The sequence below is a fragment of the Gavia stellata genome, chromosome 28 (genome assembly GCF_030936135.1).
Source record: "Gavia stellata isolate bGavSte3 chromosome 28, bGavSte3.hap2, whole genome shotgun sequence".
Classification (NCBI taxonomy): Eukaryota; Metazoa; Chordata; class Aves; order Gaviiformes; family Gaviidae; genus Gavia; species Gavia stellata.
In genome coordinates, this window is record NC_082621.1 from 15044 (window position 1) to 159222 (window position 144179).

General features: G+C 42.2%; 7 protein-coding genes and 1 long non-coding RNA gene across 13 annotated transcripts in view; 4 read left to right on the forward strand and 4 right to left on the reverse strand.

Annotated features, from left to right (window-relative positions):
* LOC132319510 (uncharacterized) overlaps positions 1–1109 on the reverse strand; it is a 4409-nt gene extending 3300 nt beyond the window's left edge. Inside the window, exon 1 of the long non-coding RNA XR_009484511.1 lies at positions 688–1109. This is a non-coding gene — a long non-coding RNA (uncharacterized LOC132319510). The remainder of the gene's footprint in view (positions 1–687) is intronic.
* Positions 1110–18006: 16897 nt separating this feature from the next.
* LOC104252745 (potassium inwardly rectifying channel subfamily J member 3) lies at positions 18007–41186 on the reverse strand. Of its 5 annotated transcripts, none has more exons than XR_009484509.1 (4): positions 40535–41186; positions 33799–34015; positions 30747–31916; positions 18007–18038 (listed from the first exon to the last, which is right to left on the reverse strand). XR_009484509.1 is itself a non-coding variant. In XM_059830389.1 (4 exons), the coding sequence occupies exons 1-4, from the start codon at positions 41183–41185 to the stop codon at positions 31315–31317; spliced, it is 1470 nt and encodes a 489-aa protein (XP_059686372.1). In that variant the 5' UTR covers position 41186; the 3' UTR covers positions 29341–31314. The 5 variants fall into 5 exon arrangements, 4 of the variants coding, with proteins under 4 accessions (XP_059686372.1, XP_059686371.1, XP_059686374.1 ...); XM_059830389.1 differs by lacking the exon at positions 18007–18038 and adding an exon at positions 38408–38416 and having other exon boundaries at positions 29341–31916; positions 33799–34006; XM_059830388.1 differs by lacking the exon at positions 18007–18038 and having other exon boundaries at positions 29341–31916.
* Positions 41187–50537: 9351 nt separating this feature from the next.
* Positions 50538–69626, forward strand: MPP3 (MAGUK p55 scaffold protein 3). The gene is made up of 19 exons (XM_059830304.1): positions 50538–50563; positions 50736–50846; positions 52120–52238; positions 52740–52817; positions 54834–54914; positions 55451–55588; positions 56539–56620; positions 58088–58173; positions 59707–59781; positions 60824–61020; positions 61380–61444; positions 62644–62664; positions 63121–63162; positions 63585–63749; positions 64446–64526; positions 65923–66016; positions 66814–66922; positions 67754–67876; positions 68819–69626. The coding sequence occupies exons 2-19, from the start codon at positions 50822–50824 to the stop codon at positions 68996–68998; spliced, it is 1761 nt and encodes a 586-aa protein (XP_059686287.1). The 5' UTR covers positions 50538–50563; positions 50736–50821; the 3' UTR covers positions 68999–69626.
* Positions 69627–72535: 2909 nt separating this feature from the next.
* Positions 72536–77170, reverse strand: LOC132319357 (sperm axonemal maintenance protein CFAP97D1-like; the record flags this gene model as incomplete). Its single annotated transcript, XM_059830142.1, is given in 5 exon segments — positions 72536–72568; positions 73342–73465; positions 74824–74863; positions 74866–74941; positions 77042–77170. Coding segments are annotated over 5 exon segments (402 nt in total), but the record flags the coding sequence as incomplete, so codon positions are not given.
* A 1721-nt stretch (positions 77171–78891) lies between these two features.
* Positions 78892–84898, reverse strand: LOC104263253 (ras-related protein Rab-18-B). Of its 2 annotated transcripts, none has more exons than XM_059830394.1 (7): positions 84748–84898; positions 84613–84668; positions 84348–84409; positions 82137–82209; positions 81026–81144; positions 80070–80136; positions 78892–79170 (listed from the first exon to the last, which is right to left on the reverse strand). In XM_059830394.1, exons 1-7 carry the CDS (start codon positions 84804–84806, stop codon positions 78995–78997), a joined length of 612 nt encoding a protein of 203 aa, XP_059686377.1. In that variant the 5' UTR covers positions 84807–84898; the 3' UTR covers positions 78892–78994. The 2 variants fall into 2 exon arrangements, with proteins under 2 accessions (XP_059686377.1, XP_059686375.1); XM_059830392.1 differs by having other exon boundaries at positions 84742–84898.
* A 130-nt stretch (positions 84899–85028) lies between these two features.
* On the forward strand, positions 85029–96098 carry DUSP3 (dual specificity phosphatase 3). Its single transcript, XM_059830496.1, has 3 exons — positions 85029–85206; positions 91030–91256; positions 94803–96098. Exons 1-3 carry the CDS (start codon positions 85085–85087, stop codon positions 95006–95008), a joined length of 555 nt encoding a protein of 184 aa, XP_059686479.1. The 5' UTR covers positions 85029–85084; the 3' UTR covers positions 95009–96098.
* Positions 96099–103182: 7084 nt separating this feature from the next.
* SOST (sclerostin) lies at positions 103183–108192 on the forward strand. Its single transcript, XM_009817264.2, has 2 exons — positions 103183–103416; positions 106304–108192. The coding sequence occupies exons 1-2, from the start codon at positions 103197–103199 to the stop codon at positions 106723–106725; spliced, it is 642 nt and encodes a 213-aa protein (XP_009815566.2). The 5' UTR covers positions 103183–103196; the 3' UTR covers positions 106726–108192.
* A 33390-nt stretch (positions 108193–141582) lies between these two features.
* MEOX1 (mesenchyme homeobox 1) overlaps positions 141583–144179 on the forward strand; it is a 7621-nt gene continuing 5024 nt past the window's right edge. Inside the window, exon 1 of the mRNA XM_009817263.1 lies at positions 141583–142033. Coding sequence (XP_009815565.1) covers positions 141583–142033 — 451 coding nt within the window. The remainder of the gene's footprint in view (positions 142034–144179) is intronic.

Consider the following 144179-nt stretch of genomic DNA (forward strand, 5'->3'; position numbering starts at 1 on the left):
CGCACACAGACAAAGCTGCTCCACCTAAAACACATGCAAACAAATGTGATGTAAGGCTGAGAGAACAGCGCGCGGGGTAGAGTTAACGCCGGACCAAAACGCAGCCTCACATTAGGCGCGACGATGCCACGGCCGCTCCGGCACAGCCTGCCGTGCGAAAAGGCTGTGGCTCCGGCCAGAAGGTAGCCGATGAGACAGCAATGACTGCTCAAGACAAAATGCCAGGAAATACTTAAGACTATGATGACACAGGGAACAAACCCCTGGAAGAACTTGAGAACGACACTCGGCAAGAGAAGACCCAGTAGCAAAGCCCTAGTGAGAGCCATGAGACAGACTAGCCAAACACGCCTATGACACTAAACCGGAGCTGCAGCTTTCCGCTTCTACGTCACACCGCAAAACATGGCGCGGTTGATTAGTGACACACCAATAACTGGAGACTGAAATGATGCCGTGGACGGCTACTCCGATTGCGGGATGAAACGAGTATGCCAGAGCTTCCTCACACGTGAAAGCCGAGACACATCAACGCGTTAAGTAAGGCGCACATACAAAAACACGCTAGATATACAACATGACCCTACCCACTCATCCCGGAGGCACTTTAACGGTGTGCACACCTTGTGACCTTTTGCACCCGCTACCCCCGTGCAGCTTGCTCCCCACAAACTACCCTCTCGTTACCCTGCCGTTTGGAGATGCGAGGTCCCCGCTCCCCGTCGCTTCCCTTTCACAGTGCTGCGGGTCACCGTATATCTTCAGCGGCCATCCTCCATAGCAGCCGCTTCACCTAAATGCAAGGTTCCTTTACTCACCTCATGTCCCTCAGTCACCCACAAGAACAACACACCAAGCTGTTTAATACATGCTTCATCCATGAGAGAGTGGCCTACCAAAGCTCCGCTCGTCTGCTGTTCTCCAACTCAAAAAAACCCACACACATTGCGGACAGAGTCCTCTAGCACTTAACCCCAGAGCGTCATAATGACTGAGACACCCCAAAGCAACCGACTGTGCAGAGACCCATCACGCAGCTCCTTGACATGGGTGTCTCAACCGTTTCTGGAGGCTTGCCGCAGGGCCCCTGCAGTAACAGTAGGATCACGGTTGCTGACTTGCCACCTTAGCTCACGCCACCTCACAATCCCACCACGATCCGCTTTACTCCTGTTCGCATGCGCAGACACCTAAAAGTCACCTTAACCCTCTACACCAGCTACACGATGCCATACATTGCAACACGCTCACATTGTTCACCACAAAACCCAAGTACAGACACAGGACAGTCTCAAATGGCAGTCAACCCAAGTACAGAGCTGTACAACACAAGACAGTCTCACACAGGAGTCTGTACAAGTACAGAGCAACACAACCGCACTGGAAAACCAAGTACAGAGCACTGCAAAGCAAAACCATCTCACACGGCAGTCTGTACCAGCACCGAGCAACACACTGGAAAACCGAGTATAGACTGACACAACGCACCGCAAAGCGAGACAGTCTCGCACAGCAGTCCGTACCAGCTGTGAGCGACACAAACGTGCTGCAGAGAGCCGAGCACGGACCGACACAAATGCACCACAGAGCAAGACCATCTCGGGTGGCAGTCAATACAGGCATGGAGCAACACAAACACGCTGCAGAGCCAAGCGCGGAGCGACACAAACGTGCCGCAGAGCAAGACGGTCTCAGGTGGCAGTTGATACAGGCACAGAGTGACACAAACACGCTGCAGAGCCGAGCGTGGGGCGACACAGACGCACTGCAGAGCAAGACGGCCTCGGGTGGCAGTCGATACAGGCACAGAGCGATACGATCCACTGCAGAGCAAGACGGCCTCGGGTGGCAGTCGCTACAAGTATGGAGCGATACAATGCACTAGAAAACCAAATACAGAGCAATACGAATGCGCTACAAAACCAAATACAGAGCACCGCAACACAAAACCAGAACGATGCACATGTGAGAAGCACAGCTTTAAGACCTAAGCCTATAGGAACGCAGAGTTGAGGTGTTGCAGGGGATCTCTACAGAAACAGAACTTTCAAGAGCTGGTCCAGATGGCCTCCACAAAGGCAACCCTCTGGAAGCACCTGCGATGCTAAACATGCTTTAGGCTCCAATCGCGGGACCGGAAGCGCGTGACAGGCTCTACATGAAAGCGGCGAGACGTTCGAGACCCTCCGGACGCCTACCAACGCACGTGCCGAGAGCGGAGAGCCTGCGGGGCAGAACGTAGAGACCTATGGAAGGCTCCATATAGGAGACGGAACACAGACTACACCGCTGACACCGGGACACAGACCAGAATGTTCACATCTTGTGGAACGGACCCCAGGCCCTCTATCCACCCACTAACTTAACGGAGCCCAAATAACCCTCTCTGCAACCCTGACATTAGACGCCCCCTGCTGGCCTCACCCCACCTACCACTTCTGCCCCTTGACTTAGCTTTTGGAGGGCAGGGTCCACAATCCATCCTCATCGGGAGCACATCATCTAACCGGCATGTTCCCGCATTCATCAAGTTCCTCTTCATCACCTGCAAAGGCAGAGCACCGCCGGTCACTGACATGCCAGCCATCAATTCCAAAGTCACCTGCTGTGGCCACGATTGCTTCTGGCACCTAAGATACCAAGAGACACAAAATTAACATTGGCCTTATGAGAGGTCACCAGCCCCATGCTCCTCCTCGCTACTACCTAGCTCGCCACTGGTGGTCATCCAATTCCAAAGGCAGCCTGCACAGCACCTACAAAACCAAAAGGTAAATACTTAAGTGAGTTGCCATATAATACTTTGCTACTCATCACCAACCCAGCCGACAACTCCTCACCTTCTCAGACTGCTCGTCAGCTGTGGCTTTGACCCTATGAGGCTGCGTGCAGCACCTGCAAAAACCGAAGCAAAAAGCACATGCTGAGATACTGCCCAAAACCACAGCTTGTCCACAGTTATTCCCCGTCTCCTACACTTTACCTTGTCTGCTCACTGGCCCCGGCCCTGCCATTTACAGGTTGCCAGGCAGAGGCAAATTATAAACAGCACGAGATGCTCATAAACTTCACCAATAATACAACAGCTGAAAAATAACTGCTACTTCAGCCCACTAGTCACGGCTCACCTTACCTGAGTCGGCTCCGGAGCCAACATCCTGCTTTGCAGCATTAAAATTAAAGAAGCCTGCAAAACAAACCTGTAAGCTAGTCATACAGCCGCTAGTCACATCTTCCCTCCGACACCACGCACCAAACCGCCTTCTTACAGTGCTCCGCTCACATCTGCTCCGTCACCTGTTGACACACAGCTTGTCCTGCTCCATCTGAAAAAGCAATACTGAACAAGGCATCCAGATGCCAATCGATGGCTTAGGAATTCCAGAGGTTTCAATTCCATTTCGGAATACCATCTGGAGTCTAACTACAGCCTGCCATTAAAAAACCCAAACACATAAAGACCAAAAACTTTAAGCCCCACACATACAAGCCTTAACACCTTTGAGATGGTCTGCTTTACTACCATTGAACAGCCCCTCCCACACAGTGCCGACTATCTCCATAAAACACTATTGAAGTGACCGTCCGCAGAACCTGCTGACGGCTACTCAATCCGAGATGACTGTACAATCGCTGCCTAGACAGTCTAGGCACATCAACATACCGTAACTGTAGACTCTTCCTGCTATTCCACCTACCCCTGACACCACACCCCCGGGCAGAGGAGCTCCAAGCCGGACGCATGCACACACAGGCCAACGCTACTTGGAACACTACAGACAACATGACTCAAAGATGAGAGAAAACTCTCAATGAGAATAATGACGCCTAGAACGGAGAATCTGTCACGCTAGAAGACCTAAATGGCCACAACGATGAGGCAAGGTGGCTCTACGGCAGCCCCGGAAAAGAGTCGCACATAACGGCCACTAACAAGAAGTAGTCCCTGTCAAAACTGAAATGATGGATGCACAGGAAGCCCAGTTTCAAGACCTAAGAAAATAAGGATGCAGGGCAGAACAAGTCCCAGTCTATGAAAATAGACTGAGAGAGCAGAGCTGCTGACGCAGCCCGGAACGATGCCGCAAAAGAGGACCAACAGAAGCTTCTGAGGCGCGAGACCGATCCACGCTTTAAGCTTTTAACGCAAGAAAAGAAGCGCCCGATTGGCTCTGTGCCGATGAGTACGGGCATTCAAGACCCTAGGGATGGCACCTAAGGCGCATGCTGCGCTCCTCGAACGCAAAGAGCAATGAGGACGTTGAGACCCGAGGAAGGCCTAAGACACAGAAGACAGACTGCACAAACTACACACCAACACACAGACGCAGGCTAGAACTGCCCTGCCGGGCACACACTAGTCTCACGCTGAAGAGTAACCCACTCCCTTTACCTGCCCAAAGGGGACCGTTCCTGGACAGCCCTCTCTCCTACACTACCTTTAAAACCCCTCCCTGCAATTCCCAACCTTGTCCCCTCCTCCCAGCCCCAGTCCCTCAATTTAGCTGTCAGAGCGTCGGGGGTCTGAATCCATCCTCAAAGTTACATCAGCTAACTGGAACATTCCTGCAGTCAACAGGTTCCTCTTCATCACCCACAATAAAAACCAAACAAAAACCAAAGCAGTGCCAGCAGTGAGCATCACATCAGCCAACACCAACTGCTTCCACAACACACCCCTCCTCAGATGAGACATGGCATTCTGCTCACCTGCTCATTCCAGAGCTGGATGCTGCGGCTGTCATCGCCTGTTTTCAGTAAGATTCTAAGAGACACAAAATGATCGCTGGGCTTGTTAGGAGTCACCAGCCCCACGCTCCTCCTCACTACCACCCCAGCTCACCCCAAATGAGCATCCAGTTCCAGAGGTGGCCCATGCAGCACCTGCAAAACCAAAAGGTAAATACTTAAGCGAGTTGCTGTGTAATACTTTGCTCTTGGACACCGACGCAGCCAACCGCCTTACCTTCTCATACTGCTCGTCAGCATGAGGCTTTACCTTCCAGAGGCTGCATGTGGCACCTGGAAAAAAAAACCAAAGCAAAGGGCACACGCTGAGATACCGCCCAAAACCTCAGCCTGCCCACAGTAATTCCTATCTCCCACTCCTTTACCTTGACCGCTCGCCCACCTGGCCTCCGTTGTTTTGGGCTGCCACACTGAGGCTCGGGTACCGCCTGTAAGACACAAACATCAAGGGATGTTTCTACCTTCACCAACAATACAACACCTGAAATTTAACTGCTACTTCAGCCCGAGTCACCTCTACTGCCAGCATGTCACTGTGCTCGTCATTTCACAACTTTAAATTTAAAAACAGAACAACAATGTAGCGATATAGCCACCAATTGCATCTTCACTGACAGCACGCACTGACCCACCTTAATACAGCAATCGGTTTGCTCCCTCCACTGCTCTCTGGTACACATCCTGTCCCTCTGCATCTGAAGAAATTATTCATCAAGTCACCCAGCTGGATGCTGATCAATAGCTTAACAATTCCAGAGGTCCTGAGTCCATTTAGGAAAACCATCTAGACTCCAACTGCAGCCCGCCATTGTAAAAAGAGTAATAGACCAAGCTTTACACCCCACACATACAAGCCTTAACGCTTTTGAGATCCAATCTGCTTCACTACCGCTGAACAGCCCCTCCCATACGGCTTCCATCATCCCCATGAAACACTATGGAAATGACCATCCACACAACCTGCCAACAGCTGCTTGATCCGAGATGACTGCACAACTGCTGCCTAGAAAGTCTAAGCATATCAACATACTAACCACAGACTCTTCCTGCTATTCCACCCACCCCTGACTTCCACACCCTCAGGCAGAGCAGCTCCAAGCCAGACACACACACACACACACGCAGAGACCAATACCATACAGAACACTACAGACAACGCAACTCAAAGATGAGAGAACACTCTCTGAAAGACAACTGATGCCTGGACTGGAGATGCTGTCAGGCAAGAAGACCTACAGGGCTGCAAAGGTGAGGCGAGGCGGCTCTACAGAAGCCCCAGAAAAGAGTGAAATGCAATGGCCCGTAACAAGACATTACTGTCAAAACTGAGATGATGGATGTGCAAGAAGCCTGGCTTCAAGACCAAAGAATGTAAAGGTTGCAGGTAAGAAGTTCCCAGTCTGAAAATAAACTGTTAGAGAGCAGAGCTGCTGACACAGCCTGGAATAATGCTGCAAAAAGAGGACTGACTGGAAACTTCAAGACATGAGACCGACCCACACTTTAAGCTTTAACGCAAGAAAAGAAGTGCCCGACTGGCTCTATGCCAATGAGTAGGGGCATTCAAGACCCTAGGGATGGTACTCAAGGCACGCGCTGTGCTCCCTGAACGCAAAGGGCAGCAAGATCGAGACCCGAGGAAGGCCTAAGACACAGAAGACAGACTGCACAAACCACACAAAAACACACAGACACAGGCTGGAACTGCCCTGCCTGGCACACACACTAGACTTGCACTGAAAAGTAACCTGCTCCCTTTACCTGCCCAAAGAGGACTGCTCCTGAACAGCCCTCTCTACCTACACTAACTTTAAAACCCCTCCCCGCAATTCCCAACCTCATCCCTTCCTCCCAGCCCCTCCCAAGCCCTGGTCCTCCAACTTAGCTTTTAAAGAGCTAGGGGTTTGAATCCATCATCAACAAAAACCCTAAAGCAACGCATTGGATAACTGGGCTATTCCTGCAGTTGCCAGGTTCTTCACCTGCAAAAAACCAAGTGTCTGCAGTAAGCATCATGTCAGTCAACACCAAAATCTTCCTCAAAAGCAATGTGGCCTTCTGCCCACCTGCTCCACATAGATTCCAGAGTCAGATGCTGTCGTTGCCATCGCTTGTGGCACCTAAGATACCAAAAGACACAAGATTACTGCTGTGCTTGTGAGAAATCACCAGCCCCATGCTCCTCCTTGCTACTACCCAGCTCACCTCAAATGGTCATCCAATGGCAAAGGTGGCCCACCCAGCACCTGCAAAAACCAAAGAGAAACACTTCACTGATTTACCACAGGATACTGTGCTCTTAGACACTGGCCTGGCCAACAAGCACCTCACCTTCACAGACTGCTTGTCAGCATGCTGCTTCCCCCCTCCAAGGCTACATGCATCACCTGCAAAAAAAAATTCAAAGCAAAAGGCACATGCTGAGATACTACCCGAAACCGCAGCCTGTCCGCAGTAATCCCTATCTCCTGCTCCTTTACCTTGGGAACTCACCCACCCTGCCTCTGCCATTTACAGGTGGCCACATCAAGGCTCAGGTGCCACCTGTAAGACACAAACAACAAGGGATGCTTCTAAGTTCAACAATACAACACCTGAAATATAACTGCTACTTCAGCCCACAAGTCATTGCTCACCTTGCCTGAGTCAGCTCCACTGCCAGTATCCCACTTGGTCATTGCTTTGTGACTTCAAAATAAAAGTAAATCAAAATCTATAAGCTAGTCATACAACCACCAGTTGCATCTTCCCTCCGACACTGTGCACCGACCCCCCTTCTTACAGTGCTCTGCTCCTCTCCTCAGTCACCCTTTGGCACACAGCTCATCCCTCTACATCTGAGAAAGCAATATTGAACAAGTGACCTGTATGCTGATCAATAGCTTAACAATTCCAGAGGTCCTGAGTCCATTTAGGAAAACCATCTAGACTCCAACTGCAGCCCGCCATTGTAAAAAGAGTAATAGACCAAGCTTTACACCCCACACATACAAGCCTTAACGCTTTTGAGATCCAATCTGCTTCACTACCGCTGAACAGCCCCTCCCATACGGCTTCCATCATCCCCATGAAACACTATGGAAATGACCATCCACACAACCTGCCAACAGCTGCTTGATCCGAGATGACTGCACAACTGCTGCCTAGAAAGTCTAAGCATATCAACATACTAACCACAGACTCTTCCTGCTATTCCACCCACCCCTGACTTCCACACCCTCAGGCAGAGCAGCTCCAAGCCAGACACACACACACACACGCAGAGACCAATACCATACAGAACACTACAGACAACGCAACTCAAAGATGAGAGAACACTCTCTGAAAGACAACTGATGCCTGGACTGGAGATGCTGTCAGGCAAGAAGACCTACAGGGCTGCAAAGGCGAGGCGGCTCTACAGAAGCCCCAGAAAAGAGTGAAATGCAATGGCCCGTAACAAGACATTACTGTCAAAACTGAGATGATGGATGTGCAAGAAGCCTGGCTTCAAGACCAAAGAATGTAAAGGTTGCAGGTAAGAAGTTCCCAGTCTGAAAATAAACTGTTAGAGAGCAGAGCTGCTGACACAGCCTGGAATAATGCTGCAAAAGAGGACTGACTGGAAACTTCAAGACATGAGACCGACCCACACTTTAAGCTTTAACGCAAGAAAAGAAGCGCCCGATTGGCTCTATGCCGATGAGTAGGGGCATTCAAGACCCTAGGGATAGCACCCAAGGCACGCGCTGTGCTCCTTGAACGCCAAGAGCAGCGAGGACATCGAGACCCGAGGAAGGCCTAAGACACAGAAGACAGACTGCACAAACCACACAAAAACACACAGACACAGGCTGGAACTGCCCTGCCTGGCACACACACTAGACTTGCACTGAAAAGTAACCTGCTCCCTTTACCTGGGCAGCCCTCTCCCCCTATGCAAACTTTAAAACCCCTCCCTGCAATTCCCAACCTTGTCCTCTCCTCCCAGCCCCTCCTCAGCCCTGGTCCTTCAGCTTCACTTTCAGAGGGGCTGAGTGTTTGAATCCATCCCTAGACAAGAAAACAACCCTAAAACACCACATTGGATAGCAGGGATGTTCCTGCAGTCACCAGGTTCCTCTTCATCATCTGCAAAAACACAAGTGCCAGCAGTAAGCATCATCCTTGGTCAACATGAACCTCTTCCACATCAACCTCCTCCGCAAAAGCGAGGTGGCCTTTTGCTCGCTGCTCCACAGAGATTCTAGAGCTTCTGACACCTAAGGTATCAAGAGACACAGAAAATTACTGTTGGGCTTGTGAGAAGTCACCAGCCTCATGCTCCTCCTCACTACTACCCAGCCCACCTTAAAAGCTCACCCAATTCCAAAGGCGGCCTGCGTGGTGCCTGCAAAACCAATGAGAAATGCTTCACCAAGTTGCCACAGGATACTTTGCTCTTAGACACTGATGCGGCTGACAACCGCCTCACCTTCTCGGACCGCTTGTCGGCACACTGCTTCGCCCCTCCAAGCTTGTGTACAGCACCTGAAAACAGAGCAAGAGACATATGCTGGAGATACTGCTGAAACTGCAGGCTGCACAGTGATTCCCATCTCCCGCTCCTGTACCTCAGCTGCTCACCAGCCCTGCCTCTGCCATTTACAGTTTGCCACATTCATGCTCAGGTACCACCTGGAAGACACAAGCAAGGGAGGCTTCTAACTTCACCAGCCATACAACACCTAAAAAATAACTGCTGCTTCAGCCCGCTAGTCAAGGTTCACATTACCCGAGTCAGCTCTGGTACCAAAACACTGCTCACTCATTGCTTCCACCTTCAAAATAAGTAAAAACCAAACCAAAGCTTATAAGCTAATCATGCAACTGGCGGCTGTATCTTCCCTCCAACAGAACGCGCTGACCCACCTTCTTACGGCAACTGCTCACGTCCTCTGTCACCCTTTGGCACACAGCTCGTCCCTCTTCATCTGGAAGAACAATATAGAACAAGTCACCCAGATGCAGAGTGATAGCTGAACAACTGCAGAGGTCTTGTTTCCATTTAGGATGACTATCTAGATTCTGACTACAGCCTGCCATTAAAACAATCTGGTCATCCCCTGTATCTGCATAATGCTAGGGAAAACACTCTTCACATGCTGCATATATGGCTACTTAATCTGAAATGGCCTGTACATCATTTGCCTACAAAGTCTTGGCTTATCAGGGTATTAACTATAAAATCTTATTGCTATTCTCCTGCTGAGTCTGTCACTGTTATGCCCCAGGCAGAGCAGCTCCAACCCAGACAAAAACCATGCATAGACCAACACTGCACACAAATGAGACAAATGACAGGACTGAGACACATAAGAATGCTCTCTGTAAGAAGAATGACTCCCAGAACAGAGACGCCATTGGGCAAGAAGAGCTAGGGGGCTGTGAGGAAGAATCTATGGCAGCTTCAGAAAAGTCAAATGCCGTGCCCCATGACAAGAAGATACAGCCGCAACCGGGACTAAGCACATGCAAGAAGCCTTGCATAAAGGCCTAAGAATGTAGGGATGCAGGGAAGAAATGCCAGAAAATAGATCCGTGAAAACAGACCACTCAAGATCAGAGCTGGCAATGTGGCCGGGAAACAATGCTGCAAAAAGACGACTGACCGGAAACTTCTGAGATGCAAGACTGATCCACGCTTTAAGCTTGTAATGCAAGAAAAGCACCTGATTGGCACTATGCCAATGTGCACAGGCATTTGAGACCCTAGGAATGGCACCCAGGGGACATACTGTGCTCCTTGAGCACAAAGAGAACATGGAGACCTGAGGAAGGTCTAAGACACAGAAGACAGACCACACAAACCACACAGCATCACACAGACACAGGCTGGAACTGCCCTGCCTGGCACACACTAGTCTTGTACTGAAGAGTAACCCGCTCCCTTTACCTGGACAGCCATCTCCCCTACATTAACTTTAAAACCCCTCCCTGCAACTCCTAACCTTGTCCCCTCCTCCCAGCCCCTCTTGAGCCCCAGTCCTTCAACTTAGCTTTCAAAAGCACTGGTGGTTTAAATCCATTCTTGACAAAAACCCAAACAAACCACATTGGCTAACTGGGACCTTCCTGCAGTCACCAGGTTCCTGTTCATGATCTGCAAAAAAAAAAACAAACCTGCAAACAAGTGCCAGCAGTAAGCATCATGTCTGTCAACACCGACCTCTTGCACAACACCCTCCTCCTGAAAACCAACATGGCCTTCTGCTCACCTGCTCCTTGCCAATTCCAAAGTCAGATGCTGTGGCCACCATCACTTCTGGCACCTAAGGTACCAAGAGACACAGAAAATTACTGTTGTACTTCCGAGATAATCACCAGCCCCATGCTCCTCCTTGCTACTACCCAGCTCACCTCAAAAGCTCACCCAATTCCACAGGTGGCCTGCAGGGCACCCGCAAAACCAATGAGAAACACTTCACTGATTTGCCGCAGTATACTTTGCTCTTAGACACCGACCTGGCCAACAGCCACCTCACCTTCTCAAACCGCTTGTTGGCATGCTGCTTCACCCCCCTGAGGCTATGTGAGTCACCTGCAAAAATCAAAGCAAAGACGCATGCTGAGATAAAGCCCAAAACCACAGCAATTCCTATCTCCTGCTCCTCTACCTTGGCTGCTCACCAGCCCTGCCTCTGCCCTTTACTGGTTGCCACATCAAGGTTCAGATACCACCTGTAAGACACAAACAAGGGATGCTAACTTCACCAATACAACACCTTAAAAATAACTGCTACTTCAGCCCACTAGTCATTGCTTACCTTGCCCAAGTCAGCTCCAGAGCCGATATCCTGCTTCGCTCATTGCTTCCACCTTCAAAGTAAAAAAAAAGCCAAAACCTATAGGGTAGTCATACAGCTACCAGTTGCATCTTCCCTCTGACACCACACACCAACCCACCTTCTTACAGCAACCGCTTGCCTCCTCTGTCACTCTTTGGCCCACAGCTTGCCCCTCTGCATCTGAAAAGCAATATCAAGCAAGTCACCCAGATGCAGAGCAATAGCTTAACACCAGAGATCTTGTTTCCATTTAGGATTACTGTCTAGATTCTAAACTACAGCCTGCCATTATAAAAAAATCTGGTCATCCCCTATGTCTGCATAACACTACAGAAGAGACTCTCCTCACCTGCTGCGTATATGGTTACTTGCTCTGAAATGGCCTGTACACCATTCACTTACACAGTCTTGGCTTATCAGGGTATTAACTATAGAAGAAAAACAGCAGTAAGATTTTATCACTGCTATGCCCCCAGGCAGAGCAGCTCCAGCCCAGACAAAAACCATGCACAGACCAACACTGCACACACAAACGAGAAAAATGACATGACCAAGAGACATAAGAACACTCTCTGTAAGAACAACTCCTGGACCAGAGACGTAAGGACACTCTCTGTAACAAGAATGACTCCCAGACCAGAGATGCCATTGGGCGAGAAGACCTAGGGGGCTGTGAGGAAGAACCTATGGCAGCCCCAGAAACATGAAATGCTGTGCCCCATGACAAGATGATATGGCCACAACTGGGACAAAGCATGCTCAAGCAGCCTTGCTTAAAGGTCTAAGAATGTAACAAAGCAGGAAAAAAAATCCCATAAAAGGGATCCGCAAAAACAGACCACTCAAGATCAAAGCTGCTGATGGAGCCTGGAACAACACTGCAAATGCAAACCAACTGGAAACTTCCAACACATGAGACCAATGCACACTTTAAGCTTGTAACACAATAAAGAAGCGCCCGATTGGCACTATCCTGATGCATACAGGCATTCAAGACCCTAGGGATGGCACCCAGGGCACACGCTGTGCTCCTTGAATGCAAAGAGCAACAAGGGCATTGAGACCCGATGAAGGCCTAAGACACAGAAGACAGACTGCACAAACCACACAAAAACACACAGACACAGGCTGGAACTGCCCTGCCTGGCACACACACTAGACTTGCACTGAAAAGTAACCTGCTCCCTTTACCTGCCCAAAGAGGACTGCTCCTGAACAGCCCTCTCTACCTACACTAACTTTAAAACCCCTCCCCGCAATTCCCAACCTCATCCCTTCCTCCCAGCCCCTCCCAAGCCCTGGTCCTCCAACTTAGCTTTTAAAGAGCTAGGGGTTTGAATCCATCATCAACAAAAACCCTAAAGCAACGCATTGGATAACTGGGCTATTCCTGCAGTTGCCAGGTTCTTCACCTGCAAAAAACCAAGTGTCTGCAGTAAGCATCATGTCAGTCAACACCAAAATCTTCCTCAAAAGCAATGTGGCCTTCTGCCCACCTGCTCCACATAGATTCCAGAGTCAGATGCTGTCGTTGCCATCGCTTGTGGCACCTAAGATACCAAAAGACACAAGATTACTGCTGTGCTTGTGAGAAATCACCAGCCCCATGCTCCTCCTTGCTACTACCCAGCTCACCTCAAATGGTCATCCAATGGCAAAGGTGGCCCACCCAGCACCTGCAAAAACCAAAGAGAAACACTTCACTGATTTACCACAGGATACTGTGCTCTTAGACACTGGCCTGGCCAACAAGCACCTCACCTTCACAGACTGCTTGTCAGCATGCTGCTTCCCCCCTCCAAGGCTACATGCATCACCTGCAAAAAAAAATTCAAAGCAAAAGGCACATGCTGAGATACTACCCGAAACCGCAGCCTGTCCGCAGTAATCCCTATCTCCTGCTCCTTTACCTTGGGAACTCACCCACCCTGCCTCTGCCATTTACAGGTGGCCACATCAAGGCTCAGGTGCCACCTGTAAGACACAAACAACAAGGGATGCTTCTAAGTTCAACAATACAACACCTGAAATATAACTGCTACTTCAGCCCACAAGTCATTGCTCACCTTGCCTGAGTCAGCTCCACTGCCAGTATCCCACTTGGTCATTGCTTTGTGACTTCAAAATAAAAGTAAATCAAAATCTATAAGCTAGTCATACAACCACCAGTTGCATCTTCCCTCCGACACTGTGCACCGACCCCCCTTCTTACAGTGCTCTGCTCCTCTCCTCAGTCACCCTTTGGCACACAGCTCATCCCTCTACATCTGAGAAAGCAATATTGAACAAGTGACCTGTATGCTGATCAATAGCTTAACAATTCCAGAGGTCCTGAGTCCATTTAGGAAAACCATCTAGACTCCAACTGCAGCCCGCCATTGTAAAAAGAGTAATAGACCAAGCTTTACACCCCACACATACAAGCCTTAACGCTTTTGAGATCCAATCTGCTTCACTACCGCTGAACAGCCCCTCCCATACGGCTTCCATCATCCCCATGAAACACTATGGAAATGACCATCCACACAACCTGCCAACAGCTGCTTGATCCGAGATGACTGCACAACTGCTGCCTAGAAAGTCTAAGCATATCAACATACTAACCACAGACTCTTCCTGCTATTCCACCCACCCCTGACTTCCACACCCTCAGGCAGAGCAGCTCCAAGCCAGACACACACACACACACGCAGAGACCAATACCATACAGAACACTACAGACAACGCAACTCAAAGATGAGAGAACACTCTCTGAAAGACAACTGATGCCTGGACTGGAGATGCTGTCAGGCAAGAAGACCTACAGGGCTGCAAAGGTGAGGCGAGGCGGCTCTACAGAAGCCCCAGAAAAGAGTGAAATGCAATGGCCCGTAACAAGACATTACTGTCAAAACTGAGATGATGGATGTGCAAGAAGCCTGGCTTCAAGACCAAAGAATGTAAAGGTTGCAGGTAAGAAGTTCCCAGTCTGAAAATAAACTGTTAGAGAGCAGAGCTGCTGACACAGCCTGGAATAATGCTGCAAAAAGAGGACTGACTGGAAACTTCAAGACATGAGACCGACCCACACTTTAAGCTTTAACGCAAGAAAAGAAGTGCCCGACTGGCTCTATGCCAATGAGTAGGGGCATTCAAGACCCTAGGGATGGTACTCAAGGCACGCGCTGTGCTCCCTGAACGCAAAGGGCAGCAAGATCGAGACCCGAGGAAGGCCTAAGACACAGAAGACAGACTGCACAAACCACACAAAAACACACAGACACAGGCTGGAACTGCCCTGCCTGGCACACACACTAGACTTGCACTGAAAAGTAACCTGCTCCCTTTACCTGCCCAAAGAGGACTGCTCCTGAACAGCCCTCTCTACCTACACTAACTTTAAAACCCCTCCCCGCAATTCCCAACCTCATCCCTTCCTCCCAGCCCCTCCCAAGCCCTGGTCCTCCAACTTAGCTTTTAAAGAGCTAGGGGTTTGAATCCATCATCAACAAAAACCCTAAAGCAACGCATTGGATAACTGGGCTATTCCTGCAGTTGCCAGGTTCTTCACCTGCAAAAAACCAAGTGTCTGCAGTAAGCATCATGTCAGTCAACACCAAAATCTTCCTCAAAAGCAATGTGGCCTTCTGCCCACCTGCTCCACATAGATTCCAGAGTCAGATGCTGTCGTTGCCATCGCTTGTGGCACCTAAGATACCAAAAGACACAAGATTACTGCTGTGCTTGTGAGAAATCACCAGCCCCATGCTCCTCCTTGCTACTACCCAGCTCACCTCAAATGGTCATCCAATGGCAAAGGTGGCCCACCCAGCACCTGCAAAAACCAAAGAGAAACACTTCACTGATTTACCACAGGATACTGTGCTCTTAGACACTGGCCTGGCCAACAAGCACCTCACCTTCACAGACTGCTTGTCAGCATGCTGCTTCCCCCCTCCAAGGCTACATGCATCACCTGCAAAAAAAAATTCAAAGCAAAAGGCACATGCTGAGATACTACCCGAAACCGCAGCCTGTCCGCAGTAATCCCTATCTCCTGCTCCTTTACCTTGGGAACTCACCCACCCTGCCTCTGCCATTTACAGGTGGCCACATCAAGGCTCAGGTGCCACCTGTAAGACACAAACAACAAGGGATGCTTCTAAGTTCAACAATACAACACCTGAAATATAACTGCTACTTCAGCCCACAAGTCATTGCTCACCTTGCCTGAGTCAGCTCCACTGCCAGTATCCCACTTGGTCATTGCTTTGTGACTTCAAAATAAAAGTAAATCAAAATCTATAAGCTAGTCATACAACCACCAGTTGCATCTTCCCTCCGACACTGTGCACCGACCCCCCTTCTTACAGTGCTCTGCTCCTCTCCTCAGTCACCCTTTGGCACACAGCTCATCCCTCTACATCTGAGAAAGCAATATTGAACAAGTGACCTGTATGCTGATCAATAGCTTAACAATTCCAGAGGTCCTGAGTCCATTTAGGAAAACCATCTAGACTCCAACTGCAGCCCGCCATTGTAAAAAGAGTAATAGACCAAGCTTTACACCCCACACATACAAGCCTTAACGCTTTTGAGATCCAATCTGCTTCACTACCGCTGAACAGCCCCTCCCATACGGCTTCCATCATCCCCATGAAACACTATGGAAATGACCATCCACACAACCTGCCAACAGCTGCTTGATCCGAGATGACTGCACAACTGCTGCCTAGAAAGTCTAAGCATATCAACATACTAACCACAGACTCTTCCTGCTATTCCACCCACCCCTGACTTCCACACCCTCAGGCAGAGCAGCTCCAAGCCAGACACACACACACACACGCAGAGACCAATACCATACAGAACACTACAGACAACGCAACTCAAAGATGAGAGAACACTCTCTGAAAGACAACTGATGCCTGGACTGGAGATGCTGTCAGGCAAGAAGACCTACAGGGCTGCAAAGGCGAGGCGGCTCTACAGAAGCCCCAGAAAAGAGTGAAATGCAATGGCCCGTAACAAGACATTACTGTCAAAACTGAGATGATGGATGTGCAAGAAGCCTGGCTTCAAGACCAAAGAATGTAAAGGTTGCAGGTAAGAAGTTCCCAGTCTGAAAATAAACTGTTAGAGAGCAGAGCTGCTGACACAGCCTGGAATAATGCTGCAAAAGAGGACTGACTGGAAACTTCAAGACATGAGACCGACCCACACTTTAAGCTTTAACGCAAGAAAAGAAGCGCCCGATTGGCTCTATGCCGATGAGTACGGGCATTCAAGACCCTAGGGATAGCACCCAAGGCACGCGCTGTGCTCCTTGAACGCCAAGAGCAGCGAGGACATCGAGACCCGAGGAAGGCCTAAGACACAGAAGACAGACTGCACAAACCACACAAAAACACACAGACACAGGCTGGAACTGCCCTGCCTGGCACACACACTAGACTTGCACTGAAAAGTAACCTGCTCCCTTTACCTGGGCAGCCCTCTCCCCCTACGCAAACTTTAAAACCCCTCCCTGCAATTCCCAACTTTGTCCCCTCCTCCCAGCCTCTCCCAAGCCCTAGTCCTTCAACTTTGCTTTCAGAAGGACAGGAGTCTGAATCCATCCTCAACAAAACACTTATTGGCTAACAGGACATTCCTGCAGTTGCCAGGTTCCTCTTCATCATCTGCAAAAAACCCAGTGCCAGCAGTAAGCATCATATCAGTCAACACCAACTTCTTCCACAACATGCCTCTCCTCAGAAGCGAGGTGGCCTTCTGCTCACTGTTCCGCATCGATTCTGTCGAATGCTGGGTCTGCCATCGCTTGTGGCACCTAAGATACCAAAAGACAGAAAACTACCATTTCGCCTGTGAGAAATCACCAGCCCCATGCTCCTTCTCTCTACTACCCCAGCTTACCTCAAATCCATTTCCAAAGGCTGCCTGCATGGCACCTAAAAAACCAGAGAAATGCTTACAAGCTGCCATATGGTTCTCTGCTTAGACAGAGACTTGGCTGACAAGCGCCCCATCTTCTCAGACCACTCATCAGCATGCAGCTTCACCCCTCTGAGCCTGCTTGCGATACTTGAAAAAAACAAAGCAAAAGGTACAAGCTGAGGTACTGCCCAAAACCACAGCAATTCCCATCTTCTGCTCCTTTACCTTGGCCACGCACCTGTCCTGCCTCTGCCATTTACAAGTTGCCACATTCAGGCCCAGCTGCCACCTGCAAGACAAACAAGGGATGCTTCTAACTGCACCAACAATACAACACCTGAAAAATAACTGCTACTTCAGCCCACTAGTCATGGCTCACATTGCCCGAGGCAGCCCTGGTGCCAATATCCTGCTTCGCACCTTTGAAGTTAAAGCCAAAACCTATAAGCTAGTCATACAGCCACCAGTCGCATCTTCCCTCCGACACCGCATGCCAACCCACCTTCTTACAGCGCTCCGCTCGCGTCTCCTCCCTCGCCCTTTGGCACACAGCTTGTCCCTCTGCATCTGCAAAAGCAATATTGAACAAGTCACCCAGATGCTGATCAATAGCTTAACAAACCCAGAGGTCTTGTTTTCATTTAGGAATACCATCTAGATTCCAACAACAGCTTGCCATTAAAAAAACCAACCAAAACAACCTATGCATACAAGCCTTAACACCTTTGAGGCTCAATCTACTTCACTACCATTCCAGCAGCTTCTCCCAGATAGTTCCAGTCATCCCTCTGACATCCTCGCCTGCTGTGAGGGCTTTTGCTCTAAGGTGGACTGTACAGTCTGTAATAAACAGTCTAGGCATATTAACATTGACTACAGACTCGTTATTCTTCCCCTGACTACCATTGCAATGTCCCCAGGCAGAGCAGCTCCAGCCTAGACACATGTGCAGACTGACACTGCACAGAAACAAGATAAATGACCTGATTCAGAGACATAAGATGACTCTCAGCAAGAATTACTCCCAGAGGGAAGATGCCTTTAGGTGAGAAGACCTAGGGGTGCGCAACGAAGAATCTATGGCTGCCGCGGAAGTCAAACACCACAGCCCGTGACAAAAAGGTATGGCTGCAACTACAACAATGGATGTGCAAAAAGCCAGGCTGTAAGACACAAGACCAAAAGGATGTGGAGAAGAAGTAGTCCCAGAAAAGGTTTCCGTAAAAACAGGCCGCTCAACAGCAGATATGCTGACGCATCCTGGATCACTGCTGAGAGAGAAGACAGTCCGTAAACTTCTCAGGTGTAAGACATCTGAGACAGACCTGTGCCTTCAGTTTCTAATGCAAGAAAGGAAGCGCTAAGCCAGCATTATGCTGATGAGTTGAGGCCCATGAGACCCTCTGTATGGCTACTGATGTATCCACCTAGCACAAAAAAGTCAATGGGAACATCAAGACCTGAGTAACATATGGTCTAGTACACAGAAAACAGACAACACAAACTACCTCCTTACCTACGAAGCCGCTTAGGGAATTATAGCTGATGGAAAAAACATGATGGCATGACATGGTGACTAAAGACCTAAAATGGACACTATATGACTATAGAAACTGGTGCTAAAAACATAATGGAGAAACAAGAACAAGAGACCTAACTGCTATAACTGACACTAGAGCAAGCCTCATTGAACACTTGTGGAAAAAGTCAAAACTGGAATAATTAGAAAGAGCTTGCGTGCCCAGGACTATGATAAAAGACACCTGACTGGAGATTGTTACGAGCACAAACAATACCCATCCTCTTCTTCAAGAAATTCCAGGGAAGACAGCAACACAAACCTGCACTGGAAATAAGTGCCTCATCAATGCCTCTTAGTAAGAAGAACTGACATCCAGATTGACGGTGAAGGGATGGATGCAAAAACTAAGTCAGAGAATGAAGTAAAAGGCACAGAGAAGCAGATACCTCAGAGTTCTGGAGGGTATATTTTAATGTACCTCATACTTTACAAGATGAGACTCATCTCACGTTCAGCCCTGCATATTGAGATGCGGAGGCCCGAATGGTTTACGCCGCATCTCTCGTGATTTTGTTGTACCTCCTGTCAGCTGTAGGGAGACTAAAGCAGAACAGACCTCATCGACACCCAAATCCAACTGAAAAAAACCTATCTGAGAAAGGCTGATGAACCCTCCTCCCTCTCCCAACCATCCCCCAGTCTCAAAACTTTAGAAACCCTTTCTCCTCTCCTGAAATGTCAGGGAAGGAACCCCACTCCTTCCCAACAGCTCCTTCCCTGTAGTTGCACCCCCAAACCCCCTGCATCAACCACTCCTCAGGAGCTGCTGTTCTGAGCCGTGCCCTGCGTTCTGCAGGCACCTCCTATCTTCCATCTTCCCACAAACTCCAGGGTCTGCTACAGGCCCGCAAAGTAAGTGGAGTCCTGAGGCTTACAGTCTACAGGAGGCCTTGCAACAAGCTGCAAAGGTTCTGGGGACAACATGCTACTCTGTGGGCAATCGGGTAGGCAATGAGCCATCCCATACCCTGAAAGACACTATGACTTGCATCCCTGCCGCTGTCTTGAAAAATGCTAAAACTCCATATACAGATGCATAAAACATGCTTACCCTAACCCCCTGCTAGATAGTCTCACCATTGGTCCTATTAAGAGGGCTTATATCAGCAACATACACAGCAAAACCAGTGAAAAAGATGAGGTTCTGCCTTTGTTAAAGTCAGGAATTACAGGAAAATGCAAAGCACCTAAAATAAAAAGTGCATATTATTAAACCATCTTGCCTTCCCCTGAACACTCAATACAAAATTACTGACCTAGGAAAAAAGCTGCATACAAATGTACTTCTACTATATATGCCACTGAACCTTGACTGTTCCTGAAGCTCTTACCTCAGACAGACACCTCTGCTTCTCTAAATATCAAAACACATCAGCCAAAATAGCTCAGACAAGTCAAAAGCAGCAATCAACTGAAGGAACAACAGAGCACTGACACCAGAGAAGCCCAGGAGCAGAATGAGCTCCCTGAGAGAGGCTGTGGCTCATATACCCCGGGGCCTCGCCCCCCACCCTTCCCACAATCACCTGGGGAAGGGGAGGGGTGAATCACCAGAAGGCATAAAGGTGGCCGGAGGAGCAGCAGGGAGTTTGCTCATCTGCCATAAGTTCTGTCAGAGCCTCCCTTTAGCATGTAAAGTGCTGAATGGAGAAAGCGACCCTTACTGGATACCTGCACTTTTACTACAACTACATCTATTGCATCAGCAATGTGATCAGGTAGGGAATTAAGCTTAATTTTTCTGGGGTGTAGACAGAAAAAGATAGATGTCTCACTAAGCTATGTAAGAAAGTAGTTCATTAAAAGCAATAACCATATTATTATCAAAAATTACATGCTTTATTTTTTTATATAAAAGCCCCAAATGCTATGGGATTACACTTCATTTCCAGCAAGACCACGCATACCACCTAACTTCTACCAGAACTATATTCTGTGTAGGACTGAATGACAAAGCAGAATTAGATCCCGTAAGAATCCCTTCTCAAAAATATCTCTGGTTGCAAAGTAAATTATTTACTGTAAGTTGACGACGATTCAGAGTCACCTTGAGGGTCTCTCTGACTGACTCCATAAAGAGAACTATATGAGTCCCAAAGGACAGAAAACACCAGAAAACCATGGAAATACAAGAAATGCATCAGAAACTGCATGAAGCAGCCTAATTAGCACCCAAGTAGCTAGAACAAAAAATAAATTGCAAAACGCAACAAAGAACACCGTGGGAGGTGTGTCGATAAAAAACAGAAGAGGGCTATTGCTTTCTTTGAAAAACTCAGGAGGAGATCTGAGCTGATGACAGACATCTTTGGGGTACCAGATACCAAATAGATGCATACTATAAGATGGAAAACAAAAAGACTGCTCTGGAGCACAAAGATGGCTTCGGAAAAGGTTCTGACAGAACAAGAGGCATCGTCACAGGGATTAGAGAGGTCCCAAAGGGGCCAGAGAGACCAAAGAAGCCTTGGAGACACGATGACCTCAAAAGGGAAATGAACAAAGTACAGATGCCCACAGGAGACCAGGGACCGAATGGAGGCACACGGAACGGATGAGAGGACAGAAAGACCGACCAGGGTAACACGTGCGGACTCGGGAAGCGTTCTGAGGGGAAAAGAGGGGTGCAAAGCGCCCTCCCGAGCTAAAACAGGGCTCTAGGGCACACGGGATGTCTCACGAGAGCTCGGCAAAGGGAGCGGAGCAGCCCCGGGCAGGCCTGAGAGACCAAAGAAGCCTCAGAGTTAACAATGAGGAACTCTGAATGGGGTTTCAACAAAGTACGGATGTCGTCAGGGGGCCGGGAGCTGAATGATGGCATCCTGAACGGCAAAGAGTAAGATAAGAGCGCTCTGCCAGAGCACAAAAAAATAAAATCAAAAGGCAGCTAAAGCATTACAAGAGTGCTGTGGAGTACAAGAAAGGGCTTGGAAGACATTGTTGTAGAGAGTAGAAAAATTGTGAGGGGGCAGGGTAAGAAAAGAAGGCTTGGAGACACAGTGAGGGCCTCGGAGTCTCAGGAGGGCATCTAGGCAAATTACAGATGACTGAGTGAGAGAGTAACCAAACAGAGACGCCCTCAATGGCAGAGAGAAAGATAAAGGAGCGCTGTGCAGCAAAGAAAGAAGGGAGGCTCTGACGGAACAAGAGAGAAAGGGCGCTAAAGTGCTACGAGGTGCCGTGGAGATCGAGGAAGATATCGGGAGGCATCGTGACTGTGAGGAGAGGGGTGCTGACAGACAAGAGAAGGCTTGGGGATGACAAGGAGGAACTCAGGTGATCATCTGATCAGAGTACAGATGGTCTCAGGTGGCCAGGGACTGAACACAGGAGTCCTAGATGGTGTAGAGGAACAAATGAGTGCTCTGTGGCTCAAAGATGGCCCCATCTAAAAGATGGATGTGGAGCACAAGGAAGGTCTCTGGAGGCTTCGTCACTGGACGAAGAAATGTCCTAAGGGAGCCAGAAAGACAGAAGAAGGACTGGGGACATATCACGAATGAGTGGTTTAGGCTGCTTAAAGAATCACCGTCAAGGATATTGGCAAAAGTAATTTTAATAGAAGTTTATAAAAATGCAACTTAACAGAATTCGATGGCAAGATTCACTCTATTACTTCCTAAAACATACAAAGAAAAGTCGAACTAGAATCGAATCAGAATAGTTTATACAGAGAGACCAGAGAAACAAAATGGTAAAGAGGACCCTCCCGTTGAGTCACGAGGTTCAGAATGGACGCCCTTGCTTTCTATACTCCTGACAGAGCTTATGTGCAGCTGCATCCAGACTTACTCTCAGACTTGGTCAATGGTTCATGCCTAAATGAAAGAGTACAAGGAACAAAGAAATCCTCCTGTTGAGTCACAAGGTTCAGAGAAGACCGGCTAGGTCCCCTCCTCGCCTCAGGTATCAAGGAATTAAAGGAAAAAATTAAGAAATGGGGACAGTGAACTAAAACAGAGACATGGAAAGAAAATTTAAAAGTTACAGGGACTAGGGAAGTAAAGGAAAAAATTAAAAAGAGGGACAGCAAACTAACTAAATGGTGACATAGAAAGTAAATTTTAACAGTGATGGGGTACATGACAGGAAAGAATTAAAAAACAGGGATAGGGAGCTTGATAAATGTAGACATAGAAGGAAAATTGAAAATGTGACAAGGTACAGGACAGACAGGAAGGAACTAAAAATAAGGACAGCAAACTAGATACATGTAGACACGGAAATAAAATTTTAAAAGCCAAGGCATTAAGACAGGAAAGAATTAAAAAATAGCGACACCAAGCTAACCAAATGAAGACATAGACAGAAAATTAAAAAGGTGAGGGCAGTAAGGAAAGACAAGAAATAAACAAACAACTGTGTAAAAGCAGACATAGAAAGAACATTTTAGAAGTGACGGGCATTAAGAGTGAAAAAAAAAAATTAAAAAATAGGGACAGCGAATTTAATAAATGGACATTCTGAGCGATCCAGAGGAGTCCTAATAGGACTCAAGCATCACTACAGGCATCTTGGAGAGGATACAGGGTGGAGACAATGCTTAGGGCAACAGTGAAAGTCTCCAAAAGGGTTGGGAGGAAAGCAGACAGGGGTTCTAAGGGGGCAACCAGGGCAACAGGTGCCTCTGGGGCACAACAACAGCTTCAGGAGGGGGTTCTGAGCTGAGTACAGAGAGCTGAAGAAAGTGAGAGGACCAGTAGAGGAGCCCTGAAGGGGACAGAGCAAAGCCAGAGTGCTCGGTGGCACAATGAAAGCCTCAGGAGGTGTTCTAAGGGAACTAGAGGGGTCAAAAGGGGATTATAGAACTAGAAGAGGTCTGTGGGGCACAAGAAAGGTTTCAGGAAAGCTCCTGAGTATGCCAAACAGATCCTAAGGGGCCCAGAGGGGCAACAGATTCCTCTGGGACGTGAGTGCCTCAGGAGAAGTTTTGAGCCACGTACGAGATCCTATGAGAGTTAGGGTGTCATTAGGTGGTCCTAGACTGAACAGAGGGCAAGCAGGCTGCTCTGGGGAACAATGAAGGCCTCAAGCATAGCCCTCAGCTGCAGGCCTGTTTTGACCCAGCCATCAGATCAGGCAGAGCAGAGGGCAGCAAGAAGGGTGTATCTCAAAACACTACATCTGGGAACAGATCAACCCAGAAGCAACAGCAAGGCTACTTCCAGTAGGTGAATAGAGGTGACCAGGGATCCTCTGGTACCTGGCACTCTGGCAGGCTCTTTGTGCACAGTTAAAACACAGATGAACATGGTGATGTTGGAGCTGCTGTGGGGGGTGTGGGGCTGTTCCTGGGTGTCTTGGGCCATTTTGGATTGAGAGCAGCCCTGAGGAGAAGTGCTTGGGGGTGCTGGTTGCCGAGAAGCTCAACATGAGCTGGCAGTGCATGCTCGCAGCCCAGAAAGCCAACCGTATCCTGGGCTGCATCAAACGAAGTGTGACCAGCAGGTCGAGGGCGGTGATTCTCCCCCTCTGCTCTTGTGAGACCCCACCTGGCGTCCTGCATCCAGCTCTGGGGTCCCCAGCATAAGAAGGACACGGACCTGTTGGAGCGAGTCCAGAGGAGGGCCACGAAGATGATCAGAGGGCTGGAGCACCTCTCCTATGAAGACAGGCTGAGAGAGTTGGGGTTGTTCAGCCTGGAGAAGAGAAGGCTCCAGGGAGACCTTCTAGCAGCCTTCCAGTACCTGAAAGGGGCCTACAAGAAAGCTGGAGAGGGACTTTTTACAAGGGCATGTAGTGATAGGACAAGGGGTAATGGCTTTAAGCTGAAAGAGGGTAGATTTAGATTAGATATAAGGAAGAAATTCTTCACCATGAGGGTGGTGAGGCACTGGAACATGTTGCCCAGAGAAGTTGTTGATACCCCAACCCTGGAAGTGTTCAAGGCCAGGCTGGACAGGGCTTTGAGCAACCTGGTCTAGTGGAAGGTGTCCTTGCCCATGGCAGGGGGGTTGGAACTATGTGATCTTTAAGGTCCCTTCCAACCCAAACCATTCTATGATGATTCTGTTATTTCTGTGGTCCTTATACAACTACAGTGCTCTTGACGTTTCCCTGGGGACTTCCCGTTCTGCTGCCTCAACAGGGCAGTTCTGCACCATCCCGTCCTGGTATTGCCACTCCTAACAGCTGCTGCCTTCACAGCTCCAATCTCTTGCAAAGCATCGCTACTGAGAGCCCCCACCAACCCCCATACCCTCTTTGGCACCCTGTTGCAAATGCAGGCGGCCTCAGCCCCTGGTTACAGCCCTGCTCATTCCCTTCCAGAATTGAGAAACACCCCCTGCCCCACACTGGGGGAGAAAAACAGGAAAACCTGTGTCCCCCTGATGGCTTATATGGGCTGGCACGTGAGCGACACAAGTGCCCTAAGGAACGGACAAGCAGATTGAACCCCAACGGGGCGGAGGAGGCAGCGGTAGCTGGAACTACAGCTCCCAGCCTACCACAGAATGCAACATAGCCAAGCTAATGCCCTGCTGGGAAACAACTACAAGTCTCAGTATGTCACGGGGCACATCAAAGCAAGTATGAGGAAATGATGCATCCCGGCATGCTGCACAGACCAACGCAGCCGACCGGCAGCTTCCTGTGGAAAGACGCCATCTCCCCGCATGCCCTGCAGACCAATAAGGCCGGCCGAAGCCCTATGGCGGAAGTCTTCAACTCCCGGCATGCCACGGAGACTTCACGTGGCCAATGGGTCGCCCAGCGTCGGAAAACTACGTGTCCTGGCATGCTGCATAGAGCAGCACGGCTCACCAGCATCTCGTTACGGGAAGACTACACGTCCCGGCATGCCGCGGGCTGCTGCGTTCTGAGAGGTTGAACTCTACGGGCTCAGACTCCCGTCCCCTTTCGTCCCACCCCTTCACCCGAGAGACCCACATGCTCCTGCGGCGCTCGCCTCAGAGCGCCGCGATTCGCAGCAACGCGGCCGGCCGCGGTTCAGGTCCGATGCTCCCCCTGCCGCCCTGCACCTCTCCGACACTGCCTATGCCTTGCCACGGCCTCGAGGCGCCACAGCCTACGCGCCACCGCCCCCCCCCCCCCCCCCCCCCCCGTCAGGGTTTTTCCCGGGACTCCCCTTTAGCACGGCCCTGACCTGACCCAGGTGGTCCCACGGCCCTACTCTGACCCGAGAGCAAGCCCCAGTGCTCCAGCAGCCTTGCACGTCTATGTGTACCCCCCCCATCTAGCTCCTCCAGCCCTGAGCCACCCACGACCCCGGCACGGCACCCTGCCCTCTTTGACCCGTGTAGTTCTCCCTGGGCCCCGTCTCAGTGAGCCTCCTTCTCCCCTCTGCCCCTTCCCTGCATTTCTGTCGCATTTTCTGGAACGTTCCCGGTCACAGGAACACCCACACCGGCCCCCCATTCACCTGTTCTGCAGTAACAGTCCCAGTGTGCAAGGCTCAGCACTGGCTCTGTTGTCCTGGTGGGGCCCACGTGCTGCAGCATGAACCCTGCACCCGTGCCCCCCCGCCCCTTCCCCGCATTTCTGTCGCGTTTCCTGGGACGTTGCTGGTCACAGAACACCCCCACCGGCCCCATTCACCTCTTCTGCAGTAGCAGTTCCAGTGTGCAATGCCTCTGTTGTCCTGGACTGGCCCAGGTGTGGCAGTATGAAGCCCACACCCATGGCAGCAACCCAGCCCAAGAGCCTCTGTCCCTGTGGGATGCGGAAGGGCCGTTGCCATCGGCCCCACAGGGCATATCCGATGCTTCTCATCCCCTAGCCCGGGCCCTCGGCCCGCAGGTGCAGGCCATAAACAGGCCATTGCCATCAGCCCTCTTGAGGACAGCTGTGGCTGCCAGGGCAACAGAGGCGTGCCCCAGCTGCTGAGAGCAGCTTGCCAAAAGCTAAAGGATTCTGGGGTGCATGGAAAGGAAAAAGCAGGAGAACAATCGGAGAGCTCTGGGGTGCAATGAAAGGAAAAAGAAGAATAAAAAAGGGAAAACATTAGCAGGTGAGAAGGAAATCATGTGACTCTGGGGGCACAGAAAAGCAAAGGCGGGGGGGGGGAGCTGGGCCACACAGAAAAGAAAAGAGATGATCCTACAGCACACCCGAAAAGCGCTGTGAAAACTCGGATGGGAGAAAGCTAAACAGGAAACATTGTGGCATGCTGCAATGCAAACGCAGGACCTTGGGCAGCACAGAAGGCCTTGGGGGCAAACTGAAATATGAATTCAGGAGTTCGGAGGGCTCCTGGGCATACCCAAATACAAATAAAGGGCCTTGGTGCACATCCAACGGGACGTATGGCATGCTATGGGGTTCAGCATGCTTGATAGGAAGTAGCCTGCAGCCATCACCAGACCCTGTGGAAAATCCATCTCCCAGCACCGCTTGCACTAACCCCTGCTCTTGACCCCAGATGTACCCAGGGCACCTCAGGGTGCTCACAGCAACCAGGAGCAGCTTGAGGACCTCACACAGCCCTGGAGGGGCCCTGGCTGGCCCCTGGATGATAGCAAATGCTACCAACAGCCCCGAGTGTCCCTGTCAATGCACGGGAAATCCCCCACAGCCCTGTGAACGGCACTGGGGCTGTCTGGGAAATCTTAATGATCCCAAAGGGGTCGGAGGAATCTTGGGACCAGCTGCCACCCCTCAGACACAATAGGCAACCTCCTTCCCTCGGGCACTGTCACAGGTGCTTACTGAGTCAAATGGACCGCAGGAGCCAGAGCCATGAGTACAAAGAGTAAACCAATCGTTAATTAATTATTACACATACACAACACTTGGGACTGAGACCTCCACGGGGCTTGATGGCATTGTGCTTTCCCCTTCTGTGAAACCTGAACAGTTGCTACTGGACTGTGCTCATCAGTCTGGAGGGGAAGGGTCAGCTCCTGCCTTTGCCCTCGATATGGCAAGTCACCCAGTGGCTGTCAGCCTCCCTCGAGCTTTTTCCTTCAGAAACAGAATTCGTTTCTGGGATTTGAGAGGAAAAACCCTGACTGCACCTGTCTGTGCTGCTGCCTCACCCTTAAACTAGCAGCCTGAAAGCCCATTTCACACCTCTCAGCTCCCCACCACCTCACCGGTCTGGCACGGGGCATCGTGCCTGCAGTGTCAAACCGAGACCTCAGATCAGAGCACAGAACTGAATGCTGGGTGGCAGAGGGGAAAGTTTTTGTCATGATCTTGACCACATGCATCGCCCAGCACCGAACATCAGGTGGCAGCTGGTGGGTGGCCAAAATGCACTTGCGTGTCTCAGCCAGTCGTCCCCACCACTAGGCATCCCCCAATGCTTGCTGTGCTGGTGTGGCACATTCCGCTGGAGCCCCTGGCTGTGGTGTTGCATTCGTAGCAACAAAGCAGGTTCAGAGCTGGGCCGCCTGCTGATAAAGCGAGGGCACGTACCGCTCCCTGCTCCTGCTCGGTCCATCCTGCATGATCCCACAGCTACGGGAAGGTTCGCTCCCACCTGGTTTCCAGTTCAGGGCCTGATGTGCCCCCTGACCCAGCCTCCTGGTGGCGGCACTGGTGACCCCTCAGTCACACGTGGCTCTGCAGTTGCTAGGGGCCCCTCGGTGTCCTCCTGGGGCCGCACAAAGCTGGCTACGTTCTTCCTCCTGGCCCTCCTGCATCTCTGGGCACCCTGTTCTGTCACTGTGCTTTTAAGAGTCTGCTTTCCTATTCCTTCATCCTTACTCTCTTCAAGAGCAAATGCACTCCTCAAGGAGTAGCAGTAATAGTGTTATGAGAGATGCACGTTGGAGCCCTCGGTCTCAGGAAGACAGCTTTCTGCTTCACGCAGCAGGAACAGAGTCGTCATAGGGTTCCCAGAAGTACTTCAACAATTATTTTTGTCACAGCGGGCATCGCAGAAAACCACCATAAGGCTTGCAAGCTCTCACGTAATACGTTTCGAGCGTGAAGATTCTGCTTAGTGCTGAGACCGGTCTACAGGAAAGTTGCGGGAGGCCACAACTAAATCTACTCTGCAGCCACAGGAACAGCCCAGAACTGGGAAACCTGAAAATAGCTTAGGACCACCCTCCAGAATGCACAGCACAGAATACTACTGCCTTACGTGTCTGACGGTTGCATAACGTGGGCGGAACAGCCTTTCACGTAACTATCTGGAAAAGCAGATGCAGGGTACTCTCGCTCATTGTTTCTGTGTCTGTTAGAAATGCGCTCTGAGCTGACTGACTTGCAAGAATGCTTGAGACCCAAGGTGGATGTGATTGTATTTTATACTAATTCTGGCTGTTCTGAAGAGTGGGGAGAGTCATCATCCATCAAGACTTCACGCTGTCATCTAAATATCCCATACTAATACATTTAATAAATGAAAATACAGATTTCAGCACATACATAATTTTGAAATTCATGTTGAAAACAAACAAGAACAACAACAAGCAAATCCTACCCCTGTGCAAAATACCATTTTCCGGTTTCACACCGTAGGCAGATGATCAAAACCAAGAAATAGCGATTTATACAAGCCAAGCCATCCCCGGCTTGGATGGATCACTTTACCTCTCCGTTCTAGTCATCGAGGCATGCATTGCCAATTGATATGGCCACAGCAACCCCTTTTAAATTTTACTGAATTCTGTCCACGTAACAAGAGCAGAATTTGATCCTTCTGCTGGGGAATGCTCTGCTAGTGATAAGCACCATACATACTGAGCTACCGAACATTGCATTTTGCAAAACCAGCAAATGCTGATTATGCTTGCTCACTACCAACTGGAAAAAAAAGACCTCTTTCACAGACTGAGACGGACGGCAGAACAGCTGAATAGTAATGCGATTATTCTGAAGTGTAGAACCCCAAGAAATCTAAGAAAGTAAAAGTCTAGTTCTCACCATTTCCTCGGGATCACTAAGGCAAACTGTAGGTTCAGTTACGCAAGATTTGTTTTAAAACCGGAAGAGCATTCTTCCCTCTTGTTCGAGGCCAGTCACTTAGAAAAAGCTGTATGGTACTTTAAAGAGATACTGAATACCAAAATACCAACACCTCTGTGTAAATCTTCACTGACATCTTTTTGGTCATTTCTACAGACAGGGTTGCCATATTCTAGGGATGATCTCCTAAAATATTCATTCAACAATTCAAAGTAAATCACCATTATTAGCAGAAGCGCTTTGAGAGAATGCTCCACTATGCTCAAAAACGCGAAAGCCCTCTCTCAGCTGCGTGCTTAACATGTTACAGACCTATGCTGCCTTTTCTTTCAGTATATTAATATATTTATGGTTTTTTATATTTTTACCCTGCAATAAATTGCATAATATTATAAATGTCAAATCTACAAAATTATTGAGAATCATACATAAATGAAGAAGGCAAATGTAATAAAAAAAAGTGAGCAACATCAAAGACCCTCACCATTCATCAGTAAAACTCTGAGATGCGTACATACTATTGTCCATTCTTGTAATGACTGAGTATTATCTAGCACTTTGCTTTTATTTACTTACGAGGAGTCTCCAAACTAAAATTTCATGAGGTTGAGGTATGAGACATACCATTAAATTGAGCTACCGACCTCAAGTTCCCTTCACAGCGAGTGCTGATACAGTTGCTAAAATTGAACATGTGATCCACCTGAAGGAATGCTGGGGTCTAATTTTGGACAAGATAAATGATCCTTGTGTTTATGAGAGCTCATGTGAGACAAATGACACAAATGGCTATCGCAAACCACTTCCTTTACCTCAGTGACACTGAACGAGACCCTGGGGGCACGGAGCTGGCACGCCACGACCACTGAGAAAGAAGGACGCGTGCCACTAGGCCGCACAGGAAGGCCACCTTCCATCGGGGTCACTGAGAGAACTGGACTGCGACCGAGCAGCGTCACAGATTCTTCCCATGTTCTACTGTTCTATACGTCGGGAACAGTCAAAGATCTGAGCTGCAGAAAATTGTACGTCAGCTGGTTTTACACCCTTTTTGGCTTGATCTCTGAACATTTCACTCTGCAACTAAGGATCTGGTCCTTGCTTCGTGAAAAAGCATCTGCATATATGGAAGACAATGTAGATCTGCAACGAGCATGCCGATAAACATCATTAGGGCGGCGATCTCTTTGGCACGACAGTCTAACTTTACTGCCCCTCCTATTATGCTACCTAAGTTGGATCTGTACAGAACAATTATACAAAAAGGATCGTTCTTCCTGAAAGTGGCAAAGCCAAATTGTGACTTTACTGTAAGATTCCTCTTTCAGGTCAGCAGTCTCGAATGCAGTTTATCAGCAACAACTCCTGTTGCTTCTGCTCTTAGGAGAGGCGATCAGAGTTCATTTTTCGAAGTTTGGCAGGAAAATTATCTTCCAATTTCATCTCTAGAGCACACATACTTGGAGGGTTCTTATGTGACTTGAGATCGCCAGTAGACTGATTCAAAGCCTCGGCATTTATTTTTAAGGCTTTCAGCTGTATCCTGTCATCATGGTCTTCACCATCAGAGATGGGACTTATTTCTTGAATTTTCAAGAGATCTCCAGTACTGCAAGCTTTCTCTGTGTTACTGGAACTCATTCTCAGGGCTCTTCTTGGAAGGTCTTCCTTTCTTGAGCCGATCTTCTGAAGTTTAAAAGGGAGCTTGTTTTTCTCTCCTGCACTATCAATACAGTCAAGTGAACAAACCTGTTCTCTTCCGGTTTTGTTATTATCGACAGGACTATTTAAAGGAGATGATAGGGACAGTTTTTCTTCTTGCTCTTTAACGCTGTAAGGAGGAGTGGGGACTTCAAATGTAGCATGAAACTGAGAATAATCGACACGGAAAAAGCCGTCTTCTAGGGACATTACCGGGAGGAATCTGTGACCCCAAAGAACTTCATCTTCTGTATATGAGGTCCTAGCTTGACACGTCATTCCTATGGAAACAGAAACAAGAGCATGACGTTCTAAGGTGAGCAAGTAGACCAGCATACGGAACGCAAAATACAAAGTAAGGCTGACAGATAAAAATCAATTGTAGCCTGTAAACTAACAAATTTGTAGATTGTAAAACGGAGCGATTGCTCCTAGTCAATCTCCTGACAGTCAATGGAGTGCCTCTAATTGATTGACCAGATTTTTATGCAAATATTGGATTAAATATCGCAGACCCACACCGAGCAAACAGCTTTTGATAAAAGTAAAACATAAAATTAAGACAGTATTAGTTTGCTAGCAATGACAATCTTACAGTTTGTATGTAATACTGTTTCTCGGAAGTCACCTTGGGAGAAAGAACCATTGCTTGGCAGAGGCTTACAGAATTCTCTGGCAAAGATCGGGCGTGGGGGGAGCCAAAGCTAAAAGAAAAATTTAATCTTCCATTCCTTCTATAGGCTAGGCTACTTTTTCTCCAAATAATATGTCAAGACAAAAGCTGTGCAGAGACACTGCGGCTGTCTTCCACGCTAAGACATAGGTACCGCTGTAAAGCTTGTAGAATAGTTTGTTCCACTTACTGCAAACATACATAATTGGCACTATTTACGTGTGTGAACTGACGGCTAAAATGCATTCTAACCAAGCCAACAAATCTGTTACAATCTCAGCACAACTGTGCTAATGATAATTAATACAAATATCCCAGGTGAGGAGAAGTTTAAGACTTCCTGTCCTGGTACTCTTCAGAGGCAGAATTAGCACTCAGTAAGTCCAAACTCTGATTTGCTCTCTGGTTACTGCTACATTAATTCTCAGACAAGTGTAAAATGTTTCCTTTGCTATACTCGGTTAGGTTGAGGTTATCTAAGATACTTATGCTTATCTAAGATACATGGTTCAGTTGTGGGATGAGAAGAGGCTTCCGGGGGGATTTAAAGACTGTTGCACTCGAGGTGAAAGAGTGTTCTGCCCCGGTGGATTGTGTATTTGTTTAGGGCCCAGTCCAGCACGTGGATAGCAATCAGTCGGTTCCGTTTCCTGACCGGCATGAGACGACTGCACTTGTTTGTGCCAAAAGGACATTCCTGTTTCTAAGGCGGGAACCCGGCAACTGGTAGTCTTGTTGAAAGAAGGACAAAAATGCTCCTTGATTAATCAAAGTTTAAGAAATCCTCAAAAGAAGGGAGAGGAAGATCAGAATACCAATGAACCTACTACATAATTTGGACTTTTAACAGTATGCATGGATCCTCGACGCAGAGCTTCTTACGTAACCGCAGGGCATTGTCACAGGATTTGTAAAAGTATTAAGCCTCAAAAGACAAGGCCACGGTCAGCTGTCATCTGGACAACGCCGTATCAGAATTAAAAAAAAAAAAAAGTTAAAAAAACCCAAAAGCCCTGCTCATATTTGCCGATAACCACATGTTCCTACAATCTTTGCGACTATGTGGTCTGTATTTGTACTGTAAAACTGGATTTGTTATTTTGCATTCAATTTAATGCAAGCTAGGCTGAAAGTGATTTTGCAGCCCTGGCAACTTTAAAAGTTCAATGTTCTTTCGGAGTGGTGGTCCTTAAAACAGGAATCTCACAAGGGTGTTGCACTCCTCCTCTACATGCCATACTGAAAGAGTGGCAGGGCGCATCTCTTCTTGGACGTACTGGCCACTTTGGGCATCAATAGTGCAGAGCCCTGTGGGGAAGGGAGGTCTCCTATTGGCTGGTAAAGGCCACTGAAGCTCTGTAGCATATGGCAGGATATTCTGGAGCATCCAGGATTAGCATCCTGAAAGGATTAACAGCTGCCTCGCTAAAAATATCAGGACTGGAAACAAAGACTAAAAATTAGAGCATGCATATTATTCTAAACCTTACCGGTAGTCTCAACGATTCCTTCAAGGATGACAACTATTTCAAATTGCTCGCTTCTTAGTGATCTTTGTGAGAGACAAAAGAATGGGCTCTTTGAGTTAATTTCATGACAGATGGTTAATGGGGAAACTAAAAACAGCTGGTCAGCTCCAGTTCCAAATCCAACATCCAGTTCACACTGGTCTAGCGGCAGAAATTCTCCCTCCGGTGTCTGTCGGGACTAAAGATGAAAAGATGATTTAGTAATCACTACGTGAGGCAAAACATGAAAAGCGATGCAATGAAGTATAAACCTGCCTCCTTCATAATATTGTCATCTATATATTAGGTCTGGGGTCTTCATAACAGAGATGTAAGTAATGCTAAATACTATAAGGCTACTAAATATGACCAATTTTGACTTTTCTTATCATGCCACTAGATATCATCGTCATCTACAAACTTTACTATGAGATAGATAGATAGATATATATATATCTGTATTTTGACAAAAACACTGGTACCATACTACACGCCTTATAATGGATGTTCACCGTGAACATCCTGCGACAAAAGTTCCCGTTAATGAGAACAAAATCTACAAGTCAGTCACATTTTAATCCATTGCCTGAATTTGTGTTTCATTATTTTTACGTGTACCTAATTTTTGTTCGGCAGACACTGTGATGTACTAACTCAAAGGTAAGCATCATAGTCTGGTAAGTGACATTTCCACAAAACCGTCTGAATCAATATTAACAATGCTATCATTCCATGCCAATTTGCATGTACCACCTCCTGTATGTTGATCTTAATAATGAACTTATGATCATTATTAAGCTAAGTGCCCCGTTTTTACTCACGCCATTTCACCGGTCCAATAAAAATACCGATATGATAGCTTGCCCCTGCCCCATAGTGTTCCCCCCAAATTTTCCTGGTATTCAAAGTATAATTAAAAATTACATCAGTTGACCAGCTCCTCAGCTGATTGTTTTCAAGGTCTCTGGTGGAAATCGCCCATTAACATTAAAAGCTTTGCAGAGCCTGTTTAAAATCCTTTCTGCTTATTGCTTGATTAGAAAGCACTTAACTCTTTAAGAAGCCAACTACCGATTATAAATGATAGATTATTACAAAGTTACTAAATAGTTTTAACTGTGTTGCATTGGTACTGACAAATGTATTGGTTCCATTGCTTGGAAACACAATTCATTAGTCCTAGGAGGAAGCCGAAGCTAGCAGTTTTGCTGTTGACTTAGATCCGACTGGTATTCTTTTCAGAAAGTTTCTGTCTGCAAAAAAAAATCCCTAGGCAACTAGTGTACCTTCAGACTGTCTCTCCGCTTCGCCTGTATCTTAAAAATGCTGAATTTTTAACTGCCTGGTATTTACTGGTGATTACATAACCAGTTAGGGAGCTGGTAGAGTACAGCTCCTTATTAAATACAATGCATTATTTCACTTATGTGCTATGTGTCTATTTTCCTGCTGAGGGGAAAAAAAAAATTCTTCCTATCCAAATAACGAAGTTCTCCCTTACACAAGAGTCAGTTTCTCCACTACTAATGAGGATAGGGAAAAAAAATATCAGCTGATCGCTTGTAAAAGCATTCTCACGGATTATTTGTGCTTTGAAAGGTAAAGGATAGTGCTATAAAATAAAAGCGATCAAAAACACTACTACGTAGCAATCGTGACAGCCTCCATTATACGCAAAGGTGTAATCAAACTACTGCAAAAACATCCTTTCTCTTTTCCTGAGGGAACCTGCAGAACTAAGCTGCAGACTATGCCACTGCTTTTGTTGCCTGGCTACTGTTGTCCAGCAGGTGCACAAATTGGTTGGCAATACATGATCTTTGCTCCAAGGTAACAAGGCTCAACATGAGCTGTATGAACCAACATCTAAACCTCAAATTTTCCCAAAGTTTTATCAAATACAATTATCTAGACAAAGATGTGCATATTTGCACAAATTGCTGCCTGAATGACTTGAGAACTGTTTCATCTACAAACCATTTTTCTCTGTGGAAGAGTCTTCGATCAAATCCACTCAATAGTAAACAAATCCAGCGAGGATGATTAGAGGTAACAGATCTGGGAGAAAGCAAAAGGTTGTGTTTGAGGTATTTGGTATTTTACATACAGGACTGATTTATGCAGGGCATGGAGAATGTTTAAAAGAAACTTATTTGTTAAATAAAAAGAAATTAACCTGAATGAAGATAGCTTAATAGCCCTAATATGTTAAGACTCCTCCCCAGCAACCTTTGTTGCGTATATATAGCTTTATTCAAAGGATCACAAAACAGGGCAGAGGACTATAACCTGTCAGCAGTAAGTGTGGAAGGAAAACTTGTGATTCTTTATTTTGACCACCCGTATAACACAAAGCCAAATAAATTCCGCAGATTAATACATGTTTGAACAAGGGCACAATTACTTAGAAATGCCCCAGCTTTCATTTTAAAGGTGGCCAGAGATGGAGAATCCAAAGGTCTAGATGAGCTGCTCTGAAGGTTAATTGCCTAGCAGCTAAGAAAAAAAAGACTCTTTCTGCATCCGGATTTTTCCACCTTTAACTTTCTGCCACAGGATCTTTGTTTTGTTTCTTATTACCAGGCAGACTTCCATTGCAACATCACTTGGTCTGTTTTTGTGTCTGACCAAACATTTTCTGACCTTCAAGTCTTCTCTCCTATCCTTTATCCATTCTCGGTGCTTTTCTAAACCCCGTTATTTATGCACATCCTTTAACCAGACGCAACGCAGTTTTATTATTATTAACTCTCTTTCAGTTTGATTGTTTAGAGAACTCACATAACTATGTTTTGATATCCAGGTGGACTAATTAGGCATTGGAGCAGAAAAAGCAGGATGCAAAAGACAGATGGCCACCGAGCTTAATTTTGCAGGACATTGTAGAGAAACTCAGGAATCTAGAAAATGCTAAACTGGTACGTGCTAATTTGCCATACAATACTACGGTATTTTCAGTTCTGGTATTTGAGAGGAAAAACTCCGACCTCGCCTATCTGTGCTTCTGCCCCACCCTTAGACTAGCAGCTTGCAAGAACATTTAATACATATTACATTACTGAAATAGTATGAACTTGTTACTTTGATACCGCTGTTAAAGAATTGCATGGTTTTTTGGTAGTGAGTTTATAGCTCCAGCTATACCTGGAGCTCTAGCTTAGATAATACCCAGGATGACTGCCACTTTCTAATATAGTTTAATTGCCCCAAGCTGTAAATGCGACCTGAGTGAGCTGAACTTGTTCAGACCAGAGAAGAGATGGCGTAGAGGGGGATCTAATAGCAACCTTCCAAAACCTAAGGGGATGAAAATCAAGAAGATGGAGCCAGGCTCTTCACAGCAGTGCATAGCAGGAGCAAGAGAGACAACAGGCCTAAGTTGAAACAAGAGAAGTTCAGACTGGATTGAAGAAAAACTCTTCCATCACGAGGACAGTTAAGCAGTGGAAAGGCTTGCCCAGCAAGCAACCTCCTTAGAGGTTTCCAAAACCAGATTGGAAAAAGCCCAGAGCAACCTGGACTGACCTCCTAGCTCACCACGCTTTGAGCAGGTTGGACTAGAGACCTCCTGAGGTCCCTTCCAACCCAAATTATTCTGTGATATTAAAAAACGTATCGTCTGCACTTTCTGCACGTGCCCTGCCTATCGAGTTACTGAGATCACAATACAATGGGTCTCCTTACTTATTTGCAATGCCTGTCATCTGCCATCTGCGAACTTTCTGTTACAATTTTGTTTGCTTTCAGCTTACTCAAAGTTATTAAACAGTACAGCACAAAGAATAGGTGCCTGCTGGTCATAAACCAAAGTACACTGGCTCTACGGCTACTATGCTTCACTATTCTATTTTTAAAATTATTGCTTAGCACATGTTGAAAACAGGCTACGATGATTTTGCATTCCTCGGCTTTCTGAATCAAAACGTCCTACACTACTAGCTGAAACACTTTACAGACCACTTTACACACCAACACTCTCATGTTTATCAGCGACCCACGTAGCCCCATCAAGAGAAGATAAAAATAGGTATCGTAACTAATTTAAAAAAAATCAATACTAATCACCATATGGTGGATGCTGGTTGCTGCTGCTATCACCAGATCACTCAGGCGCACTAGTGAGGTCCAGGAATTAACAGGCAGAAAAATACAGTTCGCTGTGACACTAAAAAGGCGAGGACCTGGAACTGCACATTTTCAGCATCTAGTTCCAACCTGCTTCTTTCTATTTCTTGCCCCAGGAGTTTGCTTCTTCCTGCTTCTAGAGCACTCAATGTAAATTAGACTCAGGTTTCTGGAAAAGTTTTTGCTGAAACATGCACACTTAGTCTTGTAACTCTGTTTTCCAAACTCCCCACAACTCGGTCCAAAAAGGGCCCCAGACTTTTCCGTGACATCACTATGCCATCCTGCCATGGACCAAAAAAAAGCTAGCACAGTGTCGTGGCACCACCGTAATCTACCGAATATCCTAGGGCATATATCACACTTTCAGAAAATGCCATTGAGAGAGACTTAGATTGGTGCACTTTCTTTACAAATGTAAATCCTTGGGGCTCCATTGGTCACGCTGAAACACTATGTTCACTACTAAATACGGCTCCTATCTCAAGTACAAAAGTGTGATAAGACATGTTTCTTCACATTCTTTCACCGTGACACAAGTAAAAAAAATCCTAGCTATCTAATCGGGTTCAGGGGAAGTGTAGCAAGATCAGCTGTCAACAGCACTGCACGAAGCACAGCGGAAAGAGCACAAATCACAAAAAGGCAGAACTCGCTGAAGATAAATGGTAAGCGAGATCCAGCACATTCACCGTAAGTTTACAGGACGCACAAAGCTACTTCAAAGCAGCTGATGTAAGTTCGCACATTGCCGGAATGGCCACTATGACTGCCAGAACAGTGTGTCCAGTTCAAGGGGCACCTCAACGAACTGAGGAGGATTTACGGAAAGACATGAGAACTAATACCGCGCCTTGTAACGAGGACCGAGGGGGCAGCTAGTACACAAACATTCACTTCTATACCTTCCTGTGTCCATAGATTGTATTTGCCAAAGGTCGCAAAGCAGGTTGAAGACAAGTCATGGGCATGATGATCGTTCAAAAGAAATCAAGTATTACTCACTGATTCATTGTCTAGTCTACGAAGCAGCTATCATAAGACAAATCGGTCAAGCAGGTCCATCAAATGTCCTTGTGTCTTCTGTCCCAATCATCTGCATACCAGCATTTTGTAGCAATGGAATTATCAGCAGAAAGTACACCACGTTGTGTGTTCGGTGTCTTATTTCAAAAGAAGTTTATACAAATTGCTATCATTGTAAAAACAGAACTGTGACACCGCTTTTATTCCTCTTTGACTTGCATTCCGTCTTGGATGATGGACAGACTTAAATACTTTAGAGGAGGCTTTCTGCTAATTTTTCATAGTTAGAGATCAACAAAAATCATGGTTTAGCTGGCTTTCCGATTTCTACAAAAATCGCTCCATTGTAACTCCTGACAGCCTGTTCCCATATATATATATATATACACACACAAACTCTTTTTGAGTCTTAGCAGGTACTCCATTTTAAATGGTATTCTGCGGCAAAAAAAATTAACAGCTCGGTCAGGCTACTTTCCTTCTGTTTTGTGCAGAACACTTTTCTCATTTAGCATTGTCCTGTCACCTACTGTATCATGCTTGTTTCTGCAGATTATTAAAATAGCCAAACCGTTGCTCCAAAGAGAGGATTACCATAGAGAATATAGAACATTTACGACATTCAAATACGATATTCTGAAATTAACGTCATCACTGGGATCTAGCTTCTGATGCTCCCCATCAAGTGTGCTCCCGTGACAAGACATAGCTGCTATGAGCTGCTACGTTGCTTCGTCTTGGCATGCCACATGCGGTGTTTTCCTTTCGTTCTACTCCTGCCCGATGTCTCTTCCAGACTTCCATGCCTGCCAAACTCTACTGTTTCCTGATAATTTCTTTTTTTTTTTTGTTATGATCTCCTTTGAATTCCAGTTTTCCTGCATTCTGAATTACGCTGACCATTGTCAGTGAATAATAAATAGATATTGGTAACAATCAAAGGGCCTTTCCACTAAAGCACCTGCACAATCTCTCTTGAAATGCTGGGAGGCTACTGGCTGGAACCATGGGATAAGAACTGCAAGTTAAAGCTCCTCAAGTTTCCCCAAGGGGAAGAGGAGGTCAAGGTTGATCTTTGTCCTAATTAAATGTCACCACAAAACAGGTATAATCAATTTCTTATTCCCAGCCATCACCTGCTAAGGGGCATGCCTTAGTATCCCTCCCTGCAGCTATCCTGTATCCTGAGACATCCATCCTTCCTGGCCACATTGGCTTCCTGCCAGCCTCACAATCTACTGGAATGCCCCTGGGACCTCTCTGATGGGACTGTCTTTTCCCCAAGCCTGCTTGGTTCTTTTGCGGCTCCCACTATGGGCAGCTATGGCAAATTTTTCCAAAGCCCTTCACGCTCCCCCAGCCACGTCCTCTCACCCACATGCCAAGGGACAGGGCAGCCATCCTGGTGGGCAGCAGAGCCCACCAGCAGGCAGCAGCAGGGGCTGCACAGGGGAAGCCCCATGCTACCTGCACTATGGGTACGTGGTTGCACTTGGCCCGCGCCCTGCCCGCGTTGCCCACCGCAACGCAGGCGCCCCATGCCGCTCGCTGTCGCGCAAGGCCTCACCTTGATCAGCTTGCAGCGGATCTGGGCGGACACCATGTGGCTGTTGCGGAGGTTGCCGACCCGGAACATGAGGCAGAGCTTGCCATCCCGCTGTGAGACAACGGCAGCTCGGCTGAACATGAGGGTCTCAGCTCGCTTCTTGGGCTGGGACATCTTGATGAACATGCAGCCGATGAGGAACGCATCGACGATGGAGCCCAGCAGCGACTGGAAGAGGAAGAGCACGATGCCCTCAGGGCAGCGCTCGGTAATGTAGCGGTGCCCGTAGCCAATGGTGGCCTCGGTCTCTATGAAGAAGAGGAAGGCGGAGGGAAAGTTGTACACGTTGGCCACGCATGGACTGTAGGTGTCATCATGCGCCTGGTGCAGGTCACCTCGCAGATAGGCGATGCCCCACCACATAGAGGCCATGACCAGCCAGGCGACTGTGTAGGTCAGCAGGAAGATGAGCAGGTTCCAGCGCCACTTGAGGTCCACCAGCGTGGTGAAGAGGTCGGAGATGTAGCGGCTGCTCTCGCCACCCAGGTTTCCGTGTTGCACGTTGCAGCGCCCGTTCTTGTCCACGAAGCGCTGCCGCTCTCTGCGGGTGCCGCTGCGAGCCGGACCCACCACCTGGTACTCGTCCCCAAACTTCCTGCGCACGGCAGACATGCTGCTGGCTGCCGAGGCCCTCCGCGGGCGCGGTGAGGATGCGGCGGGGCGGCGGAGGCGCCTCGCCACCTGCGCGCAGCAGCCGCCGAACGCGGCGCCGGTCCCCGGGGAACGCGGCGCGTCCGGATGCCCGCGGAGTGGGAGTCAGCCGCCGCCAGCGCTGTCCGCTCGCCGGCAGCGCCGGGGAAGATCGGGTAGAGCGGCCGCGACGAGCCCGAGAACACGCCAGCGGGACTGCGCAGCCGGCTGGTGAGCGGGACCAGTGGACGGGGGCGGGGCGGAGCTCGCCGGGGACCGGGGCGGGGACAGAGCCGGGGTCGGCTCTCAGAGTCCCGCGGGGCCGCCTGCGGCTGCGCGGGGTCTGGCGGTCAGGGCGGCTGACCCGGGAGGAAGCGGAGCGATGAGCGCCGGCCCCGGGCTGGGCAGAGGGTCGCCGGCGTCTTTTTGCTCCAAGCCGTTTGCAGTCAGCGCCTCGTTGCACGCTCGGAGACCCTCGGGCGAGGACGAACTATTATTTTACAAATGGCGTTTCACCGTAACACCCTGGTAGCGAAGCGAAGGCTGCCAGACATTAGAATAATAATGTGCGCGGCACTGACTCATCCACTGCGAGCCCGCGCTGTCGGCTGCACTAGGGATTTTAAAAGGAAATGGTGAGATAGGTCAGCTCTTAAACAAAGGAATGCGAAGATGCTAATCCTCAGTCCGCATTTGAAAGTATTCCAAGTAAACTAGGCCTAGTCCATTAGAGATCCTGCTTACCACCGAACTAGCAGGGAAGCAGTTTGAAAGAGCTCCCTAGAAGCTTAAGCAATTTCAGTGCAGCTCTCATGTTTTTGATGGACAGAGAAGATCTGAAATCAGCAGTGTTAATTACTAAAGGCATTAAAAGCTCAAAGTGGGGCTATGCTACTGACTTACACACCCCCCTTATTTTTAATGTTGTTTCTCAAAAATAATCAGTATTTAAATTTCTCAGTTATATAAGAACAGTATTATCATTCATGTCAGTCATTTCAAGACCTAATTTTCAGCAAGGCATTGTCATTACAAAACCGTAGCCTGCAGTTACTGAGTTTTTAGAAAATAAGTCTGTAATAACTGGCGATTGCGTTTTGCTTCAGTTCTAGACTGGGAACTGAATAAACTGTTAGTCTGTCTGAAGTTTAATTTCAGTATTTTCACCAAATGCTAAAGCATAAGCAAGTATTTTTAAGATGTTCACACTATCAGTCTTGACATTACTTCATTAATACTTTCCAAAAAGGCTCCGTGCCTAGCTGCAGTAGGTGCTTTGTCGTATTTCAGGAGCCGTATTTTCCAGAACTGGAGAGGATCACAAGTCTCTTCCCTCTAATTTTCTCCCAAATCAAGCACATAATTTTTACCGCAAATATGGAAAGCAAATATCAGATGGGCCGAACAATTTGAGGTTAAATTTCACTGGTCAACCAAACTGTCAAAATATTTTCTTGTCCCTAAGTATCCATTACCAGAAGAGTAATATATTGTTGATATTTCTTGCAAAAGAAGGACTACAGCAGCGGAGTTGGTGTGAAGGCATCGTCCAAGATGTGGATATTTCACTTATTTTTTAACGGTCCAACAATGATAATGTATCTCCAGGCATGTGCCCGCTGCTTGGACAGTTTCTTAATACTCAGAAGCCGGAGACAGTAACAGAAGAGTTTACCTTCTAACCCTACATTAATTTTTAAAAGCGTATATTGTGTCTTTTGGAGGGAGGTTTGCTATCCAGCACACACTGAAGAGAAATTCGATTACCTAGCTGTTAAGGACACAAATATCCAGGTTTGGTAATTCCACACCCCTTCTTCCTTGCAGGTTAAGTGGATGATGCCAAGCCTTACCACTAATTGAGAAGTGCTTGATGGCTTTTGTCATGTGATTACACACATATCTACACTGCACAGTGCAGTAGGGTGCAAACAATACACAGCTCACACCAGTGTGTCAGCACCGCCGTTTCAGCACCGTACAGATGGTGCAGCTTTTAGGCTCTCAGCAGGGCTCATTAGTCCGCATGTAGTACCACAGTAACACAGTTAACGGTCCCATTCTGGAGCTAGTTCAGACTTTGCTTGTTGCACAGCATATGCCTGATTTTTAAATCCTACTCCACTCCTGGGGAATAATGTTTAAATTTCTTTTATTGTTCTCTAACTGTGCAACATTTTCCACCGCCCTGTCCTCACTCACCTATCTCCTTAAAGTAGGGGGGGGGGGGGGGGAAAAGCCCCAAAACATCTCAAATGCCCTCAACCAGATTTATTCCCAGAATAATCCGCAAGAACTAAACACGTCAGCCTTAACGGTTTAACGATTCTTAAGACATACATTGGCTGTATCAGTATGCACTGTACACTGTTGATGTAACTCCTCCTCGTCATCCGTTCTTTAACTCTTCCTCATTCTTTGCATGCTACACCTAAAATTAGAGTACAAATACATGGAGAGGGGTCAGTATTTTGGGTTTTATTTGCTCTCTGTCAGTGACATAAACCTCAGTTTAACTAGACTCCTTGCAGACACGCTGAACAGAGAGCTGATGGAGTTTACCTAGAGATTATGGTTAACATTCATAAAAGGCCATAGGTACCAAAGTTGAAACTTGGATCTTTAAAAATTCCTGCATAGCTTCCCGCCCATTCTGGAGCCTCTCATATTTTTAAGAATGCTCTGCATTTTACCTCGCGAATAGACGGGTGCCTTGCTCCCACTGCAATCTGCACTTCCTACTCACCAAACCTGATGTAACAGTCTCAGTCTCACACAGAAGGGAAGATGAAACAGGAGTGCTGTGTTTCCTCCAAGTACTCAGCCAGGGCAGAAACATACAGTTTGAATTCCTTTTAACATAAATCTTCAGCTTGCTAGGGAAGTGCACCGTTCAGCAAACTGGCTACTTGCACTGTACAAATCCGGCACATCTTAGCCTATCCGAACAGTAATACACTCAATATAAATTTGTTTACCGCTACGGGTAGTAGCATTACTGCTGTCTGCAGTGGTGAAGCTGTATTCCGAAACAGCAGGAGTTCTGTCTGTACTGCTGTGTAAACAGTACCTCAGGGTACACTGGAGGTTAATTAGCAGAAGACCCATACCGCTTGCCTGCGGACACCATCTTCAGTTGTGGGGTGACCCGACGCTTTTTTGTTCACAGGAGGAATACTGACTGTTCCCATCATGGGAGCACCTTCCTCTGATTTCCCCCTCCTGATCCCCCTCCCAGGTTGCACATATATAATCATGTGGATACATCCAGACCTTCAACTGTATTAGCTGCTTTTCATAATGTCAGGTAGAAAGTAGGAGCCTGAGTCTTCCTGAACACACTTCTGTGTTGCTTACTGCCAGGGCAGATGGAATTTGTAGGCAAAAACCAAGGCAAAAACCAAGGCTTGTAGTGACGTGCAGGGTTGCATCTCGGGATAATGCAGACGCGTATCATGGGGCTTGAGTATACATTACTAACGTGTTGGTCTTTCAAAACAGAAGGAGTCATGTACTGAAAGAGCAAACTTGCTAAATTCAGTCTGACTGAGAAGAGCCGCACTACCTGGAAATACCTCTTTCATGACATATTAAAAAAAAAACCCCAAAACTACTCCTGACAGTCAGTAGAATCATTTCTGTTCACTGGTCTGCTGCAAACAAGTTACTGATTTATGCCTCAAGTGTTAGTAAGAATGGTTTGTACCTAAGGATTCCAGTTGGTAGCCTTCATTTGTCAAAAAATAAATTATCTTATAGAATGTTTTTCTTATTTTATGCTACCTGCATATCAACTACTTCAGAAGCAGTGAGAAACTTCAGGTCTTTCAAGGCTAGACTAGACATAAAAAAATTTCTACAAATGACTGTTCACAAACTGGATAACCCTGACTGTATTTTCCAAATAATTTTTATTTTTGAACGCGTTTTGAGGGCATGTATAGGAAAAGACATTATCCATAACTAAAGCGGGTACGATGGAGGCCAGTTCTGCGCACTCCATAGCAATATTTCAATCTGACTCAGCTACTGCTGAAAAAAGCAAAATAGCTGATAGAACTCTTATCTTCTTTTCTATTCTCTTCTAATTCTAGCCAAAGGAAAATCTATCTGATTGTGAACTCTAGATCTTTTTCATCCTGTTTTCCGCCTGACACTAGTGTTTGAAAACAATCATCTGAGGTTCAGAGATTTTTGGCAGGCTTTCCTTCAGAAACTGGAATTTGTCACTTCAATATTTTATTAAGAGCAAACAAAAGACATGCTTTCACCTTGGAAATATTTGCTTACTTTATGTTTGAAAGGGTAGTTGTCGGGAGAAAGAGCAGTCTTCAGAAGGGCAACACATACACCGTCAAAATTTTAAATTCTCCATTTTTATAACAAAACAGACAGTTATTCCGTATGACTGACAAATCACAGAAATAGTACCCCGCTAGCGAGATGTTTTTTAATAGGGGTTTCTTATCTCCCTGCACAATGCTTCCCTCCAGAAAAAGTAGTTACTAAACCCATAAAATCTGTGCAAAATACAGTGTTGTTTAAAAGAAAACCCTCCAACTGTCATGCAATAAAACGGTCTACAGGATTTCAGGATCATGTTTGCATTCCGTGATGCAATCGTAGCACAGTAGCGTAAGTTTAAGTATCCTGTAACTGCACAGAACTGAAAACTGATTTGTAGGTTTTTGCATTTCATGGGATTTTCCTTCTTTTTGTTGTTTCTTTTTTGTTATCTTTTTCTCTTGTAAAATAATAATAAGTTAAAGTTCCTTCAATAAAAACAGTCCAAGGATACAAGAAACATTAATTTGTTTTTTTTCCTCCTGGTAACTGCAGCAGACTCGTAAAGTATTATTAGCTGTTCTTGTAATTAATAACTTATATTCAAAGAAACCAGCTGATCCTGTAGACATTCAGTAATATTGCTGCCATCATATCTGCAAAACCACACTGAGTAAATCCTTAAGCCATCTGCAGGGAAGAACTAACTGTAGAGAAGTAGAACAGATTTAGCAATTACTCGTGTAACTGTGACTTGACTAAAGAAACTATATTCATGTATGCATTTTTACAAATGAAATTAAAATTTACTTCACAATGATCAAAGCAGCCTGCTGACAAGCCTCCACATGCCCTTCTCACTCTATTTTGACAAATTGTAGAAGCTTTCCTATACTTTTACAATCACAGGCTTGATTGCTGCAGATGGAAGCACTACTGTTTGCACCGTGGCTCGGAAAAAGGAAAACGTTATTTTCTTTCACATTATTCTTCATTCAGGTGAACCTTGGGAGGATACTCAGAAGCGTTTCTACTGTGTCTTTAATTAATGCCATTTGTTACCATAATGACATATCACTAATGAATAGCTTTGGAGAAATTACTATTTAATTATACATTAAATTCTATAAAGCATAAAATTATCAAGAGTGTTTAGTAAATACTTTGATAAATAGCTTGGTTATTCTTTCCAGAGTACTGTTCTGTGCTGCAGACTAGCCTTCATATACATATATATTTTAAAAGGATGTTTTACTCCTAAAACCTTGACTGACCAAAGTATATACTATACTCCTAAATTATTACTTAGTATTGCATCTGATAAGTGGCTAGTAGATTATCCTGTCCTTACTGCTGAGGACTTTTAAGGATTGAAGAGCTAGAGAGAGGACCCTGAAAGCTAAGACTCATCTGTTCCTAGCCCCTCTATCTCCCAAATACCATTTTTTCCTAGAAAAAAAAAAGATGCTACCTCTGTAGAGCCTAGCGGATCTCCTGCCATACTGCTGCGATTTTTATCGACTCTTTTCGTCTCTCCATTTTACCTCATGGAATACAGTTTTTTGTGTGTACCTTATAGGCCTGGATCGCCTCGTGTCCATGCCCTGCCAGCTGTCCTATGCAATCAGCCCGTGAGCTTCTGCTCCCCTGATGCCTTGCCACCAAACATCCACCAGCACGATTTGCTGCCAAGTTTTTTTGTGCATGCTTCAATGCCGCGTCCCCCCTCGTGGGATGAATCCCCCTATAAAAAAAAAAAAATCCAGAAAGCCACTGCAGTGTCCTCCTTCAAGTCTCCCAATGCCACAGCGCACCTGACAACTGCTAGCCAGGGGAGTAGGTGGCTACGCGCACCACCATCGCCACTCACTCCCGAAGGGTGACTTCAGAAAAGGGGGCTCTGGAAGGCGGGTGGCGCAGGGCAGGGCTAGGTCGCGGCAACGGCCCGGGTCCGTATGGCGCCCCGGAGGCCTCCTGAGCTCCTCTGGAGAGCGTGGGGCCCTTCACGGGGAAGTGGCGTCCAGCGCGGCCACCTCTCGGGCGAAATCCCGGGAGGGAACTCGCAGCCGCCAGGCTTGACGGTGTGCTGCCGCCCCAACTCTACGCTGCGGTTTCGCGGCGAATCCCCAGCGGTACACGACGAGCCAGTCGATCTGCCACCACCCCCAGTCCTGGCGCGGTCGCCCGCCCGGCCCCGGGCAGGTTAGGGAGGGGGGAAGAGAGGCGGCGCGTAGAACGGCTCTAAGGGCGCATGAGCGAGCCGCGCAGCGGGCTACAGGGACGCGATCGCGGGGAGCTGTTCTCCGGCCTGCCGAGGCAGGCAGGCAGGCAGGCAGCTAGTCAGCACCGCACGGGCCCGGACTTGGGCCCACACCCGCAGGTAACGGTCACCCGGCGGCAGCATTGCTCCCGAAGCGCGGTGCGGCTCCGTACCTGCATAGGCGGCCAGGGCGACGCCATTTTGCAGCCTGGCGGGGCGGGGCCAGGTCGAGCTCTGACGCTGCTTTCGAGGTACGGGCCCCGGCGTGGCGGGAGCCCGCGGGTCCGCTGGGGTTTCCCTGGCGGGCGCTGGCCGAGGTCGAGGATTCGCGGCCGGGTTTGGCGGTAGTCCTGCGGAGTCCTCCGGGTAGCGGAGACGGGGCTGGAGAGGCGCTCGCAGAGCCCGGCCTCGTGGCTGGGGAAGTAGCTCTGGAAGAGGACGTGTCGCTGTCGGCGTGCGGGAAGTCCGGTCCGGGGTGTAACCTCGCTCCATCGCCTTTGGGTCAGCGGCTGGGCCGTGAGGCGGGTCGGCCGCGCTAGCCTTGCCGCCGGCAGAGTCATCGGTGCCCGAGCTCGGTGGACCGCAAGGAAAGCTCTCTCCGGGGCGGGAGAGTCCTGCCCGGTGCTGCCGCGGGAGCTGGTCTGTCTCGCCGTGCTCCGCCCCTCGTGTTCCCGCCAAGCCCCCGGGGCGCCCGGCTGAGTCCAGACCGCCGGCCCACGGGAGGCGGCCGGTCCCGAGCATGGGGCATCAGCTGTGCTCTTATTAGCATGCAGGTGCATTTTCAGAGCTAATCATTGGGGTGATCTTCTCTTGGAAAGATGTTAAAATGCAACTGCTTTTTGAAATGAGATCTTCTACGGCTTTGACCGATATATCTGGATTACAGAAGTTTTATGTTGTATTAGGCTGTGAACCACACTAGGTTTCTTTTCCAAGGTAATGGGGATATGCCAAAGCGTATTATGCTTCTGTTTAATCCTCTTCCTTGACCCCATGTACAGCATCAGTTCAGTTTATTTAGCCTTTTCCAAATATCAACAGTCCTTTCCCTAGCCAGGGAAGGTGGCTCAAATGTTCTGTCTCGGGAACAGCTGTGCAAGGATATGTGTGAAAAATGAATTGTCGTTTAGGGTAGATACTTTTAAAGAGGAAAAGTGTATTTCAGCCTATTCATACTACAATGATGAAAGGACATATTCATGGGTTTGAGCCCCTCTTGCAAAATACCATACGCTGGGGCTGAATGTAATACCTTGAAGCCAGCCCTGAGTATTGCCATAGAGCATGCTGGTGACAAGTTACTGGATATGGAATGCTTTTCATTCTTCTGACTGTTCATTCCAGTTAGTCCTGGCTAACAGGATTTTTACAGAGCATGGGGAATGGCTCTAGAGGAACCCTCCATTTTGATTGCTGTGCCTAACTTGTCTAATTCTGGTGCTCCTAAGTTTGCTGTCAGGTTTTTGAGATGGTAAAACATGTATTTTCCAAATTCCTGTGTAGGTTGCTTTTTCGCTAAGAGTCTGGAAAATAACTCAGGTTTTCTTGGGTTTTTGTGCTAAATAAATTTGACTGTGGGAAGCACATGTTCTTACAAAGACAGAGCACACAATTAAAGTTCCCTTTCTTGATAATTAGAGATTTTAAATACATGTCAAATGAAATGCAAGAGTCGAGGAACCAGAGCGGTTGGATGAATTATCTATACGTTTCTTTTGGGGGGGGGGGGGGGGGATGTGAAATGTTTATTTCTTGAAAGCAATAGGTAATAAAAATGCTTTTCAAAGTTAAGTAAATAAATGTGCAGTATATGTAATACACTTGAGTACAATCCATGGATTAGAGTGAAATTTCAACACACTTTCAGTTAACTTGCTTAGAGAACTCAGTTATGTTTTGATACCTAGGTAGGCTAATTAAGCATAGAAATAGAAAATATGGGATGCAAAACACAGGTGATTGTTCAGCTTACTATTACAGTATGTTGCAAAGAAACTCAGGAATCTAGAAAATTAGCTAAACTAGTATATGATAATTTGCCATGCAGTACTATGGTATTTTCAGGCAGCTAATAAAAATAAAGTTGAATCAGAAAACCATCAAAACTTGTGTCATGCAATCAAAATATCAGAGATTTACCTACAAATAGAAACACAAGGAGCATTCTTTATTGCATTTAGCAAAGAGTTGGAGTATCCCACATTTCTTTCTAATAATTTTAGCGTGCTATAATGGCTGTTTATTTTTCTGCAAGCATTAGTGTGATGAACTTTATGAGCATGGACGAGATTTTAAATGCCCTGGAACACACAAAAAGTGTTTCATCTTGGACTGTCGATTATAAGCATAGATTCAGTTTTGCAGTTTGGAGTGAAATTGCTCTTGGAGTCATTTGCTCTCAGTTACAAGAAGAATCAGCAATAAAAGCATCTAGTGGAGCTTTTGAGCAATGGAAGTAGCCTTATTTGTTGTAGCATCCTCAGTACCCATGACCAAGGTTGATGGAGTGATGCTCCTACTAGCTTTAATGAGTTGCATGTAATTGTAGCGTGGTCTGCATCAGAATGCCAGGGGGATGTAGATTCCTTTGAGGTGTGCTTTTAGAAAGCCCCAGAACATGGCGTCCTCCTGCATGCTCTCTCTATTTCTGTGCATATGGTGTTAATTGGTGCTTTTAGACTTCCATTCTGCAGCATGCTTTTTTCTTTTCTGTCTTTTCAGACCATTACTTAGGCCTTCTAAAACTGTCTGTCTCGAGAAGAGACTAGGGAAGCATCTGCACTCTTCAGCATCAGCTTTATCCAAGATACCATAAGGTTATTATATAACATAATATTTTTCATGTTGTTACTTGCGTAGCAGAATAACTGCAGGACTCTGCTGGAGTCAGGTTAAACTGGACACTTGATAGAAAGATGTACTAGGAATTTACTATTTTTACGTTTTTCTCGCATGCTTGAGCTTAGGTATTATCTTTGCTCATTTCAGGACTGCCTCTGAATCGCAGTCCAGAAAGAAGAAACAGTCGTGTTGATTTAAGTTGAACATTTGTCTCTAAGATTAAGAACAAAGCCATGCCAGTGCTTTCGGAAGACTCAGGTAACTAACCTGCATGCTTTCAACAGACCAGTGACTGAAATCTTAGTGTTTGTGTTTCACACAGGAAATGAAATCAAATTGGAGTTAAATAAAGTAGAATTAAGAAAGTTCAACTAGATTTCTTAGTAATTACCTAAAAGAAAACAAGGAAGGTGGTGTATAAAAGGTGGAAATTAATAAAGTTAGTCAGATTTCAGGAAACCTAGTTTCATAAGAACCCTACAGCACCTGAATATATGCTGGTAGACAGGCTCCTGTGGACAAACTTCAACCTCTCAGTATAACACTGGTTTCTACACATACTTATTAAAGATCAGCCCTTATATCTCTGTTGCTTGCTGTGCCACTTCTTAATATTTTCTGAATAGGTGTTGGTAAGCTTTATTAATATTCTTCCTTTTGACTTAAAAAGCAGTGATTCCATTCAAGGCTTGCTAACCTGCTTCTCCAGTATGCTACCTAGGGTGAAGTCGTATACACTAACAATACTGAGTTTTAAAGCAAAAGTGAATTTGAGTCTCCTGGATGCAAATGCACTCTAAAGTTCATGGAGAGAATAGCCAAAGGAGCAGATTTTAGCACATATGCCCCTTTTTTTTTTGTTTTGTTTTGTTTTGTTTTCCCAGTCATGGTCCACCACAAAAAAACTAATGTTTGTCTGGCCCTGTGCACTGCAAAATTGGGATATTGATGATTTAAGCACTTTTTAGAAAACTAGCCATAAGCTTTGCTTCCCCTGCGGTGGAAATCTACACCGGTCCTTTCCTCCTCTGGTCAGACCTGACTTCTAACAGGTGCCTCAGAGATAGAAAGGGCAGGATAACACTTGTAAGCAAAGTTGCTCGGGAAGTAGAGTTGGTAGCTGTGCAACAAAGGAGGTAGTTCAGTCATTTCGTTTGTCTGCTGTGGCACTCTAATAACTCAAAGTTTGTTAGAGAGCTAGCTGTTCTAGAAACAAAGGGTAATTAACATGAAGGGGGAAACTTCAAAAGTAATGTCTTTAAAAATATGTATTTCTTTGGTAGCTCTTGGTAATGTCTTTAAAAATATGTATTGCTTTGGTAGCTCTTGCCTTAGTATGATATAAGCTGTGTTTGCCACTTAAGAAGGGGGCATTACAAAATGCGTGGAAGATAAGCACAAATCTCTCTGCAAACTTAATGATCACCAAGATGGTACCCAAGTAAATGTAGTTGATGTTAAGTCTGCAATAGAAGGACCCATGGGACATACTATCTACAAAGCTTTTGTTCTGTCTTGAATTTAAATTTAGGATTGCATGAAACTTTGGCCCTTTTGACATCTCAGCTAAGACCTGATTCAAATCATAAAGAGGAAATGGGATTCCTTAGGGATGTCTTCAGTGAAAAGAGTCTCAGCTATCTGATGAAGGTAAAAATTTGTTTATGAACATACACTTGCCTTACAGGTTACTTATTCCCTGTTCCCTTGATTTATCAACCGTTTACTTTGCCAAAGCTTTTTTTTTTTTTTTTAGAATTCTATACTGACCAAAGCATGTATTTATTTAAGCACAAGCATTAAGAACATTTGTTGACAATTAACATACTTTGTTCAGAAAAAACATTTCTGCCTTGAATGCCAAAATGCAGATACTGTGTCCTGTAGCTAAAAAGCTGTGTGAGATGGCTTCATTTTTTCCCTTATGCTGCTGAAGTTTTAACAGATTTTCTGTCTGTCTTTGAAACTAGCATGAGCAAAAAGAAAACTAAAAGACTCCTAAACAAAACAAAAATAACCCCAAGAGAGGTTATTTTTCTGACACTTATCTCAGAAAAATTATATTCCTTAAATATAAAAAAATTCCAGTGTAAGTATATTTAGGAAGTTTTGTATATCTCTGTAGTAATATACCTGAATAATCTTTTTCAGATTCATGAAAAACTCCGTCATTACGAAAGACAGAGTCCAACTCCTGTTTTACATAGTGCAGCAGGATTAGTTGAAGATGTGAGTAAACATTCTTGTCACCTTATTCTCCTATTATTTAAGCCTGCTTTTCTAGCAAGTCAAAGCTTTGCAATTGTGTACATATTTCTCATCTTCCCCAACTGTTTTTTGGAATCTGTTGGCTGGTTTCACTCATGATTGACCAAGGAAATGAGAGCTAAAAAATATCATGTCATTAAATCTTCAGTGAAGACAGACACAGGCAAGTAAATCAGAAGGATGTTATTAATGGCCTTTATAAGGGAGAGGCTGCAAAAAGCATTCAGTCCTTTCTTGACAATAGACTATCACAGCTAAGCATTCAGTCTGAAGGACTTAAATCCATTACAACCCAAGCAGCATTGCTGTTCACATAGAATGGTTTGGGTTGGAAGGATCATCTAGTCTAACTGCCCTGCCATGGGCAGGGCCGCCTTTCACTAGAGCAGGTTGCTCAAAGCCCTGTCCAGCCTGACTTTGAACATTTCCAATGGTGGGGCATCGACAACTTCTCTGGGCAGCCTGTTCCAGCATCTCACCACCCTCATCGTAAAAAAAAAATGCTTCCTTATATCCAATCTAAACCTGCCCTCTTTCAGTTTAAAACTGCTGCCCCTTGTCCTGTCACTACAAGTCTTGGTAAAAAGCTTGTCTCCATCTTTCTTGTAAGCCCACTTTATGTATTAAAAGGCAGCAATAAGGTCTCCCCAGAGTCTTCTCTTCTCCAGGCTGAACAACCCCCAACTGTTTCAGTCTTTCTTCATAGGAGAGGTGTTCCAGCCCTCGGATGATTTTCGTGGTCCTCCTCGGACATGCTCTAACAGGTCCCTGTCTGTCTTGTACTGGGGACCCTGGAAGTGGATGCAGTATTCCAGATGGGGGTTCTCACGGGAACGAAGTAGAGCAGGAGAATCGCCTCCCTTGACCTGCTGGCCATGCTTCTCTTTATGCACTCTGGGATACGATTGGTTTTCTGGGCTGCAAGCACACATTGCCGTCGTATATCTGATTTTTCATCCTCCAGTATCCCCAAGTCCTTCTCCTTAGGGCTGCTCTCAATCCATTCATCCCCCAGTCTATTCACAGAGCAAAGTTGTATCTTAGATTTGTTTGTAGCATGCCACGTGCCTGAAAAAAGTGAAATTTATACTGCCTTTGACAGCTCTTTGCAAGTGGCTTGTGCCTGTTTTCTTCCAAAGTGTAGCAAAGGGCTGTGGAAGGTTTGCGAGCTAGAATTCCTCCCTTTGCCAAGCCAGGAGACCCCACTGCCCCATCTTAACCTGCAGCATACCCCCTCTCTTCTTTCCCACAAATAGCCTACTGCCTCCATAAAAGTTTTGGCACTGCTGCCTGTCAAGTCATACAAAATTACCATCTTCTCAACAGCAGAGGAGAAATTTTATACAGGACTATACGACTTCCCTATCTAGAACCCTTTACAGGGAAAGGAAATCTCTCCTGCCTCAACCCCTTCTCCCTTCCTCCTCCCTCCCCCCCGCTTCTTTCTCCTCCCACCCAACCAGCCTAGTCCAAAAGTCCATTATTTATCTAATCTTTTGTTTGGAAGGCCTGAGACTCCACGGTATATTTTGGTATCCAGGCTTTGCGGGGGAATGAGGGAACTTCTGTTACATGTTCCACACGGGTAATGCTACCTGGTTACAGAGAGAATTCAACGCTTTTTCATAGTATAAGCATGAGTGTTGTTTCACATATCATGGATTTCATATAGAATTTAAAATTTCAGAACTCATTTCTGAAATTATATTGGCAGAATAACTCTTAAAATGTATGTTTAGGGGCTAGGATCCTGATTTCTGATGATGTCTTCCTGCACTATCTAATAAAATAGATGAAAAAGCTTTAATTTTCTTTTAGGATTCATGCACTATTGATTGGGATTATTTTTGATCTGTGCACACTACTTTGAAGGATGATAGAAGTTAGCAAACACTCACCAGAAACACTTGCTTGCAAATACATGATCTTGTTTGGTGGACTCCTTTTATTTTGAGGTTGTTAATTTTTATTTTAAAGGTAATAGAAGAATTGCAGACTGCACCAGTGAATAATGAAGAAAAAGAGCTACTTCAGCTGTTGTCAACACCACATCTCAGGGTAAAAAACACAACAGAGACCTTAACGAAATTCCTTTGCAGAATTCCAATAGAACCTTCTGTAATGGAAAAGTTACATTGGAGAGTCCCTAAGAGAAAGGAAAAACCTAATACAAACTGTAATTCTATTTCACTATGACTTTCCGCACAGGCTTTAGGATGTGAAACAGATTGAGAAGACATAGCGTAGGCCTTTCATGCATAATGCACTATGTTGTCTTCCCTCCCCTTCTTAATATTTTCTGAGCGAGGAGAAAAGAAAATTACCATTTGTCAACTTTTTGCTTTCCATAGTCCACCTCCATTCTGTAAGTTTATATAGGCTGAGCTTTGTTATTGCCTGGATTTACTTTAAATATCAACATATACCAGTATGTAGTTTACATGATGGGTAAGATAATTGCTAAATCTTTTTTTGGGGTGGATTTATGGTGAGAGTGGGAAGAGGGAGGTTTAAATTTGCTGTAATGTTGGAAACGTGAGAACTGGAAACTGTAATATTACCCCATTACATTACTGTTTATTTCCTTCATGCAGGCAATGCTTGTAGTACATGACACGGTAGCACAGAAGAACTTTGACCCAGTCCTTCCACCTCTACCCGATAACTTTGATGATGATTTTGATGAGGAATCAGTGAAAATTGTTCGGCTAGTGAAAAATAAAGAACCCTTGGTACATATAAGATAACCCATCTCTAGTCATGAAACTCTGTAGTGCAAAAGTGTTATTGTGAGTATGGAGGAGATACTTGAAGATATCGTCAAATAGTCTGCAAAAACTAGGACTGGTCTGAAGCTAGTAAAATAACATAAAAAGAAAACTTTGGTAAATACACCTTCACAATTTTGCGTGAGACACTTTATAGGCATGGGTTTATAATGCCAGTTAACGCAGGGCACACGATCTCTGAGGAAACTGTGTATGTTGAAGCAATTACGTTTAGTATACTTATTCTTTTCATATTGTAGCTAACATTCAATGAATTAATACCTTTGTTTGCATGAAAGTCAGTGATGTATGGTAAGAGTATGTTTGATAGCTATATGTAAACATTATATTGACAAGGTCCTAATTTTATACAAATGGAAATGGAAGAATTCAGTTCCTGAGAAAGAACAATTGCGTTGGGGAAGAAATCTGCTAAAGTGCTTTTTGTATATGACAGTAGGTAGTAGAAGGGAGCAGTGACTTAGTGCCTGATTAAAGCTTTATATTGCCAGCAGAGGTAGGAGAAGTAAAAAAAAAAATCTAATTACTTGGCTTTCCTTGCTTTTATATGTATTGTATAAAGATTCAGAAGACACATAGAGCAGGCTTGTTTTAAGAAATTGTGTTCTGCACACTTGAGTGACTTTGATCACCACAGTAATGTAGGTAGTGTAAGCACTCAGCAAAGTCAGCAGAAAGAAAGGTGTGCACACCTTTCCATAGTCACATGACATGGGCACAGGCAAAAGTTGAATAATGGTGAAAATTGTCAAGGAGGAAGACAAAGTTTATAGAACAAATTAATTCCGGTTTAAAAGACACATTAGCTTATGTGTTATTTCACTGCTCACTGTATTGTATTCTAAGCAAATTTCTTACGATGGTTTCTTGGGGGGGGGGGTGTATTATTTCAGGGAGCTACCATCAGAAGAGATGAGCATACAGGAGCTGTGATTGTAGCAAGGATCATGAGAGGTGGTGCAGCTGATCGCAGCGGTAAATTTCTGAAGAAAAGGGGATTTAAAATTGCATTCGTAAACTGTTTTAAGATTTCCAAAATTATGCATGCACCCACGTACTGTATAAACATACCTAGAGTGATAATCTCTAACTAAATTTGATGGTTATTCATTCCAAAACCAGTCCTTTGGACACAGGTGTTTAATATCTGTATAGACTATTTTGTAAAAAAAAGATCACAGCCTGTCGAAATCTTAATAGGCAAATGTTAGATGTTGAGTTTGAACTAGTATGTAGGCTCTCTGTGTAGTTAGTGGAGGGAGATGGACATTGCTGGAGAACAAGTAACCCAAATGAGCTTAAGAATGGGACAGGTCATTGCTGGAATTGCCTTTCTTCCTTATCGACTATAAAGGGAGCCTCATGGTAAGCTCACTTGACAACTGAATTTCAGGTGTCTAATGGCAGGAGAGACTTCTGTGCATAGGCTGTCATTCAGCATGCTTTCAGGATCTACAGGGTTAATTCATGCAGTATTTGACCTTCCATTTTCTAGAAGGTGATCATCCAGATTTTATTAAATAAGCTGAATTGGCTTTATATGCACTTTTTTGATATACAAGTAATGCAATCCCAAAATTAATGGATTACTGTGATGAAAAAATATTAGCTAATTACAGCTTTCTTCCTGATGGTTACCATTCTTCAAATTAGTGTAATCTGATAAATGTAATGTGACATGACAAGAGCATGCACTTAGCATTCTGTGTTTCATCAGTAATCAAATTAATTAGATATGTTTTTCTCTAAAACAGCTGCTAGGAAAAAAATGCCAACAGAGATGGGAGATGTAGGTCTAAGCTTCAGAAGAAAGAAAAGAATGGGTTTTTTACCTTCAATCTAGTATCTTGGTTTATTCAGTGTATCATGTTGTTTTCTGTTTGCTTTACTGAGAAATACTTTTATGTCAGTTAACAGTAGTTATATAACACAAGTACGACATTTCTTACTGAACTGGATAAACAAACCTAAAACTTGTAAGAGCCTCTTCAAGGCTTGTTAAAAAGAATTAGTCCAACATTCTTTCTGGGACTGTGTAGTGTTGATCCGTCAGTTGACGGCTATGTCGTTCCTGCCTTTATAGTCAGCAGCGTGTCTCCTAACTCTACAAGATTTAATTATCCTCATGAAACTATTCCAGTTTTGCATTCTTAGTGCTGATCCAAATATAGAGGCAGTGATTTTCCAGAGTATCTTGCCACATGTTCTCTGTCTCCACGCTGGTCTGCTGTGAGACTCTGCTGCACGAAAAAAAATGCCACATGGAATAAGGGCGGGAGACTTCAGAGCACATTGCCAACAGAGGCACTTGGCTCTGGTGGGAAATCCATTAAGCTGGGGGAGGGAGGAGAGGAGGTATGTGCTGTTGACTTAGGTCGGACATCAGAGGAGTTGTGCTTTCCAGTCTGTAGACTTATTTTAATTTACTTACCATCTTTTCAGGTCTTGTCCATGTTGGAGATGAGCTAAGAGAAGTCAATGGTATTACTGTGCTTCACAAACGACCAGAAGAAATAAGTCAGATTTTGGTCTGCACCTGTTTTCATTTCAAGATCTTTTCTGTTGAGTGATCTAGTAATTACAATAGTTGATGAAATTTAACCATGCGTTTAAAATATGTATAGAGCTAAAAGATGCAGTTCCTGCTTGTCTTTGCATTAAGCGTTTTTCTTCTCCCAGTGGATTAGCCTTCTCCTTTTGACTTCAGAAACCTCTGCGAACTGAATCGGTACCAAGTAAGATGATACAAATAGAAAGTTACGTGTTTCTCTGTCAAGAACTTTGCTTTCATGCTTTGTTTATGACAAGCAAATTAAAAGTGCATTCCTAGAAGATAAGCAGTTTATTCATAATACGGTACGTTAGGAAGCTGAAGAAAGTCTCGGCTGTGTGTCTAATAGAGCTGTCAGTCTGTTCTTTACCAGCAGATTCCTTGTAACATTAGCAAATTCTTGCTTCAAGCTTCGCTAACATTAATGCCCACAAATCTTGGCAACGCTTTCTAAACCTCCACATCTGTGGTCAGCCTGCTGCGTTGCAGAAAGTGTCATAGCTCTTACACTTATTTGTCTCTGACTCCCCTCTTGTGACTTGGTTCCCCCTTGTCTTGGTGTGGAGTGGAGTTAGGGACACAGTAAGAAGAATGGCAGCACTAGGAGACTGAAGTATCTGGCATCGGTTCCATCACCTAATTTAAATTTAGATCAAAATAATTCTCAATAAGGAGAATGACTGCTTTTAACTTGGGCCGGGAGGATCAAAATAGTGTTTTGAAATACTGTGTGAAGTTTTATTTGTGGGGACCCTGGGATGCTATTGATCTGTTCCGTTTTAAATGCCTGCAATGTAATATTTCCTTTTCACTGTTTATTTTTTGAGGAAGAGCTACAAATGTTTGTCCAAGCTGATTGTCCGGGTTTCCTTTTTAATTGGTGCAGAATAGCAGGCTTCCCTAGGATGCAGTTCATCTCATCCAAAATAAGGCCTCTAAAATAGATCACATAAACCTATTCTAGATTTCCAAAGCACCTAGAAGTGTTCTTTAATTTACTGTAACTAATAATTGAAATTTACTAGCAAAGATTTCTAGAGTGAAAGTAGATGTTTATTTTGTAGATGTTTACATTTCACCCTAATCAGTTAGCCACTATGTGGGAAAATACAGCAATATTTTTTCAAAGGAGCACTTTAAAATGGTAAAATGTAAAAATGTAAAAACTTAAGTTAGTGTTGTACTAAATACCACAGAAGTATTTAATGCCCTGTGAACTGTAATCCAGAAATGAACACAGGTGCTAAAAGCAAATGAAGGAATTTTAATGCAGGTCTTAATATGTTCTAGCCAAGTAGTTACTGTGGACGTCTCCATGGGGAAGACACTCTTGTGCAGGATTCATGGAACATCATGATAGTCTTTGTAAGGAAGTTAAATAGTGGATTAGCTTGGCCTATTAAAGTACTGAGAAGAAGAGACAGACACTAGCTCCTAAACTGGAACTTGAATAGTCTGCATTGTGTCCTAGTCCTGCTTTCAAAATAAAAACCATTTCTCTCCTTCTCAGGCTCAGTCTCAGGGATCAATAACATTAAAAATAATTCCAGCCATCAAAGAAGAAGATCGTCTAAAAGACAGCAAGGTACTCAACTTAGTGAAATACTGAAGCATGCGTTTCCGTATTTATACAATGCTGGTATCTCTGTAAATGCAGGATTCCTGCTGTTTCAGTGAGGCGTGTCACAGACCCATAATTGAACTAAAAAGAGCAGTTTCTTGTTGTAAAATGCAGTGCCCTTTTATTCAGTAGAATTACTTAGATGACTCCTGTCGTCTTCATCATCTTGGCACACGTTCTTTCATAGCATTTCTGAAATCTAGCCTCTTCTTTTTGTTCACGTAATTAAAATATTGGTGATCCTGCCAATCTCCTCTTACCATGACAGCTGCTATCTGTCCATTATCTCTAGGCATTTTGCCACTCACTTGAGTCAAAACAGACCTATTTGCAAACAGAGCTGCATTCATCGTTTGACCCCATTAGCTCACTGCAAACATCAACACACCTCTCTGAGTGCTTCATTTGTCCTCCTTGATCAGCAATGACTTGCTGTTCGACTGCTCCCTTATAGGATTCCTTTGTCAATCTCTATTTCTATTTCCCTGCTCTCACTTGCCGGATTTTTCCTTGAAGCCCCGCAAATCACTTTTAAAAGTAGTTCTGCTGTGATGTGTTAAATAGTGGTAAGATGCAAAGCCAAAGTTAAATAGTAGATCTTGATGCATTGAAGGAACATTTTAAGGACAGTCTTTATAATGGGGTAACTTTACCATAAATCCCTTTTTATCGTTTTCTCCCTCCCCTTAATTTTCTTTATTTGTTTGTGGCATTTAGTACTTACGTAGACTGTGAACTGTGTTTTTTGGGACTTTGAGTCTCATGTTCCACAATGACAATACCTAATGACTGGGTATGTGCTTGAAAGTTAGTTTATTTTTCTGCATGAGAAGTCAAAATACAGATGCAGCTTGCTAGGTTTCGGTACTTTTGAGTACCGTAAAACATAAAGGAGAGATCAAGAGTATATGTAGTTAGCAGTGTAAAAGCATTGGGGAAGCCTTTTAAAGGCAGTTTGAAATTCCAAATAGGACAAGAAGAAAGAATGTGATACTTTCTTTTAAAGGTGTTTATGAGGGCGCTTTTCTGCTATAATCCCAAAGAAGACAGAGCCATTCCCTGCCAGGAGGCTGGGCTGCCATTTAAGAGACGACACGTCCTAGAAGTTGTAAGCCAAGATGATCCCACATGGTGGCAAGCAAAGCGTGTTGGAGATACCAACCTCAGAGCAGGCTTAATCCCCTCAAAACAGTTCCAAGAAAGGTTTGTCAATGAAGATTACAGAATTTTTTTCACACGTATAGTGTCACACTGATTTTACGCTGCTTTTTTTTCACAGGAAATGAAGGGCAAGAAAAGGAAAGGAAATAGAAAAAAAATCACATTGATACAATTAACATGCTACTGATTTCTGTGCTCTGATGTATGAAAGCCTAAAATGTTTTAGAATCTTCTCTCTCAGTCACTTATCAGTAGCAATCTGGGACCGTCACAGTTTTAAAGAAAAAGTCTTTTAAGGAAAAGCTCTATTTCATTCTTTATTTTCAATGCTATATGTATAACATGCTATAAATTCTTTATAATTCTGATCTTACATGGCTAAAATATTATTTTCTATTTAGACGACTGACTTACAGAAGAACAATAGGCACTCTGCAGAATCCCAGAACTGTGAAGAAACCACTATGTAAGTCTGTTCTGTTCCTTCAGTGATGTCTTAGTTGATACCAACTTCTCAGTAATTTTCTGTTAATGACGTGTTTGACTATGTTTTTGCATAATCTGCCATTGATTGATTGATTTGCATGGATACAAGCTACTACATGATAGGATTTAGGTTTGAGCTTTATCCAGTGTTGCTAGTGCCTATGGTTTTCAAAAAACATGGCAGTCCCTCTCTTCCTGCTTTCAAGAACGTGAGGCCTTACACATCGTTTAGATGCTGTAAAATTTGCTAGTGTTCACATTTTTTTCTACAGTTTGAAACCTGAAAGCTGCAGAAGTAACCCAATGCGTACTTCTTGAAATTCTTCCGTAAGAAGTACATGACATCACTCTAAGCTCATATGAAAATAAACTGTAGCTTTAAGGAGGATAAAAATCACTGGAGCTGGCAATACCATCTGCATTTCAGGCTTAGCATTACAGAGCAGATCTTAAGTAGGCTTTAAAGTGATTCTTGTTTACAGCTTTGAAGCTTCTGTCAGTGAATTATTCACACAAAACCTGCTGCTTGTAATGGAATTGCTAGTCAGTGATGAAAGGCAGAAGACATTCTGTAGTATCCCAGAATACACTATTTCCGTTGCTCTTGGGTATTTCAGCACAGCTGTTATTGATGTGGGGCAGCTCTGTGACTGTGTGACGCTAGACATTATACTAGGAGTGCTACCCCATGTAGACTAGGAATCTGGAAATTGTCCATCTTCAGTGATATAAGTGAACTTCTGACACATGGTGCATGGCACATCTCATGAAGAGATACAGGTATTCTTACAGAGATACGGGTATTCTTATGCTACGAAGAGGAGGGGAGATGCTCAACCAAATTATAAAATAGCATTACTCATTTAAATGAAGCTTTTCCAAATTCATTTCCATTACGTTCAATGTTAGGAGGCATGTAATGAGGATTACTACTTAAGCTGTTTGTCAGACGTTCTCGATACAATTAAGCTGATAACTGGTCATAGTACTAAATTTTAGCCAAAAAAAAGTCTTAATCAGTTGATAAGGGTACATTACTGCATTATTTTTTTTAAGATAGAAAAGCCTGTTAAGCAAATCAGACCAAAAGAACTGTCCTTTCCATTCCCTCTGAATTTTACTAAATCATTTGCCAGTCTTTTAATATCCTACCAACTCTGCCTTTCATGCTAACTACAGATGATCAGTCTTCTGATAAAGGTAGGTACTCTCCTAACTAATTTTCTGTCTGAATACAAACAACCAATGCATTTTTCTAAAATACTTGCTAAGCCCCCAAGCAAAGGGAATAGTATATACAGCTTGTTCCTATAGCGGTTTCTTCCTGTGTTAAAATAATAACTAGCTTAATTTGGATTGATGGCTTAGGTAATGATAACTTCCAAATTTACAGAGATGTAAAATTCTCTTGTGCAACATCAACATCAAGGATTTTTTAAAATATAAACCCCTAGCCAAGGCAAATATTTTTTGTATCATTAATATTTGTGTTAGAAAAGTGTGGGCACATAATGCAAGATATAAAACTTCTCCTTCCCTCATCAGGGAGCCAGACTCGTATCGCAGGCACTGTTTAAGATATCTCATTCCTCCCCTCTCACTCTCTTCTCCCCTGCGCCCTTACCCTCCCCACCCCCCCCGCTTTTTAATTTACAGAAGACTGTGACTGTGAAGGATATTTCAACGGACAGTATATCGGTGAGAAACCAAAGTCCCTTTCCTTTTCCCTAACACACACCTGAAAAAAAAAAAACCACACCACAAAACCCCACCCCACATTAAAAAAGAAAAACTAGCTTATTTACATTAGAGTTAATTTCCCATACATTCATAAAGTAGACTATCTCTGTGCAGGGGCATAACTGGCCTTTGGCATAGCCAACACTTGGCAACTCAAGGTGATATAAGGGGGGGGGGGTTATTATAGATTGGGTGCTTGGTTTTCTATCTGATATGCAAATTTGTCATCTATAAGGTTAGCATATGCACACTGGTTGGATTATTAAAAAAAATTGTGAGAGTAAATGGTGTTCAAAGACAGAGTAACTTCTAGCTGAACAAGCTTGAAAATTTAGGTAAGGGGAGATATGGTTTAATATAGCTTTTGATTTCCTCTGCAGCTGGCTTACGCAGGAGCTTTAGATTAAGTCGTAAAGATAAGGAGAACAATCTGAACGAAGGAAAGCAAGCAGAGCAGGCAGACGCAGCAGAGTTCCTAACGTACGAAGAAGTCACAAAATATCAGCAGCAGCCTGGTGAACAGCAGAGGCTGGTGGTTTTGATTGGTAAGATACACAATTGGTTGAAAATTTGTCACGTATCTCCCTCTTCCCTTATCCCCTGCACTCCAAGAGGCTTTCTTTAGGTGTTTAGGTTTGGTTTTTGTGGTTCTGGTGGGTTTCTTTAAATAGGTTTTTCTGGTTTTGGTCAGAAGTTGTTCTCGTCTTTTAAACAACATTTAAAAAAAAACCCCAAAACAAAAACCGAAAAAACAACGAAACTCACCGAATTCTTCTAAAAATAATGATGCAGGACCATTTCTTATTTTTTCTGATTCACTTTCCATTGGGTCTCACTCAAACATGCATACTTACACTGTCAGAACAACTGATGAAAAGGTAGATGTTAGAATTATCTAACAAAATTTTGCATGCAATTTTAAATCGGTGCGCTTAACAGCTTTGTGTTAAGCCAGTTTCCTAGGATATCATAGAAATCAAAGGTATCTCATAAAACTGACTGCTAAGATTACAGATTTTCTGACTTAGTGCCTGACAAATATTTGTTCAACAGCTGTTCAAGGATTCAGTCTGTTCCTGATACTCTTCAAAGCAGAATGTGGTGGGTCATGACATCTCTCACGTACAGGTTTCTTCAAGCACACTCCTGTATCATATTATTTGTGCGAAATTGATATTATTTATTCTCTTTGCAGTATTTCATTCCACACAGAAATCTATCAGTAAGTTCTATTTTATTAGGTTGTTTGGGGGCCAAATTAAGCGAGCTCAAGCAGAAGGTTGTGTCAGAGAATCCACAGGAGTATGGTGTTGCAGTTCCACGTGAGTAAAATTTACTGACTTGTGTGTCGCCACTTCATTCCATAAATGCTGTCTAACAGTGTAGTGCTAGCTGCATTGATGAATGGTAATTTGTGTTTTGACTATTGATTATATGCATATTTCAGAAGTACTTCAAATTATTTTTCTCATTGTAATATACCATGTTTCTCCTTAATAGCTGAATAGATCACTACATAACTTGGCACATACGCACTTTGGAATTCTGTCAGCTCAGTTTATTTTTTTTTTTTTAGTTGTGTTTTTCCAAATGAACAGATTGCATTTTCTCAGTGTCCATTAAAAAAATTAGAAACTGAATACAGGAAGAAAAAATGAGATTGTAAATTGCAAAAAGAACTAGTGTGGAAAAACTAGTTATCTTAAGATTCAACCAAACATTACGCGTGTTTAAGAGGATGATTTTTCTTCAGAGTATCATACCAGCTAACGTTTAAAAAAAAAAAAAAAGTAGACAGCAGTAAACCAAGTGGAAATTTGTACAAGATCTTAAATTGTTGATTAGTGTATCTAGGCTGTTCAAACAAGCCAGTCACCGTGATAGAGAAATGAGTGATTCTGCTGCATGGGTTTGTGGCTAGAGTTACACTGAAATTTTTTTGCTGGATTATTTTCTAAAAAAAAAAAAATCAGACACAAAAAAAATAATCCATCAATATTTGTATTCCCCAGCAAGATACTTTTGCAAACCGAAAAATTAACATTGAGGGCACTGTTTATATGTTACTTATGATTTTCAATAAACGTCTGTCAGGCAAACATCCAATGGGTTAGCAGTAGAATTCATATGGGTAATTTTTACTTCAATTTAAACACGTACACAAAAAAAATAGCAGACATAACTTTTATGGCCAGGCATAGATTTGTAGAATGATCACCAAAGCTTCTCCTACAGTAATAACCATTATTAAAAGAAATTACAACATCAAAGGTAAAGGACACACATCATTATGTAAGTTTCACAGTAGCATGGGAGAACAGCCAGGGATATTCTTACTCTAAATTCAGAAGCAGTATAATAGGACTTTATAATTTTCTAAGTGTCAAAGAAAATGACAGTCCAGTATTCCAAACAGTTAAGAGATACTGTTTTCCATAGGGTATACTCTACTGCTTCTACGAGGTATAAGAAGTTTGCCTCCTAATTTTTGTGTTAACCTGCTTGGGAGCAAAACAACTTCATTTTTGGTCTTGTATTTTTTGAGATTGAGTTTAAAACGAAATTACAATGTTTGATTTATATTTGATATTAATTTGAATTTGCCAGTGTGTAACTACCTTGTTTGAGGTCATAAAAACGTGATGAACTAAACAGAGAAAATACAGTTGTTTGCAAAGACTGATCTGTCTCCCGTGTCTTGCTTTCATTCTCTTCTAGATACAACCAGGTCAAAGAAAAGTCATGAGAAAGAAGGAGTGGAATACAATTTTGTCTCTAAGCAATCATTTGAGACAGATGTGCAGCAAAACAAGTGAGTCAATTTTAAAATACTGCCATAATTGACTGTATTTCAAAAATACTGCTAGTTAAATCTTACATCATACAACTACCAAAATCAGGTGTAAAGTTGGACTACCTGTATTAGAAGGGTTCAGCTTTCCAAGTAAAAAGCTCTTTATTCAGGCTGGACTGTTAGCATGAACTCAGAAATTTAGTAAGAAACCATTTAGAAACAACATAGGATGAGTAGGAGGATCATAAGTTAGAATCTAAGCCTGCATATAATAAGTAATATAATTGGCCAGAATTGAATCTGGTGAAAGTAACAGATGTGTAGTCAGGCCTACTTATTCTTCATTTAATATGATGGGTAACAAGTTTTATTCACAAGTCTACTTCAAAGTGTGTTGTAGACTGAATCCGTGGATATAAAGGACTTCCTGTAAGATTGTGTTTCCTGAAAGTACAGGTTTTTGGCTAGTCTCGCAGAAGATGGAAGAATTGGAGTCCATTTCCTTGCCAGATTTGTTCTGTTTTCTGTGAAAAACATCCTCTTTCATCTATTAAGCTTGAACATCAGTCAACTGAATGAATGCAGCTTCTTTCCCTATTTGTCAGTAGTGCTGATTAGCTATTAGTGACATGTGAAGAAGACTATTGCTACTAAGCAACCAGAAGGGGGGGCGGGGGAAAAAGGGAAAAAATAAACACACACACACACACACACACACCCATTTGACTCCTGTGACTTCAGGAAACAGCTATCAAATGTTGTTGTAAGTTAAATATTCTTTGTGGATGGTATTTAAAAATGTATTGACTTTCTAGATTTGTGGAACATGGAGAATATAAAGAAAATCTGTATGGTACAAGTCTTGAGGCAATCCGGTCCGTGATGGCCAAAAAGAAGGTTTGTTTGGTGGATGTAGTACCTGAAGTAAGTTCTGCAGCTTATCTCAAAGAAAGCAAGTATTTCTTACTAGGCTGCCAGCCTAAGTAACTGATGTTGTTCACCATTTGTGGCTACTTGTTCTGCAAAGAACAATGATGCTCTCAGGACTTGTGTTTCTAACAGGTGGCCTGACTGCTACCTAAGCAGAATAGGGCTCCTCAGAAAGCAGTGTGGCGTTTACAGTTCCTAGATGTCTAGTTGATACAGCCTAGATGACACTTCAGCAGTTCTCACTGTGGGATTTTTCCCTTGCTGTAGGAGAAATGTGCATCACTGTCCTAGCCTGCTTAAGTCCTAGAGAGACTACTTAAGAGCATTGATGGGTTTTTCATTCTTGTTCCTTCCTATTGCCTCTGAAGCGTTACTAGCATTGTAACCAGCACCAGTATACCTGCTCTTAAGCCCTCCATACTGGCAGTTAATCTTTGAAATTTTGATTCAGATTTTGTAACTGGGCTAGGAAAAGACTTTTAATACTACCTCAGATGAATTCCAGGTTTAAAATTTCCAGTGTTTGGCCTCTTAAGCAAAGCAAACCATAACTTGCCTGTCAAGTCAATTTTTTTTATACTTTTCTCAGTATCTGGTATTGCAATGCATAGCAAGGCAGGTATGCAGTTAAACCATGCTTTGGGAAGTTCATGTGCCCTTGTAAGCTAGCCAGGACACTGACATTAACCTTTCTTTTGAAGAGCAAGAGACTACTTCACACCATAGCATGTACTAGTGAAACTCTTGAAGCCAGTTTGAGTAGATCATTGACATATAACAAATAAAAAATTTAAAAATGATGTAACAAAAACCGTATGTTCACAGGCAGTAAAGCACTTGAGGACTCCTGAGTTTAAGCCTTATGTTATCTTTGTGAAGCCTCTCATTCCAGAAAAGAAAAAACATGTCCTAAAATCTCCTGTGTCAGAAGAAATCTCAGCCCCCCTTGTAAGTATTCTAACCTTAATCTCCTTTTCTAGACATGAAAGAAGTATTTGGACTAGCATTTCTATGATATGGAAGAGCTGCTCTTCCATGACAGCGAGAATGCGGTGCTAAGTGGGCCCTGTGCACATACAGCCTTTCAACTGTAACTTTAGAATGAGATTTTTGACTCCCTTAAAACTTAACTATATAAGTAATGCAAAGCAAAGTGCACATCTTCCGTGTGGATCTGTGTACATCACTCGAGGCTGCAGCAGGGGAAGCTGCTACTGAACTCGGATAAACTAGTAATTTTACATTTCTGATGAGCAGCCCCATCAAATAGTTAAGGGCAGCCACCTACTCCTGATACCTCCAGTGTGACACCCACCCAGGCTGTTAATTGGGTACACACAAAATGCAGCATGTGGATGTCTTACAAGGACCAAACCTAGACCAACTGCAAATTGGTGATATGTAAATGTGAACAGAAATACTGAGAGTGCATAATGTCATTACTTGGGGTAACCTCAACTTGAATTTATATGTAACAGAACTTAGTTCACTTGGTGAGGTTTTCATGTAAGCCCTTAAATTATTGAACTTGGGGACAGTGGGTCCAGCATTCCTTTTTAACTTTGGAGGAGTATGATTTCCAGGTGTTAGGTTAGGTAGGGACTCTAACTTCATAAAATGCAGTGTTACCATCTTACATCCCTCCTGTAACATGTTTTTTTCCCCTTCCTTATCACCTCTTGCATTTTTGAAACAGCCTACCACATTCCAGCAGTAGCATACCACTCCTTGAGCTCAGCTGTAATATCTTACGTACCCTTTCCTAATGGTAGTAGCTCTTGTTTCATTTCCTTTCGGAGTAATGACTTGTTGTGCTAATATACTTTAAAATGCTAGTAATTAAAAAGACATGCTGTAAATTTCATACCATCTTCTCATGTTGATCAGCAGGATGAAGAACAGCAGGAAATTATTAATTCAGCAGCATTCATTGAAGAGCAGTATGGCCATTTAATTGACACCGTACTGGTGAAGGAAGATCTCCAGAGTGCATGTTATCAGCTGAAAACTGTGCTAGAGAAACTAAACAAGGATTCATTTTGGGTGCCAGTCAACTGGGTTAGGTCATAGCTTGTTATCATCTGATTAAGGGAAAGATTATATAAAAACGTCTTGTAAATATATGGATTAGACAAGTGAAATATGTCAAATTCACTTCAAAACTGCTGGACTACCTAGAAGGTAATACATAAAGACTGTAAGAGACAAACTAAACAAGGTCAGAAGCTGACACTGCCTTCCTGAATCAAAATCTTGAATAGCAGTGTCATTTAAAAGTGAATACTCAAGACTAAACAGATCAGTAAAAGATTGGTGTGACTTTCAGACTGTAAGTAGTGTGTTTTGTACAGTAAAGTTTCACAGAGGGTCCCACACTTCCAAAGCATCTAAGTAGTGCTAGGACACTAACCAGCTGGAATTTTCATCTTTTGGCCACAAATTTTGTGGCTAGAGTTAAAGCATCTGAACAAGGTATGTTTCAGGAACCAGTCTGCCTACAGAACAAGCTACTTCAGCTAGGTTCTTTGGAGAGTGCTTACACCATGTCAATTACTCAAACGTTCAACTGGCTGACAGGCCAGCAAAACACGTTTCCCTTCACTCAGGATGTTTAGCTGCAAATCCCTTCTGATTAGACACTAAAACTAGGCCAGTTATATATTTTAGTGGCTGAGAGGGGGGGTTTGTTTTTTTACATCCATCCCACATTTCCCAGTGCTTCCAAGTTGTCTTGCACAGGTATGAGTCTGCTCATCCATAGCTTATGCCCACTTCCCCAGCCTCTTCTTACAGATACAGGACAAATGTTAAACAACCTGTGAACACACCTGTGTGACTAGCCAGCTCATAAACCAGACACATTTTTTTAGTCTACATGAAAATAACTGCATATGATTTAAAATAGGCCTTTTAAGCAGCTTATTTTCTACAAGACATCTTTGCAAATGCTACCTGATGCACTACCACCTTGACACCAACATAGCAGCTCCAAGAAAGGACACTAAAAGGATAAGGCTGAAGTACTAAGTAGCTGAGCTGCAGGTCCAAATCATCATCCTTCCAGCATTTATGACTACCTTTGTTCCAAACCAGGTAAAGGCTTCCAGAGCATCTAATTGGCTACATCGAGTCCTGAAGAAGAAATCTTATCTGTTAGAGGACTTTGTATATATTTCAGGAGACTTGAATATACAGGATTTGCTTTATAATGATTTGAAAAAAATTATGAGTATTGAACAGGTGCATGTTAGCTGAAACTAGTTCCTGTTTTCCACTGCCTGCTGAGGTCGCATCTTTCCTATGTACTCTGCTCTTTTGGTGCACCAGTCTTCACTCTTGTTCCACTGCATTTAGCAAAACTAACAACATTGCATATTAAAAGCACATTTCTTACATACCAGTGTCACTGAATCTACATTAGCTCTAGCCTAAAAAGTTGTGTAGGACAGTTACCTGTATCCATCTTCTCCAAACATGTATCCTGGCAATTTTCATGTATCGTCCTGCCTATAGGCATTGAGGTTCCCATTCCCACACAAATAAGCACTTTTCACAGTCAGATATGTGCCCTGGCTTGTCAGAGCAGGTATGCTGCCAGACTGGTGGCCTCAGCAGATGTACAAGGGCTCCTTCACATGCAGGTGGCCCATCAGCTCTGCCATTAACTCTCTGCAATCTTGTCCCAGCACGGCCACCAGAATTAACCAGCGTGACAAGAGACACGAATTGCCAAGTGAATTTTGTGACAGATGTACCTTCATCCTATGAAAAACTGAGTGTAATATTTTAAAAACTATTTAAGTAACAGCATTTCAAACTAAGTTGGTTTATGAAAATATGAAATGGGCAGATGGATCTCACCATAGATCTATATTGTAGATTACAAGCTGGTTTTTATAGTCTGCAAGATATAAACATGTTTAGAGGATACAGATTTAATTTAAAGAAAACTAGGTAAGACACTATCTAAGGGTCAGAATTCACTTAAAGCAAGGTTGCTGTCTAACAGCTTAGAATATTCCAAATGTAAACTAGCGGTAAATGAATTCATTCATATGCTTTACGATCTAACATCGCGTGATAGTAGAAATAATATGCATTAAGAGAAGCAAGGCAAATGACATATAGAGGTACACCTGAAGTTACAATAAGTAAAAACTTAAGATGTTAAGATACAATATTGCTATTAAAAGTGAACTGAAATATTCAGTATGGAGTTAAATAATTTTTTGTAGGTGTTTGCAGATACTCTGTATTCATGTACAGTCACAGATACTAACTTGGGACACTGTCAGAAACGCTTGTTTCATTTTTTTCGGTTTGAAGGAAAGGATGGTGAGAAGCTATGTATTATATGCTAAAGTTTGCAGGTAGCTAAGGTGTGCTTCAGTTGTAGGGGAAAAAAAAAAACCCAAAAACACATTCAACGCTCCTTTTTGTTCTAAAATCCTAGGAAAAGGGTACATGCAGAAGATGGTTGTTACCAGGACAAGACTCCCATTCTGACAAGATACTGAGTCCGTGCTGCATTAGCCATGCCTGGTATATGCTGCTGCCATTAGGGAGAAAAAAGGTGAGAAGAGATTCTAAAGAAAATCGGAATGCAAAAGCTCTTAAGTCAAAGTACTTAAGCAAACTGAAACTTCTCCCCCTTATGCCTCTCCCCACCTTGCTCATACCTAAAATTTATGTAGTCTTTCACATTTCTTTTTATGTTTCGTAGTATTGAAGGATGAGCTTTGGTTAACATCTACAGTATTCAGGTGGTCTTCCACACACTGGCTGTATCTGAAACTACTTCCTTGTCTGAAAATCAGTTGTGTACAGTACATCCAGGCCATGCTGTAGTCAGTGAGCTCAAACATACATTCAGATGGTTTTGAAGAATCCATTTCTCCAACCAAATTTGCAGTGAGATTAAGATGACAATTTATTCTACAATATGTACCTTCAATGTGACTATGAGGTGCGCCAAGATTAGAACCCCGATACCTCTAACCCAGCTTCTTACGATGCGTACGTTATTTTTATAAAGTGAAACCTGCATTAAAACAGCATACTTAATTCTCTTGTGAGGAGATAAGGGATCTTGTAGCAGTCTGCCTAAAGTGTCTGGTGTTCTGTCATGAAAAAAAAAAATTGCTATGGGTTTTGTCATCAGGGCTCGTTAGGCACTGTAAGAAAACTAATTGATAGAAGTATACTTCTTTCTTTTTTTCCCCTACTGTTGCACATCCTCTTCCCTTTGTACGCCAATGACTTACTAGCATTCCCAGTCAAGTCTTCTGTAGGAGAATATGTAACACTATTTGTTAATATGGACTGTACGTTCTTCCACCTCCTACCTGAGGATATGCCACAGGTTATCTTAGTGATACCTACAGATTTTTAATACATATTTTAACGATCACCCATCATTGCGTTTTTCTAAACAATAAAGATTAGCTTTTTTTTTTAATAAACACGTATTAGTTTGTCTAGAATGGGATACAAAGTATGTATGTTCAAAAAAACGCCCATCATCGGCGACCTTTTACAACCAGGTATCCCAGATACCCATATTTGGAATATTAAGAATGCCCTAAAATACTACTTTGCTTTGCCCTTTCAGACAGTATAGAAAAGCTTCTTGTAGAGAACCTGAGGAGGAGCAAGGGAAATATGGGGGACAGTTACAAAGATGTTTTCCCTTACAGTTGTCATTGCTAATTGAGCACAACCCATCATAAGCTGTGTCTCATGGGGGGGAAAAAGACTACAATTATAAGCAGTAAAACCTGTGAGCTTCTCAAGTTCCTAATTAGCAAGTTGAAAAGACAAAGCAAAAAAACTGCATAGGATTCAATGGCTTCCTAAACTTTCAGTGAAAAGTTGGCTGGGGCTGGTACTAAAATTAGGTTCCACTTCTGTCATGTAAAAGCAAGGTTCTTGTTCTGGTGATCTTTTTATAAAGAAACAGAACATAATGGTTTATTGCTCTGCCCTAACTGAAATTAATATTTTTTGCTTATGCATGTGAGTGAGTAGACAATACAAGGATTAAGTCTTGAATGTAATAGAATGGCACATTTTCTTTATACTAAAATACCAGCACTATTTATTGAGAATATCAGAATAAAATAGCAACAAAACAAAACTTCAGCAAGGCAACCATTAGCAGTAAGACCACATATGGTTTTTTTTCATATAGGCAGCCCTTCAACCCAAATTTCTAACTTAATTTTGTTCTAGAAAATGCTTCCCCTGCTCCTTTTCTAATTACCTAACACTTTCTTATTTCAGATTTTTTAAGGTATAGTTTTTTCTACTTCAATATACAGTTAACTAAATAGCTAAAATTTTAAAAGCATCCCAATGCTATTTAGTTTGAAGTTAAATAATATTTATAAAAAAACAAAAATTGAAGTACATACCTGCCAACCAGTCTCAGAATTCTTTTGATCGTAGGTAGGCTTACAGTCAATAAGCCTCTTCAAAATACCTTGGTTTTCCACAGTGATGTTCATTATTTACCTGTTCTGCTTGCCTCTATTGGACCTATGAACAAAAATGAACACATTTGAAAACACATTTTCTGGCTAATGAAATGATAGGCACATATATATGTGTGTGTGCGTATATATGTATATATAGTTGCAAATGCCCATGGTCAAACAAACTTGTGTTATCCCCCCCACAACCTTTCAGTGAATCCTGTAATCAGGCATTGGCTCTGGTCAGCATTTCTGTAACAGCATGTCAAGGGCTGTACTTTTATCACAGCTCATTGTCACATCCTTTCCCCGGACAGTTCTGTCTTAAGTCAGGCTTAAGCCTACATAATTTTAGTTACTGTTTTACAGCATTCACGACTGCAGGCACCATCGAACACGTAACATAATCTCACTCCTGAAGATCTGAAACTGTATGCAGAAAGAAAGTAGCAACAGAACAGCTGTTGTGAAAAACGTAAGGGGAGGTAATGATAATACACTGCAGTTCAGTAAAGGAACATGTAGTACATATGCAGGCTCTTTCAGTGCAAATACGTATCTGCAAATAACCAGAAGTCACCTTGCTGGCTTGCCTTGGATGGCTGGTTGTAAAGTTAATCAAGTGTGGAGAAATCACAAAGACAAAGCAAGTTTGGGGTGAAGTCCATGCGCTAGGGCAGTTTGTAAAAATCTTCAGGAGCACTCAGGTTGGCAGAAAAATCCCAGGACGATAGCAAAAGATGCAGTCAAAGCCTTAGCAAGGAGCAATGTTTCCACGTCTGGCTGGTACAGGATGATAGGCAGCATAAATTTGCACAAAATGACAGTGACTACTGGAAGCTCTGGAAGAAGAAAGAATGCAACATAAAAGCATTTCAGTAGACAAAATTTTAAACACAATGAAAAGGGTTAAAGTCTCCAGAAAGTGGTTCACGGAGTGTTTGTTGCAGGGGGTGCACATGTCTGTGTGAAACAAATTTTGTATACAGAATGGACTGAAGGTAGAACTCTGTAAGGATACTATAGCAGATGGGGCTACAGGGAGCTTGAGGATGAGAATGCAGCTGAATTCTATAAATAACAGAACAGAACTCTCAAAAGGCATTTAACTCTTCAGGAGATGAGGTAGAAAGGTCCTGCCACCTAGTAGGTGGTAACTTAGCTCCCTCTATTATAGATGGCCCCTTCTGAAGCCAAAATGTTTCATCAAGCACTCTTTCTATGGATGTGGATCCAAAGCCCTTCTGTGGATATGATTTTGTGTGGGGCGGTGCAGCTTTTCAGAAAGATGAGTAGAAATGAAAGGCTTGACAGCTATAGTTCTACTTCTGTAAACTGTGGATCCATCCCATAAGATTATGCAACACCCTTTCTACATAAATGCACACCACTGCCCCCCCTGGAACAAATGGAACCAGCCACCTCCTCTGAAAGCATTCATTCCAGCAGGCCACCCTCCCTCTCCGTTGTTTATCTCAGCTAGCCTTTCCAAGAGCTTCTTACTAGCTCTTTCAATCTGGCCAATCCACTTTTGATCCTCCTGTGCAAGATACAACCAGTTTATAATAGCATTCTCATAAGAATCTTTACTGGGCTGCCTCTCACAGTGGTTATGTGGCTGTATTCATTGCCCTTATATGTATTTTAAAAAACCACCACCTTCTCCTCATTTCTGCACTCGGTCACATAAAAAGTTACCATGTTCTCTTGCTGTTTTTTGTCACTACTTCCTTGTTTTCCTTCTCCCAGCACTCCCATTTCTATATGCATATAAACAAACTAACAAGAGATGAAAGCAGGAACACATTTTTTTTTCCCTGTCCTTACCCTTTATATCCTTACTTTCATTTGGTGACTCAAAGGCTAAAGAAAGCCCCCTGCTCTACATTTACTTGAAGACTTCCCTACCACCTGAGGCATTGTCATGACACAGACTTAGGAGTACCATTACCTAAATCTTGCCCAGGTTAAAATGCTGGGTCTGTCCATGTGGAGGCTTATTATCCACATGAGATCTTGCTGAAGGGGGGGGGGGGGAGCCTGAAGTGAAAACAAGTCTTACGAAATTATTCAGCCTCAAATCCCTTCACCCAGGTTTTCCTCTGTCAGCATCCCCTAACAAACCCTGAAACAGCTTTTGCTGGGGAGAGCACTGTAAGTCTGCATTGCTTTGGAGAAGCTGCAGAAATAGGAATAATATTTCAGGCTTGCAGAGACAAGAAGGGGATTACGCATTTCAGAGCTATCTAACCACTGTTCAGTAATACTTTCCTACTTACACGCCAAACTAGTCATATTTGTTTCAACTCACAGTAAGTGAACTGCAATATTGTTTAAGGGGTTTTCTGTTCACAAAAAACATGAACCTGGATCAAAATCTTCCTTTGTCTATTTTAGATCAAGCTTCATCAGAAGTCAAATTCATTTGAAAATGTAGTAATTCAACAAGTCCACTTACTGAGATATTAACTAGCTACAGTTTTAAAACATCTAGTGATAAGGAGGACTGGAGTTTCCCAACAGGATCTCTACAAATGCTTCATCCTGATATCAGCTCCCTTTTCTCTTACATTTGTTTAATTTATAGTTTAAAGAGTTTAAGATGCTTGTTAGCAGTTTTTCAGTAAAAAAAATACCATCTTGGTGTTAAAAAAAACAAACCAAAATTCTTGACTGAAGTGTGGTGGTGCAATAATTTTAGAGACAAGTACCAAATTCTAGCTTGTTCTCACAAATCAAATAGTCAACGGCACGTAGATTTTTCTTTATCGCAGCTCTTTGCTCACAATTTGCAGATGTGACAGAATAGGCTAAATACTGCATAGTGCCCATCTTTGCCAGAGCTAGTATCTATGATAACTTCCAGCGATACCACCAGTCAAGTTTGTAATATTAGTTTGTTTTCATTGATATTTGAGGTTAGAAAGGCAAAGTTAGACAATCGGATAATACCTTTTTCACTGCATATAAGCATTCCATAACAGGAACAGTTCACTCAGACCTAAACACTGAATTTCACATTTCATTTTGCACATCTGGAACTGTAAACACATTTTTTGTAGTTTCTAGTAAGAATGAGTGTATATATTTACATTACTACTTTCAGACCTGACTACATTAAAAATTGAATGAAAGACTGATTAATTTAGCTCACTTCCCCTCAAAAATTGTTATTACTGTAAACAACAACAAAAATTCATAAATTAATCGAGGTGGAATTGGGTTCTAGGTTTTTTCCTCCCCTCAAATACAACTGAGGAAGCATTCATTCAGTAGGATTGCATTTGCAGCAAACAAGTATGATGCAAAGGAAGATGTTACTTTTAAAAGGGCTGCCAGCTGTTTAATTATTTCTAAAAAATACACCATTCTTAAAAATGAGGCCTTCTAAGGAAGGCAGATACCAACTGCAACACAGATCAGCTAAGCAGTTTTGCCCACATTCAACAGGACAGCAACAGAACACATAGTCTTCTCTCCATCTCTTAACCCCAGGAAATGTAGGGAAGAAGTGACTACCTTGCTGACAGGCTCATTGCACAAGAGTCATGCCCATCACCAGTAAAAAAAAAAACAAACTACGCAGACAGCAGAGAAAGCACCAAGACCATTGTACAGCTTGCTGATCAGAAGTCATTCATCTCCGTCTTCTCATGATCGTCTCCTTCCTAGCCTTCCCAGCTGGTTTTAAGGCTTTGTTACAGTCGCCATGGCCTCCCATCTTCTGAACTTGACTTCCTAGTCTTATTTTCTTGGGTCCATGCTCTGTTTGCAGTTATACCTGGACATTCCAGACAATCTCAAGTTGTGACATGCTCACATTTTGCTGATAAGACACTCAGTAGTTTAACAATTCACACCCTCTGTGATCTGCTTACAGTATGCCTATCCCCCTGCTATCGGCCACACCAACAGAAACTACTTTGTCTTCTGCTCTCTCATAAGCTGGTATGAGTAAGTATTCCAGAGGGACATCTTACAGACCGAAACCAAGATGGAAGTGTAAGCAGCAGTCCTTCCGCTGGCTGTAAAGGGATTTGTTTCCACTGCTAACGACATTAAAAACTACTATAAGATCTGACATCTCCCTCAGGCTGATTTCAGCAGAGGTAAGTACACAGGAGTGATACTCCAACTGTGCAAGCACTCACACCTGTTGCAAGGCAGACAGAAGCTGATGCAAAAACACAATACAGGCATTTCTGTTCACTTTAGCAACAATTATACAGCCACACTTTTCACAGAAGAAAACAGCTCCAAAGAGCAACTTTGCAGAGAACAAGCTAGAATAGTTCCAAAGTGAAGCTGAAGTTTATACGCCTTGTCTTCAGCTGTGTTGTGGTAGCACTCAGGACAAATCACTGGTGGTACTCAGGAAGGCACTCCCACTAATATAAATTAGCTTGATAGCAATGAATCATCAAAACTTGCATCTTAAAAAAAGGGCAATTTTTCCATTCTGACTCCTGTAATGAACGACTGTCTTTGGATTTGTCACTTGTTTACAAGCACTTCAGTTTACATTTTAAATGCTTTTAATATTGTCCCCAAATTTGATACTTTTACAGTGTTGCAGGCAGCCAACTAGAAGTCTTCTAGAGGCATTACTGCCAAGATCAGAGTCTAGGCTAACATCTTCCATGACTCAGTTTGTTTTCAAGAAAAGGCAGTGAGTTTAATAGGGGGGAAAAAAGGTAAAAACCAGGCAGTTAACTGACAGAACTTCATAATGGGATTGGCAGGTGACAGATTCACCCTAGTGGAAAGTTTTCCATAACCAGCACATTTTACATTAAACTTAGTTTTAGCCCTCCAGTTGCTGAATGAAGGCAGAAATACGGGTTTGCAGAGAGCCCCGTTAACTGCAAAAAGGACCCACAGTGTAAACCAGCCCAAAACGATGACTTCATTTCACCACTGATCCTCAGCACAAAGTATTTAAGAGCAGCAAGGGGTAACCTACAGTGTACTGCACAGGAAGGCGTTGTTTTCCTGCCAAATGTTAATAGATACGCCTCTTCACTACAACCCTGAAATTAAGCAGTAACTCAGCTTACTATCTAGGGACACGTAGCAATTTTGACTGCTTAAAACCATCTGAAATAGGGAAACAACGTCACTGCTCAGGGTGACTCCTGAGTGTTAACTACATTTAAGGGAACCTGGGTGCCTAAAAGACTCCCATGCCATTCTGGGGAAGAGAAACTTTTCAATAATATTCTGAAATGGAGTACTACCTTATTTTATGTTAAGGCAGGAATTTCAGAAAAAGTCCACGTTGAATGCCGTACAGCAAAAGCACAATACTCTAAGAAGCACTATGATTTAATAGTGAAAAATCTGACAGTTACCAGAAAAATATCTGGAGATATCAGTTGAGCATAAGGGAAAGTAAATTGTATTTTGTTAATGAACGAAAATGTATTTTGCTAATCAGTTTGGGTTTTGGATCTACACAACTGGGGGCGGGTCAAACAAGGCACACAGACTAGTGCTTGGAATCCTCCCCTCCCTGCTGCCTTTTTAAAAACAAACAAACAAACAAACAAACAAACAACTCCACTCCATTCAGACCGAACAGCCACCTGTAGATTTAAGAAAGTGGACAGTATGCACCACATAAGCTTTTATCCTGCTGTACTGAAGATTCCATTAGCTGGACTCCCTGCTTCTCTGTGCTTTTATCCCAAAGACCTGGTGTCTGCAGGATCTTTATGACTAGTTCCTCAAAGGCATGTTGCACTCCATCCTGTGTCTTGGCACTGGTCTCTGGTGGAGGGGGAAAAAGAAAGTATTTTATCTTATTTGCAGGGAGTATTCCACTTTGTCAAAAGTTCTTTTGGGACCAGAGAGAAGATACAATTTTTTTAATGAGTGAACCTCCTCTCCATTCTCCCTTAAATGCACACTTAAGTTGAATATGATAAACAGAAATGCATCCCGGTCTGAAGCATCTCATTTTTCTACCTTAAGAAATTCCGCAGCTCCCCATACTCTCTGTAATGGAGAAACAGAAATTGTTCTCAGGTTGTGACAGTAAATCTACAAGATAATTATTCCACAACTAAGCTGGGAAACAAAGAATGCAGAAGGAATTACATGTTTTCCCCTATGCATTTGTTCAAGTTCCTTCTGGAAATCTTTTCAAAAAGCTTCACCTAAAAGGTACTTTTTAAAAAAAAAAACAAACAAACCAAAAAAAAACCCCACACCACAATTTGTTCCCCATCTTTATATCTTCACATTGTACATTTTATTGTTGGTCCAAGATTATCGTCTTTTTATGTAGCTGCAACAGAAACTTGGAAACAAAAGAGATTACCCAAGGTCCTTGCTGACATCAGTGAGAAGAAAAATTCTAGTCTTCTGGGCTCTGTATTAACAAAAATCATGCTAGTTTCAAGAGAATATAAAATTCATGCCTACACAGTATATGAAGCAAATCTTTCAGAGAAAAGTACGTCCAATTGCAGTCAATGCAGAGCATCTCTGAAAAAAGTTAAAACCTACATCCATGCATATGAACTAATGCAGCAAAAGGAACCCATATTAACTAGGTACTAAAGTATATAAACCTATCAACCTGAAATACAATTGCACATTTCACTCATGCTTAGCAATACCAAAACAAATGTGAATATACAGCTTTTTGGCACAGAGTTACATACCTATAAAAAGCAGTGAGCGTTTCCTAGCAAACTGGAGTCCTTCTCTTCTCTCTACTTCACGATCAGGCTGCAGAGATGAACGAAGAACGTGACTAAAATAAGCTACATTTACCACTTTTAGGAAGTCCCTGGAAAAGCGCCACTGCAGATTTGAAGTTCTTCTGAAAAGTCTATAAAACCATGTAGTAATCAGCAACTGGATTTTCTCACTCTACAGACAGCTTACTGCTAGGCAGGCTGTTAGGGGGTCAAATTGAACAGTAGCAACATCAAATCAGTAGGAAACGAATGTGTTGCTATCTTCTGAATCAACTAGGAGCAAGATATATGCCAGAAAGGAGGTTTCAGTAGCCAAATAGCTGAAAAGGCATACCAAAGGATCTGAAAATTGACAGTTTCAATTTCTGGGGCGGGGCCAGAAGAGAACCTAGTTCAGGATAGCCACACTGGAAACCTCTTTGAGCAAAGCAAGAGTGAAACATCTCACTACGCAACAGGCATCAAAGATATGTCAAAACACCCCACAAATGTACAGCAACCAGTGCACCTCACACCCAAACAGATGCATACTCTATAGCCAGCTGAAGGGCTGAGTTCTCCTTCCCCACCCCCTGGCCAAAACACACTCTGGTCAAAAACAAAGCAGCAGTTGTGCTGTTGCACTACAGTTAACTTCAATGGTATACAGCAGTTTTCAGGCAGAACCTCTTACTATCTTAAAAGAATCTCTCTCATCAATTGCATCTCTCCAGGAGAGCCTCCATTAAAATCTTTAACAAGATCTGCTTCAAAAACAAGGTGGTAAGTGGAGCCTGCCCAACCTAGTTTCCTCAGTTACAGAGCTATCACCTCCGCACACAACAGATGTGTTAGTTTCAGCACTTATCTCACATTTATACTCTATCATGACCGAGTAATCTGTAGATGAGTGTAAGAGGATGCATTTCTAAACTGACCTTATCGGTTTTATTGCCAACTAACATCTTCACAGTGTTGTTTTTGGTGGTGTACATTTCCAGCTCATTCAGCCAGCTCTCTAGTCCTGTGAAAGTGTCTTTTCTTGTAACATCATACACTGGTAACAAAGGAAAAGGAGCTTAACAGCTGTAGAGTCTTGAACAATGTTTACTTCATTATGGCAGAACTTACTCCCTACTAGCTAACCACTGGCCTGAAAAAAAAAGCAGTATTAGGGAACTACAGAAAGATGCATCAACCATATCATCTTCCTAGAGCTGGAGCACATTGGCTGTGCTCACCCGAAGTCACTAGGAATTACAGAACACAAGCATCTCCGCAATAGATCTGTGAGTGGAAATCAGACTTAGCAGTTGAAATCTTATACCTGTTACAAGTTCTGAACTGGGCCACACAGAGTATTATTTCAAAATAAAAGTATTTTGTCACCTCATTTAATTTATAACTACATGCATGCACTGCTGCTAAAAAACACGGATTCTGAGTAAAAAGTGACTTTTGGTTACTGGTAACTTCGTAACTGCATTCACTTATAACTAAGGTTTAAAAAGCTGCATCATAAAGAATATTTTGTACAACAAGGTGTTCAGCCTTCACAATCCCCGAGAATGAGAATCCCTTCTTTTTCTAATTGGTATTGTCACACACAAAGGGACTAGCCATCCATTACTTGTGCTACAAACCTCACATCTTACAGTAATCACATCAATAATTTCTGGGGGAAAAAAGTAAAAACATCGGGGTGGGGGGAGGGGACACGACATGGGGGGACGGACCCAACACAAACCCCAATTTGCCTTACTACCAGAAACTCACCAACATAATTACTACAAAGCTAATAATTCATCCACTCAACAGCTTGCAGTGTGACATCTCTGTATTTTTAATTTACAATATTTTGAAGAAGCATTATTTCCTGCCAGTGGTTTTGCCTACTCGGTGTTTGAGCTAACGATGCAGTAATGCTGTAAAAACCGTAATTGTTCCTCTGATTCTCTCAGACAACCTCCTTTTGTGAAAACATGCACATTTAGATAGTAATAAGATCACACTTTTTGTAATCATGTTTTTCTTCCATATACATCCTACCTAAAACAACCCCTTGAGCTCCTCGGTAATAACTGGGAGTCAGTGTTCTAAAGCGCTCCTGTCCTGCTGTGTCCTACAGAGGGGAAAAAAACAAAAACAAAAAAAACACCACACACACACAAAACAAAAAAAAAAAAAACCAACACCACACACACACATAATAAAATATATTTAGAACAAAAAAGGTATTTTAAATTACACAAGATAAACAAAGTTAAATTTTTCCTGACCAGTAAGGATAGGTGAAACCATAAGACAACAGAATGAGGGAAGCAATCAGAAAACATTAGCAGCAGTAACAGATAAGGAGGGGTAGAAAAGCATGGAGAGGACTTGACTGAAGGTTAAAGCAATAAGCACAGATACCTGTAACATACAAGAAAGTCAATGGGACTCAAGAGAAATACGTAAAAGGCTATTGCTGTGAGCCAAGTAGCTACGCTTCGTCAATTAACAATCAGCTGAACTGAATGAGGTGAAGAATAACTGGTTTTCCAGTGACAGACACTGAGAGAAAGGAGACATAGTGGTTCCAAAAATCTCCCCCTTTGCTCCTCCACAGCAGGGAACGAGAGTCCAGTTGGAAAGAACTACTTCAAGTCTGCTAAGACTCTAAGCAGGTAAGAAATTTAAAATCAGTAATTTCATTCAATTATTACTGCAGTATGTCACACTTATTCTCACAAATCTTCAAAATAGCTCCTAAGGGCAACATGAAATTCAAAAAACCCCAGAACAAACAACAATGAGGCAAAAGAATTACACAAATACAATTTTTACCAAACAAAAATTTATTTAAATTTATGTACAATTACAATAAACAGACTGACAGCTATGTTGTAATTTATTTCTTCTTTTTAAAAGAAGAAACTAAAATTGGCAATATATTTACTTAATTCGGGTCATCGTTACTATGAAGATTGTACTCTTAGGCATCCATGCACAAATGGACACTAAAGCAGAAGCCTCTTCTTGACCCTCATGCACTGTACATGCATTAAAGTTTTTATTTAACATTGTACAACTGCACTGTTTCCCCCCCCCGCCAATTAGCAGTTTCTCCTGATGCTGTTACAGACTGCTGCAAAAGTGCCTTTTCCAGCTACGCTACTTGCGCAAGTTCTGGCCTTGCTTTTCATTTCACAGCAGGAGACACACCCCTGTGTGATTATTAGGGCAAACATTTCTTGGTTACTCTCAGCAAAGCTTCTGCTTTGCATGCAGCGTGTTCAGAATACAGCCAATACATATGCTCACTGGCTACAGCAGGTGTGACCTTATCACTCTTGCTCTGCATTCTATACACAAAGCGTGAATGAAAACAAGAAAATAATGCAAGTTTTGGCATTTATATTACTTTTGTTACTATCAGCCCAAGCCACATTTATGGTCTTTCCAATTTAATTTGTAATGGTGTGTTTTTTCTCAAATACCTATGACCATACACGTAAAATTCTCTTCCTTCTCAGGCTCTTTCATTCCATTTAGGAGAATAGATGTGGTGCTTTAATATTATAAATAATCCTGATGACACAGCTGCAATCCGATTTCCCAGTTGGCAGGTGCTGGAAACAGCATCAAGAAGTTCAGGGCAAATGCTCAAGTCTCCCAGTAAATCTGAATCAACTGTTAAATAGTTCAAAACCAAGTATATTTTTTTTCCCCATGATTTTAACCAAAATAAAGCATCTGGACTGTTTCTGGTATAGTATACACACAGAGTTGCTGCACAGCCCCTACAGGAGATGATCCAACTCATCACCCAGAACATCACTTTTCTGCAGTTTACTTGACTTAAGCGCCATCTGTCCTGGGAGCGCTTCTGGGTCATACAAGCATGAAATGCCTGCCCTTCTTGCAAGGCCACATCTTCACAAGTCTAACACTTCACAGAGGGTTTGAGAAACCCAGTTGTGTAAGTGCTGGGAAGAGCAGTCAAAATCTCTACCAGAATTGAAGGAAGTCCCAAACCTAGAGCAATGAAGCATTTATCAGTGTTCTGAAAGAACCCGCTCTGCAACTACTGTTGTATGATCACGACAGACGCTCACCCTATGTGCATTTACATCATAAGTACACTACCTCAACATGCAGAAGACTTTAGCAAAGCGGGGGGAAAGGAAGAGGGAAAAAAACCACAAAAAGAAGCTCAGAAGTTTTCACATCTGTCGAGACCAAAACCTATCCGTATCCGCCTGGAACAAAACCTACCCATATTGCAAGCTGTACTGCATGGCCGTCTACCACCATTTTCTTCACTTTAAAATCAACACCTAAGACGTAAGAAGAAGGGAAGGCTTGTCAGAATGAACTGGCGAACGCCCGCTCTCGCAGCCGCCCCCCCTCCCCCCCCCCCGCCCCCGCCAGGCGCTCGCCCGATCCCGGCTCCCCGCCGCTGCCTCTCGCCAACGGGACCCAAACGACAACAAGAAGCGAAAACGTCCCCAGCTCGGGGGCGTGCAGATTCCGGACTCACCGACGGTGGGTTTCAGGCACGGCTCAAACGCACCGTCAGTGAACCTCAGCAGGAGGCTGCGGGGAAAGAAACCGAGAGCTCAGCCCGGAGTCGAGAGCACCCCGCCCGCGCAGCCCGCACGGCCAGCACCTGGACTTTCCCACGGCGCTGTCTCCGACCAGAAGCAGCTTCAGGGTGAGGCCTACAGCGTCCATCCCCCGCGCTACACGGATCCGGAACCGCCCGCGGCTCAGGCGCCAGGTCGGTCGGCTCAGAACAGCCAGGCGCACAGCACAGCCCCGAAAGAACTGCGCGCTCCTTGCGCGGCTCCGGCCCTGGCCGGGCCGGGCGTCGCCAACAGCACCAGCTGACGCGACTCCGCCTATCAGGCGGCGGCCGGTGCCAGGCGGGGCGGGGCGGGAGCGCGCTAGGCCCGAGCTGCTGTGCCAAGGGGCCCTCTGGCTGGCCGGCGGGGATCGGCTCGGGCCCGGCCATGTCCGATTACCGGATCTCGGTGGAGGAGCTGAACGACCTTCTGGCTAATGGGAGCGGCTGCTACAGCCTCCCTAGCGCGCACAGCAACGAGGTGGTGCCTCGCATCCACGTGGGGAACGCGTGAGTGCGCCGGAGCGGGGCCGAGGCGGGCGGCTCGCGAGAGGCGAGGCCGGCCGCAGTGGAGGCGGGGGACCCGTGTTTGTGAGCCTGTGAGCGGTGTTCGCCTAGGTACTCGGGCGCAGAGGTTGGGGTAGGCGGACTGCGAGGCCGCGCAGGGTTGTGAGACGCACGGCGTTCACTGAGTAGCCGCCTGAAGGGGAGCTTGAGCCGGAGGAAGTCAGGCTGCAGGGCGAAATCTGCTGGATCTGTGCGGGCCCCGGGAGGCCCTCCGGAGCCTGGCCCGGGCTGTGCAGCCCGGGGGTCTCGAGCTTAGGAGAACTGTCAGCCGGAAGGCCTGTGGCTGCAAGGCCTGAGCAGCCTGGCAGCAGGCTGCCTTGGGCTCCTGCTGGTGCCTGACACGGCAAATGACGAGGCACAGCTCGTAAATGGCGTCTGCTAAAACGTTCAGTACTCTGTTGAAGTCCCAAATCTAAGCTAAAATAGAGCCGAAACAAGGTTGAAACTAATTAAGGTGCTTAAGAATGAATCACACCTGCTCAGTTGTGTCTGTGCTGGGCTTTTTTTTTCTCCTGGTATTTCCTACTCTTGCTAACAAGTTGTCATCCACACAGAAGAGGGAGGAGAGACAAGATGCCATGAGATGTATGTACAATATCATCTGTGGAAGCCCGATCAAAACACCGGTGTAATAACCGGTATGTCAGATGAGTGGAATAAGCTGGAACATGAAAAGCGAGCAAAGTAGCAATATGGATATTAGATCTCAGTTTAACCATGTGCAAAATGAGGTAAAGGAAGCAAGACTTTAATAGCAGTTGCTACCCCTGTCTGTGATTGGTCGAATAGATGTTTCTGCACTGTAAGCCCTAAAAAAACTCATCCTAATGAAGTATTTATGCACGTGATGGGAGCCAGAGTGATACAGGTATGCCTATGAGGAAAGCCCTTAAATAAGGAAAAGTGTTCAGGGTTCACCAGTAGCCCTTCTTTTCTCAGTTGTATGGTGTTTATTCTTTGCATCAAGATTATGATTTCAGTTATCTGTTCCAATCCTATCATGTGCTGCAGATTCTCCTTCCCCTTTTTGTCCATCTTTGTACACTTTATCTCTGTGAAATTGGGGACTTTTTGATATGTGCATAGTATACCGGATCCCTGTTCTTGTTTGAAGCTTGTAACTCCTAAAGAAATATGTCAAACCCGTAGGTTTCATTAACTTTCTCCTAAGCCAAACCAAATTATGTTTTTCACTGCTAGTTGATGCAGGACATACACATCTAGAGATAGGACCAAAATTATTATCTCAATGGCCAATCTGACATCTGATAGCCACCTTCTCCTTCATATTTTTAGCAGTTACCTGGAATAAATGAAGTCATAGCCTGCAAGGTGATTTGCACAGTAAATAATTAAAAAATAATTTTGAAGATAGTTGGCTACCACAGAGTAGTTTTGATTGTTCAGTAATTGATTTTAATTATACAGTATAGACTTTAATACATTCAGATGCATTCTCTAGGAACTGAGAATGTATAAATGCATATGTAAGTTGCAGGATGGAAAATGTCTGTCTAGTGGAAACCTTTACCACTGAAAAGGGCTTTTTATGTAATAATTGACAACCGAAAATATCTGGTTGCAGTTTGTAGCATAAGAACAGTTTAACTGTTAGTTGGACTAACAGACGATGTGTAATTCCACTGTCAGTGTGTTTAAAAGGATGCTGAAAAATTGTGGAGGACAGCTAGAGGTAAGAAATAACTTTGTGGGCTGAAAAAGCTATTTCACAGTGGGAACAGACAACCTACTTAATTTATCAAGACTTAGTAGGCAATAATATCTTGGAAGCATCCACAGAGAGTTAAGATAATGCTGAGATCTAGTTGAATGGATGAATGTCTATTAAGATTCAGTCACTGCAGGGTGAACTTTGATTTTCTCAAACTGGAAATAATACTAATTCTTAAGAGGATTTTTTGTGTCAAGTGAGGTTGTGGTATACTGCATTGTAAGTAGCATTCGCTATATTAGTTGTCATTCTGAAAGAATTTGAAACTGTGCAGATCTGTTGTCATGCCATTTCCAGCTACATGTCCCTCTTTTGTACTCTCCTTGTGTAAAGATAAAGCCGAAGAGAGATCGTTTTTTCTGACATGACTCCTTCTCCTGCAAACTGCTGTGGAAGTGAACCTCCTTTGCACTCAGCCTCTCAGGCTTTATGCACATGTGGGTCCAACAGTGTGCGAGGCATCAATAAAGCTTTTACTACTGCGTGCAAAAAATAAGCCATAGCTTTGCTTGGGGCATGTATTTGCAGTTCATTAGCCTGCCTTGTCTGCTCTAGCATCTGCGCAGAGCTTGAAATGTATCTCACATTTGAAGCTGTCTTGGTGCAGCGTGCAGCTGATTGGCGCTCACCTCCTATCTCGGTTTTGGCCTTTGTTGCACAAATCTCCTTACTGAATCTCTGAGGAGTCGTTGGAAGCACTTTGCATTGGGCTACAGGAAAGCCCAGGAAGGCACTATAGCAGGAGAACAAAGTAATGCAGTCATTTGATCTGACATTCAAATCTCTGCTTTGACCTGGGTGGATCAAACCTTTCTGCAATGTAGGGCCACATTTAGACTACAAGTGGCAGAGATTTTTATAACAATAAGAATTCACAGAGTATCCACATCTGTAGGCTTTTAACATGGGGGGATTGGAATCCCAATACATGGCATAAAAGCAGTAGAATTTGAACAGGAACTTACAGGAAAAAATTAAAATGTCAGAGTGAGATTCAGAAACTTCTGTTGGAAGCCTTTTAGAGTATTTTGCATAGGGGTGCTGCTGACTCTCCTTATGAGTAACTCATCTTTAGATAAAAAATGACAACACAGAGACATTCAGGTGGATAAGATTAAATTGGGTCATAGCGTAGAATAAAAATTTATCTATCAAATGACTTCAAGTTACAGGCAGAGCCAAAGTACTAGATCTTCCATGCAATACATGAAATTCATAATTAATGAAAACAGAGAGGTAAAATGATAAAATAAAATATTTTGAAAATAATGTTTTTGCATATTACAGTAGACAGTTCTAACCCCTCAAGAAGATTAGACAAGATTTGTGAAGACAAGAGTAAAAGATGTAGTATCACTAAACCAAGAATTATTATATAGGTTACAGACAAGCACAATTATGTGCTTTTCAAGCAATAACAAAATAAGAATTCAGGACATACTGGAAGTGTAAATAATTTTCTATTTCTGTACAAGATGTGTTTCAGTGTAACATCTTAATCAGTGACCAGGACGGTTGGACAGAATGCATCTTTATCAGGGTCACAGATGACACCACAATGGGGGGGAGCAGTCAACACACTGGAGGGTAGGGGTTTTTATTCTGAGCAACCGTGTCTTGTCAAAACCAGTGTTTTGCCAGAAAGCAAGCAGGCTTAGCTTTCTGAACTACTGGCTAAGGGAAACTGTTTGTGGGTTTTTTTCACAGACTATTGGAAGCCTGTAAGAATTCAAGCCATGTCTCCAGAACTGTATTTGGTAAAAAGGTTCTGGTTACGAATGCCCAGTCTGAGTTTTCTCTCTGCTTTAATGTGTGTGGGTAACCCATGAAACAATTCTTAATGTTCTTAATGTGCTAGAAGTGTAGGTGTGTTGTAAGGAGTATGAAAGGTGTTCTCCCAAAATTAATATTAAATTTAGTGACTGTAAGGGAAGAAGCGGTGAGGAAATAATTTTGCATGAACATAGCAGGGGAAATTAAAATGTCTTAACTTGCTGGCATTTTTTGCCATTAAGGACTTAGTTTATTTTCTTGTAATCCCATATGGCAATACTTTATAGCCTCATGTACCCTTAATTGCTGATGCATGGTTCTCCAAGACCTGTGTTTTGTGGCTGGTAAAATTGTTCATCTCTGTTTGAAAGAAACACTTGTTACTAGTGTTACTCACAGGATGAGGAACTCTCAATCTTCTGTATTTAGAACAGACAAGATTCTGTGATTTTTCTTAGGAAAATTGAAGAAGCTGATATTAGCGTCTCTCTGCTATTTAGAGCAGCCAGCATTTCAACATTGAACGTGATGCAGCTGGAATGAAATGATAAGGATGGGAGAGACCCAAGGACTATTTGGAAAGGGAGGAAAAAATGGCATACAGATACTCTCTTTTCCAACTCTAGCTGTATAAGAAAATCCTCTATAAAATCTGCAAAAATCATTCACTGGGAATGAGTTTGCCTCCAGGGGAGCCAGTCTGTTTTGCCAGATTCAACCATGATTCCAGGACACGAGTTCCTATGGATCCTGACAACTATCAGATATATACTGATCTACATACTATTACTTAAACTATATACTCACCCCACTAAGCATAGAAACTCACAGCTGAATTAACACTTTTTGTTTTGACCTTGCACTGTAGGATTTACTTTTGTGTTGCAAGCAGAATTCCCCAGGCGCTGATACTTGTCCCCTGGCACAGATGATGTCCTGCCAGATGGAACATCTGTCAACATTTGTTTGGGTAATGAAGTCTTTACAAATATTTGGCTCATTGCCATAGTTGTTTGGCACAGACAGCATAAAATGTAGAAACTTCACTCATGCATAAGGATTCATCTGCTTACACTACAATTTAAGGGGTGAACAGTTATTAGGAGAAAAGGAATGCTGTAGATGTTCATATAGCCTTGAATTACATGAAAATTGTGAGTGAATGCACTCAGAGATTCATATAGATATAAACCAACTAATTTGGGTATTTAACTTTTTTAAAATAGCTATATGTCCAGCCAAAACCCGTAGGTGCATTGCCATCTCTTAGAAACGTCCAAAAAGATGCTGCACACATGCTTATCTGGAGCTCAGCTTAATATTAAGACTCCCTGTATTTGCAATTTATGACTTGAGCCATAGGGAGATTGTCTAAAAGATTTCTGTTTCCACATCCAGTTAGACACATAGTGAAAGCTGCCTTTAAAAACAATAAAGGGATTTACGTCTGTTTAGGCTACCTCTTTTCACAAAGCGTGCAGGAACTGAGTTATTTTTCAACTAAAGCCTTCTGTCACGTTCTGCTAATGTTGACCAGTGGGCTCAGATTTTACTAGGAGACCGCATGGTGTGCTAAAACATACGGGTTTTTTTCTTCCCAGGAAAGTGAGGCAAATACTGGGACTGACATACAGAAATAATCAGGCTCAGAATGAAAAGTAGTGGGTTTACAGCAAAAAGGAGTCAATGGTTTCCTTGTATTATTTAATGGTTGTCTCCTCTTGCTGTAGATTGCATTCCAGTGCACAACTAGAGATTTGTGCATGCTCAGTTGTGTTTGTCTGGACTGACTGCTAGAGTAGCAACTACTGCTTACCTAGCCCTGCAACACTGGTAGCTGACAGTAGAGGCTTTGTATAACTGTTTTTTAAATTATCTTATGTAGATAACGGTTAATCTTAGAAGTTACTATCCTGGGCTTTCTGTTATCTCCAGTATTTTCTTACTTTGGTCAGAATTTTATGTTCAGAAAGAGTTCTAATTTTATGCCATAGTAGGGTGTAACAGATTAAGTTTCATGTGTGCTCTGCTCTGTTGTCAGCCGAGAAAGTAGCGTTCTTTCATGCACAAGTAGTGACCACGGCTCTAAATATTTCTGTGAATTTATAATCTGTAGCTAATTCATTTCTGGGCACAGTATATTTAGCATCTATTAACAGGAAAATCAAAGGTTTTGGTTATCAATACCTTCTAGGGACATCATAAATACTGGGATGATTCACCGAGTTCTAATAATTTTCTTGACACTTTTTATCATACAGGTTCATAGCAAAGAACATTATGAGGCTGCAGCGTCTGGGGATAACCCATGTTCTGAACGCAGCAGAGGGGAAGTCATTCATGCATGTGAACACTAATGCAGAGTTCTATGAAGGCACAGGCATCAGATACCATGGCATTAAAGCTAACGATACACAAGAATTTAACCTCAGTCGCTATTTTGAGGAGGCAGCTGATTTTATTGAGAAAGCACTTTCCCAGAAGGATGGTAAGGCAAACTGAAATACCGTTCTATCATGTTTTCTGTGCGCTGCATGTGTTTCTTAGCAATTTTACTGTTTAAAATGGTTCTTTGCTCTGATTATCAGCTGAACAACCAAGTCAGGAATTGAGATCAAGGCTCTGGATCAAAGATACCAGAATACACAATAAGACATCTTAATCTTCTGTCTATACGTGTAGGTATCCAGTATATGGCAAATGGAAGTCTGTCACTGTAGGGGTGACTTTGAAAAGTGAAACAGCCGCTGCATCCTATAATAGTGCCTTTCTGGGAAGACGTGTTCTTGTTTTCCCTTAGAAGTGGTAAATCACATGAAAAAAATAAAAAAAATAAGTTCGGGATCTAAAAGTTGTTTTAGGAAACTAGAAATTATAAGTTAAAGGCAGAAGTGATACAAGTAATGCATTGCTGAAGAGTACTTGCACAACCTGCAATATGGTGGGTTTTTTCCAAAAGTACAGTAAGCATAGAGACTGTGGCCTTACAATTTTTATTACATTAAGTCATTAAATTATTTTGTGTGATGATTACCTCATTATTCCCTAGGATTTCAAGAAAGCTGGAGATGGTATTTGCAGTGTTGTTGATTGCCACATTTCTCCACAGTGTGTTTCCTCATAGCAGAAATCCTAGGACATAGAGCAGTGGGCCAGACGGTGTTTGTTGTTGTCTATTTCAGCATACCAGTTATTTCTACACATGCTTAATTTCTTTCTTGCTTCATGACTGAACATGAAAAAGGAGGAACGAGAACTCCCACAATTCTAGAAGTTCTTTCTCTGAAATGGGCAAAAGAGGTACTACAGCTGTGATATGCTTTTGACAGATGGAAAGAAATTTTACCTCCAGTTTGGTGGATTATGAAAAATTCTAAAAATTGAAATGCAACTCTTCCAGTTAGCATTGTGACTCACTGAAACAGGTTGCAGTAGGAAGGAAGAGTTTAACAGTGCTAGCTGTGCCATGACTGTCCCTACTCAGGGATCTAAACAGTGGCAGAGTCAATCTGAATTTACACTAGCAGTTCTATTTGCTGAGTCTTTCAGTCTTAGTAGTTGTCTACCATGCCTGCCACTGTTTTATTACTGTGCTAAACAAAGAAGAACTTTGTAGCTGGGTGATGCTGGAGCCAGTTTTAAGGTTGACTTGCTACTGAAATTTTATAGTTTTGTTTGACATTGAAGTGTAGAGTAAGGACAGTGAAGTGAAGAGGGATGCCGTAGTATTTCTTTCAATTTCATTTTAGTGTTGTAGTTGCATGAAGTTCTGGAAGGCAGCCCTTAAGACACTGCCCTTCACAGAGGAAGGATAGAAACCCTTTTGCTTCTGATCATTTGCAGAGGGGAGGTCAATTCTCTTCCATGTATATGATCAAGAATCTCTAAATCTTGCTAATTTATGGCTATGGGCTCTCAAGAAATGTAGAGAATGAATTGTTTTAGCTGTTTAACTTGCTAGTGATTAGAGATTTGCCTTGAGCTGAGAAGCCTCTGTAGCTCAAGGCAAATGTGCTAATGGGCTTTCTGTTGCTGTGGTTCAAAGCAAGTTGTGGTTATGATGAAAATGTATGTGTATGGTTCATCTTTTCTCTTGTCTCAGAAAAACATTTACTCTGGAGAGTAGCCTGGGGCCATATCTCCCACTGCATTTGGGAAGGGGAAAAGTTTTGTGTCTGGAAAAGCAGGTCAAAGAGGAAGCAGCTGAGAAGCAGCAAAATTGAGTTAGATTTCTCAAAGGGAGTAGTGGCCTGCTTTATTATTGTTGGCTACCTACCTACAGGATTTACCCATGTGGTAGGTTAACCTTGGCTGGATGCCAGGTGCCCACCAAGCTGCTCTATCTCCCCCCTCCTCAGCTGGACAGGGGGAGAAAAAGACAACGAAAGGCTCGTGGGTCGAGATAAGGACAGGGAAATCACTCAGCAATTACCGTCATGGGCAAAACAGACTCGACTTGGGGAAATTAATTTAATTTATTACCAATCAAATCAGAGTAGGAGAATGAGAAATAAAACCAAATTTTAAAACACCTTCCCCCCACCCCTCCCTTCTTCCCAGGTGCAACTTCGCCCCGATTTTCTCTGCTTCCTCCCCCCGAGCGGCACAAGGGGACAGGGAATGGAGGTTGCAGTCAATTCATCACACATTGTCTTTGCCACTCCTTCCTCCTCACTCTCTTCTCCTGCTCCAGGGTGGCGTCCCACCCGTGGGAGATAGTCCTCCATGAACTTCTCTAGCATGGCTCCTTCCCATGGGCTGCAGTTCTTCACAAACTGCTCCAGCATGGGTCCTTTCCATGGGGTACAGTCCTTCAGGAACAGACTGCTCTAGCGTGGGTCCCCCACAGGGTCACAAGTCCTGCCAGAAAACGTGTTCCAGCGTGGGCTCCTCCTCACGGGGTCACAGCCTCCTTCGGGTGCATCCACCTGTTCCGGCGTGGGGTCCTCCATGGGCTGCAGGTGGATATCTGCTCCAGCGTGGACCTCCATGGGGTGCAGGGGGACAGCCTGTCTCACCATGGTCTTCACCATGGGCTGCAGGGCAATGTCTGCTCCGGCGCAAGGAGCATCTCCTCCCCCTCCTTCTTCACTGACCTTGGCGTCTGCAGAGTTGTGCTCTGACGTATTCTCACTCCTCTCTCCCAGCTGCTGTTGCAGAGCAGGTTTTTTCCCCTTCTGAAATATGTTACCACAGAGGCACCAGCACCATTGCTGATGGGCTCAGCTTTGGCCAGCAGCAGGTCTGTCTTGGAGCCGGCTGGCACTGGCTCTATCGGACATGGGGGAAGCTTCTGGCATCTTCTCACAGAAGCCACCAGTGTAGCCCCCCCCCGCTACCAAAACTTTGCCATGCAAAACCAATACAACCCAACAAATATGTAGAATGAGTTCCCTAATAAGTTAGCTGGAAGCACTTTATTGGTGCTGGCATAGGTGTGATTAGATGTTTCTGGTTCTTGTTGCTGCACAGTCAGCAGTTTCATTTACTCGAGTGTTAATGTGGCTTCATAAATAGTTAGAGAAGTAGCCAGGTATGATCCAACATGGAGTTAGCATAGGAACTGGCAGCAATGCAACAAAAAGGCTTGATATTTTTAAAGAGATGCGGTATATGACAAACAACATATTTCTCTGTCTTCAGTGTATTTTAAACTTTGCCTCATTTATTCGTGCTCTTTGGTACTGGTCATCTTTAGGGGCAAGGCTTATTCTAAACCACAAAAGATTGGAGAAGTGTAGTAAATAAACACACTTTGACTCTTTGTAATATAGTAGCAAATATGTTTTAGTGTGAATGTTTGATATACAACCTTTTTTTTTTCTGCATTATCCTTTATGACAGACTGTGTAGCTACTAACAGAGTGATAGCACCTTTCTTCCAAGTTCTACATGTCTTCTGTAGCATTCAGAATTTAAATTTCTCAATCTGCTGAAGGACTAATATTATTACACTTTATATCCTAGCTATTTCATGTTGCTTTTCAAACATACATTCCAGTATAACCCAAATTATGACCTGTCTTCCCTGCAGGACAAGTGTTTGTGCATTGCCGAGAGGGCTACAGCCGTTCTCCCACACTGGTCATCGCCTACCTCATGCTTCGCCAGAATATGGATGTCAAGTCTGCATTGAGCACTGTCCGGCAGAAGCGAGAGATTGGCCCCAATGATGGCTTTCTAAGGCAGCTTTGTCAGCTCAATGAGCAATTAGTGAAGGAGGGCAAACTGAAACCCTAGAACAGAGCACCACAGTATTTTTTTAAGTTTCTCAAACCATCAGAGGACAGCTTAGGTTCTTTAGATTCCCAAACCCCAACCACCAAGCTAAGTCACATAATGCAAGGGAGACAGAATTCCTGCTCTTGTCTAGGGAAAGTATCTTTCTTGAACTCTGGGTCTGTCTTTCAAGATGGCACAAAATTGTGTCGCTGTTTGGAGCTGTTGCAATAAAGACATGTTTTTAGAGGGGTAACTCCAGTGATAACAGCTCTCTTCACGTGTATTTCAGAGCCCCCTGCAGACCCTGTAGCATATGTGGTTTGCATTGACATTGAGTGTGATTCATTTAAGCCTTGTCTTGTATCCCAACAGAGCACCATTTTCTGAGAGCCCCAGCACATCTCTTCACTCACTCTTAACTGAAGTACTGTATTTTCTAAAGCTTCTTTTTCATGCACACAGGTGCCTAAAGTTTGAGTGTAGGAGCTTCAAGGAATGGAGAAGCGTATGTACAAATGCACAGATGCACTCGCTCGTAAAATGAAGTGTATGCCATGTTGTGTTTAGTGTGGATTTATGCAATACACAGTGTGAGGTAGTAAAGCCATTCAGAACCCAATGTTGATGCACACTGTATTTCCAAGCATATTTGTACCTCTTGCTGTTGTGATTGACATGAAATAGTCTGATATTAAATGCTCTTTTATTTTTGTTTTGAAGTCATACTAGAAAAAGAGTGGAGCAAATAGTGAGGAAAAATCTTGAGCAAGGAAGAAATGTCTGTATTTAGGAGTGCTTGTACTGGATGTATGATAAAGTCCTAAGTATCAGAATATAATGGCTCCTGAGGCTTGTATTGAATTACATTGTCTCTCTCCCTTCTTTACTATCACTGTTTATTAACCTAAAATGGAATGAGCACATATGCAGATTACTTCCAGTAGGGCAGCACAGGTGTGCTTACAAAGCAGTTTGCAGAAGTACACTCCTGACTTCTTGGATTGCCTGCATGGTATCATTAAATAGAAATGAGCACTGTTACCTACCACATGGAATGGGAAACATTTCCTTTCTATTAAAATAAATGATGTCTTTATTCTGTTTGACATACAGACAAAATGAGTCATTGCAGTTTTGGGAGAGGGAGCTTTGTTTACAGTATGCATGACTTAGGGTGTAAATGTGTACCTATGAGTTATAGCACTGTATTAACGCAAAGGATCTCCCACTGCAAACTTGGAATTGTTGGTTAAACTAACAGAACCTGAGATGTATGTGTTCCCTTTTTATCTGTGCTTTAATGTAGTTCTAGATTGAAAATCTTAACACTATTTTACACAGAAACACGGTTGTATTAGTAACACATGTAAGCCCAGCTCTAGTTCTGTATATTCAGTTCACTAATCAAAAATCACAAAGCATGTACATTGTTTTACTGCTGGTTGTTGTTGTTGTGTGGTTTGGTGGGGTGGGAGTGGCGGGCGGTAGTTCTCTATGGCTAGATAACTTCCTTGAAATTAAACTCCCGAGGTGATTATTCTGGTTGCAGACTAAGCTTATTTCTGTTTCCTTGCACAGGACGGGAACTGCCAAATCAAGTAGCCTGTTCTCTTTTGTGTTCTTTAAAGGGGCAACTGGGGAACACTCTGCATAGTGTTTCCTTTTACCTCCCTACAATCAGTCAGCATTTAGTGCTTGCTTTGAATCAGAATGGTTCAGCAATAACAAGCAGTAGTCAATTACATTGGCTAATTACATAGCTGTTTCCTTTCTCCCATTATATCAGTATTAAATTAATTGCTGCTTCAAAATTCCTAGTTACTAATTTCATGCTATGTATCTTAGGGAATAGGAATACGGGCCTTATCTTTTCTACTATACTGACTTTTTCATACTGCAGTCTTATTTATAAATCATCCTTTTAAAATTTTTACTATGGGCATAGATTTTTTTTTTCCTATCTCCTCTCACACCATGTATTCATAATACCTATCTGCTCTACAAGAAAAAAGCCAAAAAAAAGGAGATTCATGTGCATGCACTTTGTTTTTGACCTGTTACTTAGAACTCAGAAATTCCAGTCCATTAAAGAGCTAAGAAACCATTAGGCATTAGAGTTTTGTTACTCTTTCACAGATTGTAAGAAGGCTAATAGTTGTCAGATTAAAAACAGAATGGTGTATTAAAATTGAGTCTGTTTACCTTGTGGTGATGTCTTTGTATTTGTCAGTATCAAGAAATACTGACAAATGAAGACATACAAGAATTTGTTCTTATATTCAAGATGTTCTTTTAATTCATAGGACACTCACTTCTAGTGATAACTTCAGTGGTACTCTGGCCCATTTATCTCACTATACCAAAAGTGATTTAACAAACATTTTGTAATATGAAGGTGGAGAGGAATAAATAAGACAATGCTATAAATTGATTTTTAAAATTGAGCTCTAAGACAGTATATCCTATTTTAAGTTACTGATAGGTGACTCAGTAATAAAGCCATTTGTAGCTCTGCTTTTAGAGTAGGTTAAAAATAGTTAGAATGTCAGACCGCTGCTCCATTAATGGATCATACCCTTCCTCTTTTATCTTGCTGTTTAAGTACAGTAATGTTGCAAATTCCTCTGCCTATTTTAGCTAGCCAGGAAGAGCTTGTATGCCTCTAATCCATAATGATGAGCTGTATACTTCTAAATTTCTCTTTCTGATTGTAGAAGGAAAGATTGTATAAAAATGGGAATAAGAGCTTTCTTTCCATGTAATAGAAAATGGAGAAAGTATTGGAAGAAATACACCTTTTTATACTTCTGAAATTACTGCATACCTGCCTCTTGCTGTGAGATGTTCCTTACAAGCATGCTAATTGGGGAAGATACTTTTAAAAACAACTATTTGGTGCAAATAGCAACACTACATTTTTGGAGTTGAAACCCTTTGGTTATAGCTAACATAGCGTAATCTAGATTTACGTGAATATATTTATCCTGAATAGCAGTGTGGTATTTTTTTGTGTAGATAGCACTCTGGAGAAGGGATGGGGTCTCTGTAAAATATGCATCTATTGTAGAACAAAGATATCTACCATGTCAAATCCAGCACAATGAAAGAAAAAGCAATAGCTTGGGTTTTTTTGTACTTAAGAGTTAGTAAAGTTTGGAGAGGGGGGGAAGAGTGGAGCCGAGACGCTATTAGCATTTTATAGCAAGGAACAAAGAAGAAAGTCCAGATGGATAAAATGATGATATATATAAAACTAAATTCACCTTCTACTCATGCTGAACTAAATCTTTCTCAGCCATTGCATAAGCACAGGAGAGAAGTTTGTAACTAAAAATTAAGATTCAAAGCAAAAATAACATTTTCTGAGTGCTTTCTTCATCCTTTGGTCCTGCAGCTGAGACTACAATGTTGACAACAAGTGTTGTATCTAGCATGATACTCTGAACCATAGGTACTGCCAGAAAATACTTCAGGAGAGAATGTTGCAATATGTCACTGGTGAAAAGTGAACATTTCATGAAATTCAAACTTAGAATTAATAGCATCCGAATGCAGGACTAGCAGCCACAGTATGTTTTATTGTAATTCCACTTTTGGATGTTGAGCCTGTGTTAGTATTGGACACGTTTTTTTCCTACAACATGAGTATGCCTGGCTTACTTATCTTGATGATGTGAGAATTAATCATAAAATGCTTTGAAGATGAAAAGCACTGTATATAAGAACACTACATACTCTCTGAGTTGAAAAACAAACTTGTGTCAAATACGTCTTCCTCCTGCTGAGCAAAGGAGAACAGAAGAAAGGATATTTGCACTGTTTGTTTTCATAATTTAAATATTTTCATTGAGCTGTCTTCTGTTCTCATCTTAGTATTTTCATTAAGCTGTCTTCTGTTGTCCAGAACTAATTAAATCTCTGATGCGAGATCTAGAAGCAGGATTTTTTCCCTTCTTTTTTAAAATTAGTTCTGCTAGTTTGCTATGTTTTTAGCACAGAGGGACTATCTAGTGGAATCTCACTTAGTAGAGCACAGAGGTTTCTTCTAAAATTACTTTCTGGGCTTTGCCAGCGAGTAAAACTGAAAATAGACTAGGCCTGAGAATTTCCTTCTAAGGATTTGTTTGTGAGAATTAGTGTCCTATTCATTTCTTCTATTCTGCAAATAAATCCTGGGAATGCAGATTGTGTGAGCAATTAAGTATTGGGGATGTTTTTATTATTTTAATTCCTGTATGCCAAGGTCGCTGGCTAGCTGACTCACCAGATGGAGCTGTAGGCTTGTTATTCTTCACTAGATAGTCATCATTCCATCCCTGAACAATGCCATTGTGTGAATCTAATGTATTTTTGTCTTTTCACTGAAAAAGGCAAGCCACTGGAATGATTTATCAATGCATCTGCTGGTCTGTGGTGGGAGAATACTAAGATTCCATTTATTCTTGGCTACTTAGAGGAGATCACATCATAGCATTCAGACTGATACAGTCACAAGGTAGTGTGTGATTCAGCAAAATTCTTACGAGACAGGTAAAAGTTGCTTGGGCAAGGGTGGCTTCGCAGCATCTTAGAAAAAGAACTGTTAGGGAAGCAAACAAGTTCTTCTTGAACATGTCAGAAACTGAATTCCTGGGCAGTGTGTAAATTATAAGCCATTGTCCACAGATAAGCTTAAATTGCACACGTATATCTTAGGGCCCTGGATACCTAAGAGAACACTCCTTGGCCCAGGTGTGGGCACAGCGGGGTGCATGGTGAGCACCAGAAGTTACAAGTGACAGAACTGATTTCAGAAACTGGTTTGTATGTGCGTGCCTTCATAGTACAGTGTTGCAACACAAACACATCAGGACAGAAGTCTTGAGTCCAGAAAGCAGCAGCAACGGATTCGGGCTAAGTATATGATGCCAATTTACTCCTTGTACCCGCACCCTTAGCTAATATATCTGATTCCTTCTTAGCATGGCTAAGGGTGGTCGTTTTTTCAGCTCAGAAAATAGCATCCCAGTTCTGAATACAGAGGATCCAAACTCAGTTCCACCCTGGTAGGGAGGGTTCATTCTGAAAGCGTCCTTGATACGTCCTTTTTTTTTTTTTTTTTCCCTGTGCTTCATTAACAGTGCAAAAATCAATTGATTGTGGGGGGCTGCAGCCCAGATCATGCCTGCTTTGTTGCAGAAAGTATTGTGAGCAAACAAGCAGATACAGGACCTGGAGGAGTGTTTTTGTACTTAAGGAATCTGAATGGCTATGGGATTTGGATTCTTTTCTTGCCTCTATTAGGCTGCCCTCCTAGCTTGTGGACAAGAAGTTTTAAGCCGGAGGCTAAATATAGCTTCTGATTTTTACTTTCATAGACTTTTTGGTATTATTTCTTGCAGTGGGTAATACACATAAATGGTAAGACAGTTAATAGAGGGGATTGTTTAAGTACTTAGAGAAGCTACATCAAGAAAATTTTTGTTTTATGTGACGATTACTGTAAATGTGGTTCTCTGTAGTAGACCTATACTGACTGATAGCTTTTGGAAATACTCTCTAGGCAGACATTACATGAAAAGAAATTAACAGAAACTGAGCTTTGATAGATACAATTCTGAAGGCATTTAAATAGGGGAGTGGATACCTAGCAATGGTTCAGTGATTACCAGTACTCAGTTTTCTTCTGTTCTCCAGCTCTGCTTTTCAGCTGTACTCCATTGTGCCACAAGCTGTGATCTCACTTTGGACAAGGTCACCATTGGTGAATATCACTATATGGTGGTATTCCTATCTGACAAAAATAATACCAAGTTAAAAATCTTTGTTTAGTTTCTGGTCATCCTTCCCGACTTGTTCAGTTTAAAACAAAACAAAACTAAACTAAACTAAAAAAACAAAACAAATAAAACCCCACACCATTTTATTTCTTTGAGGGCCATTAGAAATCATACGTCAGTATTTCCAAAGAAAAGAAAAAACAGCTGTATTGTAAGGCCTGAAGGCACAGCTCGAGATCATTGTAACAATTTAAAGTATAACTTAATCATGGTAGTCTAGCCTGTTCTTTGAAGAAAAAAAAAAAAACAAACAAACCAAACAACCAACCAAAATCTGCAAGGAAGGTGATTCCACAGCTTTCTAAGCTGGTGTCTGTCTTTTCTTCAGAATCCTTTTTATTTGGTGGGCAATCATGTGATACCCCTGTGAAGTTGTGTGTCCCTTGCTATTGCATAGATTTCATCTGTAGCTCTACACCAAAAATAGACTTGCTCATAAGTGAGAAAAATTATGCTTGTAAAAACGTTTGCAATGGCTGAGTGTTTGCGTTTCCTGTATTTGTGAGACCATCATTAACTGCTTTAAGTAAAGGGGGCAGTTATTAATGAAAGATAATCAGTGCTGCTCATGATGATTATAGGAAAAAAGGAATCAGCACAACTGAGGCAAATTATGTGACAACAGTCTGTATTAAAGAATGATATCCTGACTGGCTGTGGGGAAAAAAATATCTTGTAAAAAGAAAATAGTATGTTGTATCCCTCCATAAAAACAGAGTAATTTCTGAGATGGTAGGATGCATAAGATGTGGGCTGGAGGAAAGGAGGAAGGGGAACAGACAGTAAGGGCACACCGTTGTATGCAACACAATGCATGATTGCTTTTAGAGATTCTTTGGAATATTTGAAAAGGAGGGCTCTTCTGAGAATGCTAATCCCTATAATTTTGGGCAGAGAGAAAGGGTAGGAGAGAAAGCATGTCACAGTGTATTTCAGATGCTATTATTTTAGGGAAGGACCATTGTACAGAGCAGGTAGGCTAAAGCTCATCGAGCTCAGTACCGTTAGTGCATCTGCTGTGTGTGTCTCTGTGTATGTGGCTGAAGAGGTGAAATGTCCTCAGGTTATTGCTGTTGTTTAAATCTATTATTTATCATCAAGGTCACACCAAGGGAGAATACACCTCCACTTTAAACTTGGTGACACCTGTTTTCCGTGCCAGGTTAGGGGAATTGTCACAATGGAATGCAAGCCTTAGGTCTTACAGTAGTAGGGGAAAGTCAGACCGTGAATCACTTTTGAATCTCTTCTACATGAAATATTTTCATGAGGATGTATGCGACAAACATTGCAGTAACACACGTGTGTCCCTCTACTGCTTTAAGCAAACATTTTGCTCTCAGTAGCTATGATGAGCTCAGTGTAGTATCTAACCTTACTAAAAGCTGACATGCTTTCCGATTAATGTATTTAGCCTGACATCATTTGCAAATAACTTGAAAGTGCTTGTGGTCTTTAGACAAAGAAATGATGCAACTGTCACCACTATCATCTTATTTTTGCAAGGAAGAAGAATACCATAGATGAGATTTTAAAACATGACACATGAATACATCTTGGGCATTGGTGCCCTAGACGTAAGATCATCAATTCTATCTTTTTGTTGGTTGCATCATAAATGTAAATCAGTCTTGTCATGTTGGTTGCATCATGAGTGTTAATCAGCCTGGTCATGTTCTTGTGTTTAAAATAAGCAGACGTCCTATATTCAACACTTACTAACGTATTCCAAGTAGCCTATTTTTTAAGGAAAACTAAACAAAACAACTTTTCATATTGAGAAGAAGCTCTTTCCTGTTTCTTTCAGCACATTTGTGAAACAAAATGTAGAGCTCCTTGTTTTGTAAAGGAAATAAAAAAGCTACCTCCAGCCCACCCAATCATTTGCCTGCAGAGACTGAAAAGCGTAACTACTGAGCTAGTTTCTAGTTACTTTATACCAGGGGCGGGGGGGAAGAGGAAGAGCAACAGTAAAAATTAAAAGTCTGAAAAACCTTTGGAAAAGACTACAGCCAAAGATTCAAATATGAAGGTAGAAGCAGGTTTTAATTACAACATTGTTGGAAAAAAACTGCAGAAAAGACTTGTCAGGTTGCAATTCATCCTAGTCTTGTCAATCACCATTATTGCCAGGTACAAAAGTGAAGCGCATATGAGAAGTTTTTACATAGAAGTTGTAGAATATTGTCACTAACCCACCCCCACACACCCATTTTATTTTACACTGACAAAAGCTGAGATGAATGAGTTGTTGTCTGGCCCTTCCCACTTTGTATAGTCATTGGCTGGCTTGGTTCTAAAAAGGATTTAAAAAAGGGGAATAATGTGCCTTTGCCTGGGATCTGAGACTGTCAGGGTGCTGAAGAGCTAATCTGTGAGCTGCCACCATGCAGATCTCTTGGGCTGTGTGCTCTGTCTGTGTCTTAATACAAATTGCATTTCGATCTGTGGAAGGGTGGCAAATGTTTAAAAATGATGCTACAGAAATCATTCCTGAGATCACTGAAAATACAGAAACACCGATGGAGCAGACTTTCAGCAACAACAACACGATGAACCAGGCAAAGCATGGAGGAAGACACATACAACAATCTCCAGACCCTAACGGTAAGAAAAATAACATCATTATTACTGTTTTGGACCCTAACAGTCAGTCTGTAAAAGAATGCTTGTTATCACATGTTTATTTATTAAAACCTTTAGGTGTGGACCTAACGCTGTAAGTGATAGGGAGTTACATCTACTGTCGAAGAAGTATCAATGTAAATGTTAGAAGGGATATATTGGAGTTTACTGATGAAAAATGTGGTCTATCTATTGAACAATCTTTAGGTACTGCAATAGGCATTCCTATTCTGCCCAGCTGCTCTCTGCAGACGCAACTCCAATACATAAAACCTGTAAGATATTACTTAAATTTATCTGTGTTTTGTGCTTGCAAGCACTGTGAGGAAATATCACAAATCATCTTTCTGATGTTAGGATGGGGCAATGGGTTGACAGTGGAGATACTAATACAAATTCTTAATATTTAGAAAGAGTCACACTAGTGATGTCAAAGCTCATACAGCAAAAATAGCACATGGAGGTTGCATTCAGCTAGATGAGAGGTGTGCTGCTCACTGTCCTTTGCCAACAGCCAGACTTTCAGACAGATTCCAGCAGCCGAAAAAGCTGTTATGAACAGTTAAAGCACGCCCAAGGGGAATTCATGCCCAAATGAATTGGAGGGGACTCTATTTTGCAGAGGTGTGCAATCTTGGAATCAGTTTGGCTACTTTAACAGCACCGACATACTTCATAATATATTGTCACTGCATTTGGCCAAATGTCTAATGTTAGCAATGATGCAAAACACAAGCTTTGTAAGGAGAGATGGAAGATGGGGAGTTAACACCAAACAGAAAGGTAGTTTTAAAGAAGTGTTCTGCTGGCAAATAGCGCAAATTTGGTCCTCCAGACTGACACATTTGGCTACCAAATGCACGTAGCAACAAGTCAAACTTACGGTTGCCAATATTTGCATTGCAGATCTGAGGTAGCCTTCTTTTTCTGGGGGCAACTGGAAGGGAATTGTGTTTTTCTGCTGCAGTGGTCAGTTAAGGTGTTTAAAAAACCATAGCATTAACAATATTAAAAAAAAAAAAAAGTAATGCTTTTGAGAGTGCAACTTTGTAAGGGTCTTAAATCTCTAAAAGGGGTAGCGCCCTTCTCACAGACAGCCCCACCAACAGCCAAGTCAAAGCAGGTTGGTTTTGTTGTTAAATCTGAATACCTTCATTTTTTAGCCTCTTACTGCTCTGACATCAACTGGGGGGAATCTGTCCCACTGATATGTGCATATTTTTTGAAGTGGAAAGGACATTTACTTAAGAAAGAGAGAGTGAAAGAGACCGGACAGTTATTCAAGATATAAAATGGTCTTGCATACTTATTTATCACCTTTAACACAAGGAATCAAAATGATGATCCAAAGTGGCCAGACCTTCCCGGAATACATGACATTGCACCAGACCATGAATAATTTTGCAGTGTGTTGAACCTGCACACATAAAGGACAGGACATATATGCACAGAAAATAAACCCATATAGCTGAGGCAAATGCCCGTACATTTAACGGTATCAGCCTATGTGCTATGGTGGTATCATACACCTGATTCAGAGCATTATTTTTTACATAGACAGACATCATTTTCTTAAATGCTTAGGGAACTTGGGAGGATAGACTCACATGGAGTTCAGTTGTTAGCATTTTTGTCACAGCATTATGACAAGGATGGTTTCATTTCATTAATGCAGTCCTTAAAACTTTTAAAAAATGAAATCTTGGCAGCTGTACTTTAATAAATAGAAACCTGAGCGCTAAAATTCATGTTTCTGTACCTCACCAGAAAAAGAACAAAAATTAAAATGGCTCTACAAATATTGTTCTATCACTAATGACTCAGGGTCAGAATTCTCTTTTGATTTACTAAGGAAGGAACCACCTTGTGCACAGCAAGGAGTATGGGCCTTACAGACACAGCCTTCTATTTGTAAGCTGACCTTTGAGGATTTCCACCACAAGTAGCATTCCTGAGTTAAAACTATCCTTTTGACGAAGAGAACATTAATGTGTTTATCTAGATGAAGTTCTTTGATAAACACCTTCAAAAAACCAAATTCTGTGTCTTCCAAACAAGTCAATTAGCCAAGCTCATCACTTGGCAAATGAGACTCCTTTGGAAAAAGTCTGTTCCTAAAACTGGAAAGTTTTTCTAAATCCTTAATGCTAAAAAATCTTGTATTTCCTAATGTTTCATTTGCCTGTCGTTATCCATTGAGAAAAAGGGGGGAAAAAAAAAACACTGTAAGGTTCCTAATCAGCCAGAAGATGCCTCTAGCCGCCTGAAGGACAGCTTATGTGGGACATGTGGGATTATCACAGAGCGCAGTAAACTTGGAAAACCTAATGCCTGAAGAGCGGGAATTCCTTAGCCCTGTTGTTACCTGCTAATTTCCCTAACCTGGTACACATTATGCTAGTTAAAAATTAACTAAGGAACACTTTCTTTGTTGCAAAGGAATTTAAATCTGGAGTCAACCTCTGAAGTCAACAGAGTTAAACTAGAGCAATGGGGGAACGTTTTGCCCACAGGTAAATGAAGCCAGGAGAATCCCATCAAAATTTCCCATGAAGTAACTGCTACTGCTGGGGTTACACTTCAGAAGATCCACTGCTCACCTGCACAACCCTGACATGGAATTTACCTAGTGGCAAGAGAAGGATTTTATTTATCAATTTGTACATTGTTATTCAAGGGTCTCATAACTAGAGTAGCCAAATATTCAGAAGCTGCACGAGTGAGTCTTTGGAGACACTCTTCCCAAAATCTGCCATTTAAGATGTCCAGTTTGTATCTAGCTCAGAGCTATCTGCTACAGAAACAAAAAGGTGCTTTCTCAAGGATGGGGAAGAAAGTAGTCAGTAATTAATGTGTTTCTTGTTTGCAGATGCTTCCGACTTTAGCTGCAGAGAAATGCGAACCACCCGCTATGTCACAGAGGGGCCTTGTCGCAGCATCAAGCCTGTCAAGGAACTGGTCTGCTCTGGTCAGTGTGTCCCCTCACACCTTCTTCCCAACTCTATTGGTAGAGGGAAGTGGTGGCGTCAGAATGCCCTGGATTATCGCTGCATTCCTGCTCACACTCGCACGCAGCGCATCCAGATGACTTGTCCCGAGGAAGAGACTCGGACTTACAAATTCCGAGCTGTCACGTCCTGCAAATGCAAGCGCTACACTCGCTACCACAACCAGTCTGAGCTGAAGGACTTTGGAAAGGAAACTGTCAGGCCTCAGAAGAACAAGAAGCCCCGTCTCTCCAGAGCCAGGAGCAGCAAATCTAACCAGCATGAGTTAGAAAATGCTTATTAGAAGGTGGCTCTAAGTGATACAGCCTAGCAGCTCTGGATATTTTACAAAACATCAAATGGCACATACAGGCCACAGCATGACGTTCTGACTGCAGTAGGTTCCAATTCCTTCTGCTAAGCTGGGTCAAAGGCTCACATAGTCAAAAATCTATCAGATTATAGCAGTTATGGTCTGATAAGAGAATGAGATAAACCGAGCTGGAGGCAGCAACACCTAAATTCAGTCTGAGAGGAGAGGTGCACCTTGGAGATTCATGTGAGGTCATGTGGCTTGTACAAGTAGGAAGGCAGAGGAAAGTGAATCTGTTATGGTGACAATCACGCTTTGTTAGAAGTCATTCTAGTCACTTTATGTGAAAAGAACACTGAGATCCCTTTCCCATTTTTGTTAAGTACCGTGATTCAGGACAAGCATGCGATTAGGGAAGCACCAGGAGAGTTACCACTCTCAAATGAGTTGTAGAAAGTTAGTGATAGCAGGGATTGCGATAGTTAAGGTGACTGAAGTCAAACTGTTGGGGAATTAACATCCTGTCAGATGTCCTCATGCCCTAGTTGTTTCCTCTCAAACACAAAAATCAAAATATGACACTTGTGTTCTCAAAACAAAAGTGTGACGGATCTATTTCATACTTTTGATTAAAAGACTGTAGGATCAACAGATTCACAACTGAGATTTGACAACTAAAACTATATTTGGTTTAGGGACAACGATTCATTTTAGGAACAATTAAACAAATTTTACTAAGTGGAGCAGATTTATGAAATGCATGCTCCTCTCAAACAAGATAGCCTCGCTGATGTTTGTCCTGTAAACAGCTAACGATGTGCATAATTTAACATAAAAGATACTGATTATTCCTTATTTCCTAGAACACAATTGACTTTGGTATCAGCTTAGATATATCAGTTTACATTTTCTATTCTGTAGAGTTTGGATTATCTGGCCACACACTTCATAGTGCTAAGACTGTGCAAGCCAAGTTCTGGGAGTAAGGTGCTGGTTCTGCATTAAAAGTGAGCCTCTGCTAATTTTAGAGTCATGAATTCCTCTAGAAAAGTCTTTGGTGTGTGCAACTTTGGTAAGTCTTTAAATCGACAGCAACTTTCCTTTACTTAGCTTCTCAACACTCAGACTAATGTTTGTGTTTTTGCAATAAAGAATATTAGTAGAAAGTGAATGGTCACATGCTGCATATATCCTGTAGAAGTGCTATGCCTAGTATCAGATGAACACAGTTTGGGATGAAGACAATTCCTCACTGTTCTTATTTTCTATGTAGAGTTTATGCTGAAATCATATAAACTATGGAAATTTGCGATGTTGATAGATTTTGCAATTATTTTATGTGGGACCAGAACCTAGAGAGAAAAGGTATTGTTTCAGAGAGTGAACTACATATTTATTTTTTTTCTCAGAAATTATTTATGCAATGTTTTTCCTTGTAGAGAAAGAGAAGTACTACTGCTTTAAAAATACTAGTCTGTTATTTTTAATTTTAAATACAATGTTAATAAAGTAGAAACAATGATTAATTATAGGAAGACTCATTGATTTTCAGCTATAGTATAAAGCCAATTTGCTGCAAAGCCAGTGAATTACAGAACAGTCAGGGTGTTGACTCCAATTTCTGTGATAGAGAGTGTCAAGGTCCTTAATTCTCAATCAATAACCCACACATCTATAAAGAAACTCCATCCTGGAACTTCTTGCTCCAACGCACAACATTTCTCATGGAAAAAGTCTTCCTGGGCTGATGTGGAGCTCAGAACTATTTCAGTATTCTCATTTCTACTTCCCCTGGGGAAGAAAAACTCAGCCGATTTCAGTTTCCCTCCTACTCCCAGTGACATTTCCTGATTCGTATGTTCACAACCTGATAAAGCCACCAAGGAAAACAAGAAGTCTGTGAACTGTCGATCAAAATTTCTTGATTGAAATCTGATTGCTTCAAAGTGTCTGCAAGAAATGTCAGTTTGTCTTTCACACCAAATCTATACACTTCCAGTTCTTTCCAAAGAAAAAAGCTTTTTACTGTACACAGAGGAAATAACTGAAAACAGAGTGACTTTGTAGATTGTCCTTACATCAGTGAAACATTGCTGGACATAAGACATACACGGGACAGGCTCTTTCAGCGTAACAGATACTCCAAACGGGCTTCGTAATGGGCAGAGACCTGCTGTGTGCTCCTTTAACAGAAGCATTAAATAGTTTTTCTTCAGGACTATAAACTCTTTGGGCAAAAGCGAAATTCTTCATTGTAATTTTTGCAATAAAATAGCACAATTGTACGTAATTTAGGTGCTACTGAACTATAAGTAGTAACAGGTCACTGAATTTACCTTCACTTGGCTGGAGACAGCTGCCTGTCAGCAACTGAACAACTGTCAAAATGCGTAGTCCACAGAAAAACAATGAAGTTGCTTTTTTCAGACAGGATTCATGATTTCTCCAAATCAGCTTTGAACATTCATTTGTTCCCCATTTTTATTTCCAACTTGTGGAGACAAAAGACCATGGCACATTCTCTACAATATACTCACTGACTTAAAATAAATAGTCAGTGTGCCTACTTTAATTCTTTTGCTGACAAAAATACAATTCTGCTATTATTCAGTGAAAGATAAACTTACAGACAGCACAAACAGCCCGCTGGTATCCACAAGGTCCCAAAGATTTTGCATGAGGTTCAACTTTTTAATTACAAATTGCACAATAAAGAACATAACTTCATCCCATAAGGCCCTAGGCCTAGAAAACACATTATGCGTGTGTTCTGCAAGTGTGGTTGAGAAAGTCAGCATCATGAAATACAGAAGGAATAAACATGTACTTTTTTAGCCATATGACATCAACTTATAATTAGCTTGTTTCACTCAAATTAGTGCACTATATGGGTGCACAGAACAACTTTTCTATAGTAAACAGGCTCAAAAGTCTTAAACTAACATAGAACTTATTTATACATAGCTTGAGTTTGGGTTGAACATACTGTGCAGCTGTAACTTGAAATTTGAATAAACTGAAACTCCTCTTGATAGGCAAGTAATAGAAGTCCACCTTTAAAATAACTCACAGTTTAAAATAAAGCCAGTACAAGTTGCAGAACTTGCAACAAACACACCTGATATTATTCAGTTACACAAAAGAGTGCAACTGCTCCCCTTTCAGTTTTAGAGCCATCAAAGGACAATTCTGCACAAAGTATTTTCCAGTTATATACAAAGGGATGAACATTTATCTTCTGTTCCCAGAATTGTGGGAACAGTTTTTACACTGAATATTGGAGAGTTGTGACATCAAGCTGCAGTGTTTCATGGACAAGGCTCATGAGGCTTTGTTGCCTTTTCATTGAATTGAATATGGTGCTTTTTTTTTTTTATTCATTGAATATGGTGCTTTTCTGTATTTTTTGATGCCACAATGAATTTTATTCTCACTAGAGTGTAAGACGTAAGTGTAAGCGTACTGTGGCTGAAGCCCAAAGGGAAGGAAGTAATGCTGATTCTTCTGTCTCCGTTAACCATTCCTGACACCGTACCATGAACTAGCTATTTCTTTCAATCCTAAAAGCTCTCACTGCTTTTTTATGAGGACAAGTTATTACTGTGAAAAGAGGATAATAAAACTAATCAGTAAAACCTGAGTAGAGGTAAAACTCATCAGCGCAAGCCCTGCTAATTCTGAAATAGAAGTATAAGGAACACAAAGACAATCTTCAAAACATTATCTCACCTCTACTGCATCATAATGTATGGCTAAATTAAACACCTCCAGGGAGGGGGCATGGACAACTTCTCTGGGCAACCTGTTCCAGTGTCTCACCACCCTCACAGTAAAGAATTTCTTCCTAATACCTAACCTAAATCTACCCTCTTTCACTTTAAAAGCATTACCCCTCATCCTATCACTAGACTCCCTGATAAAGAGTCCCTCCCCATCTTTCCTCTAGGCCCCCTTTAAGTACTTGAAGGCCGCTATAAGGTCTCCCTGGAACCTTCTCTTCCCCAGGCTAAACAACCCCAACTGTCTCAGCCTGTCCTCACAGGAAAAGTGCTCCAGCCCCCCCGCCTCCGATCATCTTTGTGACCCTCCTCCGGACCCACTCGAGGAGATCCATGTCTTTCTTATGCTGGGCCCCCCAGAGTTGGATGCAGTGCTCCAGGTGGGGTCTCACGAAACGGAGAAGAGGTGCATAATCACCTCCCTTGACCTGCTGGCCATGCTACTTTTGATGCTGTCCAGGATACGATTGGCTTTCTGGCCTGTGAGCACACATTGCCAGGTCATATTCAGTTTTTCATCCACTAATACTCACTAGTCCTTCTCTGCAGGACGGCTTGCAATACACTCATTGCCCAGCCAGTACCCCTGTTTGGGATTGCCTTGACCCAGGTGCAAGACCTTGCACTGGGCCTTGTTGAACTTCTTGACGTTCACATGGGCCTACCTCCCAAGCCTGTTAAGGTCCCTCTGGAGGACGTAATTTCCCTCTAGAGTATCAACCATGCCACTCAGCTTGGTGTCGTTTTGAGCACTTTAGTATCTAAGCTTGTAATCCATCCCAGCTCTGCTTCTCTCTGGTCCTACCAGGGGCTGACTGGCTCACGCTGGTGCCATGAACATCCACTTTAGCCATCCCAGCTGAGGCAGGGTGTGATGTGAATTGCATTTTTTGCCACATATTGGCTACTCGGATTCTAACTGATCTAGGGGGGGGCTGTCATGACACTTCAGCACTAAAACATTGGAAACATTGGTCTGTGCTTGGTGTCCATAAGGGTAATGCCATCATTTTAATCTCAAAGGGAAGCAGCCCCAACTCCTTGACTGAGTTACAAGTCCAAAGTCATGCATCTCGCTACTGAAGACTCCCACATCAGGCTGTGTGTAGTATTAACCTTCAGACTCAAGCTTTCTTGTTCATGGCTTTCCAGGCAATTTACACTTTCAAACTAAGGAATAAAAGTGTATTTATTTCATGGTTATCAAGCCCCTAAATTAAACAAACTTCTTTATCACTTCACCAACAATTTAATGCTTGTGGCATGAGGTTATTTCAATGTCTTAAGAAAACATCTCAGCTCTGGCTAAATAAATAAGTGATGTCATTCTTCATTCAGGCTACCAGATTCTTTGGTGTAAAAACTTCCCTTAGGAGAGGCCTTGGGACATAGTGGCTCCTCTGAGACTATTTACATCTGTCAGATTCTCTAATCTCTTCTTCCTTCCTTCCTCCTGTCTATTTCCTTCCCTTTCACTATAAAATGCCCGGTATTTAACTCCAATGCTTCCAGTCTGCACAACATGCTTTTAGAATTGGGTGGTTGTTGGGGTTTTTTTTTATATAACCAGAAATAAGGCTTAATTTAAGGTAATTACTCTCCCATTTGGAGGGTTTTGCTATTTGCAGGGCCTTATTTTTTTCTAGTCAAATTAGCAGGAGACGTTCGTTTTAAAAGTGATAGTTTTCTTCTAAAATTGTTCTTCAGATTAAGGGTGGTGCTGAGAACCAGAAACTTTTCACTCATGATGAATTTCTGCGTATCTAGAAACGAAAGTAGTGCTATCAGGAAATCATTATTGAGGGGAGAGAGAGGACAGACAATTGCATGGACTTGAAATGAATTGAGAAAATGCATATGAAATTTCAGCCTTTTCATCAATTAATATGGGCCTCTGAATAAATTAATCTTCAAATCAGAGATGTCCAGGGTCCTCCTAGGAGCCAAGAATAGGCCCAGTCATTTTAAAAGATATGTTTTTCTAGAATTAGTTTTGTCATCAACATCTCTAATATGGCATCAAGAGCTAACAGTCATAAGGATTATTCTTTGGACTTACACTTGCAACAAGAACAGAACAATAGTACTTTGTGGAGTGAAAAGTGTTAGAAATGCAAGCATTCAATGGAGGATAGTTCAGTGACAGGAATTAGTGAACAGGATATCCTTACTGGGAAAACAGGCATAATTTCAGAATTTAAGCATTGTATCTTCAGGCATGTCCCTTTCTTCTAGCTGGAAATGCTGTCTGTCTACAATGTAAGGATTTAGCTAACTTTTCATTATTTTGGGATGCTTGGAACCTCAAAGTGGCCATCAGATGTGTATGCAACTGTTTTGTAGCATAGTCTGAACAGACAGTCTGCATGAGCAATAAACTCAGTCCACATCCAATTTACTTTTAAGCTACACAGCTCTCAAATATATAATTCTGTCTTGGTGGGCAATACCATCACCCTATATTTACTGAAATACACCACTATTATTTTGAAGTACATGTTACATACAGACATCATACCCAATGACTTTGAATTTACTTGTATTTCTCTGCAAACCATGAAAATATAACTGTTAATATATATAGAATGCTCTGCTATTTAGAAGGCAAATAGAAGGTCCAAGAGCAGTGGAAATGACAACATGCCTAAGGGCATTCACGTAAAACCCCCTAACTTATAATAGAAAGTTTATGGGTGGTATTTGGGGCAATAGCAGGTATACTAAAAACATATTTGGAACTGGCTGTTTGGTGAGACCTCACACACAAGTCTGATGAGAAGCTGGTCCAGGAACCTTTTTTTTTTTTTTTTTTTTAAACAAAACATAACTGAGAAGAAAATCACATCCAAGAGAAAACTGCAACCAAGATGGGTTTCAGTGGAGCTGTACTGATTTTTGACGTCTGGATCCTAAGACAATATTTAAAGGACAATCACCCAGATTACATTTATGCAGTTTTAAAAAAATCTTTCTACTTATGAAAGGCCAAAAAAGCCATACTAATCAGGAAAACCAAACACATTTAGCAGTAATAATGGAAGGATTCTTCACATCTGCAGCACCTGACAATTTAAAATGAGTTACCATTCAAGAAATTCACTTAACAGAAAAAAATTTCAGATAATTTCTTGAGTCATGGGCTATGAACACCTAGACTCTGGGGACTACTTCTAAGGGGGGGTGGTCTGGAAATTGACTGAGAAAAATTACCCTATATCAAATATGTTCACTACACAGGAGAGTACACCTCCACTGGAAATTTCCAGGTATCTGCAAATTTAAAAAGCTTGAAAAAGCTTTCTTCTGATTACTGAGGTATCAAAAAAATCTCGAACATAATTATGACACATTCCCAAGTAAAATTAAAAAATCCTGCAAAATGCTGCATCAATGAGGAACTCTTTGGATCATTATTCCATAGTTGCCAAAGAGAAGCCTTTCCTATTATAGCTATGTCTAACCTCCTCCATGCTACCTTACATTATCACCCCCTTCATATCAGAAATACGGTGGAGAATCACATTTTAAATTCAGCGTTCTTAAAAATCTTCTGTTGTACTCTCAGAACCCTTTATACTCACATTCTGTTCTTTCTAGTTTATAGAATGGACTTCTGTGCTGTTCACAGGCTGTATAGATTAAGCAAGACCCCTGTTCTTAAGAAGACAAAAGCTGTCTGTGACTCAGCTGTATGTCTGCATGCTGCACTCCTGGCAAGATAGCTTTCTCAGTACCAGTGAATGTAGAATTGGTGATGGTTTGCAGAATCAAGCATCAGCCCATTTTAGGCGTGAGTTACATCTCAAGAGCCAAAACTGAGAATTCTCAGTAACATTTAATCTCTCAAAAATAATCTTGACATACGTAGCAGGTAAGAATATTTGGATTTAATGCTTAAGCTTAATAACCTCTCAGAATTTGAGTAAACAAGTATTAACTTGTCAGTTGGTTTAAGCTGAGCTCTCTCCTTTGACTTAATTTCAATTATATTTTTTGCAAGCAGTTGAGGACAAGGCCAAGTACACCGTTTACCTTAAAAACCCCACACACATCCTTTTGGACATATTTCATAGTAAATCAGCACGTACCAGTGTTATTTCAAAATATTTTTACTCAGATGTAATACTAAAATCTACACATGTACCAGTTAGGATGTTTCTTTAGTCTTCTTTTATTATGATACTAACAAATGTAGCTCTCTTCCTTAACATATTCAGTATTTTACATTTCAATTAAGTTTCAGCAGGAAAAAAGTGTAGACATTGTCTGACATATTTTTCTGATTGTAACTGCAGGAAGAAAATTATAGCATGCTCTCTTGCCCCTGGTTAAGAATCACAGAGAATGTGAGGATATTAAAAGGTGTATCAACAACCAGAAAATGGGTCTATGTTTTCTAACTAGGGGAAAAAGGAAAAAAGAAAAAAAAATTAAAAATTTGAACCTGCTGGCCTCATTCATTTGACTGTTTCTAAAGAAAAGAAGAAAAAGCACCTGGTCATGCTTTGGTTGAGAAGCTGAACAATCTGTTATTGCCTTACAGGAGTGCATTGAATAAATGTTTTTTAAATATTAAATAATACAGCAGTGGGATTTACCCTTAAACTAAAAAAAAAAAGACCCATACGTACAGTGTTGCTATGTATTCTTTTTCATACCGTTACACACATCAATATGTTGCTACTGTTAAATGTTAAATTTAATTCTAGTCAGGTAGACAAATTCGAAAGGTCTAAAACCAGCTGGAACATTTAAAGTAGTTCTAGTCATGGAGGTCATAGTGCTCAACTGTTAAAAATAACAGATATTTAAAGCAGTTCCTTCTCTGAAGATAAATTATACTAAATGCAAAACATAGTAAAATACAGTCAGCAAGTACACTGTAAAAACTTTCAGGCTGCAAGCTCTTCATGTATGGGACCGAAAAATCCCAGCCCAGTGAAGGCAGTTAGGGCTGTACAGTAGAAATATAAAATAATAACAGAATAAAATAACAAAAGAAAAGCAGGTTAAACATTCTGGCAGTCCCAAGAAAAACCAAAGCCTCACATTATGAAAGGCACTTAGTGCCTTTAAAGAGGGTATTTTGTGCTGCCACCAGCTTGAGGGCTTTACAAGATTTAATTGCAGAGTGAGTTGAGTCAGGAGACTGTCACTGGAAGGAGAGTAGATGTAGTTAGCATCTACTTTTGTTTTCTGAGATCATAAATTTTTTTGCTTGCTATGTAATCATATGGGAGAGGGTTTGCTTTTTTATAGTGCCTTTTTTGTGTGTGTGCATTTAATAATACTGGAAAGTGTTTTTAACAACTATGAAAATGATTAAGCTGTGTATGTATTTCTAAAAGACCCCCTTTGTGTAAGTGCCATGGTGACTTTGGAAAGGCTGCTGCTCTAGGGGAAGTAATTATTTAGCTGCCACTTTCTTCTCACTCTTTTTTTTATAGCACAATACTGTTTTTTTGCATTGTATTTAGTTTTCATCAGTGACTGATTCCAACCCTCCTTAGTCAGCCATTGTATTTTTCCTATTGGAAATGCGTGTCTTGAGGTGCTATCTCATTGCTGCTTTTTGAAAATGCTCAGACACAAACCTCATGGCAGCTGCCAACGCTTCCACACAAATGGTTCCTCCTGTGTTTCCTGGCAGCTACCTCAGACCGCACAGATACATGTGGTTTATTTCATATCTGCTAAATGTTTATGGAAAAGTAAAGTCTACACATCTGCTAAAGTTACTTTGGAAAAACATTCCCTGATTTCAGAACGCACAAGATGCATAACTAGGGAAGACAAAACAGGCGAATTACCAAGCTCCAGTACTGCAGGAGACATTGCTGCAGGAACAGGACGTAGAAGGCACTCACTAAGGACCTGCTGTCCTGGCACATGAGTGCTGCACCTAAATCATCGCTTAAAATCTAGTGTTAAGCATCACGGAGCAGAGTCCCTTTTTTATTTTGCCAAGGTAACATGACATCAAAATAAGGTTCCTGTCCTTAAGGCAAAAACTGACTTCATGATAATCAGTCTCTTTTTCATTTGTATGCATATGTACACATAAAGGCGCGCACACATGGACTTTTTGCAATATTTGCAAATGCTAGAAATAGGCCTCTGTAGCAAATACTGCACTACATCATAATTCTATTATATGGAAATGCACGTGAAGAGTAGAAAAGAAGCTGTTAGATACTCACTTTTAAAAGTGGATCAGGATTTGCAGATACTAAGATCAGTATTGCACCCCATATTCCTGAGAGGTGGCTGTCAGTATGAGCCACCTGGCTAGGAGCTGCAGGAGGGGAACGGTGAGTAACGCTTGTGGCCTGTCCTACTCTCAGAGCCTTTGAGGCTAAATGCAGGAAAGAAAGCTCCTCTACCAAACTTTCAAAACAGGCCTCTCGATGCTTTTAATTTTTCATCATCTATGACATTCTTTACTCTTTCTCTTTACTCTTTGCATGATCAAAATGTTGAATCACAAGATTTTAAAATGAGCTTTCCTCACATAACTTAGTGTTCATGGGAACTTCAGGCCTTATAAACAAGTAAATGGCTGACAACAGACTTTCAAACATAAAAGTAAGTTTAAATAATATCCCAGGAAGATGGAAATTTCATGCTCCGTAAAAATAATGATCTAGTGAGAGGCCTGAAGCTATATATCAGGTCTTCAAAAGAAAAGAAAAGGGCACATACATTTTAATTTTGAACATATCATATAGCTTGAAGAAGGCGTACAGTGAATCATGTAATAATTTAAAATGTATAAACTTCCAGTTCAGAATATTTCTTTTTGACTACAGAAGCCAAGTTGAGCAAGTCAGATCAAATCATCTAAGGAACAATATTTTCCAGGGGCTGCAAAAAGTCGTAGCATTTGCTCTGCTGGAATTGCCTAGTGGCTTGTCACTACTGCTTTTAGCATTGGCAGAGTAGATGCTGGGCATCTGTGTCCTCAGCAGTAGCCCCCAAGTCCTGACAAAGGAACAGGCTAAAGTCAACTGCTGTTAGACACCTTTTCACCACTACCATGAACCAGCAAGCCCAGACACCAAGAATCCCAGTGCTTCAGTTTTGGCTCTTGAGGATAAAGACAATTCTATAGGCAGACACTCCAACCCTCTTCACTGTGCTGGGCAGGGGTCCAAACCCATGTGTCTTTTGTGTGTCTCTAGTTAGCATGGATGCTGATTCTATGTCTAAGCCACATTACTTTACAATTTAAATAATTCAGTCTTGAACAACAGGCTCCTGATTATAAGATATAGCATAACTGTAAGCTTTCCTTGTCCTTCATTTTGGGTGCACAGTTGGTAATACTGTGAGAGTGGTCAAACACTGGGACAGAGTACTCAAAGAGGCTGTAGAATCTCCATCCACAGAGATATGCAAAACCTGACTGGACACAGTCCTGGGCAACCTTCTCTAGCTGACCCTGCTTGAGCAAGATGGCTGGACTAGGTGGTTTCAAGAGATCCCTTCCAACCTCAACAATTCTATGATACTGTGGCTGTGTAATGAGCAGATAGTTTGCTTGTGTCATGACTGTTTTTCTCCTCTTTGGAACAAAACTGGGAAGCTCTGACCTATAGGACCTCCAATGCTAGTGGCTAATTCAAATAACTTCCCTTAACTCACATGGTTAACACCAATGTTATTTTAAGACCACTTCAGTTCTTTGCCAGTGCTTTGTACAGTGTTCTAAACACACTGATACATAAAGCTTGAAGAGAGTTTCCCGGTACATTTACAGCACTGAGAGTTTATTTACTGCTTTATGCAGCAAATGCAGACAAAAATCATCACAATCTCTATTAGCTAACTGAATTAGCTCAGCAGGCTGTTCTTATACAATGTAAAATTCAAAAGGACTGTAAAAAGAAAACTAAGGCTTCATTAGGCAAGTAAGCTGGTGAGAAATTGGGCATATATTAAATTCTGAGTAATTGAGTAGTATATAGACATAATTAGCTCCAAGTAGTATATACCTAAAGGATATAGATATGAAAGATATAAGTAAAAGTAGAATAGGACAAATGCATTGCAATTGTGGGGCAATGGATTTTTAAAGGAAGAAAAGCAGGTGGAATATTGGCAAGTCAAATCAGAAAAGCTGAAATGGGGTGTGAGTTACTCCCCCGAGTCCATTATGTTTGACTGACCAAAGCCTTGAGTCCTGTGTACGCTTCGTGTTTTGTATCCTAAATTACAATATCTGGCAAGAAAAAATAAAACATTTTTGCCTTTGATCCTCAGTTAAAGCAGACTGAGAATATCCCTTTATAATCAGTTAATAGTTCATGGGGCTAAAATTGTTGTTGTAGCACAATCTGTGGGAACAACACAGGAGAAACATTTCCTGCAGAAAGAATGCTCAAGTTTAATTACTACACATCGCATGAGAGAGGATTTCAATTTTAGGGCCTTGTGTTCAGGCAGTTACTAGGTAGCCAGCTTGTACTGGAATATTGATGCTTTAGTCTAATCTCTGCTGTGCCAGAGAACAGTGGAGGGGCCTCATTCTCATGATGGGGTAGAAGGAATGCTACACATTTCTTAGGTCTTATCATCATGTACATTGCTATGCCAGGCAGTTTAATTAATAACTGTCAACATCTTGTCATTTATCATTACCAAAACGGGAGGTGAGGACCCTTCCATATGCATGCTGTACAAATAAATTAAAGTTGTCTCAACCAGTCTCACGGGTTTGCTGCTGTCAGTCACTCGTGTTGTCCTTCCTGCAGTTCAAAGACTTGCATCTTATCTTGCTCTCAGGGCTGGACAGCTATTTATATAATGTAAAACAAAAACACATGCACATGCAAGCCTGGTGGATAATCAGCCTCAGTTAATATTGTTGTAGAGAGTTCAGTTACTGAGTTCACGATAAGACATTCACTACTAGATTTGAAATGTACAACAAGGAAGAATGTTTCAGGAGCAAAGACATGAATAGAAATGGGTCCTTGAGATAGTGGGAAAATGCTGCAGTCAGTTAATTATGTCAATATAAGCTTTTTCATTGACTTCAAATGTCATTAGAGCAATATCTTATTTTCATATCGCATAGCTAAATAGTAAGTAGTTCAGTATAGGTAGATTGTTCATTTTTCTTTGAAATCAGATTACTGTTCTGCACGTGCCTTAAGAATACTCAGAACGGCTCTGGATAGTAGACAGGATTTAGTTTCTAACAGCCAAGCAGAAAAACTTCCTCTCTGTGAATGCTTTGACTCTCGGTAGCATTTTACAGGAAAGATCAATTCCACCTGAAATGAGAAGGTGGACATAGCTAGAGTAGTAGTGTGAGTTACACACTTCCAAACACAATCCATTTTTGGTAAATAAAAATAAAGTGTTCAGTAGAGATGCTGCTCTGTCTTCAGGGGTACAGTATGCTGGGGCTGTACACGGAGAAACAAGAGCCCCACAGATCTTATTATTTAAGTTAAAAAACAATAAACTGAACTCTGTTTACTCTGTACAATATACTGAATTGTGAGAAATTTTCATGTTAATTTGTGGATGCAGACAGGGCTTCCTAGGCCTGCTGAAGACAAACAATGGAGAATCTCTGTTTTGTTTTTGCAGGTATGTTTGACTGTGAAGGAGCTGCATCATTCCTGGCTATTGAAGGCCAGTAGGAAGTGCTGGATTCCTGCAAGGACTGCCAGAACCCTCTTTGCAGAAGGAGGGTGCTGGCTACCTTTAAATAATCATATTAAGCTGCGACTCACTAAAGTACTTGTTAAAGCCGCTAGCATGATTCTGGTCACACTTCTGCTTTCATCGGGAAAACAGTTAAGCAAATTGTGGGATATGGCAGTTTGGCCACAGTGAGTGTGCTAGCTCTGTTCGTTGTACTGCTTTCATGTGTGGGGTGACCCTACATGCAGGAGAGTTTGTGTAGCACTGGGTAATATCTGTTTCTTACAGACAAACTATACGTTACCCTAAGATTTCATGAAGAGAAGAACATGATCAAACAGACCCCAGCACACAGGTAAGTGCAAACAAGAAAATCCTGCACCAGAGCTTGTGAATTTCCCATATTTAAAGTGTCAAAAGGACAAAAAGTGACAGGCATAAGATAGACCAAAAAGAAAGAGACCTTTCACATGCCATCCTTAGCAGAAGCCCATGGCAGACCTAATACTTGGGGGTCAAATGGCTGAACTAACTATGACAGCATTTTAATAATGTGATATGGTGGTAATTCTGGACCCTTCTGGCCACAGTAAATTGTCCTGTTTGGATGGAGCCAAGCTGAAATAGCACGTTGTGCATGCTCCAGGAAATGATCTCATAATATACGAAGCCTCAGTCTGTAGGTGATAAGTAAGGGCCCAACAAATTAATTGCATCAGCTGCATTCATCTTTGGATGCTACTCTGTGCCAGGCCACAATGTGTGGGCTGGAGTCTATTTTTTTCATTTGTCTAACTTAAACAGGTAGTTTGAATTACTGTGATCCAAATGTTCTATTCTGTGCTGTCTCCGTCCTAGATTGTTCTTACTGAAATGGGAAGAAGTATCATGTCATATTTTACAGACAGGGAGACAAATTATTATGCTGACAGCTTGCTTTTGTCAATATATTTTGCATTATACATTGTGTAAATCTAATGAAGTGAATTTATTGTTTTCCTTAGTCTTTTCCTCTTTAATGCCAAGCATCTTTAGTAATAATTGTAATTTATTTATGATGCCATTCGAATGTACTAGGTTCTACAGTCAATCCTTTAATTGCATTCCTCACTATATTATTAAGTCCTTGCAAGATCACATCTAAGTGAAATGGAAAGAAAGTCGCCTTAGGCTCAGAAGTGGAATTTAGGAGATGGTATGCTATTAAAAAAAAGGAAAAAAATAACACATTAATTTATAGAGAACAACCCCACCCTCCATTTTAAAGAAGCACACTTCTTTTTCCAAAATATGTCAGTAAATTTTGCTGTCATATGAATGTTTTGGCAGTAGAAAGAACAAAATCTTTACAATGCTCTCCCTTTTTTCCCCTGACATACACAGTGACTCTATTGCAGACATAAGGAAGGCAGGCAAACCTTTGGTTGCCTGCATTCTATTTTTCTGGGGTTCATTTTAGAGTTAGAAAAGAGAAGATTTTGGTTTTTTTTCCAAGCCTATTATTTGTTCTCAAAACTAGCCATTTTTAGGAATATGAAGACCAAGTTTTTGTGTAGAGGCTTTAGACTATTTAGATAAATTTCTGAAAATGTGCTCAAGACATGAAGAGACCACACATTACTGTGAGAAATAACCATTTTACTGCAATATCAGAGTCCTTTCTGATGAATTTCTAATCCTTGGCAGATGATATAAAAAGCATGACAGTAACCAGAAAGTAATATCTGTAATATCATTCATTTTGCCAGCTCTGTTTCCTTGTTCTGCAAACAGTTGTTAATTTTTCAGTTTGTCTCTACTTTCTAGAAAAGGGAAATTATTCCCTTTGGATGAAATCTAAGGCATGCAGAGATGGGAGTATCAGCAGTGTACACAGGTAAGAAAATGTGAATACTTCTGTTGTAAGACTGTATTTTTTTAGTTTCTTCTATCTTTTATATTTTGCTTTAGATTCTTACTCTACAAAACCATTGGAACAATTCTCTTCCAGATAAGAATGCCTTGCTGGTGTAAGTCCATGGGAAAAGGTTCCCGGGCACCAGCCTATGGCAGATGTATCATGGAGGAAAAGAGGGGTTTTTCTTGTCCTGGTGGGTTGTATTGTAGGAGAGACAGTTTCTGGAAGAAAACTTTTTCAAACATTCCTCAATATCTAACTTCACTTGTATCAGCCATAGTATCTTGTATAAGTCTGCTTTGGCCAAATCCAGAATTACCTGGCTTCCAAACTGAGCTGAAGTTCTTAGATGTGTTACCTGCTTAAGTAGAAATAATATCAGAGAGTTTGAGCACACTCTGTAAGAGAAAGACCCTGTGCAGCATTAACTGTGTTGGAAACCTAGGAGACTGGGAAATATACCATTATCTATCATAATTCATGAAAACCCCCAATGTCCCAGGTATCTGAAGGCCTAGGACTGACTCCTTTGGTGAGAAGATGGTCTCTGGGGAGAGGTAATTCTTAGTCTTACAAACACTGATGTAAAGATGTGAGAATTTATAAATCAAAGATTTTTTTCTTTGCTTGCTTAAAAGCAATGTAACACTTTGTCTCTAAGCTAGGAAAAATTCTTAGCGTTCTAAAGGAAATACAGTATGTTTATGCATATTTGGATGGGTAAACGACTTGAAAAATAAAACGTTCAGTATTTCTGCACATTGGGTGAGGCAAAGCTACTTCCTCAAAAGTAAAAAAAAAAAAAGTGACCATTAAAATGTATACACAACAATATTTAGTCCATGATCCCCTACTGATGATACACAAAAACAACTGGACCAGACAGCCTCCAAGGTAGTAAATGCAGAAGCGTTAATTAAGTGGGATAGTTATTCCATCTACCAAAGTCAAAAGCTCTGTGGTACAGCATTCTACGCTTTGGCTATTAGACCTGAGACAATTGCATTTATGCAACTCTAAGAGGAAAGGGGATAGAAAAGGTCAGAAGCTGATTTATTCATTAGCAGGTACAACAGCATGACACTTGGAAATTGTCACTGAAATAACAGGCTGCAACTATAGGGGCTAAAATTCGAATATTAGGACAAGAAGTTTGCTTTTAATTCTCTGGGCAAGAAAAAATAATCCAGGTTTAGTTTATGCTTGCTAGCCTTTTGTTTACACTTTCGTCTGCTGAAATACACTGCATCAGCCTTGTATTGGTCTGACTATTGGTAACCTGCCTGTTATCCACTGGGGTCACTATAACATCTTGGAAAACACTAAACTGGTGAATTCACAAAGTCTGCTTCTTACTACAGGATTATATTGAGAGAACACTCTATTCTCTGCATTGTTCCTTCTGCTGGGTCTGCTTCTGCGAGGGGACCAGGAGAGCCAGTGACTGGATCTGCACTCTCAGGGGTGCTTGCTGAAGACACTTGCAGCTCCTCTTGTATGACAACCCAGCCAATTTGGCTTCTGCAAAAATTCCTGTCTTCAAACCCTAATTACTGTGTTGGCACAGCACTCAGAGTGGTTTTCTAATTGCTTGTATTTATTTGCAAAGTCTCTACTGCACAGGGTCCTGTGATAAATATAATTTCACTCATGGCTAATTCGATGGTTTTTTGGGGGGAGAGGGGAGAAGGGAGGGTAATTTCATGGTAAACCATAATTACTAGTACACCTGGTACCTTAATTGCCAATCCAATCTGAGGGGGTAGCTGAGGCTCAAATCAGCCTAATTGGAATTTTACTTGTTCATAACAAATAAGTGGTAATTGCCAATTGGATCTAGCCTACATTATTTTCAAAAGGGAACCATTTGAAAGTGTGAATTTAATGTCAGTTTGTGTTTGATTTTGGCCATTTCCTATTTCCATTAGGCTGACAGTCTAGTACAGAACTGAACAGAGTAGACATCTAAGTCCCCTAAGTCTTCTACTGCTATTGGCTTCTAGTGGCACAGACCCCTGGCAAAGCAGAGGACTTGATAAAGCAACCTATAGCTGTATGCTGAGTGTTGAGCTCTTTTGAAAATCTGGTTGCAGCTATAGGTGCAACATACAGAAAATTTGGACCTACATGAATTGCCTACAGCTATATGGTGACTCTTTCACCACATGGAAATATACTTTTGACTTTCAGGTCCCTGTTCCTCACCTTTTCTAATGAAACCACACTCCTTTGCAAGTTAAAAAATTCATATTTCATTATTTGGGTCATTCATGTCTAGAAACCATGATTTCTGATTGACACCAAGTAAAAAGAGGAACTATCATTACGATATACTGATAACTTGACTCCAGCTGTATATCCAATATGTATTTAATCCCAGGCATAACACAAGTATATTTTCCATGCTTCTTCCTCACAGTTTACTGACTAAATGCAGGCCTGAAACAACACTAGCAAGCACAAAGAAAGCATTGTAAAAGTATTTCTTCTGACATTTTCCCTTCTTCTTTCTCTCTAGGAACTCCACTAGTTGGTAATGGGAATATTATGTTAGAAGTCATTCTGACTTCCGACTGATACACATGCTCAGCTGATTTGAGAATTAGACCATTACAGTAATGAAAATTCAGTCAAAGATTTTTAATTTCTGATGAACCTTACCATTCTATTGTTGTCTATTGACTACCAACAGGGAACAGGTTTGTTCATTACAGCAGGTATAGTAGCAGCAGCTTTATATCTTATGAGTCCCCTGAAAAACATATAGATAAGAAGCAACTGTGGGAATTAGAACAAACAGCACTTTGTGGCATCAACCTAAAGTCTTGTAGCTCTTTTTAATGAATGAGAGTAATGTTAACTGCAAAACTGACTGGCCAAAAGACAAATAACCTCTCCAAATCCTATCCAAAAAGTTTGCCCTTAGTATAGTCTAGAATCTTTTATATATTAACATGCTACTCTTTACAAAAGTAAGAAAGTTCTCTGATTTCTAAGCATATTCAAATATATGGCAGATACGGGAAAAAACAAGCGTCAAGGTGTTTAAACCTGCCAGTAACAGTATATACTCCAAGCTGCAGCTAGTCACAGTATAACAGATACTTTGGAATGGATGGATCAGTAGCTCCTCTTTGCCTCATTTTTAGCAATTTGGAATCCTTCAGAGAGAAATGGAAGAATTCCTTAGTTTTTTTAGATAAGCTTCTGTTCTCACAGCTTCTGGGCAAATACCTTCTTATTTGCAAGAGGGCTTAGGGCCCTGGGAACCCAGCGAGGGGCAAGTGGAGGAGCCGCTCACACTCCTTCTTACCACGCTAAAAATCACTTTTTCTATCAATCAAACCCTACATGAGGCCTTCTTCAACTTACAAGCTCCTCACCTTTGTATTATGATCCTGCTAGTCACTGTCATGGCAACCACAGAGGCCATTCCAGCAGAGAAAACTGCCTTGACATTAGGAGGGGGCCTGTGGACTGGGAATCCCTGCTCCAGAGTCACAGTCCTGTGGAGGGGATCACAGGGCAAGGGTGAGGAAGGAGTCAGTACAGTGGGAACTTTGCACAGTAACTGCCAGTAAATTTTCTGTAAGTAAAAAAAAAACAAAACACCACAATCTGGGAAGGATAGGTGTTTTGTCAGAGATTAATCTGGGTGCAGACAGCCCTTCTGGGGCTGGGCTGGGAGAGACTGCACAAAGATCCAGTCCCTACTCCTCCAGAAATGCTACCCTTCTCGTTACGCAAGCCTCCCTTAGCACCTATTGCTGATGTTCCCCACATGTACTTGGAGAATCCTCAAAGACATTTGTGCCCTTCACCAGATTCCTCCAACTGCCTATGAAAGTGCATAACAGTTCCAGGAAAACAAACATTATCATCCTGGAAAGCTCACGTACCTTACTGGGAGTTTCTTCAAAGTTCTGATTTAGATTAGGTGTCTATCAAACTGTTTCCGATACTATAGAAGATGGTTGCACTTTGATTTTTTGCATCTTGTTTTCATTACCCAAACTTGTATTTACTTGTCCTTCTCTTATGAAGCTCCTAAGAATCAAAGATAGCTTTAAACCATAGAAAATGCATGTTCTTTAATGTCTGGAGACTTTAATGTGAAAACATCTTCCAGAAAAGAGAATTTCCTGCATAAGTAAAGTTTTCACAGCAGTCTCTCTAGATAATGTTGCCTAATTTATCTTTATAGCTAGCCTTGAATACTTCTGTCCTTTTGCCCAAAGAGGACTGAGAGCAACACCTGTAAAGTAACTGATTAAGCAGCCCAATCCCCTACAGAAAAAGCTCATTACATCTTTTGGAACATATTAACTGCATTTTCTTGTTGTTTGCTCACAGAAATCACTGCCAACAGGAGGAGAGTGTCCATAATGTCTCATTTTGATGTTTTGCAGCATTGGGACTGATCAAAGCCTCCTAAGAGCTTTATAGCTCCTGATAGAGATACATCTATTAGATGCTCCTTTATATACGATATTAAGCTTAGAGCATTTTAGCAACATCTGATGCAATTTATCTGTGGCAAATTCTGAAGGAATAAAAATCAACCCAGGTCCACTCTAAGCTTTTCAAAGTTTTTGCTTTTATTGCTTATTTAAATATTTTTACTTACAAAAGGGTGTTTATCCTTCTGTAGAAGTCCCAAGTTTACTTCCTTAGGCGTACGCTTCTTAACATTGCTGGCTGTCTCTCTTGGATGGAGGAAAAGGGTTCTATGCATTAATGCGCCTCAGCACCTCAGGCTTGATTTCTAGTTTACAGACACTTCTGCTACTGACAATTCTGTCACAAATGCCAATAGCCATTTTTTCTTATGTGAACCCTGGCTAACTGATGGGATTGATATGTAGGTATCAAGCCTGAGCTTATAGTGGTTGACACTACACAAAGGCTGTTGAGTGACATGTACAAATGGGCCGTTGGTCACAGCACAGTTCCACGCACGGACTCTGTCACTTGCCTTGTTAGACAAGGGGACGTTTGAAGTAGTAGCCAAGGGCAGAGGTGACACTTTAAACCCCAGAATGTGGTTGGTTTCATCTTCCCAGATGAAGGCTAAAGTTTACAATTCTGGAAAATGATAATTTATCTTGAACTAAATGTTTATTCAGCCTGAGGTGGATCCTCACCTCTCTATCAAATTTAATATTCATTCATTCCCTTAGCGGCTGATTGCAATGCACTGTCCCTTGGTCACTCCTTGTTCTGGCCCATCTGCTGCAATCACTTAGTAGCCCTACTCTGGTGTAACACAGTTTCTTTGTTCTAAACTATCCTGTAGCATCATTATCCTATGCATTTCTGCTTCTTTGGCATGTCAGGCTCTTCATGGGAGTGGTTAGTGTGTGTATGTGTGTTAAAATTCACCTCAGTTTCCCTGATCTTAATATTTATACTTTTTTTTCTTGGGAGCCCGTTGCTTGACACTGTAAAAAGTAAGGCATCCACTAGAAACATTTTACATTTTTTTTCATACATGGAACTAAATAGAGCAAGACATGCAGTACTCAAGAAAATGTGAAAATCAAATTTGTTCTCCATAAACCATAACTGTTACATCCTGAGTCACAGCAGGAACCATGGTGCCTCACTGTCTTCGAGCAATGAACCACAGCAGTGACTGTCGCGGTCACCTTCTAGCAAAGGATTTTGTTCCTCAGACTCATTTCTCCCACAATAGCAACAGTCCAATGACAAGAAAAAAATAGCTTCTTCCCTTACTCCCAGACAACAATCTGGCAAACACACTTATAATTTGCTGAAGGGGCCTGGAGCGTGTAAGTTATAAACATGAAATAAAACCAAATGAGGATACAGTCACAAGGCAAAGGTTGTAGCTGGGGAGAGGGGAGCATGAATTCAGCAAATTCAGTGGAGAGCCTTACCCCTGGACCCAGTGGCCACACAGGACTCAAGGAGCCTGCATGCACCAGTTCTGAGCTTGCCCTTGTTTTCCTGTTGCAAAAACAAGTCTTCACATTTCTCTTTTGAGTAACCCAGAATAATTGTCCTATCTGAAGCCGTGATTTCCCTCACACTTTGCCATTAGTTGTAGCTTAGGGTGTCTGAACTTGTTTGCTTTTGCTAACTGAACACTAAGGCATTAGCCTTTCCTAAAAGAATTGGTCCAGCTGGGAATTTATTAACTACTTCATATGCTTAGGTGTAGACTTCTTTCATGCAAAGAAGTTCCTCACTGTTTTTCCTTGCCACTCAGCTTGAAAGCATGCTCCCTGGCTCTCAACTGCAGCTTGGAGGTTGTGCAAGCAAATCTTTCCAGTGGGTCTGTGGAACGGACACTGCAAAATCACATGGAAATGCTCACATCCACCCAGCAGTGGATAGTTGCTACAATTCAGTGATTTTTTTAAAGTGCAAAACAAAAGAATAATGGAGCTTCGTGAGAAAGTATCTGCATACTTTTGTTCTATTTTATTTATTTATTTTTAAGTTTAAGGAGGGGAGGGGGAAGGCAGCATTTTATTTAAACCTTAGCCACAACTTTACAGTTAAAAATTAGGGTCATTTTACCAGGAATTGCAGGTAGATGTCTCCACCTCGTGGTGTGAAATTGAAGTATCTTTAGAAAAATTCTGAAATGCTATTTTATGCAAAGGCAACATAGTAAATTCACCTTTGTAAATTATTTTCCATGGCAAACTGTGCTTTTCAGCAGCATGCTTCTGCAAAAAGGCAGGGAGGAAAAAGGTTTTATGGAAAATTGACCATATATACAAATATATGATGGTGCATCATATAAGTTAAGCATGCTGCACTCAGTTACCCTTTCTGTATACAATGATCCATATCCTGCACAGCATGAATAGCTTTCTGATGCCAGGTTTAAAAAGTTCTTGTCTTTTAACGATTTCATTTGGTTTTTTTTAAAAAAAAAAAAGTGTTTAGGATAGTTTAAATTAACACAGAAAACAAGGCCTAAACCTTCAACTTTTCCTCAAGTCACTGTTAGTTAAGTATTTAGGCTTTTAAAAAGTATCTATAGGTATAGCCTGATTAACTCTGTGCAATTCTGGAATGTATATGATTTTTCGTAACCGCATTCTGGACACACAATTATCTTAGAACTAGCTTATATATCCAGGTCCTGTCCCCTTACTCCATCCCATTTATTGTTTCAAGCTGGTAAGCTCCCAGTTTATAAACAAAATTCTTGTTTTGCAAATTCATTTGCCTGATCTATAAATTATCTGATTTTTGTAACTGTAATTCTTATCATAAAGTAATAATTCTTCAAAAGAAATAAAATTAATCAAGTATCAGAATGGCTGAGTTTTCTCAGGCTATTAAACAGGCATCCACCACTTGCTAAAGGCACGCACATACTTTGATCTAGAGGATAGCTAAAATCAGGCTTTCCAGAGCACAGGAATTGCAAGTCACAGAAATGGATTGTAACATGGGATTCGTTGTATGTCTTACTGGTTATTAAGTCTTCCTTTGTACTGACTATGTTTCCTAACTTTACATCAGCATCCTTTTTTTTTTTTACTTATTTAATAGGGTCTTGGTGTCACATTAGTCAAATACATAATAAAGCATCCATTTATATTGTGTGTATAAATACACCAAAAAAGCAGAAAGGAGGTTACAAAAAATAGAAGCACTATAAAGATTATTTACATAAAGTAACACAGCAGATCAATGGCCAAATCAAGATGAAAACACAGGTCTTAAGTGCCAATTCATGAACCACATTGCTCCTACAGAAACAAAAAATCTAGCAGTTAATATGAGAACTTTATGGTTTTACACACCCCTAATTAGTTATTGAGCAGTGGATGTGGGAGGCTTTAGACTACACCCAGTCTCCAGGTATACGGATAATCATTGCATTTTGTTTCCACTTACATTGATGGGATGGTGACTTGCAAATACTACTGGAAAACAGATAATTCAAAATTAATTACTAAAAAATTATCAAAAATAAATTTTTCTCAGTCTTCATCTCTTTCAAAACATTTTTTCCCATGTAAGAAGACAGGCTGTAGGAGGGTCCCACAATAACTCCTGATTTTCTACATGGTACTCTAAAAATATGAAAAACAAAACAGCCTTTTCATTACATATACTTGAGAAACTTCCTCTGAATTTCCTTCAGAAATCACTCATTTGGAAAGCACCTCTTGGAGGATAGATTATCAGGCAACAGAACAAGGAAAGTACGGTTCAAGGCTTTGGCTACAGAAAAAAACACCACGAGGAAGGCCAGCACGTAACCTCTGCGCTCACAAGCAGACATGATCTGCATCCACCAGGGGCTTTACTTCCAGTACACGTGCTGAAGCGCTGATCACTGGAAATTCGCTTTGCATGGGCTGCGTAACTGACAATGTTTCGGCAACAGTGGAATCGGTGCGGAATGAAAAGGAAGCCACGGTTACGTTGCCTTTGCAAAGGCCACCAGTAGAGGGAGACACTCCATCACTAAGAATGAATTCCTTTGCGGCGGAAATTACGGGGAGAAGAGCGTTAAACTGAACAGAAATAGGTCCTCATCGCTCTGGCTCTAAGGTGCAAGACAATAGGATACAATAGCTGTAATGTGCTCTGCGGTTGCAGCAGGGCTGCATCCAGAAGAGTGTGGCTAGCCGAGTGAGGGAGGTTAGCCTCCCGGTCTACTCTGCCCCGGTGAGGCCACATCTGGAGAGCTGTGTCCAGTTCTGGGCTCCCAGGTCCAAGAAGGACAGGGAGCTGCCAGAGAGGGGACAGCAAAGGACTACGAAGGTGATTAGGGGACTGGAACATTTTTCTTATGAGGAAAGGCTGAGGGACTTGGGTCTTTTTAGTCTGGAGAAGAGAAAACTGAGGGGGGAATCTTATTAATGCTTATAAATACCTAAGCGGTGGGTGCCAGGAGGATGGCGCCAGTCTTTCTTCAGTGGTGCCCAGTGACAGGACAAGAGGTAACGGGCACAAACTTGGTCATAGGAAGTTCCATCTAAACGTGAGGAGGAACTTCCTTACTTTGAGGGTGGCAGAGCACTGGAACAGGCTGCCCAGAGAGGCTGTGGAGCCTCCTTCTCTGGAGATACTCAAAACTCACCTGGACGCATTCCTGTGCAACCTGCTCTAGGTGACCCTGCTCTGGCGGGGGGGTTGGACTAGGTGATCTCCAGAGGTCCCTTCCAACCCCTATCATTCTGTGATTCCACTGGACATCCTTAATACCAGAATTTATGCTGATCTCTTCAAAACTATAAATGTCCTGTGACTATATTCCAAATAATAAGAATTTAAACAATAGTTTTTTAATTTAGGCAAATTTTAAAAAAATAATAATTTCAGTGTCCATAACAGTCATTCAGCAAGGGATGAATTCTGACTCTTCCAAAAATCTTTTCCAGATTTTTCATTTAATTGCATTTAGTTCAGCTAGCTCCAGTGAAAGAGATCATACAGCACAATGACAAAAGCAGCAGAAAAGGATAGTCTCAAGAAAAGTAGTGCAGAAGTCTTAGCACTGAAGAAATTTAAAAGCTTATCACTTGGCAGATAATCCTATAAATTCATTTATTTAGGATCTCCAGAAACATATGGTATTCTTATTACAACAAAAACTCAAAATTAAAATGTTGCACTCTGTCCCACCTCAAAATGCATGAACCATGCACTAAAGTATAAGGAGAGATTTGTTAATCTATACCCACAAAAAATGGTTTGAAAGGTTCAATGTTCTGTTCCTATCTGTTCCTTGGGGATGCCATGGTTCCTGTTTCTTTTGTGTGGTCTGATGAAAACAACAGATGAGTTTTGCAATCTGCCAGAAGTTGAGCTAATTTGTATTTTTCAAAATATTTGCCCGTCAAACCCTTTAACTGTTCCTTTGCTGATTCAAAAAAATATTCTTGATTTAATAGAAAGCTTCTGGTGTCTGGGACCTCATTCAGGACATTCAGCGCTTCATGAAATAGCCACAACAGCATGCACAATGTAAAGACAGGACTCATTATGTTAAAAAAGATGATTTATCAAAGTTTTTGGCAAATGGTCTTTTTTGTCTTAAGGATTAATGTTGTAGCTGAGACACTGCTTGCTTTTATGACCTTTCAAGGAAAGGATATTCCTCATCTTTACATGGCACTGGGCCTGAAATCCAGAAAAAAAACTGAAAGAGGAGAGACAAGCAAGGAATACAGAAGTTGGTGTCTAGACTTGCAAGCAGAGGCCTTTGCTCCCTTAGCACAGCTTAGCACACAGCTGCTGAAACAACTGAACATAGTTTGCCTCCTGTAATTGCTAAGTCTCAAGACATGGATATATATTTACCTATTTTCATTCATATTCATTTCTTAACAGTAGAGAGAAACTGAAAGACAATGTTTTAAACAAAGTGCATGAGAAAATCCAAATGAGGTGGGAACAGATCCAAGGTACAAGAAAAACATGTACACATCTACCCATCCTAGAATTTACTGTGTCAGGTTTCCCAGTTTCAACAACAGCAGCACCACCAATTTTTTTTATGGTTTCATGTTAATTTTTTTTAGGAACAAGACATTGTCACAATGTGTGTCTGCCAGAGGTTCTTTCTCCAGAGCTCAAATATTGCTAGTTGCTTACTCGTCTTCTGCAGACTTCAGTTTTTGATCATCAGCTTTCTTATTCACTTACACAGTAGGATGAGGTAGCAACTACTTCAGTGAGAAGAGCTGGGATATTGTTTTTACCCTGGTACAAGAGAATTACCAGGGAAAAACAAACTCAGAAACGGTGAGACAAAGATAGAGCTCATTTATTCAATATAATCATTGCAGATGCAACTAAGTTCTTCCTGCAAGCAAACCCGCTGAATCCAGTTAACCCAAGTTTGCCATCATTTGCCTGTAACTCCTATCACACCTTTCATTCCTAAAACCCAAACCCCTTGTTGTACTAAACATAGTAATACAAACAGCTAAAAAACAAAATAAAAGAACCTGATCTTTCAAACAAAAAGTGTTAAAATGGACAGATTATGCATTGTGTTACATGATCAAGCTGTTTCCAGCTAGTGTTTTTTCCTTTTAATATTACTGCAAACTTAAAGCTGGCCACCTCTTTCTTCTGCATTTTGTTTCTACTGCCCTCTGTCCTAAGATAAATTATCATATAAGTGTCTCTGAAAACATCTTGACGTTTCCTGTACCTGAAACAGTTTTTTTCCACGACTGTGAAGCCATCAAATTTAATTAATACCGGAAATAATGACTTAGTGCTAAGAGAAACATTATCATTAAATTAGAAGTTCTTGTGGTAGTGATGCCAGCTCCCCATCTGCAGAGCAAGTCAGACACTGAATCTCAGTTAAAGTATTAGACGAGACTGAGGAAGGAAAAAAGCCTTAATATTTCTGCTCAGTGATTTGACCGTACAGCTCCTGCCAACTAATGAAGGCTATACTAGCACGCTCCAATCTCAAAGGGAATCATGCTGCTAAGGTCATAGAGATGCCTTTAAAAATTTAGGGGAAAACCTGAGAAAGTTAAGGAAAGTGAAAAATTCAAGCAGCAGCAGCAGGACAGAAGTTGAAGACTGCAAAAAAAATGGATATATGAACTGAAACAGAGCAGTAGGGAATGAAGATATATAAATGGAGGAAAAAAGCAAGGTATTTTAAAATACTGTTGCGTTCAGAGTGAGTGCGTTATTGCATGTACTTTAATTTGTAGAAAATTAAGTAGAGAGATTGACAAATGTTAGAATGTACAAGTGCTTTTGTAGAAAAGGAAAGGGCAAATCAATCAGAAAAATCACTTTGGTCTATTTGGAACTGTGAACATTACAAGCATATTGTCAGGAGAATGTCAGATTCAATTTGCAAATGACTCACCACAACAAAGACTAAATAAATAGCCAATACAATTCTTCAATCCATGCTTTAGCTGCTATAGATATGAACAAATAGGAAAGTATGCATTCGGTTCAATTTATGTTTGGTTAGTTTTATTGAGACTCTGCCAATCCTACAGTCAAAGCAGATGGATTACATGGCAACAATCAATCCTAACCTGGTGCACAACATCTGGGTTGGGAAGAAATTAAATGGCATAGGACAGATTCAACCACCTAATCAGGTGAAAGATCCCCAAATGCTATACTATGGTCACTTCTCATGATTGCTAGAGTATCAAGTTTGAATAAAGCAATAGGAAGGAAAACCAGCCAGACAAAACTTCCCTTCTCTTTTTAATCAACTGTTTGGAATGGAACAAGTGCAATAAGATGCAGAGAAGAAAAACTCAAGTCATTAAATCAACATAAACTGAAGCATTTTAATAAGATCACTCTTGAGATACAGCTTTTGTGTACCATGTTTGCATAGCAAAGGAACCATCCAGAGGAGAACAAAATGGAGACACTGAATAGAGTTTTATCTGATTCTGTGATAAGTTTAATTAATGTATCGGAAGCAACCGATCACCTTGATTCAATATACTTGGTCATTAAGTTGCCTGTATCTCTCAAAGGTGCAGCTACAACATTAATCTAGGAGATTAACAGGCTCAAAAATCATATTTTCAAAATTTGCTTACAAAAACATTTTTTTAATATGATTTTATAGTTTTAATCCATCATTCCTCTTGAATGGCTTGTTCTCAGATCATGTGCTAGGCTAAGAAAATATTAATTCCATGTACATACCCTTCAAGTCACCTTTGTGTGCAAAATAAATCAGGAGTGTTGCAGTATGTGGCAAATACACTGCCTCGAAACTCAAGAAATGCAACAGATGCCTGGTTTAATCTACTTACAAATTTTGCAGCTGAAGCATAAAAATTATTTTATGACAAAAACATGTCCAAAACCAGATAATAGTATTGTAATCTTTTTTAAGTGTACTGTGCTTTTGGTAAAACTCTTCAGGGCTAAAAGTATTAATTACTCACATAACCTAAAATATTCATTATACTATTTCAGACTGAGAAGCTGGTTGTTTGGCATCTTCTCTCCAACATTATTTCTATGACATTGCATATAATTTTTGCTTGAATGCTCTCTACAAACTGATCAAAAACCTTTTCCTAGAAGTTTAGGTAGAAGAGAGATAAATACTCCATAAAACCATGAAATCACTGTTACAAAATAGCTGTTGGTTTTGTTGTTTTTTTTTTAAGAAGGAATACAAACTTTCTCACTCTCTACATCTGCTCCCCCAAATTGTCATAAAATTAATACTGATTTCCTGCAAATACAGGCCTTTTAAACTGGACTAATTTGTCATATGGCATTACAGCAAAATACAAGTTAACATTTCCTGATGTCTTGTCCAATATCTAATGTGTTTTAACATAGCTCTTTAACAACATAGCTCTTAATTTTTCCCTTCTAGGTACACTACCTCTATTAGTCTAAGCTTTACCCTTTTTCTGTTCTTTTATTCCTTCAGAATGGCTGAGAAAACTCTTAAAAAGGCTGATAGACCCAAAGAGCCCATCTTTGGCCTTGGCATTTCCTTTCTAACTCTCATTGCTGTTTCAGCTCCCTTCTTTCCTTCACAGTTGCTTGCTGTTTCTGTCCTTGACACAGCCCTCTCCAATCCTCTGCCCTCCACTGGGTCTCTCCTGGGGTAGTTCAGATTCAGCAAAGCTCTCAAGTGCCTAATTCTCCCCTCTTCTCTCTCCTGCTTCATGCTTCACTCTCTGGATGCTTACTACCTTACCTACCACACATTTCTCCTGTCCACATAGACCATAATTTCTCCAGCACACTATGTTTATGCACTATTTACCATGATGGTATAGACATCTCTATTCTCAATACCTACAAACCAACAGTCACAACAAATGTGATAGCAATTTTTAGCACGTGCAGTGTTCTGCAAAACCAGCTGCTGTGCTTTTTAGTCACATAGATATATCTGTGTCAGACATTAAACTCTACTACTGCCTGTAGTGTAACCCAGAGCTTCATATGAACTGCAGTGTAGATCTATCCTTATATACCACATTAGCTACTTAGGGATACAAAATGAAGAACAGATAGAGTCCTGTCTCCTAGAATTCAACTATAATTATAAGTCACTTCCTTTTTAGAAAGTAGACCAGATCTTGTTATTAAGAAGTAAAGCTTCCTTCAGTGAATTGCTTGATGTCTCTATGCCTCAGTTAACCCATCTCCAAGCTTCACTGGCCAGTTGTTTCCCTCAGAAGTGAAAATGGGCTTTACGTCATACAATCACGTCAAGTTCTTCGAGCTCGCCATGTATAAAATAATCTGCAAAACCGGAACAGCCTTAGTGTGTGAGCAGACCCTTAGGGAGACTCACTGCATAACTGACTCAACACAGCGTCCTGAGTGCTGAAAATCCCTACTGCAGTTCTACTTCCTGCCATGAGATATATCTGATGAAACTCAGTACAGCTGAGACCTTTCTGCAGCGTATGCTAAAGCCATTTATTCTTGCAAAAAAGATTTTCTGCTAGCATGGTACTTCACTTCCTAGAGAACTCACATTGACTATAGTGGAAAAGAGAATGAATGCTGGACGCTGAGTTGTCTTCATAAGCACACATGCAGTTAAGAGAGGCCTAAGATTCAGTTTCAGTATTTTCAGTTGGGTGCTAGTTTTAGCACTTTCAGTTCTCCAGGCAGACAAGCAATGGTGCCAAATCCTTGCCCATGTGAGTCAATGGCTATGCCCTACTGACTTCAGCAGGTGTAAGCTTAACCAATCAGATGTAGGAGGTATCACCTAGTCAGTACAAAGTTTCTGCCTCAAGTCTTACTGGCTTGGCTTTTACTCAGCTGTAAAAGGGAACTACAGTCTCCAACTGTGGTTCTACTTCTTCAGCCTCTGGAAAGCTAACTTGTTTCTGCCAGGTAAGAATAAGAACTCTAAATATTCATGAAGCATGTCTGCAAAATGCCCCTGAAAATGAACTTCAGAGATGCTGGGCATTTCGATCCATTCTTGGCAATACTTTAACATGTCAAAAATGCCCAGCGGATGAGGCAAACCCAGGGCCAGCTCCAGCCTTTTATTTAGACTCCCCATCCTCCCTCTTCCCTGTTCATGTGTCAATGCCAACACATTATTTTAATTTCACAGTCTCATGAAAGCAGAACAAATACGAGATTGCCAAATGACAATCCTATATATGAGAACAGCTCAGGAGGAGTAGCTCAGTGAATAGTCAACAACAATATTTCCTCACCTTGTAATGACTTCTGTGTGGCAGAAGATGACTTCCTAATGGAATATTGAACTGTCTCCAGGAGCATCTGCCATGCCAATGAGTGTAATCTTGTATCAGGATCAGTGCACTTACCCCTGCATCTTTGCTGATACAGCAGCTTCAGGCAGCAGTATAATTTTTTTTCATCTCTATTTCTGAACATCTTGCTGCAATGGCTTTTAGCCTAACATCACATTCATTCTTTATATATTTATTTATATATTCAGATATACAACACTCGGGAGCATATACAAGGGAGGTTCTAGGCATAGGGGAGCACAACATCTCACACATAATCCCTTGGAAACTGAGCTTCATGATCCTGCAGTGCTGCAGTTTCCTTCAGAAATTATTCTCCCTTCTTCACCGAGAGAAACTGAACCAACAATCTCAGCTTGATGCTAGTGAATGTTCATTCCTAGCACTGCAACTTGGAGAGAATTCAAAGCACCAGAAACACGGTTAAGAGGCTATAGTGATTGACTTAGAGGAAAGATTAAAAGTCTGAAATACATATGGCTTGTGTTTAAGGTGGCTTATCACAGATACCACAAGATTTTAAAACTTGCTTGAATAATTGCTCTCCACCTGTGCAGTGCCAACAGGTTGTTACTCAGAATAATGAGATGGAGTCAGTAAAAGCGAGAACTGAGTCTAGACACTAGGAAAGAGGGAAGAATTGTCTTCCCCAAAGGGAAAGTGGAAGAATGAAACTGTGATAGTTACTTGGGTCTGGGCAATATCCTAGAAAATGACACTGGAACAGGTTGCCCAGAGAAGTTGTGGATGCTCCCTCCACAACCTTCAAAGCCTGCGGGCTTTGAACAACCTGGTGTAGTGGAAGGTGTCCCTGCCTGTGGCAGGGGGGTTGGAACTCCATGATCTTCAGGGTCCCTTCCAACCCAAATCATTCTATGATTCTATGAAAATGTCTAGTAGAGAACAATAAAACAACTACCTAGAGGGAGACGAAGTAAGCTAATAAACTTTTTCCATCTTTAACTTCTGCAACTAAGCAGCAGATTCCCAAATTTCATATTGGCTATTGGTTGCTCTCCAGCTTTCTTTCATCAGTGCTAAAATGTGTAATGGAGTTAATAACAAGAGTTCTTCTATGTACAAGGAATTCCCCAGTCTTGGTCCAGTACCCGCAAGGAGGAAAACTTTCCCAGTTACTTCAGCTGCATGCATGGCAGGTCATAGAATGGCATTGTTTAGGATTTATTGAAAAAAAGTTTGGAGAGCACTATTTTTTAATGAAGGGTGTTATTAACTTGCAATGTAGTAGCTCATAAAATTTCAAGAGTAGAGCTTTCTCCAGGACAAGCATGTAAATTTTTCTTAAACTTCTGACAAGACAAGCATCTAGCAAGTGTCTCTCTGTTGCAAAGCTAAATCTTCCTTTGTGTTGCGATGAGAGTAAAATCTGTAATGTAAGAAATCACTTTGGATTTCAAGTGCAAAAGCACCAGACACACTTGTACTGGGTCAGGTGCAGCAAAAGCAGAGTGGGACCAGGGCTCCTGCCCCAGAGAGCTCCTGTGTTCCAAGAAACAGCACAAGCGTGAAGCTGATTTAGAAGAGGGCCACATTAAAGTGGCATGAGATGGTTCAGGTCTGTCTTTATTGAGAAAGAAAATTGCCTTGCCAGAAAAAGGAGGTGAAGACATAGCACAACTTGTGTCTTTTCACCTTCCTGAAGTTATGCAAATTACTGTGCAAGGTCTCAGGGTGAGCCAGAGCTCAGAAGCTTCTCTGTCTGTGAGATGGCTGAGAAATGCTTTCCTGAGGGAGACACAGAAAGGACTGATAGAAAGCTCAAAGACAAATCCCCACTTTCCAGCCTTCAGCTTCGTATGGGAATTCGCATTCGTTACAAAAACCAATCGTTGTCCATGCCATTTTTTTCTACCCAACACAGTGCTTGACTGAAGAGATGTTGACTTTACGAAGGTTAAAGGTGGCTGCCTCAACCAACAAATGGGATTTAGCAAGAGGGGAGGATTGTTGTTCTTTCTTCTTTCAGGAATGAAGTGTCAGGAAGATGTAGAGGCCAAACAGGCCCCTGCAGAGCAGCTGAGTGACAGCACCAGCTGCAGAGGGTGCTGGAGCAATGCAAGACCTGAGGGTTCTCACATTTGGGAAGGTTATGCCATCTCCCTTTCCCACATCTGAAGTGACAGGAATAACAGCGAGAGCTCCATTGGGAAAACAGGGTCCAAGCAGTGCAAAGTGATGTGCAGGAATTGAGTCATGCCCTACAGATAGATGTCTGCTCAGACCTCATGGGGATTCCAGAATGGGAGCCTAAAGCTATTCCTGGCTGAAGTGAATACTAGAGTAATGGACAATCCTCCCTGCCCTTCTGTGCCCCCAAGTATATGTGCAAGGACATAAACATTTGCATAATTAGCTAGATCATTTTGTAGACTGAAAGTAGGACTGAAAAACAACAGACCTAGGCTTGAATTCATACAAACCCCTAATAACCTGTGCGACTGAAGTGAGTGTGTGTTATACATATGACAACACACACAGAGAACGTGAATGAAATGCTTTGCTTTGGCAAAAAGTTCTAGACTCTGACTCAGATTCTGCCAGTGCCCAGAACATTTGCAGCATTTATAAATTCATTATAACCTGGCCTGTCAGAAAGAGCAGTCTGGGGGTTTTTCCTCCTGCCAGTGAGTAGGAAATATGTTTTAATGTTTACTCTCTAAATACAACACAGCAACAGATTTAAGTACTTAGGAGAGTTCTTCCTAGGACATAAATTAGGTATCAGATACTTAGTCTTTTGCAAGAAAGTCAAGATTCACATGATAGAACAGAATTTGATGTTCTCATTCAGAAAGATCTGGACTAAATCCAATTGATTTCTTGGAAAAGGCCAAGCTCTAAGAACCAAAAGATATATCTGGATAAACACACCTTTTCCTTTTTTTTTGCCCGATTCCTTGAAATGTTACTATTCTGAATTATACAAATAGAAGTATCATTTAAGCCCCTGTGAAAAATGAAGGCTCCGTGTCCATCTGCTAATGTCTGTATCTATGAGAGAACACAAAACCCCACACAAATGGTAGGAAAAGGGAAAGAGGTGCACACAACATATAGCAAGGCCTAAGGGAATAAGTACTTGAAATGATTGCAAGCAGATTCTGGAAAACAAGCACATATAACTTGTCCTGAAAAACACAGAGAACAACTTTGAAAGAAGTTGCAGTAACCCTAGCATAGCAGGGTGTTGGGCATTCCCAGCTGCCACACTTCTGTGAAAAAGGGATTGAGAACAGATTCCCTGTTAATGTCTTTTCAACTGTGATAGCTCTAGGGTCTAAGAATCTGCTTCCTGTTAGGAAAAACTGTAAAACTTTCAACAAAAGATGAAAAACATGTCTTCCATTGGCATAAAAGCAGGAGATTTCCTTGCAGGAAGGAGTGGCATATTGAAAATTCCCTGGAAAGTACAACACAGAAAGAACAACTGCCACTGGCAGCAAACTCCAACTTTCAGCAAATACATGTGTTACAAAGCTAACAAAAAAACCAAACAAAAATCATTCAAAACATTGCATGTGTGCACAAGCCAGGTTTAATACTTTTTTAAACTTAGGATTGGGCCTTAAATTATATATAATCAGTGAAGTCCTTTCTTACTTTTATTTCCCACTTTAGTTCTTGAAATTTGGCATCTGTTAAATCCTGTGTAAGGGCTTTTTCCAAATCCAAGACTTGGGGAATTTTGTTAACAGTGCAATAAAAATAACTTCATAGTGTTACAGGGAAACATTAAAGCCTTTTTTGTGTGCTGCTCTTTCCCTTTTTAAAAAAATACAGACATTGTTTCTTTAAAAGACTCCATCTGCAAATCCCATTAGATGTGCATATAAGGTTTCAGATGATTAATAGTTGCCTGCTTTGCTTCGGTTGGAGGGACTGAGTGTATGTACGTTAACCCCTCCCTCCCCTCTCTCACATTTCACTTCACAAACTTGTCACTCTCTCCCCAGCACAGTATTTAAAAAGTGTTTCACTCATGTCCAGCACTTCACAAGGAAGCAAGCTTCAGGCCTTGGGAAGCAATTCAGGGCAATCACTGCATAGATCTGGTTACTGTTTTCCAGTTGGAACAATGAAGACGCTTAGAAGAGTTCCCAAAGTAACAAATCTGCAACAGCATAAAACCCACAAACAAACTGTTGTTTAGGGAGGAAATCTATTCCGTAAAATTTGGAAGATTTCCCCTCTGCTCCTCTTCTGATTTTGAAGCCTGAGCTATAACCAGTCACGAACACTGGAGTGTGGACAGGATTGGAAGCAAATGGATCCCACCAGCAGCAGCTGCATGCGCAGTCCACAACCTTCTGCCCCACTTTGGGGGTGCCTGCGGAGCACCCATGCGGATGTCACTACAGCTTCAGGGCTTAACCACTACTCACCAGCACCATTCTCCTTCCATCAAAAATCAGATTTTGCTACTTACTCTGATTTCTCAACCTCCTGCCTGGTGACTGCTCCCCATAGCTTCCCACGTGAGGAACGGGCATTTGTGGAGCAGCACCCCTCTTTCCAACACTCTGACTGGCATTTTGCACCAGCTGAGGCCAGAAGACGACTAAATCCAGGACTGGCCTTGGGTTCTGGGGAGTCAGAAGGCAGCAGCCCAAATCTAGTGAGTGCGGCAGTGGGTATGAATGAAGATGGTGAGGTACCAGTAAATACTACAAATGAGACTGAGAAAAAGTCATCCAAAAGAAAAAAGGAAAACTCAGGTAGGTGATATGAAATCAGGGTTGGGGGATAGTACAGGCTATAGAATGATAGCACCTGTAAGCTTAGGAATTAAGAAATAAAGCTGATGAGGAAAATATTTTGTAATTCTTGACCGGGGAAACTTACACAATAACAACACTGAAACTAAATGGCTTATTCTTTGATGACTTCTGGTGCTTGTATTTCACTCCTGCAGATCTTGTTTACTGAACCAGGCATTTTACTCACCAGCACAATGCACATTCGCTGTAACTAAACAGGAATCACATGGCATGTATACACTGAGCTGAAAGTCCTAGGATGTGGAGTTATATATTGCACACCTGCCATTTGTCCAAGCATAAGAGAATGGCAGTCAAAGAGCAAAGATCCCTCATCTTGAGCTGCCTGTGCTAGTTGGAAATGTTATACTAGGATTTTGACATCTCAGTTTATGGTAAGAAGTACAAGATGCAAAGTCTCACTTTAGATATAAATTCTGTTTGGCCTCACTAAATATCAAATGTTTTTACCTCAAAGCAGGAGGTACTAACAGTTTGCCCATCATTACAATGTCCAGCAATGCAGAAAACGTAGAGAGTTTTCATTGCCATCCTAGCTAGCAAAACACATTCTTTCTACAGCGCAATATTCAATAATTTCATAGTTATATAACCTCTGATTTGCTGCTGTCTCAAATCCAGGTATGTGAAATATGCATAAAATTGTTTTCTCCTAAGGAAGCTGTTAAAAATTAAGATGCTTATATGCATTCATTTGCTATAGTATTCATTTACAAGCTACAGTGTCCTTTTTCCCAGGAATATTTTCCCTGGGGAATATTTTCCAGTATCCCCATTTTACAGGTAGAGAACACAGCAATAAAAATATTTATTTGGGTTTAGGTTTTACAGGTCGGCCACAGAAGAGCCACCTCTAATTCTACTTTCCTTTCTCCATTTTGCAATTTAAACAACCTTGTATTTGTGCTCTCTCTGTCACACAATTAGTCCTAATCTCTGTTCTCTTCCAATATGAATAGGCTGTCAGGGAACACATAAAATAACTAAATATTCCAAACCTCTTCATGCCCAGAATCTAGTTTACTCCCCTCAGTCATCTAGAAACCCAGCTTTGTAGAATTTAAGTTGATTTCTATTGAAAAAGCATGTTTGGGGCAAAATTTTCCCAAAAACCCAACTGCAAAGAAGTTTAAAAAAAAAAAATTTAAAAGTCAACAATGCTTTTATTAAAACATTTGCTAGTCATAGGTAAACAGCAGATTTCAGTATACTCGGATGAGAGGGATATCCTTATTCTTAAAGAGACTGATTCCAAAGCACATCATCTTGTTTTAAGTAGAAGACAATTGTTCCTTCTATTCTCCATTACCAGCACCCTTGACATTTTCTTTTCATATTTGCTGCTGTCCCATATACTTTTCCTTATAGGACAGCTGTAAGCAATGACATCACTGAAAGGTATGGTGTTTCCTACCTTCTAGCAACTGTTGCTGTCTGTACAAGTTGTTACTCTAGCGAATGCAGAGTAATGAAAACATCCCAAAGGGGATTCCATGGCTTTTAATTTCACTCCCTTCTTTGATTACCAGACAGCAGATAGAATTCTTTGATATCCCTCCTGCAAGCTGTTCCTTCCTTCCGTCCCCAGACAAAGTAAAACAAATAAGGGGAAAGTCTATGAACAATTTTATTGTGATTTCCTTCACTTTTACAGCAGTTCCAAAAATGCAGCTGGACATATCCCATACTGATTGTTTATTCTAAGTGGAATGTAAGTCTTTTCTCTCCTCTTGAGAATTTTCCTTGACTTCTTTAGAAAAAATCTAGGTACCCAGAGCCTTGTCTTCAGAGGCTGGGCTAGAAAAGAAAAATATATTGAAATCACTTGAAGACAAAACCTACAAAATAAACTATTTTCTTTTAGTTGTTGCCTTATCCACCCCAATTTAACCTGAACTGCAATATAGATACAGCATTACCATGATTTGTACTAGTGCATGCAAAAACCTTTGGTTCTTGTGAAGACCCTAGTTGTTACAAGATATATGATGAAGATCTTGGAATACAGCTCTTTGCAGAGCATTCTGAGAAAAGTCCAAAATAAGCATACTTCTCAGACAAATAAGCAGAACGGTGTACAAAT

Excerpts from the sequence above, each read along its gene's own strand:
- LOC104252745 (XM_059830388.1), bottom strand. The coding sequence starts at position 41,185 with ATGTCTGCCGTGCGCAGGAAGTTTGGGGACGAGTACCAGGTGGTGGGT. Across the intron at positions 34,016-40,534 it reads TCCGCTGCAAGCTGATCAAG|TCCCGACAGACACCGGAGGG; the intron begins GTGAGGCCTTGC and ends TTTCATCTTTAG. Across the intron at positions 31,917-33,798 it reads AGGAATCGTTGAGACTACCG|GAATGACGTGTCAAGCTAGG; the intron begins GTAAGGTTTAGA and ends CTGTTTCCATAG.
- LOC104263253 (XM_059830392.1), bottom strand. The coding sequence starts at position 84,806 with ATGGACGCTGTAGGCCTCACCCTGAAGCTGCTTCTGGTCGGAGACAGC. Across the intron at positions 81,145-82,136 it reads AGCTCAAGGGGTTGTTTTAG|TGTATGATGTTACAAGAAAA; the intron begins GTAGGATGTATA and ends CTTTGTTACCAG. Across the intron at positions 79,171-80,069 it reads ACGCTCACTGCTTTTTATAG|AGACCAGTGCCAAGACACAG; the intron begins GTATGTAACTCT and ends CCCCTCCACCAG.
- SOST (XM_009817264.2), top strand. The coding sequence starts at position 103,197 with ATGCAGATCTCTTGGGCTGTGTGCTCTGTCTGTGTCTTAATACAAATT. Across the intron at positions 103,417-106,303 it reads ACAATCTCCAGACCCTAACG|ATGCTTCCGACTTTAGCTGC; the intron begins GTAAGAAAAATA and ends TCTTGTTTGCAG.
- DUSP3 (XM_059830496.1), top strand. The coding sequence starts at position 85,085 with ATGTCCGATTACCGGATCTCGGTGGAGGAGCTGAACGACCTTCTGGCT. Across the intron at positions 85,207-91,029 it reads CGCATCCACGTGGGGAACGC|GTTCATAGCAAAGAACATTA; the intron begins GTGAGTGCGCCG and ends TTTATCATACAG. Across the intron at positions 91,257-94,802 it reads AGCACTTTCCCAGAAGGATG|GACAAGTGTTTGTGCATTGC; the intron begins GTAAGGCAAACT and ends TCTTCCCTGCAG.
- MPP3 (XM_059830304.1), top strand. The coding sequence starts at position 50,822 with ATGCCAGTGCTTTCGGAAGACTCAG. Across the intron at positions 61,021-61,379 it reads TCAAAACAGTTCCAAGAAAG|ACGACTGACTTACAGAAGAA; the intron begins GTTTGTCAATGA and ends TTTTCTATTTAG. Across the intron at positions 67,877-68,818 it reads AAGAAATCTCAGCCCCCCTT|GATGAAGAACAGCAGGAAAT; the intron begins GTAAGTATTCTA and ends GTTGATCAGCAG.